The sequence below is a fragment of the Azolla caroliniana genome, unplaced genomic scaffold (assembly GCF_043228905.1).
Source record: "Azolla caroliniana isolate FFs.n. ecotype wild unplaced genomic scaffold, voAzoCaro1.0.p SCAF_1, whole genome shotgun sequence".
Taxonomy (NCBI): domain Eukaryota; kingdom Viridiplantae; phylum Streptophyta; class Polypodiopsida; order Salviniales; family Salviniaceae; genus Azolla; species Azolla caroliniana.
The window spans coordinates 33045675-33188041 of record NW_028230436.1 but is presented as its reverse complement, the minus strand read 5'-3'; the positions used below and the strand labels follow the sequence as shown (position 1 = coordinate 33188041).

Here is a 142367-nt window from a genome sequence, read left to right as displayed (position 1 = left end):
TATATATATATATATATATATATATATATATATATATATGCATATATACATTAATATACTCAAGTAGACTGGAAGTACCGATTTTCACGTTAGGTAACGAAAAACTAAAACCAAAAATAAATAAATAAATAAATAAACAAACAAACAAACAAACAAACAAATAAATAAATAAATAAATAAATAAATAAATAAATAAATAAATAAATAAATAAATAAATAAATAAATAAATAAATAAATAAATAAAATCCGTCACATCACAACACCCCCCCTCTCTCTCATCGTGAATTAATTAATTAATACTACTCTTTGTTTCCCTGAATCCCTCTTGAGATTTCTGTGTGTGTGTCTATCTCTGCCTCTGTTTCTCTCTTGGCGACAGGGGCACAGTGAAGAGAGGGCAAATGGAAGAACAGAGGAGCCTCCTTCTCACGGAGTCAGCTTGGGCATGGCTGGATACCGATGACTTCAACCTTGGCGAAGCTGATGCTCACATGGGTATGTATGTAGGTCCATGTCTATCTGAATGTATGCTTGTATTTTAGCATCTCTGTATCCATGAATGTATGAGTGCATGTATATATATGTGCGTGATATTCACATACTCATCCATAATGTACGATGACTTATGCATATGTATATGGATGGTGCTTTCTGCTCTTTTTTCCTTCCATTCTGTCTTCATGTTGGAAAAGATGCATTGGGATAAGTGGTAACAGTAATCACGAAGAATAGAGTCTTGTTCATATATATGTATGTATATGTATATATTGGAGACACATGTTTAACCATATGTGATGGTTTCTGCAGTAATTTCTCACTCTCTGTGGGATGATCTGGCTGGAGATGATGTTGTCGCAAGAAGCTTGTTCTCTTCTTCCTCGTCCCTCACCGATCTCACTTCAGGCCTTGAAAAGTCAGGTATCTTCAATGCATGGATCAGATTTACGACCATTAATCCTAGGCCCTAGATCGTAATTAAGGGTTTCATGGGTCGTAACTGTTTTTAATAGATATGCATATTTTGTGAAAGAAAATACGATTTTTATAAACTGGATATTCTTTTTTATAAAATATATGTTGCACAGAGTCTCCTCAATCCAGTAGGTCGTGGAACGATGAACTTCCTCCTCGTCCTCTCAAACGACGCAGAGTTCTGCAGAGTAATGGAGATGAGTCCTCTAGTTCAGGTTCAATAGAGGTACTCCTTAGTTTGTGTAGATATAATTTGTGTATGTGGAGCTCGTTATCGTTAATGTCTTATTCTCGATATTACATATGTTTTTGTGGTTCAAAGTTAGACGTATAATGCATGTAAAAAAACATAGCAACTGTTAAACTGATTTTTAGCTTAGGTACGGCTTTATGGTTCATTTGTCTATGTATTGTATGTGGAACTTGTTAGCTTTAGAATGAACTTAGTTTACTTAAAATGGTATAAATAATGAATGTAGAACTTATTAACCTTAACAAGGGGTCGGGATAACTGATTCTACTTATGATTTTGTGGTTCATTTGGCTATGGTTTCAGTCATCTTTCTCTCAAGCACAGGAAGATTCACAAGCTCAGGATCAGTCTTCATTTAACTGGCAGATGACTAATGGTAAATAGGGTGATTTATAAAAAAACCGCCATTATATCTTTGAACTGGCCATTAAAAGTGTTCTAACTCTTAAGTATTTGAACAATAGAGTCCGTTAACTCTGCAAATGATGCTGCTGAGCTATCCACAGAAAGCTGGATGGTTAGATATTTAAGTGGTAGTCACACGAATGAGATTCAAGATGTCCCTCACCCATGGACTAATAATCATCTTGCTTTGTAAGTTGAGATATTTGAGTGTGATTCACATTCCGGATAAATTACATTGACGAAAATTTTGAAGAACCTCATTATCATGGTGTGCTTTTCCAGCAATGCTGCAGCACCTCAACCTTTTGTGGCTAGAACTGCAGGTATGAACCCTCAAATAATCGTCACATGTTTGTACCATCTATGCTATTAAACATCATATTTATATGCTTTAACTCAAGTAGCATATTATCATTTATAATGCGGTACTCCAGATTGGATACTTGAGTATTTATATGCTTCATCTGAAGTATAGCGTATGATCATTGGCAATGAACTACTTTTTGGAGTTACCCAAATGTGTGTATTTGAGTGTTGAAATCAATTAATATCATAGATCAAACCTTAATGTAATATGCATGGTGATGCATTGGATTTAATATTCCACTGTCAGCTTTGACCTCACAAATGATGCAAACTATGTGTTGCAAAAATAAAGAGATTCATTGAACTTGCTGACGTTTGTCTTTTAACTGCTTTGCAGCATCCAATAGCAAGCACCAGATACCCAAGGTTCCGGCTCGCCCTTTGGCACAATCGAGGAAAAGGTGTGGGCAGCCCTTAGAGGTGTCGGGTATGCCCCCTATGTTTTAGCGTATAGGCGATATGGTTTATTCCGTCGGGTATATATGTGGTTTAAACTTTAACGGTTTGGAATGGCAATTTGATTCACCGTCTTTATGGTGAGTTTGCAGCATCCAAGAGCAAGCATCCAAGAGCAAGCCCCTCGTTACAATCTGCTATGTCAATTAACAAACCCTTCGAGATTTCTGGTATGTGTGATCCCCATGTTTGTACAAATGCACCATTGTTTGTTTAGGATTTAGAAATCAGGGTTGACAATTTGTAGATTTTGTTTTCTGAATTGATAACTGGTTACTTATGCATAATAATTTTCTTTTGCAACATGCTTCTTCTTTGAAGAATGACCTCTAGGCTATGAAGCGTGTTCCAACCTCTTAGCTAACTCTAAGGCCAGCATCACCTTAGAAACAATGAAGTTGATCCAATAAAATAAAAACGTTCAGTTATTTATTGTTTTATCTATATTTGCAGGGAGGCAACAAATGAATTTAACTTCAGAGGCCAAGCAAAAGCCATTGCATGTAAAAGAGAGCTCAAATCCTGTACTAGCTTACCCATTTGAAATGGTGAAACCAAGCCGGATTCAAGGAGATGTGACATTGCAAGATATAAATCAAAGGGTACAAATGTTGACCTCAACAAGTGATTCCAGCACAAAGCTATCAAAGGCTGCTATGATGCCCCCTGCATCAGGCAAGTCAGTGGTTGGCCTTACGAGGATTCACACAGAAGGCAAGGGTACCATAACAATATTGAGAACACGAAGTTGTTAGGTTCATTGTGTGTGACAATTTGTTACAGATGGACACACTTCATCAATTAATTTATATGATATACAACGCTAGTTGTATATGGGCTCATTGGATATATAAACAATACTGCCAACAGAGAGATGCTTCCTTTCTTTTTCTTTGTCCAAGTTTGTCTTGGTACCATTGAATTGAGTGTGTTCTCCGAAGGAGATCATATCACTTTCCCTGAATATTATTATTGTTATTACCCTTGTGGCTTGTTTGCTTCAAATGTCGAGTTTTGTTTGGTTAACGAAGATGTGTAAGGGCTGGGCTGTATGTGGGTAGAGCCAGCAGAGAAGTGAGAGGACGCTAGATAATAATAACTTCATGTGATGAAAAGCATGAGAGTACATAAAACGTTTTCGAGTTATGTAATATGCAATATGAGAGAGTACATAAAACGTTCATGTGAGGATGGCAATATCCCCAACCAGGCAGGGCCACACTCACAACTTGCTGAAAAATCTTGATGTGTCCTTCAACTTTGTTTCCAATTGCAAAGACCTAACTCACGCTACTGGAAATGTGGATTGATAACTTGGCCAGTGTAGCTGTAAGGAGCCATCATTGCTAAGAAAGAAAACAGATATGTAAGAGCAATAGTGACTAATACAAATGCTAAATAAGTTGTAAATAAACTCCTAACTTTCTTGATCAAGGTTATGTCATCAACAAGGCAATATATGCTAGGTTACAGTTCACAAAGCAATTCTAGTCTGTTTGAAAAATCTTATTAAATAATAGGTGGCTAATTGGTTGCAACCTCTAAAGACTATTAACATGAACTTATTTTATTAACAAGACAGTTCACAATACTCATATAACCAACAAACGTTAGAAATCGTATTTGAAAAACAAAGCCGAGAAACCCTAGCAAGTTTACAAACCCTAAAAATTCCACAAAATCAGGAAGGGGTTTTACAAACGCTACAAACCCTAACAGAGTTTGCATGTCCAAGAAAAGAAGCAATTTGTGGCACACTTCTGGCTATTTGGAAAGCCTAAATCTCCACAAAAGCCATCAACTACAAAAAGCTTTCAAGACCATTCGACTGCTGGAACAGAAGAAGATACCTCTTTCCAGAGATATACTGTACTCTCTTCTTCAAGAATGTATCAAGCAGAAAGACATTATTTCCGGAAGAAGAGTTCATTCTCTGATGCTCTATAGGGGTCTAGATACCATAACTTGCTTCAGTGATCACTTGATCCATCTATTCATAGCTTGTGGAAGCTTATCTGAAGGTAAGTCTGTATTTGATCAAACCAGAAATCCTAAAACCACCACTTGGAATGCCATCATTTCAGGCCATGTTGCACTTGGAGAGTGCGGAAAAGCTCTTTCTTTGTATGAGAAAATGCAGGAAATTAGGGTTTCAGAACCAGATCGTATCACTATAGTATATGCTCTTAAGGCGTGTGGAATTGTTGGAGATCTAAGAATTGGTAGATATATACATGTATATATCATTGAAGAGGCATGTAAAGTGGTATGCAACGATTTATGTGAAGAGGAAGTGATGCTTATGAATACTTTGATTGATATGTATGCCAAATGTAAGAGTATCGAGGATGCATTTGATGTATTTGATGGGCTGTCTAAGAAAAATGTTACGTCTTGGACAATTATCGTTTCTAGTTATGTTCACAAAGGTCTTAATATCTATGCTCTCAATCTTTTTGAGATGATGATATGGCATGAGGAGGCGTTAGAGCCTGACGAATCACTTCTTTTAGTGGTTTTAAAAGCATGTAGTAGCATTAGGAATGTTGTCCAGGGACGGAGAATACATGATCTTATTGTCAAAAGTAAGTATGAATCGGAAGTGCGCATTATAAACACTCTTGTCGATATGTATTCAAAATGTGGGAGTCTAGAAGATGCCCGTTTGGTTTTTGAAGAATTACCAGATCCGGATGATGTTACATGGTGTACCATGATTACGGGATATACGGAAAATGGGTTTGGACAAGAAGCTCTGAATGCTTATAAGGAAATGAAAAAAGAAAGAAAGGGTATGAGACCCAGTGCTGCCACACTTTATGCTGTTTCAAAAGCATGCACCATTGTTAATGACCTAGAGCAAGGTATGTTAATACACAATGAGATTCGAGGAACTGATATGGAATCTGACCTGCTAGTCCGAACTGGCCTCATTGAAATGTACTCAAAATGTGGAAGATTAGATGAGGCATCAAGACTTTTTGATGATTCTTTGGTGTATGATCACGTACTTTGGGAGGCTATGATCACTCAATATATCCAGCATGGTAACAACCAGAAGGCTATTGAGATTTTTGAGGGGCTTTCACAAGAATGCCTTCAGCCACGAATAGAAACTTACACAACCTTGTTGAAGGCTTGTGGGAATGGAGACTCCTGCATTGGATGGTTAATACATGATCGGATGGTTAGAAATGGACATAAACTAGAGCTTATTGTTGCAAGTGCTCTAGTCAACATGTATGCAAAAATGGGAAACTTAGATGAGGCACGCAATGTATTCGATTCTCTACATGATCGAACTGTAATGTCGTGGGGTGGAATGATAGCTGGATATGCGCAACAAGGGTTTGATGTGACCGCACTAGACCTGTTCAGCAACATGTTGAAGGATGGGATGAAGCCAGATAAAGCTACGTTATCTTGCATTTTGACATCATGTGCCAATTTAGGAGCTCTCAAAGAGGGTCAGAAGGTACATGAGTTGATTCTTGAGGATAAGTATGAGTCAGACCTTATAGTTACTAGCTCTCTTTTGGACATGTATTCTAAATGTGGGAGCTTAAATGAAGCATGCAAAGTATTCGATAGTGCAGCATATCGAGATGTTGTATTATGGGGTGTGGTAATAGCGAGTTGTACTCAGCATGGTGACTTGGATTTGGCATTTTGGTACCTAATTGACATGAAAAAATGGGGCCTGAAACCAAGTAACATTATCTTTACTAGTATGCTCACGGCTTGTTGTTCTACTGGTCTACTGGAGGAAGGGTACAAGGTGTTGAAACTTATGACCGAAACATATGAAATTGTGCTGGATAAAGAGCACTATAGTTGCATAATCGATCTTCTCAGCCGTGCTGGATATCTACATGATGGTCTTGCATTATTGGCATCTATTCCTACTAAACCTGATATTATCATGTGGACCTCGCTCCTCACAGGCTGTAAAATCTATGGCAATGTTGAGATGGGAAATGAATGCTATAAGAAGCTTTTGCAAGAAGTGAATCCTAAGGACATGTCAGCACATCTGATGTCACAAATATACAGCGATGAATGTGTGTATGAGTAGCAACAACAAGTTAGTATTCTTGATGTACGAATGATGGAAAGTGCTTGGCAAGATGTATTGAGGTGTGAACAATGAGTTGCATGAGTATATTGAGGAGACATAATGGTGTTTGCAAGGGAAGTTTGTATATGGAAACGTTTTCATTTCTTTGCTACTACAAGGGTAAGATTTTTAAAAGCGCACAATGGAAAGTATAAAGGATAAACTGGTTAGAATCTATGGTTCATATGAGAGATCCATCTCTATATTATCATGCAAACTACAAAATGGCTTGATTTTGTTTAGGAACGAAAAATATGAAGATCATTATTTTCCAATCCTAAAAATACTGAGGATAAGGTTGATGTGCTTATGGACCAACAAATATTTCTTTGAACAGAAGATATTACCTTGCTGGATTGGAAAGAGTTGCCCAAATCTGTCAAATATGAATTGAAAGTCTGTTTGTATCTTTTTCACTCGAAATTTCATTCGTTTCATGCACAACGAGGAATTGCTGCTTGTTATTGCAAGGTTTTCAATGCATTGATTCTTGAACACCATGATTGTGGGGAATTAAAATCCAATTAATGCATTAACGTTTTCAAAATAAATTTAGTCACTGTAATGTTGTAGAAAATAAGGCCGAGTTTGACTTCAATGATCTATCTCATAATTTTTTATGATAGCAAATAAATTAACTGCCTTTAGATTTGTCCACTTTTGGAGCAATTCACCTACTGTGATTAAGGTGTCTGTTCTATTTTCTATCTAAAATGTATTGTATTATATATAATACATCAGGATACACAAATAGTTATACATTTTTTTCCTATGATACAATATGGGACATACTAGTAGTTACAAGGTCACAGACCACTACAAGATTCGCTATCCAACATGAAACAAACACGAGACAAGAATATGTCACATAGCAAAGAGATGTGTGCCTTTCATTATGATGAAGCAACCCACCACATCTTAGCATGGAAGATATCTACAATATCACGATGATACTGTCTGCCACTCAAGAAGCATGTGCACTATCAATGCTCTCTCTCTCTCTCTCTCTCTCTCTCTCTCTCATATATATATATATATATATATATATATATAGCGAGAGAGAGAGAGATTTGAATTTTGGTAATAGTTGAATAAGCGTATCAAAAGCATATGTTGCTTTCAAGTCCATGGATTCCATCTTTCAGACTATGTACAAATCCGTGAAAGCCCATGTGCCATAGACAACCCATGATGCTTTTGTAAGATTCAATCATTTTTACTTTAGCAATACACACACAAGCTTGTGGTGTCCATCGCATTTGGTACTTTCTAAGATTCCCATTTTTTTATATTAGGATTGGATTGCCTTTACACTATTGTTTTCTCCTTACTTGTTGGGTTCCATAAAGTGAATTAGTAAAGCCACATTTAGAGGAGAATATAAAACCTCCCACAAGATGTAAAAAACCATGAAGGACTTGAGCAAAATATATAGGAGCAGATATTCTCACTGATAACCAGCTTACAATGTTAAAGAGGCAATAAACCCTTCTCTTCGGCTTACCCCATTAACTGAAGGGCACTTATTAGAAATCGAGTTGATTTTTTTTACATCCTTGGTAAAGAGAATGTACAACTTTCTCTATTGTCCAATGAAGTAGTACACCAGTTCATTGGTTTTGTCATGATAGATTATGCTTTCTAGGTTGTACAAAGCAACACATCCAGACACGCAATTCCAATAGCTTTTCAAAAATGAAGCAATTGGCATTCAATTTGGTGGTCGTGAAGATATCCGAACCTTTCTCTAACAAAATAAAGGCTTAAATGGCCCCCAGAATAAGGCAAAAAGACAGAGAGAGAGAGAGAGAGAGAGAGAGAGAGAGAGAGAGAGAGAGAGAGAGAGGGAGATGATTCCTGGCGTTCTTTGCTGGTACTGAATGCATCTAAATCTTTCTCTAACAATGGCTAAAATGGCCCCAAAATTAAGGCAATCAGAGAGAGAGAGAGAGAGAGAGAGAGAGATGGATGATTCGGGAAGACAGAGGTCCAATCCAAAATGTGGTTAGATAATGCGAGGAACAGGAAAGAGCTTGAGTTCCCTCTTTGAATAGAATCCTGGCACCGATCTTAGATAGGATGGAGGGGCAAATCTTTCAATGAGACCCCACATCCACTCTCTAGCCATCCACTCTCTAGCCCTCCTCCTGCACAGGGAAGCTCCCCTGGCATGAGTACGCTTCGATCCCTCGCGAGTTCAGCGATACGTTGACGCTACACAGAGCCAGCACACACGACTGCAGCGAGAAAATCCGGAGTGGCGACCCCACCTCCCCCCTCACCCACACAGACACCGCATTCTGTAGCACCCCTTGTGCCACATCTCTATACAGCCTCAATCCCTGCAGTGGCGTTGGACCATCCACCGTCAGCTCAAGATCCATCGCCATGGTAGACCTCCCCTCCACTGTCCTCTCCGCCATCCAACTGGACCCTACCCGCTCGTCGTAGTAGTACAATGACGCCACGCTCCCGTGCTGGACTCGGAAACCTGCTCGGTTCGGGTTATGTAAGGAGAGGGTCGCGATTAGGGTCAGGTTTACGGAGGTTATGGCGGAGGGGAAACCTGCAGGGGAGAGGGAGAGGACATGGATGGACGAGATTTGGATGGACGGATGGGTGGGCTTGAAGACAGAGAAGTAGAGAGCTGCGAGAATGGTGACGGTGGCTATGGCGACGAGGCTTAATGTTAGGGTTAGGGTCGAGCAGGAGAGGGGGGGCTTCTGGGGGGGAGGTTTGCAGCTACCAAATGGTTTCGTGTCCATCATGGGAGAGAATGAGAAGAGTATTAGGGTTAGGGAGGAGCTGGGATAGCAGGATCACAGCTATGGAAACACAGAAACAGAGTGATTAGAGAGCTCAGAGAGGCCTTCCGGACAGAGAGAGAGAGAGAGAGAGAGAGAGAGAGAGAGAGATTATATATACATATACAGTACCATACAAATAGATAGAGGCGAAGAGAGAGAGGTACAGAGTTGAACACTCGAAATACAGCATTGAATGAATCTGTATGTATGTATGTGTGTACGTATATGTATATCATATATACGTACATGTACGTATACATACATATATACTATATGTATGTATGTGTGTGTAGGTATATATCAATGTAAGTATGTATGTGTGTATGTGTGTATGTGTGTACGTATATGTATATCATATATACGTACATGTACGTATACATATATACTACATGTATGTATGTGTGTGTAGGTATATATCAATGTATGTATGTATGTATGGTATAGTGGATGGGTAGATCGCTTTGATGGATCAATGGAGCCCACGTGAATGAGTGATCACCAACAACCCGAGGGTGCTTGGCACCACCAAATTAAATTCGAGAGACAAGCATGGCCTTCAAGAATGTTCCCTGTTTGATCGAGCCCACAACAATGTTATCCACCAACAACCATGAGTACCGGAGGAGGCAATCAATCACCGGAGCCATGTAAGAGAGAGAAGCAAGCAATAGAACCACATTCAATATTGACATTGCCATGTTGAGTATATTGTGCACGAGGAGAATAGGTAGGCAAACGAATATGCATTGGTTTGCAACTCCACAAATAAAGTTCAAACAGAAAACGATGAGGTAAATGAGACCATGAATGCATTGCTTGTATACATCAGATATGACATTTAGATATCCCCGCAAATATTTGCTTCACAAGGCTACGCATGGTACGCAAATGTTGTAATTCAAAGTATGTAAACATGACTTTGTTATGGTAAAGGTTGTGGCTTTGACCATGTATTTGCGGTGACACATCCATGAGAAAAGAAAATCGGTGGTTGATGTAAATACTTGAAAAAACACACTAAAACAATTCAAAAATAAATCACAAACAACTTCAAGGTAAAGAGGTAGTCTGCAAACACACGTTCGTGTCTTCCTCATAGTTTTCTAATAATTTTGCTAACTATGATTTTGCTATCCATGTGAGAGAGACGTATGAGGGCAAAGCAACCAATGTTAGGGGAGCTAAAGTATGGCATGTTATATGTGGCCAGGTGAAACTTGTGTCAAAGGATAAGACCACATTTTAGAAATAATTTGTCACCAACACCAGGTATGAGAAGAAACTAATAGAGTATTTCAAAAGTAGTCAACATGGAAATGCACTATGGGATGACCATTCCCAAGTATAAATAAATAAAACATTGATTATGTGTCGAGTTTCTACAACCAAGATATGCCTACACATCATCATATGAAGATGAATCTTTTAGTTTTGGGAATGGAGGTAAAGAAGAATTACATAGCATCAAGAGGGATTAAATTCGAGAGACAAATAAGGAAGCTTTGAATATTGCCAAGAACACCAGTAAGAGAGTACATATTTGAGGAGAACAATGTGAAAAGTCTAAAAAGAGCTTTATCAAATCATGAACTACCCATGGATATAATTTCCCATTGCCACATATCATACTTGCTTCAATAATGAAACATTTTCCTTCCAATTGTAGTTCGTCCTCCCTAGATGAACTACTTGCAACAATGCTACTAGATCTTCCAACACTTGTTAGTCCTCCCTATTTGTGTATTCACAATTAGTTTTTCCAAGGAAAGAATTGAATTCTTGAATGTTCTTCAATGGAAATTCTTGAATTGAATGTTCTTGGATGGGCATCATGAGCACCACCCCATGGTGCTCTATCAACATCATGTTGGCCAACATGCTATAGTTTCCATTTGTTGCCATCAAAGATTTAGCATTAAGTATTCGAAGACTTTAGCTCCCCTAACATAACAATGCCTCTTTTCTTTCATTGTAGATGAATAATTAACCCCTCTAACCTATGATTAATCATACTTATAAATTAATCACAATTCAATCAAGGCATTACCAACCTAGGATGAAAATGCGGTGGACGTGAAACCACCAAGAATGCAACAATTCAATTGCATTTAAGGGTCTCTCTCTCTTGGATGATTTATATAGATACATTTTGAAGAGTACAAATCTAGCGATGAACATTTACTTTTCACCTTCAAGAAAGAAAGTTATCACCAACTATATTTTGGTATCCAATTGATTATCACAAGAAAAATTTGCTAGAAAGCTCCTATTTGTAGAGGAGGTTGAGTTATTGATGTTAGGTGGGTCTATCCCAAAGATGACACTTATGAACAATAGAAGTTATTCATATATATAGTATGTAACTATCTATTGTAAAAGCGTAAGATACAAGTATGTGATAAGATATTTGGTAAACTCCATTTACTTCTTTGTCCTCGTGCACTGTAGGGTAATTGGATAGGTTTGGATGTACTGAAACATAAATAGTGTAACTAATAATTACTGATCTTTCAAACAAATTTGGGAACTTCAATGATATTTATGATAACAAATGCTTGGCAAATTTGGGACATAAAACCCCTGCAATGACGGGCTTTTGAAAGGTTTCCCCTCAATATTTGCAATGAAAGGTTTTTGAAAGGAATGGCCTCCATCATCCTTACGTTGGTTGTATGTAAACTTTTTAAGTAGATCTTGCATTTGCATTGAACGTGAAAAACATCTAGAAGGTTTTCACTTTTGTTCAATGGGTCACAACATGGAAACCATGCACAAACTTTCACTCCTTGGATGATCTCATTGTGATATGATTTTTATATATAAGTTGGATGAAAGGTTGAACATACAATGGAGATTTGTTACTAAGAAGCCCGTATGGAAAATTAAGGGATTTCTATTTATGTATGCCTAGTATTGAATCCCAATCTCTTAGTATTGCTTCAGTTTTGACTTCTACAAACAAGCTTCTATAGTCAAACTTATGGAATGTGACAAAAGAGTAGATTTTATCGGAGCATGAGAGAAAGATTAAAGACACTTAAAAAACAGAGAATGATAAAAGTGTGCACTACCTCATCACTGTTTTGTTCCTCCTCAGAACAGGTTATTATGCTTTCTTTGCAGTCTATTTCCTCCATTGCTTATATTATGAAAAGCATCAAACATAAAAAAGCCTTTTTTACCATACACAACCTTACTCTCCTAACAAAGAGAGGAGTTTTAGCTACAAAACAGACATCTATAGTATGAGCTCAAACTTCAAAAACACTACCAAGAATTATCACCAAATCCTCATATGATAAATATACTTCACGACTTGCTTCAGCAAGTATTATAATCGCCACATGGTTAATTGCATTTAAACACGTAAGTTGAGGCCAAAATCTATATTTTTATGTGCAAAGGTAAAATTAACATTTACATAAGTAAGTTGATTCCATGCTCCTTTACCGAATCCACAACAGCTAAAAGCTTACCTTCCAATTTCTCATTCTTCCGAGTGTAATAAAGAGCTGTAAACACATCAGCCTCCATGGCACGTTCAGCCAACACTTGTCCAACTGTCCGACATGCATTTATATCACATCGAGACTTGAGGACTGACCTCAAATCTTTTGAATTTGTACTAGCCACTGCTACCACTTTGTTACTCATTCTATGCATGATGCTTGCATGTATATACTTGGATGAAATGAATACATCTAGTGTGAAAGGAAGCATATATGCCTCAGTTCGATGCTTGAATGATCGGACAGGTCTTTTGTCACCTTTCTTCAATTTTTTTGACCCTGGTTTGTCTTCTTTGTTGAATTTCCACTTTGGCTCATCTGACTTTGGAGGTAAGTCATCGAGAAATAGATCATCATCCTTGAAGACCTTCGGAGGCCGATAACTCTACAAAAGGGTGATGCAACAGTTGAAGATATGGCCACATTTGATATATCTAATTTAATATCACCATATCTTGATATACTGCTTTAATATTCTGATCCCAAGCATTTTTCCCTCATCATCATCATCAAGAGACACAAATTTAGGATAAACATTCCTACATTTGATGGAATCACAATAATATCACCACATTTTGATATATCACTTTAATGTTTCCACATTTTGATAAATTGCTTTGATATTCCCATATACATATATGATATTGTTCACAGATTTCATCTAATCGCATCGATATACTCACATTTTTTAAAGGATAATCAAATTAGTATACCAACCTTCTCATCATAAACATTCCTCACAAAGATTCGAGCCGCAGGATTGATTCTTAATGGAGCAGTAATTAGTCTACGTATGCCTGCTGTGATCATCATTAACGCATTGATGTTCCTGTGGAATGTTTAAAGTTGAAACATTTGAAATTTCTAAGTATCATGAACCAGCCAGTATGACATTAACAAGTTAAATGATGATGATGGCAGTTGAATTTTCCAATTAATTTAACTTTGAATGTGCAGACACACATATAACCTCAATAACAAGACTACAGGTATTATGCACATTAGCATGTAACTTAATTTTATAGTTAGCCTGAATATTGACTCCTACTTAAGATGTTTTCCGTATGTGCAAATAACAAATTTGCATGGGTCTCCAAATCTTCATTGGAGAGGGGGGGCATTTTCTCGAATCTGTGATGGCATTTTATGCTTACAGTAGTGGTCACAAATATATAATTTGATATGGAGGATCCCTTGTCTGAATATAAACATTCCTCAAAAATATTTACAGATGCACATATAATAATACTTCTTTGTTAGCTGACATTTCCAAGCTAATGACATTTCAAAAATATAGAAAATTTCAATTAGAATTTAAAGATGTACATATAACAAGGGCTTTCCTCAAATAGATTTGCTTCTTGGAAAGACGCATTATTTCATGCATATAGCGGTGAGACTTCCTATTACCAGTTAGCCCTAAAAATCAACAATTTTGTATATTACAGTGAATTTCAAATAGATGACAAATATATGTAGTCCTGAGTCATACCCTCAATAGCTCCGATCTGATCTCACTGGGACCTTGAGAATGAAGGAAATCAATAGTTTTTGGAAAACCCCAGTGTCTGCAAGATGCAACCGTTGTTAGCGATATAATCTCTCCAAGCATTCAGCAAAAAAAAAAAAAAAAACCACAACTATAGACATTAAGGACAAGAAGACAATGGCCTATTTCGAACCCCCAATACGCAGAGCAAAGAAAACGTGATGTCGGAGGAGAAAGGGTCTCTTACCAAAGGTGTAGAAAAAACTCAGATCAGGGTTGAACGTTTACTTGGTGTGTTTGTTCAGGGCTCAGGGCTTAGGGTTTAAGGAAGAATTATAATTGATTGAAAGTGTAATGGGCTTCCTATAAAGAGAGAGAGATGTACCTCAGTTGGTTGGAGACCATAAGGTCATGGGTTCAACCCCTACATTCCATAGTGACATCTAGTAAATTAAGAGGATATGTATGGAGTAATAGGGATGTGAGAATGTTTTAGTAGTCTAACCACTCACCACTAGGGTGAACTAATTAGGAGAGAGAAAGAGAGATTCCATGGATTTGAGTCCAAATTCCGTAAAATGTGAAACGAAGCAATGAACATAGAACTTATACTTAGACTTGGAACCGGAGAGAAAGAGAAGGAGGTAGCCGGTGAATGCGTTCAAACCCGAGGCTCAAGGTCAATCAAAGGATAGGCCTTTGGAAAGAGATTGAGAGATATTAGCACCATAGGACACAAAATATTCACTAAAAGATCTTGTTTTAGACAAAACACATTGACAATTTGCTCCTATCCTAATAAAATTGACATCATTTCATTGCATAACTACCTCAATGAAAACCTTTTACGAAATTTGGAAACATAACTATCTCCATGATTTTCAAACACTTATGAAGTAGGTTAACAATTTTTAAAGACAAGATTGAATTTATGAGTCTTCAAAGCATGATATTAGAATTACAACTATTATAATCAATAGTCAAATTAGCAAAAATTTTAGTTTTGAAAGTAGCTCAATTGATTCCAAAGGTATTGTTATGGAGACAATTCATAAGTACGAATTTAATTCCTTAAAAACATTCAAATGGGACGTCTATCATGACCAAGTTTCCTTAAAAAATTGCCCATGTGTCCATGGGATCAAATTTCACCTATGACATTTCTTAGTTCAAAAAGCTTAGCATTCACAACCAACCCTTGGGGTTTGTAGGTTTCATTACTACACTATCTAGAGCACAGAGCAACGGGGGACCTCTTTTAATAAAAATACACGGGTCACAAATGTCATTAATAAGAACATCCAATAAATGCTGGCAAATTCTCATCTAGCTCCAACACACCCCTCGTCTTTGTGACTATTGTTATAACCATCCAAGACTATCAAAGATTTGTAAAACAATTACATAATCCCTTTGAAGTGTTTAGTTTGTATGATGGCTTTGAGTAATAAGCGTTTGTATGAGATTATTGTATTAAGTATATGGACACCATTGTAATAAACAAAAACTAATGCACAATTAAAATTTAAAATGAATGATTGATATTGATTTGACATTAGAAGCTTTTAATAGCCCGATCAAAATTCAAAATGAATGATTGTCAACTTGACTTTCTTGATGTCTTCTTGTCAAGACATGTACACATACAATACACATGATATATTAGTTGCCCAAAAAACTAAGAACTGTTTATATGTAACCTACAAATAACTAAGCAATGTTGATATGATCATAGACATAAAGCATCCCCTCCACTAGATATGGAACTTTTTAACATTAATTACAACTTTGTCCCCACACTTCGTGTACACAAGAAACATTCATGTTATAAGGCCTAAGCTAACTATACACATTATACAGCCATGAAGCAGCAATGTAATGATATTTCATATTCATGCAGTTCAAAACGTTACAACGTTTAGAGCCAAGATATCAAACATATCCACAACGACTATACAAAATATTGGACACATCAACACACAATAAAGATCCATATCCACAACACATGACTATACAAAATATTGGACACATCCACAAACCATAAAGCCCAACACACTACTCTATTTAAGGAGAGGCTAAAAGCATCGAAATTTAAATTTACTTAGGACTAGCAACGTTAAGATTTTGGAGTAGGCCTCGTGAATATTTGTCTCGTACAACTTTCCTACTCGTTCTCTTTGCCCTGACCCAAGCTGGCTCCTGGAAACAAAACAAAAGCACACTTATTTGGCATTCCCCTCTAAGCATGCAATTGAAACTAGATAATTCAATATTATTGATATGCAAGACAACCTCGGGTACAAAACATGAAAACCCAAACTTCACTAGCAACAGTAAATGCTCCATTAGTAGAATGGCCGCCAATCCTGGTTCTAACGTCCAAGTTCCTTGTTGATCATAGAGGCATACCAACAGGGCACAGTTTGTACATATAGCCATCACTCCTAGAAACTGTGGCATAAACAACCAAACTTAATAACATTCAAATAAGATGGAAATAGAATTCAAAGTTGACACTCATACATGCATGATTATATTTAAGTTAAAAAGTAAAAAAATGCATCAATCTAGGCTCAAGGCAGGTCGGATTAAATTAACCTAGACCTGTAGCCAAATAGAAGGCATTGACAAACGCACAAGAGCTCAAACGGAATGACCATACAATCCAAGGAAACTCAATTTGCATTCCCCTAAAATTGCACTGACCGTTAAACTCAAAGCCCACTCAAAATGCATTAGCCTACAAGCCAAAGGCAACTCAAATGCACTCACCTACAAGCCAAAGACAACTCGAATGCATTTCCCTACAAGCTCACAAGGAGCTCAAAATGCATTGTGCTAAATTTAAGGAAATCTACAAATATTCAATAATAAAATAAGCCCTCGTTATCATTTGAAATGAATCCAAGCCCCTGACATCAACCCATTTCTGAAATGGTTGTTAATTGCCATCTTTCTTGTGAACTGTATTCAATACAATAGGGCACATGAATTTACCTGGAAGATATTAAGCCATGCTCCAATAGAAGCAGCTGCACGAGGTTCAGGCCGTCGTAGCATCACAAGGAGCTTCAGTGCATCTGATCTTATCTCCATCAAGTTGTTCTAAAAGGATAGAAAAATCAATTTGGATCAAAATCAAGTTTCACATGCCTTACAAGAGGAGATACAAACGCATATGGACGAGGTGCCTGTTTTTCAGCCAAATGTGAAAAGCTCATAATAAGACAATATGGGATCTCCAACAGGTGAACACACTCTTAGTCAATGAGGCCCTGTTATTATGGGCCTTTTCACATTAGGCCACACGTTTCTAGATACCCCCAGGACTGTACCATTTGAGCTCTATGAAAATTAACTAAAACGGGTTGGCTTTCTTACTATTAGGCCGAATACAAAGACCAAAGGAAATGCACTAGCAAACATTGTCACCATGCCAAATTGTAATGTAAGCTCCAAGAAATCTGCATTTATTTCATTGCAAGAAAGCAAACAACTCATCATTCTATCTCCATATTATGACAACAATTCAGTTCAAAATTTTAGCTGTCAAAATTTGTAGCTTTTACCATCAAAAAGTCCATCATCTAAGTCATCTCCAACGCTCGCAGTATAAGCAGGCTTCAAATACTCTTTTTCCACTTGAGGCATATGAGGCCTGGATTTTTCATCCGGATCCTTCTTTTCATCCTTTTCCATACTAAAATTCAAGACTGGAAATCAGGCATTTATATCTTCTACCAAAGACTCTCAACACTCCAAAACATGTGAAGAATCTATACATACTGAAAAACATTGTACTTGTTACGGCGATAAGCAATGTATGGCAGCATATTCTCCACAATATTATTGATAACCTGTAGAAATACATATATTCATGTATGCTAAGAAGTCTTGTAGCATTCTTAGTAATCAGCCACTTACTCATTGTGACATCACAAGTAATGCAGGGACATTACACAGAATTAATAACTTTTGTATTGTGAAATGGACATAAAGAGAATTCAAACTAGCTTGCCTTGCTTCTTACTTCTTGTTCAATTTATAGTTGATACATAGGTACCCATTTGGGTTGGCTTGGCTACATGCATGCTAAAAGGGTGGCACAGAGGAACAAATGTACACCACAATATGAAGGCATGCGCTTGCACCAAAGGGACACCACATATGTACCCTTTCATCACATAGTAAGCTCCAAGAAACTCAGATCTAAATAGAACTTGAACAGCACTTTCCAACAATGCCCACATTAACTTAAACTAAGGCATTTTTTACTGACTGATTGAGATATCTTAATCTTTTTATTGAGAAAAAGAAAGATATGGCTTGTTTCTTAACATCTTTCTCTTTTAATTCATTTAGTAAGGTGAACATAGCAATATCTTCTTGAGAATTGGGAAAGGTTCATAATAATACTTCAATGAAGCTCGGGAGAAATCGAGGGACATGACCCAAATTCCCTTCATAAATTTGAACTCATCATTTATGAGCATACTAAAGTAGTTATGATGAGAACAATTACGATCTTCTCAATTTGTGCCTGGATTCTGTAATTGCACGATAGTTGAAGATATCAACAATAAAGTTGTGATTCCATCAGCAACCAAACCGTAGTCGAATAATTGTCAAATAAATCTAATCTTACGTGTGAAATCTTACTAGTTAAAATAAATTTCTAAATACACAAATGATCTAGACTTACTTGAGATATCACTAAACGTTGGATAAGAAATAGTCGCAGCATTTTGAAGTCTCGCTGAAATAATGCTTGATAGAAGAGGCCTATGTATGATTGCATGAAATACACCCCAAAGACCTGTAAAGAAAAAATAATGAAAAGAACACATCAAGTTAAAATTAAAATTAAGTTAATACATTAAGTAACTGCTAGAAACTTGTCTGTATGTATATACCAAACCTTGTAAATGAGGCTATCTGCTTCAGAGATTTTATTGACATGATGTTGTGATTTGGTTAATCGAACAGCAAACTTTCCACCTAATTTGGTGAAATATTGGATCAATAATAGATACACTCCCGTGATTGTGAACCTAAAAGAGGGAAAAAAAGTTGGAAAGACCATAATGCACGAGCAATGGGATTAACAATCACAATTGTCTTTACCTTAGGATTGAAGACTTAGTTATGTAACTCAAATGAGCATAAGCAATTTCAAATGGTAGCTGGAGACACAGTATTCCTGCAATCACTGTTGCATTGTTCCGAAAGCTTCTGAAATGTTCTGCCCATTCCTCCTCTTGAAAAACTTGCCGCTCTGTTTTTGATAAACCTTGATTACTCATTTTTGCAGCAGACTTTTCAAGGGAAATTGGAAGCTTCATAGTGTAATCTTTATCGAATGTAGAGCTTTGGTTCCACCTAGTCAAACAACCAAAGAAAGTTCAAGGACAAAGTAAGGCACTAGCCAATATCAGCTACACAAGAAATAAATTTCATCTTATGTATTTACACTAGGTATTGTTGACATATGATCAAGGTTGGTTGTACACCGCTGTCTTCCAAAGACAACTTATTTCAAGTTTTGCCATGTTATGATCATCCAGTTATGCACAGGGCTATGCTTACGTAACTTTGCATATCCAAATCCCAAAAAAATTCATTTATTTTTGCTAAAATTAGATAAATTCCAAATGCATCATTGTAATAGAATGTTTGCACAACCACAGTTAATAATTCTTTGCACAAACTGACTGTGTGGTAATGAGCTCCTAAACTTCTTACTGCTTGGACCTACATAATCTGCTTAATAAATCTGCCTTATGGAATGTACTGTACACAACAACTAGGTCTAATTCCCTACTCATGATCCATTTCATATACCTGAAATGAAAATGGCTGCCCATGACTAATCTGCCTTACAGGGTGTTCCGTACACAACAACTAGGCCTAATGCCCTACTCATGATCCATTCCATATACCTGAAACTGAAAATGGCTGCCCATGACTATCCAAGTAGTAAGAAGTTCAATCAAAACCTGGCTAAAAGTGCTGCATTTTTTCGTTTCCAGAACTGCAAAAACAGGACAGCCCATGTGACAGCAACAGTGGAAAATAAAGGTGGAACCACAGACTCCCAAGACCTACACCAAATTCACCACACAAAAAAACCATCAGATATGAAAAAGAAGGAATGCATCAACAATGAAGTGATTTTTTGAAGACAAGAAAGTTACCCTAGATCTGTACAATAGATCAAAATACCCATTATAGAAGGATAAATAAGCCATTGTGTATACATCCCCAGAAAAGTAAAGTATATTGCAACCTGGCACAATAATATAAATAAGACATCATGTATACATCCCCAGGAAGTAAAGTATATTGCAACCCGGAATAATAATAACGCACAAACTTTAAAAGCCCTTTCAGCCCAATAATTACAGCTTTTTAACCCTCCATATTAATCCTTTCAATCTAAATCTTTAGCTTTGTAATGACATCATTTAGACTCTTTCAGTAATAGATAGAATTGAGGAATATAATCCAAGCAAACCTTAGGGCCAAAGTATGAGTATATAGAATCTATGGGCTGGTGTGTGAAATCACTCCATTTTAAAGCCCAGTTGTGAAGGAGGGATTTCCGTTTGCTTTCATCTGCAAGTAAGGATAACATTTATAGATGTGTCACAGACATAGGAATATATATACCATTGGGAAAAAGAAAAGATGATAAAATAACAGTAACAACAGCCCAACAGTTTTTTTCTAGCGGAGTTACCATGAAGAATTAGCAACTCCTTTACAATCTTTTCAGTTTCCAATCTCCACAGAAGAGATTCGCCTGGTTTCCATAAAAATTCTCCCGCCTCTCCAGGATATTTCAGAGATATCTCTTCTTGATCATTGTTTACCTGCAAAAGAATATTACCAGAAGCATTAATTCTTTGATGGACACTTCAATTTTTTTGTTATCTCTTTGCTTTTTTACATCACAAACACGCAATGAATGGTAAATGCTATTACACTTTCGTCAAAATTATGGCAAGCAGAACTTTGTCTTTTCTTACTTACATATACCTGATGATGCATACTATATAAAAGTGTGTCTGAAATGTACCATTTCTTCATATAGCAATGAATGGAGACATTCATATCGCTCAGTCCAGCTGAATAAACTCTTATCTTCGTATTGACGAACAAACATATCCCTCGCATTCCACTGAAATGGCAAATCGAGCCCTTGCAATGAGGAAGAAAACGAAAAGGCTCAGTCTACAGGCACGATCAAATTGTGATAGTAGAAAATACAAGCCGAATTAGTGTTTTTGGTGTGTGAAGAGAAATAAAGACCCAGCATGAGCCACAACTCATAATTCTGTTATATTACATAGAAACAAGATATAGGTTTCCCATGCAACAAAACCAGTGTTAGGAGAAGAACATTCTGGTATTATAGGAAAACCACATTTGCTCACCAATGTAAGTTGGTTTTCGTATCTCAAGAGTTTCTGCCATGGATCCTAATACTTCAATTGGAGCACCAATCTGCAGCAGGCATAAAGCCATTTAACACACTATTTCTACAGAAGTTTCCATGTGCATTATATGCATATATATAGGTACACATCTATACCATGTATCAATTTTCAATGCTGCAAATACGACGAGTATAACATTTTGATAGTAAATTGACAATGTCAAAATGGATTAAAAAGCAATAATCACAATATATTCCTTACATTTTACACCTTTAGAGCCATAAATTTTCACCTCCGAAGGCTCAAACAACTCACACATGTGATACGATAAGAATCTGGGTCCATTGCTTTCAGTACACGTAGAATTTGGTGAGCAAAACTTCAACTAGAAATGATAATTTCCTAGGACTATGTAGGCTTTATTCTATTGGCTTATGTAAACATATTTTGACAAGAAAAAAGAAAGACTATGAGTTTTTTAACTTAATCCAAGCCAAATATCACCTAAGAATATAAATTACTAAAAACTAAATCTAATGACCAAAATTAGCTTACCTTTAGAAAATGTTCTGAAGAGATTCCCTCTACATCTTCTAACAAGATGCCCTTATTGTTTAGTTCCATTTTCAGCCGTTGGATTGCACAATCAGGTTCATCTCTCTTCAGAGAATGATCACCTCCCTCCTCCGTCTTATGTTTAGAATTATGTGGGCTCTTGCTATACACAATAGCAATTTCGAATAGTACAGAATCGGGGTCTCTTCCATTCAACTCTGTGATAAGATTCTCGCTCATAGTATTGTTTATTTAACTGCCGAAAAACAAACTACTCATGAAAAGGCTGTTTTAAAGTTAATTAATCAAATTCCATGAACGAGAAGATTCAACACAGACGAGGAAAGAAGATCGCTTTCAATAGAAAAAGCAGAAAAGGAAATCGTTTTGCACAGATAATTCAGAAAAGAAATCATTTTGAACAGAAAGACGAGAAGAGGAAGGAAAAGAAAAAAAAAGAGAATCAAACAAACTTACCGAACAAAAGAAGAAAACCGGATTTCTGAGAAAATGAGAGAGGCTGAGAGAAACAGAGAGAATAAGGAGAAAAGGGCGGCAATTTGCATGCAAAGAAAAAGAGCCTGGAACGTTGTGGAAAAATGGATTTTATTATTTATCTATTTATTTGCTTATTTTTATTCATTTTTATCTGTTTTTCTCCCTTCGTTTACTTATTTCTGATCGTTTGATTTATGTATTTATGTATTTATTTATTTATATTTTGTTAGTCTATTTTGCCCTTCATTTATATACACATTTGTACTGCCACATGGCATGCCAAGATTTTATTAGATTACATACATACATACACGTGGCAGCTTCCATAGGTCTCCTCCGTGGGCGGAGGCCATCCCACGAAGTTATATGGACTGAGTTTGATTTTGATGCGAGATTCTCATACATCCTTTTGTTCCACCCCAATTGTTTAAATGCATGTGAAAGTCGTCAGACATTTGGGAGCTTCTTAAATCGGTTCTTTGCATGCATGCTCGGCCTGTCCATAATGGCAATGGCCACGGTTCTCAATATATGGGCCACACATGGGGTTATAAGACAGGATATCAGAGAGGTCAGAGCAGGTCTTGCATGAGGCATAAATACTCATCATGCATATCCATGCCTGAAACCATCAATTCATTTGTCTCAATTAGAGTTCAAGTCCAACGATTTTAGGGGAATCAATAAATCGTCTTTGAATATCCACAAAAGGGAGACAATAGGGAGACATTGATTGGGAGGAATAGGGAGACATCATGTTTTAACTAGCATTGGCCTTTGAAAGCCCAATGTCAACATTGTAAAGCCACTTTTATCAAACATGAGTGTTATATACAAAAGGGAACCCAATGAATGTAGAGTGTTATATACAAAAGGGAATGCTTTCACATTATGTTTCATTATGTAATCTACTCATCTAATAATATAGAGTGGCATTGGATCATGATGCACTACTTCTTACCGTCATCTAGGTTTCCTTGCCAAACAAACGATCAATTCTTGCCCATACATATATTTTGATTTGCACCAATGGCCTACAAAGAGATGAACACCTCAAGAAGACTACAAAAGCACATCATCTTCGATGTATATGGACAAATAGGTGAACTTTTAATTATTGCCTCAATAGAGGTGGGTTTGATGCAAATACAGATGAAATAAAATGATACAAGATATTAGTACAAAAATTCACAATTTGATATTCATGTTAAATAATACACAGAATTTATATGAAAAGGAATAGGAGAATTCAAGGTGTTGTTAATGAAGAGTTTTTATCTAATGAGAAAATTATCGTTTTATCAAGGAATTAAGTGATAATGACTGGTCCCCAAAATGACAATGGAAAAAGCTAAAACAATTCAGTTTGCTTGACACCAAATCTAATGTTCTAGTATCCATTCAAGGTTTTAAAAAATATTTTGATTGGCATTGGAAATTTGGAAGCAACTAGCTCAGCAGTTCATATTCATTATAAATTAACCATTCAACATGCCAATTTGCCAAATTCATTAAATGAAAAGATCTAGTCCAAGTTGAAAATGGCATTCATTGAACGCACATCAGTAAAACATTCTAATATCACTCTTAATTTCTACAATGTTAACAAAACGCCCAATGTACCATCATAGTCAGCATCATGACATTGAGCTTTAACATTGTACAAATAAGTGCATGATGACAAATATCCACAAGGATTTTGCACTCATGTCTAATCATCTTTGAACCATCTATCTTCTACTAGCACAACAGAATGACAAATTATCTTACAGCGAAAAACTTTAAAAACTTTGCCCTGTTATTAAAAAAGGCCACAAGGTACGCAGCCAGATGATGAAGTTAATGGCATAAATTTCACATACCAAAATTGTTATGGCATAGTATGGAAGGGAAAATGGATGCGATTCAATCTGAATGAGTGCTGCTAAACAGGATTCAGTTTTTCTGGAGTACTGACAAATGCAACAGAAAGCTCCAAAAAAATGGTAACAAGAAGGTTGTCCAACAAAACAACATTTCATGGTAAGATAAGATTTCACTTCACTGTTACCGATTCCATTTGCGTAGTACAGGAATTCAATGCCCAGACATGTATATTTGAGAGAAAACTGTTCAAGAACTCACATTACTCCTGAACATTAGGACCCAATATACTGGCACTCCTGAGCTCAACCTTGTCCTCACTTGAAAGTCGTTCATTAACCAAAAAGGGATGTTTACAAATATCAATGTGTATGCTCTCAACATGATGAAACTCTGATACGGAATCACTACTCTGTAGGCATGGTCCTGATGATGTCGGAATCACCTGAAGACAAGTTACGGCATGCACAATAAGCCCCTCAAATAACAACCAAGAAAGAAAGGATGGGTTTTAAAAAAATTAAGAATGACTTCTACATATATTTGATGATTATTTGCCTAAAATGACCTAAAAATGTTTCAAGGCTTAAGATATATCAACACTTTTAGGCTTCCAAATGACATACAAATCCATGCATATATATAAGACATCCGCATATTTTCTACTAAATTGGTTACATTCTCAAAAAGAAATATTGATTAAGAAAGTCAATATTTGGAAAAGGAAAAATGAACCAAATCATAAAGAACATACCAGCATCAGTGATGCTCAAACAGCATACTCTGTAGTACTTTCCACATGCTGTACCTAAATCCACATTATCTGAGCACATACAAGAACATAAAATTCAAAGAAGAAACCAAAACTGTTATTCAGAAAAGCAATCGTATTAACTATAACATAAAAAAAGTCTATTTATAGTGATTTAAAAACAAAAGAGAGTTTTTGTATAACTCACTTCCAGTGTAATGATGAACCCCAGTTTTCGAAAGCATTGCATAATACTCAATTTCTGACTTCCTCAATGGAGGGCAATTGTTGGCAATGATGATGAGCTTGCCTGAATGAGTAAGTTGCTACCATAAGTCAATTCAAAATCAGGGTCTCCCTTTAGATTCTGAAGTTTTCTTATTTGCTATATTATTTTGAAACATTTAAACAATGAGATGCTATGGCCGAGTCACTCTTCCCAATTTTCATCTTACATTCAATTTGCAACATTTTCTATGAGATTTTTTAGAAATAAGGTTTGATTTGCCAAGACAATAACGCAGTCAAATTTACATCATGTTTTGTTATATAAATTATTGGCTCATGCAAAATAAGTTCAGAGCCAAAATAACCATAATAGACAACCTGACCTAAACATGTTTAGAGATATAAATTCTTCAGGACAATGCAGGATACAATAAACATCAGATCCAACCTAATGAGCTAGCCAAATCTAAGAAAGCAATCAAACATTAAGTACCTTTCCCACTACGCAGAGATTTTAGTGTTGTCTTGTATCCAAGAGTAAACTTTCCACTCTTCACAACAAGAGCAAGCCTGTTGTTAATGCTCTCTTGAGCCTTTTTCTGCAATTACAAGCAAGAGAATAGCAGGTGAAGAAAGCATATCGATGGTGCAAGAAATGCAGAACTTCGTCAGAAGAGAAAAAAACAACAAATTGAATCCAGTGATTTCCAGTATCCCATACGAGAGTGCATAATATAAAAGATATCCCAAAAAATGCCTTTACTTTATATAAGTTCTACCAAAGAAAATCTGAGCATATGGTGAAGAAAAAGAAATGCAATTCAGAAATTCGCCAAACAAAAATAAAAATCCAGAAAGAATATGGTGAGAAATCCTCCTCTCCAGTCTCAATCTTTTGTGGCCTATATTTGGAATAAAATGAGGAGCGTGTTACATTTTCAGCTCTCGAAAGAACTCTCCAACGAGAAAGAGACAAAGAAATGCACAAATATAGAATAAACGATATGGCCAAAAATCATCAATCCTAGATCTTGTCATCTTTTAAGGAGAAAGTATCTATTTTCGCGAAACAGAAAACAAATTAACATGGCATTGTACATGGAAAACTAACTCGGCGAACGGCAGACAGTGAAATATAGAAGAAGGAATGGACAGAGAACGAGAACGAGAAAAAGTAGGTACATGGCGAACTGACACAGTTGAATCGCGAGAAACAAACAAACAAACAAGGGGTAGATGGACCACTTACCGTCTTCTTGGCGGCCACCATGGCGTAGAATGAGCTCACTGAGCAGAACAACAGACGGGAAAACCCTACCTCTGAAAATGGCAGGCTAACAGTCGGGACCGGGGAGGGGTGGATTTTGTTCTCCTGCAAAACTCTTTCTTTTACAGTATTGTTACTTCTTCCTATATGCATTCATTCTCTCCCTGCTTGGCTTGGTTTGGGCAGCAGTTTCTTCTAGTTCATACTTTCCTCATCAACTTTCTTGTGATTGTTTTTCGTTCAGACTTCCCTCATAAACTTTGCTGTGATTGTCCGTGAATCAGTGCCCGGCCATTTGTTGGTAAGTACACTCTGACAATTATCTATGACCAGCCTTTCGGCCTCTTTGCTGGCGATGATATCCTTGCAATGAACGCTTGAGATTTTTTCATTGTAATCTACGGTTCCTCCCATCCATTTGATGGTCGCACATTATCTTTCGGCACAAGAATAACTAAATCTCTACCTTAAGGTTTGTTCCTCACTCGCTGATACTTGCATAATGGAATGTTCTAAGTGTTCTACCCATAGACTTAACAAAAGGGGGTGAGAGGGGACACCTTTGCATAACCCCAATACTTCTTCCAAACCACTACCATAATTCCACATTCATTGGGTACACCAAGTTTTGTCATATGTTTTACTGCCATGATATTGTATTGAAAGTTTTTCTGAATTGCCCTCTCCTATCATGCCATGGATGTTCCATTGTGAACTTATTCCATCCAATGGCCAAACAACCCTCACATAGTTAAGTGCATACAAAGGGAGAACATGTGATTGCATGCTAAATTAGGGCTTAATTTTGGAGGTTATAGGCACGTGATTACATGTGTACACTCAGCACCATGGGCATACGAGGTTTCATAAGAAATACATCATCATCCTATAAGGCACAATGACCTATAAAGTGAAGGGTGCACTAGGCCTCAAATGGCATAGAGCCTAATACATCTTGCAAGAGTAGTGGAGACACTTAAGTACTATCTTTACCATTGAATGGTAACACAATCTATGAATCACACCATAAAAGGCAATGACCCTCCACCATAAGGTTCCAATCATCCATACATAATGAGGAAATAGCAAGTCGGCATTTTCTTATATAATACACAAGCTATATAAATTTAGAGAATATATGTCAATCTTATTAAGGAGATCATCATCGTATACAAAAGGCACAAATAAAACTATCAATGAGCTATTGAGGAATTTCAGCGTTTAGAAAAGCTTGCCACATGAAAGTGTGTAATGCATTGCCTATTACCTAATAATACATGTCTTCTTTTGGGCTTTTTTCAACCTTCCAAGGAAAAATGCCTTTGATGTCTTCATTTTGCACAACAAATTGTAAGACTCTAGAAGTGTTAAAATGTCCACAGCCCTCTTTTGCTATGCTAATCCGTATGGTCTCTTACAATATACAAAGTGTTCATGGTCTATATACAAGCTTGTTTCATGTGACATTTCTTTTCTTCTTATTTGCACGTGAATTCAGCTTTTGCATGAAACACTTGGAAGCGGTAACCGAGAGCCACTTTTGTAATTTTCTCGCTCTTGCCTCGAGAGGTGGCTTGAAATTAAAACGCCCTGCATTTAACCAAATGAAATAAGGAAGTATTAGTTTTCTTTCAATATCAATTAACCTCGTATTTTAAATCACAATTTCGCATAATAATAATTTACAGACCTGTATCAACCCCCATGGTGTCTTTTGATCCATCTTCAATAGCAATTATTCCACCATCCTAAAATATCAAATGCAATCGATAATAAGTACAATTTCATATGATGTGTGAATCACATCCCATCAGTGATGAACTGCACATTTCAGCGTGCACATAATGAGTTGTCCCATCACTCCATAATTATTAGGATTTCATATAGTACACAAACATGTGCATAATATTATGCTACAGTCACAAGACTAACGAAATCTGTATCGATGGATTGTTAGGCAAACAATCCATCGATACAGATTTCGTTAGTGTTGTGACTGTAGCATAATATTTCATATGATGGTGAATTACATTCCATGAGTAATGCATAGGAGGATTTCATACAATATGTGAATGTGTAAATGCATGATATTCTCTAGTTCAACAGCATAAAACATATATCATTCAACAACATCAGAGAGGAAGTAAGTGTCAAGTAGTTACCGAATCACGGACTATACTCTGATTGCGCCAATGCGCCAATGGTGGAACAAGTAGCCTTCCTATCCAAGTCAAATCAAACGTATCAGAATATGTTTTTCATTGTAAACACCAACGCAAGGAGAAGTCAGGAATTCAACTCCCACGTCCATCATTGACTACCTCAAAAATAGCAACCCACAGAAATGCAATCTATCATTTGATTGCTCCACATAAAGTTGGAAAAACAAATGTAATCCATACTTCTCTATATCACATACCAGATCTGGATGTTTTCAGCCCAAATGCTTTTGAAACAAGCTGGTTTGACACTGATACTGTTGGCATTGGAAGTGGGGGCGGAAGTCTATTCTGGAGAGAACAAACATGGCATGTTATAAATGCATGAAGTTAAAGAGGTTATGCCAGAAGAATAGATTGACACATGAAGGCAATTTCCACATCATAAGCATATGCTGCCACAGGAATTTCTAGAGCCATCCATATATAAAAAAGGGCTATACCCACTAATATGCCTTCTCACATTGAATATTATTTTATATACTCTACTAATACAGATAGTAAACAAATTACAAATTGTAGAGTTCGGGGGTAGCCCTAGTACATACACATAAGTATAAGTAAATACAATATATTTACAACTAGGTTGTAACAAATGGCAATCAATTGCCCCATCCCCCATAAAGAGAAAACGAAAACAAATGGCAGTCATGACTTGCAATACAAAATTTATTCTGGTGTATTGTAAGTTACCCTCGCCACTTTGCATGCTGAAATATCAGTAGGGGTATCCTTGACGCTGCATTCATCTTCGGGACTGTTTATCGTACTCAATGAGCATCGTGAAACACATGATTCAATTCTAGCCTGGAGAGATTGAAATACGGGTTTTAATAATTTAGATAATTACATATATCATACATAACTGTTTAATAGTCAAGCATGCAAAGTATACTAGTATACTAAAAGACCGGTTTCGTTCATGCATACACAGCTTTGACAAGAAATAATAAAATCCAATCATGTGAAGGTGTATCTAGATGAATAATGCTTCCTCAATTTAGAATCAAGTATATGTATATTATTTGTCCTTAAAAACTCTGATTTGTCTGATTTGAAAAGTTTCTCATACAAATTTATAGCAATTTATATTCCCAAATTTCTTTTTCCACTATCTTCTTATTATCAGTGAACAATACCTGCTAACTATGCCTCAAGATTCCTGAGATATGTTGAGACATTGGCCTACAAACTACCAGTGAATTGGTGGGATCTATAAATAGATTAGTCTTAAATGTGTTTTATAAGTATCTTGTCATAGTAATGAACATATTTTGTCTGTACATTGTATATATGCGTCTTTTCTGACAAATCATTACCCAATACTATCTTTAAAGATTCATATGTTACATTTTCCAATTAAAAGCATATCATGGGGCTTAAACAAAGACAATTTATTTTGTAATGTCCGATACTTAATTATCATTTTAGTATGCACTAAGTTATTTTATGGTTTTTGCAACGTATTAAACGATGCCGATCCACATGTACCAACTTTGGTGACAATTTTCTTCTAATTGTGAGGATAATTTTATTCAAGAGAATCTCTTAAGTTTCGAACAAGTTTAGCCAAACAGTCAATCATGTGTAAAATTTGCAAATCCCTTGCAAGTCCTGGAATATTTGATCCATCTTATATCTCAGGAATACAGTCGCATTGCTAGCAGGAAACTTCACTATAAAGTGGAGACCGCGTCTGTCTGTGCTTACAAACCTACCTATTCTACATAGATGATTTTCACTATTTTCAGCTATTAAGGGAACTATTTATCTTTACATTAACGCTTTGTGGTAGTTAAAAGCAAAGTTCACATACTATGTTCCATCTAAATCACTATAGTATCACAAACAACTTCGTGCCTTTCTTCATAATATGTTATCTACTTCCATGAGACAGAAGTCTCACAAAGCACTGGCAATAATACTATCTGGCTACTATATTGACATAACTATGCCACCTCGTACTGAGATGCTCAATCACTTCATTCTTTGACTATATAATAGCCAAAGTGAAGGATGAGGATACCTTCATGTTTTTTCTTTGACATTAATACAACAGCTTGTATTCTCCAACTTTTTTATATTCTACAATTGGGTTCAGAACTTTCTCACTCTATACCTTCTTTCTCTCTTCTGAATGCAGTGATTTTGCTTTACGAAGTTCTAAATTTCGAAGGCTAGATTACAAGCAAACCTATATTCAATCCTGGTTATAAATGAGACAATATATCAGTACCACATGCAATAACAATCAAAAGCCAAGGATTATCACACATGATATCTATTGTTGCCAAAAACAGTTACAATATCACTCAAAGAAGTCTGATATCAAATCAAACATTACCTTTGTGTCCACTTTTTGATGAGCCATTTCTCTGCAATTTTTGTTCTCCCATTCTGACCCTTGATCAGCTTGCATGCCGTTTTCCTCGTTAGAAGATGCAGGATCATTTCCATTATTTCTATCATCCTTCACACACAACCAAACATACTGACATAAAGACAGGATAATAGACATTTTATTTATAGTATTCAACCATCATCAGTAATATTCTTGCGTCTACATGTTGCCAAGCCACTTTGCTATTTTAGGGTAATTTCTTTATATATAATACTTCTACTGCATCCATCAACAATTCAGCATCAGGGACATTTAGTTATGCATTAAAGAGTCAATATCAAAGAAGAATATTTGTCAGAGCATTCTCCAATATTCCAAGAAAAAATATTAAAACTACACGTACATCTATTTTCTTAGTTTGTTGCATTTCTCCTCTACAGTCTTCCTGTTCTTCAGAAGCAACTTTAGAATTTTCACTGGTATCCATCTTCTCTTCCTCATGCAAAGAGACGGGATTTTTCATCTTACCCTGTTTTTGCTTCGAAATCTGCATCACAAATTCCCTATCAACAAATGGATCCACAAAAATAGTCATATCTGCATAGAATCAGTTACAAATACTTCATGAATACCATGCACTTATTCGATCGTCTCGGTTTTGCAAGGCAAAGTCTAACTTTCTTTTTCGGTTTTCCCCTCTTCTTAGAAATTTCTTTTTTATGTGAAATGTCTTTGCTAAGAAGTTGTGTCTCCATATCCATATTTTGTGCCGGAGTGGATTCTGGCTCCTGATCAAGTTTATCAAAGGGCTCTTGGCATACACGCTTTGAATCGGTTTCTGAGCTTTCTTGGGTTTGGGATGAAGATCCAGCCACAGATTCATTTTTACTTCGAAATCTGACTTTTCTTTTCCTTGAACCATCCACAGATGCAATTGCCCCCATATTCTGTTCTGTCTCACTGAACAAAGGTACTTTCAGCATAATGAAAAACAAGCACTGTCATCAAACAACAGGAGAACTAACCATTCATCTCGAATTGGAGATTCAATACATGGCACCTCCAAACTTTGGTTCAACTCTCCACAAGAATCCGCCACAGCACCTATATTTTCACAAGTTGCAACTGCCTCAGATTTGTCCACATCAAGCTTTGAATTTTTTGAAAGGAATGTCTCTTCCGGAGTATTAATATTTATTGCAATATCAGCATCAACTGGTTCCTCTTTGTTTTCTTTCTGCACAGGACGATATCACCTCACAGTATGTTAGCTGTATCATACATGTGCGGCAGAATAATACTGTATTTTTCGTTCATCTCATTTGTACCACAGGACTGCTGTCAAATGCATGACCTTTGCAATTGCATCATCACTAGATTTATTGGCACGTTGTGCATGAATAAGAGGATCTAAATCTATGTTATCTTGTTCAGACAAAACCTTACTGGATCCAACCTGGCAAAAGAGTAATGATAAACTCCAGTGAACAATTTATGGGAATTGTGAAGACAGATTTTCAGCCATATGTCCAGTATGTAAAGGTTGGTGGGATGCAAATAGATATGACCATTTTGACAAGGAAGATTTCTGAAGGTTTTGCCCACTGAGATGTACATAGTAACCATAGATTGACATATTCGCATTCGTGGGGGTTACCAAACGAATGCATACGAATACGCATAAGAATGCATGAAAAAATATTCATAAAAAAAAGAGTTCATACTTTTTAGTTTTTTAATATATCATATAACAAAGAGACTTTCACATTAAATAGGGGATATTTAACTTCACATTAAAAAGGAGACTTACACTAAATAATATTTTTATAATATAGATGAAAAACTTAAAAACTATTTTATTTTTAATAAATAATAATAAATAAAAGGTTCATTAGTTCCCCACTTTTAGAATAGATATAAAACTTAAATTATTTGTTTTATTTTTTAATAAAACAAAAAATAAATAAAAATATGTAAATAAATAAAAGGTAGCCATAAATTTCATATTTTTATCTCACATTAAAAAGGAGACCTCACACTAATAATATTTTTAGAATAGATATAAAACTTAAATGTATTTGTTTTATTTCTTAATAAAGTAATAAATAAATAAAAATATGTAAATAAGTAGAATAAATAAAAGGTTCCCATAAAATTTCGTATTTTTATCTCACATTAGATGAAAAACTTAAAAGTATCTGTTTTATTTTTAATAAAACAATAAAAATAAATAATAAATAAAATGTTCATTAATTCCCTACTTTTTACTCTCTTGACATTAAAAAGGGGACCTCACACTAATAAAGTTTTTATATAATAGATGTAAAAATATTTATTTTTTTAAATAATAAATAATAAATAAATAAACGAATGGTTCTATAATATTCTTGGGGTCATTTCGTATTCTCGAATATTACGGATGTCGAATACTACGAATATCACGCATGGGTCAATCTATGATAGTAACCATAGCTAAATACATTAATTCTTCCTTATATACATGGTAACAACAAATATTAATTACTGGAGCACACACAATAATTAAAGCTACTACCATATTAATTCTTACTTAGGTGGAGCAAGATGTAGACATGCAAAAAGATGATAGATAAAAATGTGTGACAATGAAGAGCATTCCATTCCATCTTACTTACATAGCATTCCATTCTAACATGAAGAGGATTATCCTGCATTATCCCTTCATTGGGATCTCTGGTCGTTTCGATGTCCAATGTTGACTCTCTTCTTTTGGGGGTGATTTGGATGTTTGTGTTACCATCAACAAGAGAGTTCTTCTCTGTATCAGCTTGAGCTCTAATATTCAAAAAGAGTGACATGTCATTATCCACATTCTGTATTAATTATTGTGCAAAAATCTTGTTTTACAGGCAAATGAAGATCCTACCGGTTTCGAAAGTCAAGGCAAGAACTGGGTAATTTTTCTTTACATTCAGAAAATAAAGACTGGCGAGCATGCTTGGTATCCCTTTCCAAGTTTAAAGATTCAGGCAACACGCCTCCACCCAAAAACTCAGAGCAAGAGGCTGCTCCTAACTGTTTAACTGGAAAAGCCATTCCAACCAACAGATTCCATATGTTTGGAAATCCTGAGAGAAATAACTGTACCATCTGCCCAAAAGAATTCAGCACATTCTACGTTACATTGTGGCTACTGATACCCATATTTCCGTCTTCATCAACTTGGTTACTCTACCTTAAAATGGAGGATTTTGCTACAAATGTTTTACATTATCACCTGATGAGGAAAGCCATTAGCGATTGTAGCACAGTCATTGATTGTGCCTACAAGATTAACTACAATGCCATTCTTTGACAGCAGCTTGCGCTCTTCCAAGCGTTTGATAATAGCTGTTGTCGCTATTGTTTCATTATCAATTGCTCTGTATAAATTTAAAGCATAATTAACTTTTGCCAGAACTATGAAGCAAAATTGTGCTAGGCAATAGAATTAAATAGGAAAACCAAAATGAAGACCTCACCTCGTACTTAAAAACCCTCCAACTGCGATACCGGAGTTATGATAACCATTAGGTCGAATCAAGTACCAATGGTAGAGAGTAATCTGAATGACACAAACCATATATCTTCTTCCAACACAGATTTTTAACTTAAGCCAGAAAGGAAATCAAGACTATAAATACCTCATTTGATAAAGCCCCATATGAATAACAATGTGTTCCTTTCGATGATGTGCCCGGGAATGGGAAGGGCTGATGAAAATATCTTGAGAATTATGCAAGTGTGATGCAAAAATATAATGAACTCTCTCTCACTCTCTTTCTAAAGAACCATATGTATTATTGTAGCAAGAAGCATACAAGGACAACGAAGGCCCCCTATGAAGTTGTATCAATAATGTTTCGAGAACGTAATGGAGAAAATTGCAACTTAATGAAACAATCTGTTTAAAGTAAATGAACTGAAGAAAGCAAATTTTATAAATGGACAAAATAGCAACTTAATGAAACAATCCTCAAAAAATAGCGCCAACTGGGGCAAAGCTTGAACAAGACAAATATTTGGGGAAAATTAAGGATATTTCATGTTAGTTGTGCAAGTTTATATTATTATGAAACCCATGGAGCTAAATATATTATGAATCAAAAATTTCAGTTACCATGCCTGATTCCTAACGTTTAGAGACTGTTCCCTGGTAGATATGTTCCCATGATATACATGTTCACATTATCATTTTTTATTTTTGGATTATTAACTGATAATTCCAGACATTACCATCTTTTTAAACAAAACCAGAAGTGATAGTTTTGGTTTAACCTGTCTAGACAACTTCCTAATGCTTAGATGTTGCTCTTTTGTAAGTCTGCTCTGATAGGCTGTGTATATTGATAATTGAAGGAAAATTACCATATCATTACAAGATATTAGCAATGGACCATTCTGGTTACCAAGGTCGCTTACTAGAACATAGAGATAGTTCTCTGCACGTATGCCTCCATAGATTTATGTGCATAGGGAAATCCTATTTCTTTACATCTAGGATTCCCTAGATTCATACATGTGTGAGCAATAAAGTATATTTCCAAAAATTCATGGTATGTGAACAAATAAATAAGGAAAAAATGATGTCTTCTAACCTCTTCAACAGCAGGAGAAGCAAATCCACGAAAGCCCAAATTCTCAATGTCACGTGATGCAAATCCGTGAGGGCCCAAACCATTGAATTCACGAGACATGAATCCACGAGGTCCCAAATCATGAGAAAATATTTTACTACTAGGTGTGAATCCAAAAGAGCCCGAATCATTGAATTCACAAGAAAATCCTTTTCTGCTAGGAGCAAATCCACGAGAACCCAAATCATCGCATTCATGAGATGCAAACCCACGAGCACCCAAAACATTGGAATCGCGAGAAGCAAATCTTTCATGACCTGGAGGGGATATATCACCCCGAGATGATTGGTGATGCTGGTGATATTGGTGGCGATCGTAATGAGCGGACAATATATAATCTGCAAAAGGTGATTGTGAAAATTGATTTGGGAGGAGTAGAGATCGATTGAGAGGCTCTATTCCATCTCCTGTGTTTATATCGGTGCTTTGTGTGCAAGTTTGACCCCTATTCTGGCACCAGGGCGTATGGGCAGCCCTTGAATGGGTGGAAATCGGAGTTGAATGGCAACAATGTGCCTTATTTGTGGTAGTAGAAGGGCTGGAATTTCCTGCGGAATCCATATTATGTGAAGGAGCCCTATTGCTGTGATCCCTGTTCTTCTGGCTCCTGTTGTTGTTGTCACAATACAAGTGATCGCGTTCTGTGTAGGTTTGAGAAGGAGAGGGAGAAGGAGAAGGAGAAGAGGAAAGGAGGGCTGGCTTCGGCTTTGATCGAGGGGCTTGGATATCTGTATCAGTTTCTGTGTCTGCATCCATATCCATATCTCTCTCTCTCTCTCTCTCTCTCTCTCTCTCTCTCTCCCTCTGCGTGTATGAATAAGGGAGGGCGCCAAGGCTTTCAAAACACAAAGCTTTAGAGGATTAGGTTTTGGAAATCCACTCGCATGCCCCTCCCTTATTTTTTATTCCCCAAATACCCTTCTCTTCGTCGTTGTCTTCATCTTCTTCTTCTTCTTCTTCGTTCAACCACTTCCACAATCACCCTCCAAAATTATAAGGATGAGGTAAAGCTTAGAAATACGTTTTATACTCGATTAAATTTTGGGTGCCCTAGTTGGGTTGGCGAGATCCCCCATAACAAATTCGTACGTGCAAGTCTCCCTGCATAAAGCTCACACCATTTTTCATGGGTCTTCTCTCCTCTTCTCCTCCTCCTTATTCTTTGCAAGTGTCGTCGTTATCTGGGTAAAGGGACATGCTAAACCCTCACACCACCACTAATAAATTATAAGACCATCTCTACATGCACCCAATAGCAAAATCGCCTAATTCAATACTCCGACTTATGTAGATGTCCCATTAACTTCATATGCCTACCGCCTAACAAGAAAGCAAAAGTGGCTTGCATAATATCCCAAACATGACCTTATTCTCATTGCCTCAAACCAAAAATATATATAAAGTCGAGGAATGATTTCGGAAATTCAAAATATCATAACCAATCAAAGTTAGAAGGTTTGCAATAATGGCAAGCGAGGCTGTTAGCTCTAACAAATAATGTATATTTCTACGTGGTAATGTAATTGGAAAGATGGTGGCTCTATGTGAGAAGTAAGATGAAATTCAAATACGAGAACATGACTTTGGTGTAATTAATGCATCGCCTTTCTAGGTTATCGATCGAAGCAAGATATCATTTTTGTTGTGATTCCAATCTTCTTTGAAATTCAAACAAGTATGTCAACAAATGTCACACAGAGATGGACAAGCATTGTTAAATTAAAAATCACGATATTGTGTGCACATCCCTTCTTCGAGATTTTAATAGTTACATGCATGCATTTATTTTGGTAGCTTGAACAACATATACTTATAATGTGGTGATAATACTTATAATATCGTATGTTGATACTATATATAAACCATAAATATATACGAGCGTGTTGATAAAACCCACAATACTTCTATTGTGCCCATTCCCAAGGTTGTAGTTAGGGACCAAACCCTTGTTCTAAACAACGTCATGCTTTTGAACACACGCAACAATAACAAATGTCTTATATGTCGTGGTTTAGAGGGAGTAATTGTATATCAATGTTTGCAATCAGTGCTAACTGGGCAACAATAACGAACACTGTGATCAAGGCATCCCTCCAAATGAATGATTGATTTTTGTGGAAAACTGAAATGATGAAAAAGGCATGATTGTAAAGCAAGCGCTAGACAATGGTGAAAGTTGATAATTGAGAGGGGAAAAAGTTATGCAACACCTTGATGTATCTCTTTTATTCCCCTCTGAGAAACCCCATAGGGTGGAAGCAGTTCGTGTAAGTTTTATTCGAGAAATGATAACAATCCGTTCATCCAATATGTTTCACACAAGTATATTGTACATGAGCAACACATACGACAATTGCATCTCACTTTTCTCGACAAAGGGGGGTCAATTTATTCGGGGAAACATCAGGGAGACAGTGCAGAGATTAAAAAGACAAATCATCTTTGTCCCTAAGCATTAACAATGCTTAGAGGACTACATGGGGCATCAACCATTCCACATTTGTTTCCAACTAACATAATTAGTACACTGATATCTATCGTGGTTATCTAGGCCAGGACCCGAAATTTGAACAAGTGCTGGTGGGTAAAAAATGCTAAATAAAGAGAAGGATTCAGGGGTATTTTGGGAGATTTAAATTTGTTTCCAACTAACATAATTAGTACACTGATATCTATCGTGGTTATCTAGGCCAGGACCCGAAATTTGAACAAGTGCTGGTGGGTAAAAAATACTAAATAAAGAGAAGGATTCAGGGGTATTTTGGGAGATTTAAATTTATTTTAGAGGGACACGAAAGGACCAGTAATGGTTAGAAATTACAATATATATGTGGTTAACCGTGGTTAAGGTTTAACCCTGGTCGAGTTAAAATGAGCTCTCTCGTCAAAGGGCGTAACTCTAGAGTCCCCGTCCCCTCCCCAACCTCACCGCCTCCCCTGAACAGGTCAAGCGAGGTCAAGAGACCTCTCTCTGTCTCTCTGCCCTACACACACACACACACACACACACACACACACAGTCAGACAGACAGAGAGCTATCCATTGCTTCTTCGTCTTCCGTGAAGACAATTGATCGGCTCTTTGCAGGACGTATATCACACAGATTCCTACACCTCCCCCTCATCTCCATCTCCATCTCAATTGTCATCTCCATCACCATTTCCAGGTTCAGGGGAACCCGCACTGTCAAGCAAAGCCAGGTAAGAAGGTAAGAAAGAACCAACTAAAGTTAGAAAAGAAAGGAAGAGGGGCTAGAGGATGAGAGGATAAAGGAGAAGGATTTGAATCAACGCCCGAAGAGAGGTTTTTTTTTTCCCATCTCCCCGGACAGAAGCAATGTCTGCCTTTTGCTCTTCCGAATAATGTTTTGATCCAAAGGTCTAGATTGTCTTCAGTTTGATCTCTCTCCACTATCCGGGAGAGATTTTCATCCTCATTACCCTGAAGAAAGTCTATATGTTTCTTGTACACAGAACTCAGTGCATCTTGATAAGAGTTCTATAATATCTTCCCTTTGATTTCAACCCTCCAAGGAACTCAACACCAATCGATTACTAATTTTTCTTTTGTTTGATCTCTCTCTCTCTCTCTGGTCTCTGGAGAGAGAATTTCATCATCACACAGAAGAAGAAAGCCTATATTTTGCTTATCCAAATCCTGCTTCTTACCCATGGAATGCATTACATATCAATGCAGGTCTAATGCTGTCCATCCCTGCTTGAATGTGAGATTTCCATCTCTAGAGGATAAAAAAACTGCTTTTCTTTTATCGAGGTCATACTTTTCATCCATTAAGTGCAGTACATCTTGACAAGATAAAGAAGGTGTTCAGTTTGAGCTCTCCCATCTACTGATCGCCACACTGGAGAGAGATTTTCATCCTCAGACCAAGAAGACTGCACTTTGATTCACTACTCAACTAGAACCACAATACATCTCAATATAGAGCGAAATGGTTGCTGCTGTCTCATTTGTTAAAGGCAGTACATCTTGATGCTGGTATAAATTATTGTCTTTCTTATACACAATGAATTTACACATTTCCATATAAGGAAGTATACTGTATCTTTTTGCTCTGAAGAATTCATACATCGTGAGATCAGGATTCTCATCTATTGAAGAAAGTGCACATTGATACTGGTCTAAATTGTTGCATTATTGCTTAAAAGATTTATCATATGCACGTCGAGGTCGTGCTTCCCATATCCATCTTGATACTGGTTCAAATTGTTGTCTTTCTGATCTGAACATTTCATCATGCACAACAATATCGTGGCTATGATAGGAACTACGTCCTGATACTGGTCTAAATTATTGTCTAGAGTGCTCTGAAGAATATCACGTTTGGTAGTAGAGATGCCGGCCTCCACATGGGGCAGGCCTGAAGATCTGGTGGAGAATCTGAGCTCCCTCGATACGTCAGAGAGACTGAAAGCACTTCGGGATGTGAAGAATCAGATAATAGGAAATAGGACCAAGAAACTCTCCTACATCAAGCTTGGAGCAGTGCCTCGCGTAGTTGAGATCTTAACTACTGATACAGAAACACCCTTGTTAGTGCAATCAGCGGCAGCTGTGGGTAGCTTTGCTTGTGGAAGTGAAGCAGGTGTTAAAGCAGTGCTCGATAGTGGAGTTATTCCCCACCTCTTGAAAATGCTGTCATTTGGAGATAACAAGGTTGGCTTTACTCTCCGCTGCGAAAAAAATATTTTTAGGCGTTTTTGTTTTACATATGCGGACTTGCATCAAATCACTGCATGCAGAAAAGATCATGTAAAGTGCACTTTCTTCAAGTACTCGCTCATCTTTTCAAAATGTTGTCTTTTGGAGAAAACAAGGCTTGTTTTATTTATGAGTTGCTAGAACTGTAAATATATATTTTTACATATGTGGTGGTTTTCACTAGTGGTACATATTATTTTTGCATCGAGGATAGGCTATATGGAATGTGCTTATTAACTCTCGTGAATGTCAAGTATAAATTGTGACATTACTGGGAGATTATCACCAGAGAGACAGGGAGAGTGAGTTAGGGAGATTAACATGACCGGTACTTTTGGTATATAGATATCGATGTGCGTTCTGATGGGTATGGTTGCAGTGCTACTATATCTTTGTCTATAGGAAGTACATGACTGTGTATATAGAGCTGGCATTAGGAAGAGTGTGTTATTACCATGCAAATATTTTGTAGCTTTTGGGTTATCGTTTGTGTTGTATCTTCTGGATGTCTCCCTTGTTTAAGAATTGTAAAATATGCATTTTACTGGGTCTATTCTGCTTTTCATTTTGTTGCATTTTTGTTTATTGTAGCTTCTCTTTGTTAGCATATGATTTTCTTTAATAAAAACTCAATCTCATGCACAACTTCTGTGTGCAACAGGTAGTTGAGGCTTGTGCTCGTACTTTAAAGATGATATTTCAATCAAGTATTGCCCCAACGAATGATATGTTGGTTGGACAAAGAATGGAGCACCTCTTGGCTCTATTATATAATGGAAATGAAAGTGTTGCAGAGGTTGCTGCCCACATTCTGGCAAGATGTTGTGAGACTCCAGAACATCAACAGGCTGTGGTAGATAAAGGTGCTATGGAGAGATTAACAAATCTTCTCTCAGAATCTGTAAGGAAGAGAGAAGCGGCTCTTGATGGGCTCGCTTCATTAGTGAAGAACAATCCCCAAATTTCAATGAGGCTTGTAACTCTGGATCAAGGCAAAGCACTAGGCTCGATAATCAAGTTTGTCAAAGATAAAGCACCGAGGACAAGATTTCTTGCATGTATGTGCCTTGCGAACATAAGCAGAGCATGTCCTTACTCTTATCCACAAGAATGGGAGGTACGAGCAAGCATGCTGGCTGTTGTTGTAAAACTGCTTGAGGAGTCTGGGCAAGTGGGAGAAAATTCTCCTATGGTACTAGCAGACATTGTTGCGAACAATGAAGAACTCCAGAGAGCAGCTTATAAGTTTGATGCCGTTGTGAAGCTTTGTGGCTTGTTGCAAAGGGGTTCTCTTCCGGCAAAGCAACTCGAGGGTGTTCTGATGGCACTTGCGGAGCTGTGTTCAAGGTTAGAAGATAGCCGAAGACAGTTGCTTGATCAAGATTCAGACAAAACTGTATGCTGCCTTTGCCCCATTCTTCTTGATATTACTTCATCTTAAGGCATATGTCTAAAATTGCATCATACTATCTCCAATGAAGAATTCTGATGCATTATTTATTGGGCAAAAACTCCAGAATGCCCCGAAAATTTCAATGTTTCTCAAATTCTCCTAAGTTTTTTGTTATTTCCTGAATGCCCTTGGTGAACCCCCAGAATAAGTAAAAGGGGATGAATTGTCATTTCATGGCTTGAATAGCACATATAGTTGCTCTTTTAGGGGTTGCCAATGGCATTTGGGGAAATTAAGAAAAGTTCAGGTGCATCTTGAAGTTTTGCGCTATTTATTTTATGGTCAGTTTCAGTATACCCATATCTCTTAAGCCTTGCATTCTAGTATGCTGAAAGACTTGCTTTGTTCTACCCTCACTGAATCTGTTGCTGTATTTAGTTTATGGTCAGTCAGCTCAAGTAAAACCATTATCTAATTCATAAGAGAATGGTCATTGCTGCCACTATTTCTGCCAGTAAGCTAAGATAGAAAACTTGCTTTACTAAGGTTAATGATTAATGGAACTTTTATCTTCTCATGAACAGACACAAACTGCAATCATCTCTGCTCTATCTCATCCATCTGAAGGAGTGAGAGTGGCAGCATGTACCTGCATAAAAAGCACATCCAGATCTGTAAAGGTTACGACTAGTTTCGTTTATAGCTTATTGTTCTCTTTGTTTTAACTCTTTCTAATATGCTCTGATTGCCACTTGGACAGAATCTGCGTACAAGTTTGGCTGATGAGCGGCTTATATATGCACTTTTCAAACTCCTTGATGACACATCTCCTCTTGTGCAGGTTAGAAGTAGACATGGTTTTCGGATCTCATTTGTCAGTTTTGATGTGTTTTACTTACAGGAAATGTACTGCAGATTGCTGCGCTGAGTGCGGTCAGTAATGTCGTGCTTGATTTCACGCCTCACAAGTCCGTGTTTTTTCAATGTGGGGGTGTTGACCAGCTTATTCAGCTAGCCCGATCGATGGATTCAATGTTACGGTTGAATGCTGTTTGGGCTTTAAGAAATCTTCTCTACTTAGCAGATATGTCGGTCAAGGAAAAAGTAATGGCAGAGTTAACTGTGTCTACATTGATCAGCTTAATTCAAGGTACCTTGATTCCAGTGTCTTCAGACTCTTCTTGGAGTATTGTATGCACATTCTGTCTCTGTTTTGAAGACCCTAAGGGATGCTGTTGATGAAAATTTTATATGAGGCACCATAAACTTAAAGATGTATCCTGAGATTAGATATCCCTCAGGCCTTGAGATACCTGTTTGTGACAGTTCAATGGTTTTCATGGTGTATTTTAGACGAGTTCTTGCGAACGTTGTATAACTAATTTGATCAGCTTGAGTATGGATGTGATTGAATACTATTAACACCTATTGTCAATACTATGCATGTGGTTTTTGAACCAGATTCTGAGGAAATGGTGGAAGAACAAGCGTTAGCATTTGTGCGGAATCTTGTGTATGGGAGTGTGGATTCTGTACACCAAGTATTTGCTGAAGATGGTCTTATCCTTGCTGCTGTTGAAAGGCAACTTTGTATTGCCTCAAGGGCAGAAGTCTGTACTCAGGTAATCAGTGCAGGTTATTTATAGATTCTCAATTCATGCTAATTTTTGAACTGATATTTGAGGAACAACAGGGCGTGTATGTGCTGAGCAATATTGCTGCTGGGAATGAGTTCCATAAGGAATCGGTCATGCGTTTTGTGGCTCCCAATTCTGGATGCAATAATACTTCTCCTATATTGAGATTCCTTCAGGATGCGAGCAATCCACAGCTCCGGGTGGCTGCGGTATGGTGTGTCATGAACTTGAGCTATCCTGATAGCTCTGGTGCTGTGACTAGAGTAGCCCGACTTCGAGATGCTGGTATAGAGCAACAGCTGTCAAGGATGGTTCATGATCCTTGCATGGATGTGAAGGTCAGCATTGGCATGTCGTGCGATGCCCTTGATGGATCGTATTTTTCTTCTTTCCCAAAAGCCACTTGAAAAACAGAGTTCCTATGTGGGTTGCAGGATCGTGTAAAGACAGCTTTAGAGCAGTTCACGGGCTTGGCCAATGTTTGAATAACTTACCTTGTTACGCAGAGCAGAGAATTTCCATTTGGACTTTAATTAAGTTGTGAGAGGTAAAAGAATCAATATGCCACACTAATCAGCTGTACAAAGGATACATCTGCTGAACATAATGCTGATCAGTTGTAGAAAGGACATGTCAGTTGTCAGGCCTTTTCAGGGTACTCGATTTTACTGGCATCAAAGATTAATTGGTAAGCCATTTTCTTAATTTCATTTAGATGGCTCCAAATTTTGATACTCTGCACGCGAAGCAATGTAACATAATTGCCAGCAGTTATTCTCACCTTAATCAAGAATTTCAAAGGCATTGTAATTTAATCCCCAAGGCAGTTCCTGACCTTGGGTCAAAGTTAGTGCATACCAGACTTGTCAAACAAAATATGTTGTAACATATTATGTCAACCTTTACCAAGCTGATGAGAATTAAAATTCCTTTCCATATTTTGTGTCTTATCATGGCAAAGCTGATTATCATAGCTAACTTGTTATGGTGTCTTATACATAAATACTACCAAATCTTTAGATTTTGGTTGATCCCCTAAACTGAAAGAAGCTTGAAAATATAGAAGATGAATCATCCTTAAAACCCAAAAATAAGAACAAAAAGTAACTGATGCTTAGCTGACGAGACGTTAGTAAATGTGGTGAACAAAATGGCTGCTGTGAATGAACAAACATAGTTAGGTTGCATCATACATTTAACATACAGACTGCAATTAGTCTGTTTTCTAGGGCTTTTCTGTCAACATATGTATGCAGATGTGTGGATATACCCTGAAACTTTCCACTATAAACTCAATAAAATTTGCTTATTTATTTTGTGGCAAAAGAGCTTGGTGACATGTGACTGTTCATCGACGGCAGCGATCACCTTATGTTATGGTGGTTCACAGTATTTGAGTTTCTCATTTTCTGCTGACATAAATGAAAGGAATCAAGTAAAAATATTTGAAACACTGGTTGTTTCTTTGAATTAAGATCTCATCACCCGTTAAATAAACTTTTAGATATATCCGAAACATGCAATTGGGAATTTCTTAACCTTGTGTAAGAAGTCCCAGCGTGGTAATCATTCTTGCAAAAAAATATTAGTTACTTAGATCTTTGCATGGTCCATAACATGGTAAGTTAATCTTTATGCTTTTTACTGATTTATTTTTATAATCTATGGGGGAACATTCTGTTGTAATGATTTATTGATTTTTTGTGTATAGTCTCAATGAAATATTCTATGTGGAATCACCAATAACCACCCAATTGTGCTTTTTCTTTCACTCTTTGTTTGTACTTTTTCATCCTAAGCCTTCTTACAACAATAGAGAAATCTTAGTGACAGGAGGTGAATTATTGACATGAGAGTAGAGTGGTTTATTGCATTCGTGTGCAATTGCCAATAAGGTGATGTTGTGATAGTAGATGTATGCATATTTCTTGGAAATATTCATTGAATGTTCTATGCCACATTATACTTGCATGAATGTGAGCGTAACTAAATAGTTGATTGTTGACGGGGTGCGATATGAAAGTGTGGGTGGTGAGTGGGCATTGTGGCCCACCTTCATGAATAATAGCCATGATGCCTTCTTGAAGGTGCTTTGTCCCAAGTGGATTAATCATGAAGAACAATGTGATTACTTGGCCCTTCTCAAAATTTGGGTGGTTTCATTTGGGAATAATAAAGTTTGGGTTTTATGTAAAGTTAATTTTTCAATTGTTTAATGTGTGTGTGTGTGTGGTACCATATAGGCTTCAAAACAGTTGTTTGCATGACTAAGGCATTATGCATTTATTTTGGACAATCTTTTATGTAGTTAGTTTTCACATGGTTCCATAAGAAAAGTGTCAACTTGAGGTTTCAAGACTCAAGAACTAAGGTGAAGTATGTGACTAAGGCAGTATGGGTGTATTGCATTCACTATTCTATATGGTTAATGAGGCAAACATTGTGTTAGTTGAATCATTAACAAAATCCACCCTACTTTGCAAATTGTTTAAGTTTCATTCATGGTTATTGGCAATGATACAAGAGCTTTTATTGAAATGTCCACCAATGAGTTTGTCTTGACATATTGGGGATTTGAAGTGATGTGCTCAATGGAAGGTAAACCAAAAATGGCATTACATAATTAGGATAATTTAGTAGTAGTAGTAATTTATGTGGTGGTACACTTACGTTTCTTTATAAACCTTACAATTATGGGTTTAATTGGATGATGTGCCAATTTTAAAATTGTGATTAGAGAGAAAGTATGAGCTTCTCCGGAATGTAACTAGATGATGGAAATCTTTGTGGTGAAACAAAGAGCTTTTGTTGTGGTCCTTCAAGAGATCACGAGGGTTGGAGTCCATTGAGGAAGTAGTGGTGCCAACTATCACATCAATGGACGTTTAGTTGCTCATGGGTGTCTATGGTTTTATAAAGTTTGATAATTAATACATGATTATAAGCAAGACAAAATGTATGATCATGCTTTGACTTTATGTGTATGTGTGCATGCAAGCAACACACTTGCATGATGAAATGCATCTTAGAAGAATATTTATAATGATTAAGGAACCTCAAGTTGAAACTATAGTCTATAGATTGATTAGGATTGAGGGTAGCATTATTGAACCTCGAGTTGGCTTCAATGTTTGTCTATAAACTCATAGAACCACCATACTACATTTTAAGTTTGGGGAATCATGTGTCTCTATGTATTAACTTATACAGAAAACATCGATTTTGAGGCACTTATTCTCCATCAATAACAAATTCATATATTTGCATAGCATTAGAGTCTAGCACAACCTTAATACGCTGAATGAAAACCTTACCTATACATCCCTTGTGATAAAGTTTTGAGGAATGGTCCTAAAAATTGGTGCTTTAAGGGTTAAAAAAAGCAAAGTTGGAAATACCATTACTATAAATGTTATCTAAACATTATTATAACAAACTCGATCATTATTTTGATAAAGTCCTTTAAAACTACCTCACAATGTAGACTTAGAATTTGGACACCGTAGACAAATTAGAAACTTTTAAAATGATTGTTTGAAATCTCATCGATGTTTAAAATTGATAGAAATGGTTATTACGAAGTGTAAGAATTTGGACACCCTAGGGCAAGGCAAGTTTATGCATTTACGTTTCTTTGAAAATACTATTGGTAGATTGCAAGTGCATCTGGAATTGGCACATTAATGTTGATTTGTTTTAATTCACTTTTATATGTTATGTAATATGTCATTTTGATTTTGTTCTTTGAAACTTAGGTGTTATTGTAAGTTGTAGGCATACACACAATCTTGTTGAAAATGCTTCCTATTACTGTTTGGGAACTCCTTTTTATGATGTATCGTGATTCGTACATATTCACACATCCTTTCTAACAAGGATAAACACCCCTCCGTAAGATATGGTAATGCATTGTTTAATGGTTTCTTGCATAGGAATGATGATCCATCGTATATTGGTGCATAGTGTGAACTACAACATACATTAGTAGTATCATGTTGTTTAATAGTTTTACTTGCATTAAACAAATAAGAAAATTAATCACTCATGAGCAATCCAAATAGTTTAGGGTTTAGGTTTGTTAGGCTTCTTAGGTAATATACAAGATTGATATCTATGCCAGGTTCTCACTTTTATTTTAAACGGATTGGTTATTAGGCCTGCATTTTATACATGTGGAATGTCCTTAACATGAAGACAATTGACACATACTATGAACGATGGCAACAAATTTACATTGAAGACAAATAAGCAACCAAAAAAGAATCCTTCGAGATGGCATTGCGTCGTTCACAAGTTAATATCATGTCGATAAGTACAATTACATGTCCCGAGTCAATCATCAAAACAACACTTTGCATTCAATAATGATTGCGAATTATTCGAGGGCATAGTTCACATATTGATACAATGTCGATATATACAAGAACAATTCCCAATTCAATCATTAGCATAACACATATACTCAATAATTCGTGTAAACTATGAACATTTCACCCTCCATCTGTTATACTTCATAACATTTTGTAACACGTAAAGGTTTGGCTTGTACACCAAAAGTATTCTTGAAACTCTACATGGCATTAGAAAAAACGAATCGAACAACTTTGGATACTATTCATGACCTAATATTTTGACAATGTGTTGATTTTACACATCCCAAAAATGTACATGTTCCCCGATGCTCATGTTAGTATTTTAAATGAAGGGAATTGGCAAACAAAACAAACTAGGGTGCACGGAAACTAGTATTCGCAGAAATGTGGGTTTTATCACAATAGGTAGCGGGCATGATTCTTCAACACTATCGTAACAAACTTAATCTTCCCCTATCTATTTCTCTCTATATCTCTATGAATATAATAAATTCTATCTATCTACCTCTTAAAGGTATCCTATCTCCAAAAATAGGCCTAGTGCTAGGTAGGTTACACCTTGAGACGTAAATAAAACAAGTATTACCACATCCCACTTTATTCTCCCTTATTAAAGTACTCCCATACTTCTCTTTCTCGTTGCACCTTTCTTATAGATAGCTCTTAGCCGCTTGTGGATGTTCAAAATATATGATTGTGTCTCGCTCACCCCTCTGTTAAAGTTATATCCCCACACCCATATTCACTCGTATGAAGGTGACAAGAAGCCAACTCCAAGAAGAGTGGATACGTATTTTAGGCAATTGGCTTATATTGTAAGCAGGTTGCAATTGACAATAATTATCAAGCATTAGCCCAATCCATGGCATGTTTGGAATCCACATTCTTAATGGATCATGTGGTATAAGCCATATTTTGTTGACTTTGATGCTTCCCAGTTATTACCTTGTTTACAAGCTTGCAATCTTGATCATTTGAAAGGTACATCACCGACATTGAGTTTTTACTTATCAAGCATTTAGTGTCATTGTCATGGGTATCATCACTATAAATGGGACTCTATAATCATGTTGGAAAGGTTCACACTATACACTGATATTTTAGGTGTCCAATTAGTAGATTTTAAACTTAGGAGCTCATGATACTATTAAGTTGTGTTAAATGTTTGTCGAAAACCAATAATCTCTTTCTCTCATATTTCCATAAAAGTTATAAAACATCATGACATATAAAAGCCCCGATGTTAAATATTACAATCTCAAGGATCTTTATGGCATTGGGGGAGCTCATTACGAACAACCCTTTCCAACTAATAAAATTACTCGTGGGTGGGATTGCCATCTTGTTATCATGATTGAATTTTCGGGGATATATAGGTTTTATTGACTTCGATAAGAGCAATGATTTCTAGATGAGTTTTTTCATAATTTTACTGAGTTAAAATACACTATACCTTGAGTTGACACGAACTAGGTCAACATTTGATCAAATGCCCTAGATGTGTACCATATAGATGTCACATCACCTCTGACCCCAACGCCATCGGCCCTTTTGCGTAGCACATTACAACATGCATTTCGATTAGTAAGTGTCCAAGAAGAATTGGTCGTGTTTTTTTCCTTGACATGTAGTGTGCACAAACCTTCGAGGAAAGTATCATCATTGGAAACATATTGGGAATTCGATGCATAATTCAACTGGATTTAGGTTCCCATTATTAAAAGGGTCTTGAATCTCTACTAAGTTTAAGTGGATGACTCCCGACCCCAACCCGAAGACAACACAGACCTTGGGTGTTACAAATGGGATGACAACCTTACACTAGTAATCCTAATGGGGTCTCTCTCTCTCTCTCTCAACTACCCCTCAAAATCCTAGAGTGGGACACCACAAAATCACTTTATACATACATACATACATACATGCATACATGCATACATGCATACATACATACATACATACATACATACATACATACATACATGCATACATACATACATACATACATACATACATACATAACATTATATTACATACATACATACATACATTAAATTATATATTACATACATACATCTAGATGTGTGTGTATATATTGAACGTGAACGTGTATTGAGGTGAGACTGAGAAGAATGAAGGTCTTTATGTGGAGAACAAGAATAAGAAGAAGGAGACGAAGAAGCAGCAGAAGAGGAGGAAGATGCGGTAGTAATAGAAGTAAATTAGTGTTCTTGCCCACCTTGATTAGGAAGCTTAGCAACGTCTTACTCCACTGTAGAAATGTGTTAATAAGTAACCCTAATTATACAGATGATGACTCTTCTCATGATTCAGAGATCAGAACGTGTGATGACTCAGATGTCAAGGGGATGATGATGAAAGAGCCATTGATCACTACCTCTTCTTCTTCATTGTCATCACCAAATTTATCTTCTTCGCCATCGCCATCGCCATCTTCTTATTCAGTACTAGTATCATCGGCTTTATTAGCTAAGCTCCGATGGATTCATAAAAGCCATCGTCGCACTGCTTCTCTGGCTCACATGAGCTGCTGTCCTCTCCCTCCTCCCTTCATGCTGTTCAACTTCCCGTACATGCTCAATTAACAAGCCCTACATCTGCCATGTTGGCTTCTGCACACTGTTCCGAAATCCACCAGACTTGCTCGAATCTTGACGCTTATGTATACTTACTGCTGCTGCTGCTGCTGCGTCTTCATCATAATTCACCACATTTAATGGTTCTTTAGAATGATGCTCTTATATCCCTCTCTCTCTCTCTCTCTCTCCCCATCTCTCACATTCATGTGGTTCTTCATCAAGTTACTGTGTGGATTCCCCCTCCTCCCCCCCCCCCCCCCCCCCCGAAAAGAAAAAACAAAAAACAAAAATTTGTTGAGTTCTAACTTAATTGGGCCTTTCAAAATGTAATTCTTCATCTTCAGATCACACATAACCACTCATTATTTGCACAAAGAGATAGAAATGCTATGACTTGTCAAGTACATATTCTGAGAATGAAAAATGAGGAGTCATCAGTGGGAATTTGTATGCAATTCAGGGTTCGTCGTGGCAAAAAATTTCTCTGGTCTATATTTTTTGTTTATGTATCGGGAAACAAATATATTATATTATCAGTGCAAAGTGAAATCATGAGACTTACAGTTTGATGTTGGAGGGAAATGGCAATTATTTGTAATTAATGGCATAACAAATATCTCATGATATTTGTTTTAATGTGAGAATCAACAATTTATATGACTTTATTTAGAGGTAATACGTTGAATTATTATTGAGAATATAAGAGTGTTTCATGATATTTAGCAGGATGATCACGTTGATTATTGTGAGAAAACAAATTAATTCACTCTGACCACACCAAATCTGGAAAATTGGAGGTTGTGTTAGAATTGTTATGCTTAAAGAATGGTTGCCATGGCAAGATACAATTATGTATTCGTGTGGAAAAGAAGATGCCATCAAGAATACTTAAGAAGTCGCTATATGAGATATGAGTCTCAAAAGTTATTTCCATGTTTTGTATTTTACAATGAAAAATACTTGTGTTTTTCTACCATCATGCCACAAATGTCTAAAAATGTCTTATAATATCAATGTGGTGAGCTTCTGATCTATCACTTAATCACTAGGGTAACTTTAGCAAATCAAATAGAAATGATTTGTATATGTGACAAATCAATGTAATGTTATTGTTCAATACACAATTCTGAGCTTTTGTAAGTGAGATGGAGCAATGTCTATTACCTAGGTTGGTATAGAGTTCCCATTCCCACCACAATGAGATAGATAGGTATTCATAGCCTCTCATGCAAAAAATATTATATTCATCGGGAAAAGTCTTAAATCGTAGTGGTAACAGGAGAATCATTAGTAAAGCATATAGAAATGCTTTGTATCATCATTATATTATTCTGATGCTGCCAATTACAATATATTCTTATGATGAGCTTTTGTATGGTAGAGACTAGAATGTTGCACCATCCACCTTGCAACAACTAGGCAAGTATGAAACAATTCTCATGTTACTTGTGGCTAAGAATGAAATTTGTACTCCGTAGAGATGTTCTTGGCATAAGCCACCTATTAGTTTGAGCTTGTTGATTGTAATATGTAGTGTGTACAAATTTGGGTGAGTTCCTTATTGACTTTATGTGGGACGTCAACAATTATCTATGGTGTCTGAATTTTTATCGTGACAACAAAGTGGACACTTTTGATTGTCAGACAATTTTTTGGATCATAAATGTTTTCGTCTGGCTATAGTAAACTTCCTTATACGTATAATGGAGGTAAAGATCCGTTTTTCAGGAACCCGTTATTTACGAAGGGTACTTGCATACAAATTTTAGGATCATAAATGTTTAGGGTTGGGTATACTTAAACTTTCTTAGAGGTAACATGGAGACAACCAATGGTTGCTCAAAATCCATTATTTACAAAGGTTAGTTGCATGGTTGTTGGGGGAAGTACATGATGAACCATTAACTTTATGCATTATAAGTGTGAATCACAGAACGTTGCTCAATCAAAGTTTAACAACAGCTACCACACACCCTATTTTGCTCTTTCGTATGTTGTTTGCTAGATTTGTTATGCAATGGCCAACGATAACTAATGGAAATTGACTAAGGTTCTTTACAATTTTCTCAAACCTCCACTTGCATTTTTGTAGGTCTTAACTGGCTCAAATTTCTTTTATGATAGATTGGTAGGTAGATAGATTTTTATATTGCCTTCAAATTTGACCGAGCTCAAATTTTTATTTTTGCACATTGTGGCTATAAGACAATGGTATCTTAGCATATGTCACAGCTAAAAATGTGCAAAATATAAGTGGCGGGTATCATGGTAAAATATGGTACACTCATGCTCACAAACTTGTTCAAATCAAAACTTTGGCACAAGCGATGATTCTCCCCATTAGTAACCGAACACTACATCTCACATTGAAGAGCATGTGAGCTAAGTCATATGGAAGTGATGGTAATGATCACAAACAAGATGACGAGATCTGGCACCCATGGGTAAATGCAATTTATCATTTGGTGAAGAAGATAATAAATAATGTAGACTTTTCCAACGTATGTGATATAGTGTGTGATTTTTGAACTTTTTGATCAACCTAAGCCAAGATACATTTTCATTGCCAATCTTTACAACAACACTCACGCTAGTTGAGTTGGAGGGGTTTTTTAAAATGGTAGAACAAAAAGAAGAGGTAAAGGTCGAAATAGAAAAACTAAGATTATGTATGAATTTCACAATTTGGATCCTTGAGTGGTGGACTAAATTAGTGGATTAATGTCGTGTTATGGCAAGTCTTTCTCCCTTTGCTTAGTTTTCGGATGTGAGCTTGGCATTGGTGACCTACCCTTGATAAATTTCCAAATTCAAAGTAATAATGTAATTGAAACACTTCTCAAACTCGAATCTATGTTGGGTTATTCACCATTTTGTTTAGAGGGCTCCAATGTGGCTCAATAAAACATGGACTCCTATTCTCTTGTCCATTCCCTTTCCTCTAAATGGACATCTGAACACTCTTCAACATGTCATCCTTGAACCATTTGCAAATATTTTTGATACAATTGGATCAAAGAAATATGCTTTTGTTGGTATTCTCTTGTCAGCATTAAGTATTCCACGCGGCCTTGGGGAGACGACTTGAAGGCATTGTCCTTACTTTCAATATGTACTTGCAAACTCTTTAAAGGGCTTCTGACCTTTTTCCAGTTTCTGGAAGCATTGTCAAGCATTGGGTTGTGCTCGCAACCCATAAATGATGATGTAGAGTTGAGGTTTTGTATTTTATCTATTTTATTGTATGATTGTGTTGAAGTACTATCTCCCCAAACATCAATTGAATAAGTAGACTTCGCGCCCACATGCATATCATATTATCACTCTAATATCCTAACTTTGGGATGTGCTCAATTGGCACGTATTCACAAATTCATAATATTGGGTTGCCAACTTCCATTGTCCTAGTTAGACATGTGTTCCAAATGTGTCGACTAGGCATCCCAACCCTGAAGTTCTTGAAATTATGAATTGCTTCACTCGTCTCCTCTTCACAATATATTTCCAACCTTGCCATTTGAAGCTTTTTCTTGCTTTTTATGGGATGTTTGTTCCTCATGTAAAAATATACATAATACAACATATGTCAAGATTTCAACTAGGGAAATTTTTTCTTTCATATCTTTCCATGCCTCCTTTGGGTTCACTTTGTCATAAGAACATAAATATCGTTTAGGTACAATTGAGGATGGCATCTTAGTGTATATTGTTATGTTCTGAACTTATTAGATTTACTACTCTTACAAGAAAGAGATGAGAGAGATGAGTATGAGAATGATAAAAGAAAGGGGGTGGGTTTCTCAATTTTGTAATAAAGATGTACAAAAATAAACATATGAACTCAAGACCTTACGTTGTTAAATTGATAGCTTACCTCAAGTTCACCATAATGATCATATAAAAGTTCACCAAAGTCATTTGAAGCTAGTTGGGCATCGCAAGCACCATTTGAAAATATGAATATAAGATGATATGGAATCCCAAATGGACCCTATTGACCAAAGTTTGTGCAAAATGCTTCCTTAGCCCACCACTAGGTTAAATAAGTTGAAATCTAAATGCACAGATCTCATCTTTGTACCCTCGTTGCAACCCAATGTAAAGTTGGTAAAAATGTTTTAACTTACTTTATGGTCGCCAATCAAAAGTGATAGAAAAACTTGTCCCCATCTTGGAGAGGATATCAATAATTAATTGATGATGTATTGCATATGTTTGCAAAATAGATATCTTTATTGAGAGAGCTAACTAAAATTGGCAAGCATGAACAAGATCATGCATTAGATCCTTAAATTCTATAGTAACTTAATTTTTGACTACCTATGAAAAGTGAGAGAAAAACTTGTCTCCATGTCAATAAATAATTGATGAAGTACTACATGTATTTCCAAAATAGATACATTTATTGAATAAGATAACCAGGGTTGCTATCTAGGACCAACATCATGCATTATATATATGTAAATCCTAAAAACTCTACATGAACATGAGGCAAAACCTCTCTAACATTGTACTTTGCAATTGCATAATCAACCTCTTTTTTCAAGCATGGGATACTCTTATACAAAGGTCTAACAAGAACCGAACTGCATTGGTATCTCTAGATTCACTAAAACATGATGTTTGTCGACTAAATATTTAATTTACATATAGAAGTGGTTGAGATGCACCATTCTCTACAAGCATAATTAAATTTGCCTTTGTGCGTGATGTTCTTTGTCTTTTTAGTGTTAACACATGCCATTGAATTGAAATAAAACAAAGTAATTTATGATCAAAGAAAGAGACAAAGAGAGATAGCCAAATTTTACTATTGTTCCCGGGGGGTAATGAATGACATATGGGACCAAAAGAATTTTTACTAATGAATCTTGCAATTTAAAGTGTTGGGATTGGACTTCCTTTACAATGTGTGGAAGCACGTTTGTTTGTCTTAAAGAATGGAGCATTATAGCAGTGTGATACTTGGACTAGTGAACTTGTTTAGGGAAAAATCTGCAACAGGAATTAGTATGTTTGTATTCTCCAATGTCTTGTTTCACATTGAAGGGAATGTGACTAAGTAATAGATTTGTTTTGTAGTTTGGTGTGCTAGAGAAAGAGAGAGAGTGTGTGTGTGTGATTTAAGAGATATGTAAGCAATATATAATAGAGAGGTGAGGAAGTTGGGTTTCAAACCCACAACACAGTGCTTGTAGTGCTAACAACTTACCACTAGGGTAACGTAATTACGATAAAAGAGAGAGAGAGAGAGAGAGAGAGAGAGACTCACAAGATCCGTTCGTCAAGGATACCCTCTTAGCCCATTGTTGTTTGCTATTGTTACTCCACCCTTGTCAGTGATGCTATCAAGGCTCACAACAAATGGTGACATTGTGGGTCTACACCTTCCGTCTGGAGAGCAACTAGTAGCACAAGCTTTGGCTGATGATTCTTTCATGTTTCTACAAGCCTCACAAGAGAATCTTGAGAACGGGATGCTTGTATGGAACCAATTTGCATTGGCTTCCGGATTACATATTAATTGGAGGAAGTCTAGTCTCATATAATGTACTGAAAGGGATCTGGAATTTTTAGGATGGCAAGGATCCATAGTGAAGAAAGGCTCTATTTTTCGACACTTGGGCTATCCATTAGGAATGAATGTTACAAATGGTCAATTGATTGAATGGATGTCTAATAAGTTGAGGGATAAGATCATGTATTGGAAGTCACAATCTTGGCCATTTCATGTACGCTCGAAGGTTGTCCAATGTATTATGAACCCATGATATTATATTACTTGCCATTGTTTCCATGGACAAAAAGGCTTTGCATTCTGTTTTGCAACATCTTCGATATTTGTTGTGGAAGAAGAGGGATAAGACGGGAATCACTTGGGTTACGTGGAATCATATAGCAACCCTAAGCACTTGGGGGAGGTAGAATATTGAACTTATCTATGCATATGATGGCTCGTAGATTTTCATTATTTCAAGAGATGTGTTCAAACTCACAATCGTGGATATCTATTGTTCAATATTTCATTGAGAACAAGGGTTTAACACATGGGAGGACAACGATTAAGGCTTCATGGTGGCAATTACTGAATGGATGTATTTCACTTAGGATTCCGGGCTTTTCATGTGTCCAACACTTAGTTAGTTCATGGCAAGAAGAACTAGACTTGTTAAGTGTATGGAAACCATCATCTAACAAAGAGCATTGTAATTCATTGCAAAAAGAGTTACTTGTGTCTTCTTGGTTATTATGTTGGCCAGGAAAGGAGAGATTGTGCTCTCAATTTAATCGTTTGTTTCGTTTGGGGGTCAAAGAGGTGGGAGATATGTATAGTTCAGGCTCCATCTCAAAGAATTTTGGAGTTTGTTGAAGTGCGACAAATATTACACATCCTGCCTAATTGTGGGTTATTTGGGAACAACTACAAAATATTGCATTGATGCAAGGTCCTTACCCTCTACAAACAGGAGAACAACCGTGGATTGATTGGTGTTTAGGGGGTCAAACGTCATTGTTACAAGCGACTACTAATATGTTGTATCATTGCTCTGTTGAGTCTCTTGGACGGTTATCATCTAAGGCTGAAGAAAAATGGAAAATACACAAATAAGATCATGGGTGGTGGTAGATCTTACAACGTATTTGGCATTCCAAATTGCCACTTGTAGCAAAGGTCTTCATTTGGAGAGTTTTGATTGGAGGATTGCCTTTGGGATTAGCTCTAAAGCGTCGTGGACTAGCAATGGGTAATTGTTTTTTTTGCACTGTTCAAATGGAAGATAACACTCATCGATTTATACAATGTCTAATTGCTTGTCAAGTTTGGAGTTACATTTCTCAAATTTGGCAAGTTTTATCACGGTGTTATTTGACACCTAGACAGTGGGTGTTTGCACAATTTACATAGGTTGACCCAAAATCAGAGATGGAGATCGTTTTTCTATTTCTGAGATACTGGGGATTGCGTCATAATTGGAACATGTGCAACGCTTTTGTATTTGATGGTAGACATGGAGTGAAAGCATATCTACGAAAGTTGAAGGGAGTACTAATGTGGCAATTTTCTTTATTGGAGCAAGTGGAAATTCTTTCCTCAGTGGAGTGTTCATCTTGCCTATTGGCAATTCAACATGTTCCACGACCCATGTAGTGTAGTGGAAACAATCGGCAATGGTTCGGTTTGAACTGAACCGAACCACAATAGTTAGAAATTGCGGTTTAAACAGTTTAACAATTTTAAAATTTAAAAAAAAAAATTAAAATTTTGTTTTTAAACAATCTTTTCATTTTTAGGCCTTATTCTCACATTTTAGGAAAATCTTTCAAATTTTGAAATTTTAAAATAATGAAATATTTTAAATTTTAAAAATTGAATTTTGACCTAAATTGAAAATTGAAACCAAAACATGAAACCGTGGTTTTTATTGTTTAACGGTTTCGTGGTTCGGTTCGGTTCAAGTTTCAATATGTTTAAACAATTCAATTTTGACACTCTCAAACCAAACTGAATCGAACCGTTGTTGATTGTTAAGAGAGAGAGAGAGAGAGAGAGAGAGAGAGAGAGAGATCGTCTTCTAAGGCCAAAATTGGCCCATAAGAAGGTCATGAGTTCCACGCCACATTTCATAATGGCATCTAGTCAATTAAAAAAAATATGAATAAAGAGGTGTGAAAGTTGGGTCTCAACCCCAAGAACTAAGGCTAGTAATGGAATCATGAGTATCAAACTGCTAAAAGACAATATTGAGCTTGGAAAGGCTTTGTTGGACATATGCTATATGTGGCTAGATGGATCATGGTTCAACAGAGATTTTTGTGGTTTACTTGGTGATCATACAACAAGGATTGGATGTGGCAGAATGATGTAATTTGAAGAATGGTCTGCATGCTATGGTTCTCCGAAGTTGTGTGAGCATACAAATGGTTCAGTGTCTTCATGTATACGAGGTAGTTTCAAGAGAATGGAGGGAGTATAGAACCAGGAATTTGGTGGTAACCAACAAGATGATTGTTGTGGAAAGAGGAAGCATTCTTTTTGTGTTTACAGACGAGCATATGAAATGTGGTTGTCTTAAAGAAGCACAGAATGTATTTGATTGCCTTCAAAACCGAGATGTAGAGGCATGGAATACATTGTTCTCTACCTTGGAAGCTTTTGGTAGCATTCAGTTTTTAGGGTAAAGGAAGATTTATTGGATTTGCATTGGTGGATACAACATCCTGAAAAATCATTCTAATGGTTCCAATCTAGGAGTTGCGAGGGCTCGTCTCTGGATGTCACAACTTTTGTTTCTGTTGTAGCTTGGAATGTATTGATTACAAATTATGATGAACAGGAGTAGGTTGAAGAAGCATTGAAATGGTTCATATCTATGAGCTGCGAGGGCTTGTCTCTGGATGCAACTACTTTTGTTGTTGTCAATGGAATAGCTTGGAATGTGTCTATAGAATAACTTTCAGATTAGTTTTTCCTCTACTTTGGAGTACATAGATTTGTTTCCTTAACCATCGTCTTATAAAGATGAGTTGGGAAAAAATATTTTGTATGTTGCAGTTGTTATGACTTTTCTAAAAACTAATGGAAGGATATTTTGGTTTTGGTATATATAAAAAAATTAGTAATATAAATCTCTATCACTAGGGTAAATAAATTATATAAGAGAAAGACACATACAAGGCTAGATAGAAAGAAACAATTATGTATATGTGGTAGGTATCATATGACAACATTTAACTATCTACATACTTGATATGGAAGTTTTAAATAAGAACCCCATTCACTAAATATCCCAAAAGATTGAGAACAAATTCATGCAATCTAAACATCCAAGTGAAAGTTGTGTACACAATATGATTCATTTGGTGTCATATTATTTGTTGCTATAACATTACCATGTGCTAAGACACGTAAATTGTTTGGGCCACTTTGAAGACATGTTAAGGCTCTTTGAGACCCAAGGCTCATGGGGGTAGTGAGATGAGATTGGATATGTTTTGATGTGTTGACCTTGTATTGGGGCCAATCTTGGGGGTTAATATTTGCAATGTAATATTTAACTTTGAGTTTTAGAATCTTGCTATTTCATCCTTAGGGCCTCTAATAAGTTATCCTCCACCATCATATGCTTCATATCATCATGTGAGAGCTCCTATAGATCTTGTACTCGTCAACTCTAAAATCATTTCATAATGTTAAGTGTTGAGCTAGATGAGAGGATTTTGCTCTTATTAGTTTTTATACCTTCGTTCCTATATTCCAAGCTTGTTTTGGCAATCTATGATTGGGCATACAATTGTCTCTTGTATACTCATTGCATCGCTAGTTCCTCTATGGCTTGCGCACCTATTTCTAAAAGCATGATAGGATATTATCCCCAATTGTCTACGTAAGAGCAATTTCTGCATTTTAAAAATAAAAATATTCACCCATTTCTGCATTTTTTCTATTTCATTCCATGCACTAAGTGAGATGGTTCAAAGTTCAAACCCACACCTCCACTCCATAAAGCAACACTTGGACCACCATAGCATTGAATATCAATCTCACTTCTCATCCTCGAGTATCACCTTGGTTGCAATGAGTCTCGAACATATAATAATTACAACCCTCTTGTTGAAGTCTAGATTCGTATAATATACATTCCACCTATTTGTTGATGGGACATTAATACCAACATATTTGAAGCTTTGCACCAATTATAATTGTTCTCCCTAGTATGTAAAAGTGGGGTATGTCTTTGTTGTATTGTCTTTATTGCCATCATTTTTGTTTCATCCACATTAACAATTAGCCCTCTAATTTGATAGAATGCGTCAAATACAAATAAATGTTACATATCCTAAAGTATAATAGGAAAAAACAACATCATTGACATCTACGACTAATGGGCAATTGACCAATCATTCTTTTGCACCTTGTTTACTATGTATTTAATTACCGATGGATAGAATAAAGCTTACGGGAGAGAATAAACACCCTTCTGGATCCTCAAGTTTCTCAAAAAGTACTTTGGGAAACCACTATCCATAGTTGCAATTGGCACCTAACTTGCTTATACAATTGTGCTACTACTACGTTACACTCTAATATCATTTTGATCTCTATAATTCTTTTCCAATGCTCATGCTTGGGTACAATTTGAAAGGCTTCCTTGAATTCCTCAAAACAACAATATAGAGTTTTCCCTTGAAGTTGATTTTCTTCCATGAATACTCTTAGTGTAACCAAATGATTGACACTTTGAGTGTTTTGGTCTAAACCCTACGTGACCAAGTGCTCATTGTGATGATGTTCAACGCATGAGTTAAGTTTTTGTTGCATAAGACTATATAACTTGGCCAAAACGAAAATAACCATGATTGTTCGATACCAAACTTTTCGCTCCTTTATGGTTTGTTTTAATACAATTCATGGCTAATCTTCCAAAAAACCTTGCTTAAGAGCTTGATCTGTGATAATTCTTTATGGATTGGATGAGTTTGTGGTCTTGTCCATTTCATGAGTTCACTTGTCATTAAAGTTGCCTCTACCACTTTGCCACTAGACATCTTTTTCTTTTGAGGTTGAGAGCTATGTCATGAACCTCTCCATTAGTAAAGATGTGAAACAACAAGTGTTTAATTTCCCTTGCAATACTTGGTTTGATGAAGAATCCAAGGCTCATCTCAAGCTCGCAAAAGATAAATTTAAAATTAGAACGTCCTAACATTGTATCAATATAATGGAATAGTGAGGAACAAGAAGAGGCAATACTATTAAATGCAAGAAAAGAAGAAAATACAGATGTTAATAGAAGGGCAAAAAATAAATGAGTTGATTGGCTAGACATCTAAATTTAACAACCATGAGATGGATCATCTTTGGTCTAGGTTAGTAGAACTCACACTCACGAAGGTATTCCATCTTAACTGGAAACCTCAGTACGATGTATTAAAATGAGTGAACATATCCATAGTACATAATATTCTCGAATGCATTGGCAAACATTCTTTTCCATACGAATGCAAATGAATGCGTATGTTATCAAAACATTCTTATGTTTTTTTTTACACTTTTTACCTTAGCTTTCTTACCTTATAATAAATAATAGATACAAAAGTATGGTATTTACCATATTTCGAGGGTGTTTACCATACTCGAATGTGAATGCACGTATGGTTCATACTATGAACATATCCATTACCCATCCTTACGTTAATCTTTGCAGCCAACATCTTTGGGCTTTCCAACGTCTACCACCATGTTGATATTACTTTTGGTCTTTGTCTCCAACATTGTAAGGATTGTAATTATTTCATTTGTTGTCATTGGGAAGGTGAAGCTAAAATCATCAACGTTGAAAAGTACACTTCCAAAGAATTCACATGTTTTATCTTGTCATTATATTCTTTTGAAACTTCTGAATCTATAACTACAAGCTTGTCATACCCGACAAGGTTTGAATCTCAAACAAATATTTGAGACGCTTGCTCTAAACAACAAGAATATTTACTTCTACTTCCTTTGTTGTGAGTGTTGGGGACGAGGTCGTCTATGCGGAAGATCAAGAAGCATTCTTTTGTTTTCTGAATACCTGCGTATGACAGATTGTAGGTCGTTGCACAGAGAGAGAGAGAGAGAGAGAGAGAGAGAGAGAGAGAGAGAGAGGCACAAAAGACTTTCTTATTCAACAAAGCAACAATACAACACCCAACCTTACAAAGAGGTTACAAGGTCACTATATATAGTGACCGACTTAGGGCAACTACCCTTTATGCTAATTACACAAATGGCCCAAAGGGATAGTGTGAATACGTCCATTATACACTTGTATTCGACACTCCCCCGTAATGGGCGTATACATGGGTTATCTAAGATTACAGGTATAGACTTAGGTTCTCGGACATGTCAGCTTTGTCGAGTCGGCAGGGTCCGAAGGCAGAAGACCGAACTGGTCGGGTCGGAACAGTTGAAGCCGATCATTAAGGAACTGATGTCGGTTGTCGGGAACCATCCTGCTCTGTGTCCGGCTCTAACCGGACTGGTTTGTCGTTACGCCCATCTGATGCCGAAGAAACCGAAAGCGGTCTGCCGAAAGACACTTGGTCATTCCATCTGCGACATTGTCTGTTGTGGATATTTTCTCTAGACCGATTTTCCCTGAAATGACGCAGTCCCGAACGAAGTGATATCGAACGTCGATATGTTTGGAGGCGTTGTGGTGAACCGGATTTTTCGACAAGGCAACAGCACCTTGACTGTCGCTGTAGACAACTGGAGCCGAGTGATGGTCGACTTGTCGAAACGTGTGCGCCAGCCGACCGAGCCACAAAGCTTCTTTTGCTGCGTCGGACGCAGCTACATATTCTGCTTCGGTCGTTGAGGTCGCTGTGCACTCCTGAAGTTTCGACTTCCACGAGATTGCTCCATTGCCGAATTTGAAGCAGTATCCGGTTGTTGATTTCCGACTGTCTATACAGCCGGCGAAGTCCGAGTCGGTGTAACCGACTACGCCTGAGGTTCGGTTCGGACCGAAAAGAATGCCATGGTCTTTTGTGCCAGCCAGATATCTGAACACATGCTTGACTGCGTTCCAATGCGATCGGCCAGGATTGTGCATAAATCTGCTAACAACTCCTACGGCATGAGAAATATCAGGCCGTGTCGCGACCATCAGGTACATAAGGGAGCCGACTGCCGGTGCATACGGTACCGACTTCATATCTTCCCCCTCCGGGCCGGATGTCGGGCAGTCTCGCTGAGAGAGCCGAAGATTCATTGGGAGCGGGGTTGAAGCAGATTTGGCTGATTGCATGTTGAAGCATTCCAAGACACGTCCGATATAGTCGGTCTGAGACAAAAAAAGATGTCGTTTATCGCGATGCCGACTAATCTTCATGCCGAGTATGTGTCGTGCCGGACCGAGGTCCTTCATGGCAAACTTCAACCGCAGTTGCCGAATGAGATCGGCAAGTTCGCCCGCGTGGCGTCTAGAAATTAGCATGTCGTCCACGTAAATGATGAGGAAGATGGGTGATCCATCTTGAGCTGTGTTGGTGAAGAGACAATGGTCCTCATCGCTTTTTGAGAAGCCGATCGATTGGATGAAGTCGTCGAACTTCTTGTACCATTGTCGCGGTGCCTGTTTGAGGCCGTATAGACTCTTCCTGAGTCGGCAGACTAGATGTTCTTGGCCAGTTGCCACGAAGCCCTTTGGCTGCTCCATATAAATTTCCTCTTCGAGATCACCATGGAGGAATGCTGTTTTGACATCTAGCTGAATCAGCTCCAAGTTGTCGGCTGCCACTACGCCGAGTAGAAAACGAAGGGTTGTCATTTTCACCACTGGTGAAAAAATCTCGTCGAAGTCGACGCCATATTCTTGTCGGAAGCCCTTCGCAACTAATCTGGCCTTGTACTTTGGGGTGGTCGAATCAGACGTCTCTTTTAGTCGATAAACCCACTTGCAAGGAAGAGCACGTCGGTTCCTAGGTAATTCGACCAGATCCCAAGTCTTGTTTGCCCGAATGGAGTGCATTTCCGACTCCATCGCCAGATGCCAGGTGGCGGAATCGACAGATGTCGATGCTTCTTCGTAAGACGTCGGTTCGCCGGCGTCGGTGAAGAAAATTCCAGGAGAGTACCTCTCCGGAGGTTGCGACAGTCTCTCGGATCGTCGAGGTATGATTGGACTGGTCGCATCGGGTATCGAGGTCGGATGGTCCGAAAGCGGATTGTTCTGCTGTGCCGAGTCGGAGTTGTCCGAGTCGGTAGTGTAAGGTGCAGCTACCCGTGAAGCTGACCGTGTGTTGAGAGCGGGGCCTTCTTGAAGGGTCGGCACATCGGAAAATGTTACCCTTCGGACTTCGATCGGTTTTTCGACTGATGGATTCATAGCCGACTCGTTGAACACAACGTCCGAACTTCGAACGATTTGTCTGCGTTCGGGGTCCCAGAGTCGGTATCCCATTTCGCCGTCTGATCCATATCCAAGGAAAATGCATTTCCTGGACCGAGGTGCAAGTTTTCGGCGATCATCTTTCGGAATAAGGGCGTACGCCTCGCATCCGAAGATCCTCAGCTTGTCGTAATTCGGCTTACTGCCGATCCATAGTTCCTGAGGAATTTGAAGTCCTAGAGGTCTACTTGGCGACATATTGATTATGTGTACTGCCGTGAGTAGAGCCTCTGCCCAGAAGCCATCCGACAGTCCGGAGTGTTGGAGCATGGAAACTATCCTTTCTTGGATTGTCCGATTCATTCGTTCTGCAATCCCGTTTTGCTCCGGACTGTGTGGTGCCGTAAATTCACGTCGGATGCCGCGTTGTCGGCAGAATTTGACGAATTCATCGGATTTGAACTCTCCCCCATTGTCGGTCCGAAAGCATTTCAGTTTTCGGTCGGTTTGATTTTCTACCATAGCGAGCCAATCTGAGAAGATCGAGAGGACCCGATCTTTGGTGCGAATCGGATAAGCCCACACCTTTCGAGTCGAATCGTCAATAAAAGTGACGAAGTAAGAGGCACCGCCGAGAGACTGATGCGGCATTGGGCCACAGACGTCCGAGTGGACCAAATCGAGAGGTCTCGTTTCTCTTGGTGCTGATGTCGGGTGTGATGCGGCTGCTTGTTTGCCATACTGGCAATGCTCGCAGAATTGATGGTCGGAGAAGGAGAGTTTGGGGATGTATCCGGCTCTAGATAGATGCGTAATGCCGGCCTTGCTGAGGTGTCCTAATCTTCGGTGCCATAGTGATGACACAGGAATATCCACCAAAAACAGGTTACCCTCTCTGAGCGTAACATGTAACGGATACAGTGAGTGTATCTTGGGTCCTCTAGCAAGTAGGAGGTTCCCCCTGTGGAGTGTCCACCCTCCCGAAGAAAAACCGGCACGAATGCCGTCTTCATCTAGTTGTCCGACTGAGATCAATGGCCTTGAGAGCTCGGGTACATGTCAGACATTGTGGAGTACAAGTGTAGAGCCACCTGCAAGGTTGAGCTCTACTGTGCCGATTCTGATGATGTCACAGTGTTGTGAGTTGCCGACTCGAACTGAGTCGGAGTGACGGATCGTATATTGCCGAAATTGGGATCGATGAGGAGTCACGTGAAATGACGCGCCCGAATCTAAGAGCCATGTGCTCGACTCTTCAGTCGTGAGTAGGACTTCTGATCCGACTGGATTTTCGATTGATAGTATATTCGGGTCGTCTGGTAGCACATCAGCTGAGAAGCTGACGTAATTGACCTCCTCATGCCGGCCACTCTTCTTGTTGTTCTTGTTCTTGAGTGCGCGGCAGTCAGCTTTGATGTGTCCGGGTTTCTTGCAATAGTTGCAGATTCGGTTATCCCGTGACTGGCTCCGTCTTCGCTGATTGTTCGGCGGCCGTGAGGAGTCTCTTCCTCGTATGTTCGATCGGTCTGTCGAGCCTTGTACTACGTAAGCGTCGTCTGTTGAGTCTTTGGCGAAAGACTTTCTCCGAGCTGCTTCGGTCAGGATTGCGCTCGTGACTTCGGAGTATTTAACAGCCGTGGTTGACGCGTTGCACACGGTTGTGACGAAAGTTTCCCATGATGAGGGAAGGCTACTCATGAGTATCATTGCTCTGAGTTCATCCTCGATTGCCGTCCCCTGTGACGAGATTTGGGAGCTTATGCTTTCGTACTCATTGAGGTGTGCTTGAACCGAGTCGGATTCTTTCATCCGTAAGTTGTAGAGGCGCCGGATCAGAAACATCTTTGTTGCGGCGACCTTCTTTTCGTAAGTGTCCGACAGTGTTTTCCACAGTTCGAATGCTGTCGTACACGATTGCACCGTAAAGTATACCGATTCCGATAGGTGCATCCGAATCGTGGCGCGGACGATTCTGTCTAGCTTCTGCCACTCAATTGGTTTGTATCCTTCTGGAGGTTCTTCATTTTCGATGGGATCGATTTGCCCCTTGACTATGAGATAGTCCTGCATTTGTTCCTTCCAGAAGTTGAAGTTCGATCCATCGAACTTTCGTAGACTCATTTCTGACGAGCCGGATGTTGATGTTGATGCCATCAAATTTGGTTTCGGTTGACGAAGCTCGGTTCGGAGTTGACTACGAACCTTGTTGGAGTGCAGTCGGTTGGCTCACCCGATATTGTTCTAGTCGGATTTGAACCCGAGTCGGTTCGGCTTCGGATATATGTATTGTTGAACTTGCTCGAATTGACTCCGGTAGCTTGAGGGACAGAACCGACTGGTCTTCCCGAATGTTGCCGAGTCGGAGTGAGCCCGGTTCGCTTCGGATATTTATGCCGAATACCGATTATTGAAACCGATTATCTGGACCGATTCTGCTTCGGTTGACTGCAGCGACGAGAGAGACGGATCCAACTGATCCTCCCGAATGTCGATCAGCCAGATGAAGCACGAATTTGGGGTTGTTGTCTTGAGACCGATCTGCACCGAGTGGTTACAATGAGCGGCGAGCAGCGTTCAATGACCTTTTCGGATGCCGTTTAACCGAGTGGAGCACGATCGTGTCAATGTTGCACAAGGGGATTTCACCTCGAGCGTTGCGATCACAAGGAACGGAGTACAACCGGCTGGCTTACTCCAAGCGAAGATGATCTGACGCGAGGAGATGCAAGCCTCGTTTCTCTTCTTCTTCTCTCTTCTTCGAATAACGCAGGAAACCGAATGCTGTGCAGGCTGAGACGACGGCCGACAGCAGATTGAAGGACCGACTACTGTGCAGGCTCTGATACCAGATGTTGGGGACGAGGTCGTCTATGCGGAAGATCAAGAAGCATTCTTTTGTTTTCTGAATACCTGTGTATGACAGATTGTAGGTCGTTGCACAGAGAGAGAGAGAGAGAGAGAGAGAGAGAGAGAGAGAGAGAGAGAGGCACAAAAGACTTTCTTATTCAACAAAGCAACAATACAACACCCAACCTTACAAAGAGGTTACAAGGTCACTATATATAGTGACCGACTTAGGGCAACTACCCTTTATGCTAATTACACAAATGGCCCAAAGGGATAGTGTGAATACGTCCATTATACACTTGTATTCGACAGTGAGTGCCCACAATTCTACCCCTTGCCCCTTGCTTCTTGATTGTAGTTTGTAAAATGAAACCAAGTGGGCTCATAACCATCGTTTCTATGTCGACAATGTTGTTATGTTGAGATCAGGAATCTTTTATTAGCTTAGTCGGCTCATTTTCCATTGCATCTTTGGATTTTGTATCATCCCATTGTGAGTGTTAGCCATGTGAAAGGCCAATCTCTACATGAAGTGCAGTTCAGGAATCCACGCATCTTTTTTCTTGCTGAGGAGTTTCCTCATTAAGGGACCTCTTGACGAAAGTAGAATGATAGAGGGGAGAGAGGCTTCTCGACACTTCGGTAGGAAAAAGAAAGAGAGATAGAAGGGGGGGGGGGGGGGGGGGGAGGGAGGCCAATTTTGGAATTTCAGAAATACTAGATATAAATTTATAATAGTTATTAGTTAGGGGACGGAGTGTTAGGAAAGGGCATAAAGGATTCGAACCCATGATCAGTCGCAGTTGAGGTAGCATCTAAATACACAGGAGATAGAGAGAGCTAGAAAATACACAGACAGAAAACAGAGACAGAGAGAGATTTCTTCTTCTTCTTCTTCTTCTTCTTCTTCGTGGTTCCTGTGGCGATGGCGGGGAAGGCAGTGGCGCAGAAGGTGCTGAAAGATCTGGACTGGGATGTCCTTGGGAAGGCAGTGGTCTCTGAAGAAGGTCGAAGGGAGCTCAACAACCTGCGCAGGGCTTTCGACGATTTCCGTAACGTCATCGAGACCAAGTTCTCTGCGGTAAGACAACGATCCCAGTCTCTAAAGTAAAAGAAAAACATCATTATTGTGTTTTTTCTTGCCACAGATTTCTATTTTCGTCTTTGTCTTTTGTGTAAACTAGGGTTTCATTAGAATTCAAAGTTGAAGGATTCATCTCAAACCTTTTTACATTTCTCCTTTTTTTTCTTCCTGCTTTTTGTTTGGAGTACTGGAAGTAAGTGTAAATTAAGGTTTGAATTGTGATGCTGAATTTCATAAATTGATGATGAACATATATTTATTGGAGGTAGCTGTAGAATTTGTGATTGTGAAGCACGTCAATCATGATGGCATGATTACTTGATGAGGATCATGATTATGAATATGACCATGATCATGATCATGATGTCATGATGATGATAACATTGGGAACATATCAAATACGTAGATTTAGATTTGAATGATGCATTTCTTTAACCATTATCTGAAAGGTAGAAGAAGCATGGCAGTGATGGTGCACATGAGTATGAATCTGGATCAAAACAGCCCAGATATTCGAAATCTTATCTTAAGGTTGACAATTTATGAATAGAATCTTGGTAAACATTAGAAATTGGTAGCTTTTTTGTTGTCTAAAGCTGATAATGTGGACGGTGATAATGTGATCTCTCGTTGCTCACAACTGATGACATGTCTTTGAAGTTTCATTTAAGGATTGTATGTTTAGTGAAAATTCTGTTTTTTAGAACTGATGGACTCTTACATCATTTTGTTAATTATTAAGTTTGTCCAATAGTTTACTAACCTGTATTGTCCACATGTCAGACACCGAAACCAATTGACTGGGATTTCTATAGAGCAAGGCTCAACCCTGGAATTGTGGATATGTTTCAGAAATCTTATGAAAGTAAGTCTGGCTACATTGAAAATTATGCTCATTATTACAAATTCTCTATAAGATCAAGTATACTATGGAGTCACACTTCTTGATGGTTCCTATGGCATTACTCATCAATATGGTTTATCATGAATGTTTATATGGGTCTTTATGAACCAGATCAGGACAATCATATTGTATATTAATATATTTTCCTTCTATGGCTATTAAAAACTTTGGAGGCCTGGGATAATATGCAAACAAGGGAATTTCTGGAGCTAAAATAAGAAACTCTTTATGTGCTGGTGATCATGAGTCATTTTATGCATGTCATTATTGCTGCCAGCAGTATTTTATTAAACTTAATCTCTAAGGAAATGTCCCCTTATATTCATTTTCTTTTGTTTGTTTGTAGCTCTGAAGATCCCCAAGTATGAAGACAACGTAACCCCTGAATACAAGAAGAAGTTTGATGCATTGGTACATCTTTAAAGAATAAAATTCTTGTCTTGTTTGAATTCCATTTATAGCATGCAATGTATCTTTGTTGATTATAATGGAAGATTATATGTAGATTTTTACATGGTATAACGTCTCAATATTCATATATTTCCTATTTTTCCATGTATCTGTGTTTAGAGAAAAAATGGATACATTTTGTAATCCCAATACGTTAATCCTGATCTTATGAAATGTAAGCATATGTATATCTTTAAACTCACAAACATGGTTATTACAGGCATGGCATGTTAGAAAATGGAATTGTAACTATGTATGTGCATGCATACAAATACATTTGATTTCACGAAGAGAGATGTGAATCTATTGGTTTTGTTTGCTTTATTTGATTCTTATTTTCACAATGTGAATTAAATATTGTCGATTGTCTTTTCCACATTCTTTATTTGCATTCTTTATGTTATTCTGCAAGTCTTATTCATATACCTCTTGCCTCATGAAGGTTTATAATACTACTGCATTGGGCGTTCTGGCAGATGGTTAAAGTTGGTGAACAGGAGGAACTATCAAAATTGAAGATAGCTGAATGTAAATTGAATTTGAAGAGGATACGCGAAGAAAAAGTATGTGCCTACTTCCATGGATTTAGTTAGGACAAAATATCAATTTACTCCTAACTTGTTTGATGCTTACTGGAATATCCTTTAACTTACACTATAAGGGGATTTTCTGCTCAATTCTGAAAACTTGGGGTATTCCAATAAACACCCATCAAGTTGTGGGGGCTATTTTGGTTTTTTCCAATATATTTTCTACCATAGCAGGAAATGTCTAGCAGCATTTAATGGGTTTCATTTAAACAGGAAGCCATAAAAAATATGACTGTCGATGAATACTTTGCGAAGCATCCAGAGGTTAAGGACAAATTTGATGAGGAAATCAGGAACCACAACTGGGGTTACTAAGTGAGGGTCTTATTGGTACAAGAAACAAACAGTAGACCATTGCAAAATAAATTTTTGTTCCATTTGTTCTATCATTAGCATGAAAATGCTAGAATTTGAAGGCCTGCTTGATCATCTCTCACATTGAACAAGAAATCCGTGAATAATTATTGTTATAGGATGCTCAATTCTACCATGTGAGAATATGGTTATATGTGGTCATGGATTCTATGTATAACTTGGAAGTTGCAGCATCTTACAATGGTTTTTGTACCTCTGTATGTGTGAGCATCGTCTCATTATTCATTATGGTTATACAGTATATTTTTCTACTCACCATTCCTTCAACTTTATGTTATTCAGGAGCAGAAAGCATCCTTAAAAGTCGTAAACCTTAGTGGTGATTCTGTTAAATGTCTGAATGAAAGTTCTAAATTGCTGGCTGAACTTTTGGTCTTGCCAAGTGAAATTTTTTATGAAGGGAACAAAGTTTGATAGGCTGTTTAGATTCGTATAAATTCTCAGCTTTCTCATAATTTCCTATTATTTCATGATTCAAAGGGAACTTTGTTGGCCAGTAAAGAACAGAGTATGATGGTCGAGGTCACGAACTTGTTCAAGGCAAACGTGCATTAGCTTTGAGTGTCTTCACAGGTGCCTTAATGCCCTTGCTTACATCAAAGAGAATGTGTGCTAACTCGCATAGAATCTAATTATGGATAAAGGGAAGTCTTTAATGTGGTACATGGTAGGATTATCTGTTCAAATTAAGTGGGTTTGTGTAGTTTGATGCGACATAAAAGCTTCACTTGAAGGATTTTTTTAGGCACTTATATACCTAAGCAATACATAAATTGTGCAATATACAACCCCCTATTCTAAGAAATGATGTTTTAATTTATGTAACCCATGAGGCTTAACATTTCTTGAGCTCACTAAGACAAGTTAGGGATTGAGGTAGCGTCAAGGCTTCATCACTGAAATCTAAAGATATGAAATGTAAACCTTGATGAGGATGAATATCAGTTACTTATCACATGTCCAATATATAAGGTAATTCATTTATGAGACCTTGAATCTGAGCACATGGATGTTGGCCATTCACAACAAGAAGACAATGAAGAAAATGACCAAAATGTAGGGCAAAGAAAACAAAAAGAAGGTCACTTGGTGACATCTATGATGTGCAACCAAGGATGAGACCCTTGGGAAGACATGTCACTCCATGATGGAGATCGGGTGTGGCATATCCATCTTTACAAGTATCATCAACTAGATCTTTGGTTTAGTGATATCTACAACTACTAGTTCTCTAGTTCTCATATGATCATTATTACTTGGGTCAACATTGTTTCTATACCTTGGCATGTGACTTGGTGTACATGCTTGAAGTCATGCGGGGAGTTGAATCCTTGATCTTTATTGTGGATCATGCAATAGCAAACTTCATTTTTAGTACCTGTGTCAAATTAACAATGAATGCAAACGTGGTAGGGGCATAGAAAAGGTTGGTATGGTGAGGAACATCATGATACAAGGATTTGGGAGATTCATACATAGAGATGAGCAAGCGATACCATCCAACGACTCCTAAGAAAGGAGGCGAGGCGAGATGTGATATCTGGCCAAATTTGTAAGTGGTGCATAAGTTTGGCCACAGGAACCGATCAGTAAAAGAGCATGGAAAGTTCTTAGTGGGTGGGCACTGGGAACCATCCATGGTGCATAGCTACATTTCGATACGCCATGACTGTATGCAGGGCAATCGCTATCTCTCCCACATATAAAGCCCTGTACTAAAATGAAGCTTTTATAGACGCAACGATGTTATCTTGATGATGGTTGAACAGGATCTGTTCTATATAGTTCGTGTCTCTTGTGTGAGCATACCCTTGCTCAGACAACACACCTGCACTGCTCGGAAGATGAGGTGCCGGCTCGTCCTAAGTCTACCTTCCCTCTCGCGAAGAGGAGGTGGAGAGACTCCGTTGATGACCGTCCTGCAGAGTGCAGACATCCCACCCACCTACAGTTAAAGAAGTTCCTTTTGGTTTAGTTTTTTGTATGGCGTCTGTCTCTTCTGGACCTCAGATCACATCCTTGCTCCACGCCATATAACCAATGAAATTCTTAGCAAGGACAAAATTGCCTCTAGAGCTTTACGCCAAATGGCCACCCCAATGTGAAACGGAACAACTTTTGTGTTTATTACTTTGCCTTAACGAAGCTTGTAAGGAGGGACATAGTTCATAATCACGAGACTCGTCATCAATGCGAAAATGAATACCTAAGTACATTTAAAACATTACAAAACAAAGAAGATATGGGCTTGGGAAATTTATTATGTAAATAACAAGAGGTGAATAGTATGATGGCCAAAGTATTTGTTATGTAGACTTAGACAGACCAAACATTGGCCATTGAATCAAAGGAGCTATGGTTGTAACATCTCCTTTTTCTTCCTATGGTAAGATCTCAGCATGGCTACTTCCAAAGATGAAGTGACAAGAACATGTCATCGATTGATTGAAGTTAAGGTTGTAAGTAATTTTTTATGATTTGGTTGTCACCCACATAGTGACTTCACGTTTGGGCTAGAACTTTTATCCCATCTTGGATAATGACATGCCCTATTTGCACCAATCTTCATACACTCTCTCGTTTGCTCTTTGCCTCTCTCCACACATGCACAAATATGAAGTTGCTCATCTTAGTAAACCTAGCTCCAATTTTGAACCCTATTCTCTATCTCAAGATATCAAAAAGCAGAAAAGTAACTTTTATCCTCTTCCAAAATATAGTTTAAGCCTTTTCATACTAGAATAACCACGAAACTATTATATTGAAGGTTTTTCTATCTTGTCCTCATTTAAATGTGAGATATGATGTTGGGGCATTGCAGATGAGAATCAACGTGCCAATTTATGTGAGAAGGTCAAATAATCTCCAAACTCATAGTTGTGATCTAGAAATTGGGAATAGACTTTTCATCTAGAGAGACTTGTATTTGCACACTCTGCCCCAAAGTAGGAGAAACACCTAACACTAGCATGTGAAATAGTCATGGTCATTCCCAAGTGCTTCTCACCATCAATGATTACATGCTTCTCACCCTAAACCCTCGAGCTTGAAACCTACTCAACTTGTACATTACAAGTCTTTAGACATAAAACAAGCAAATTATCAAATAAGTAATATTTGACATGATTAAATAATGAGGAGACTATAAACTAACTAACAAAGGATAAAGTATGTGTCGTGTTAACCAATTGTGGAATGTGTTTTTGGGATGCAACGGCAATGTACATCCATTTCATATGGAAGCACATTAAGAAAAAAAGAATTAGGAAGATTGCATGTCCTTCTTACTCATACTAGATAGGGGTAAGTAACATGGGTATTGCCTTGCTTCCAATTAACACCTAACATGGGTTTGGATCCATATACATACACCCCACATACATCAGATCAAGTGTTCATTTTCTTGCAAACTCATTGATTCCACAATATCCAATCTCATCATCACCAAGTACAGTTGTAGTTTTAGAGTCATTTGGTGAAGAAAGGAAAAGGATAGACAGCGCACGTGGGAGAGAGAGAGAGAGAGAAAGAGCACGTGAAGAGAGAGAGAGAGAAAGAGAGAGAACACGTGCAACACACTGAAGAGTGTGTGCGTTAATAAAGAGCTCGTGACACAGCAGGGAGAGTGGGACTCGTGAATGATTTACATATGTACATACATAGTGCACAAAATAATAGCACATACACATACATACATACATAATAAGGTAGATGCGCTATGTACATATGTACATATTGTTAATGTATGTAATGTATCATAAATTTGTATGTATGTACTGGATGGATGAATGGATGAGACGGAGGGGGGGCTACATCTGTAATTAATGGAAACGTAATATACACACACACACGTTTCATATTTATTCATTCATTCACTCTTCTTCTTCTTTGTAACTCTCTCTCTCTCTCTCTCTCTCACACACATACACACACACACACACACACACACACACACACACATACACAGACACAGACAGAGACACAGAGACAGTGAGAGAGAGAGCTGCTATGGCAAGCTCCATCCCGTCCTGTATTGTTCCAGTTTCTGAGGATTCTCCGTTCTCCATCCATAACCTCCCTTATGGCGTCTTCACACCCCCGTCTTCCCCCTCCCCTCGCCCAGGCATCGCCATTGGTGACTTCGTCCTTGACCTCAGCGCAATCGCCGCGTCCGGCCTCTTTACTGGACCCTTGCTCTCCTCTTCCGATTGCTTCCTGCAGGTTCCATCTCTCTCTCTCTCTCTCTGCCTTGCCTTGATTGCTTTGCACTAGAAACCTTGCATCTTCCTCTTTAATCCAATCCTTGCCTTTCCCCTTCCATTAATGTTTTTAACACGAGCTTAACACCTAAAGCTCCTCAACTTCATGCATATGAGCTCTGCTGGTTTCTGTACATTATTCCCTTCATGTCTCTCTCTTTTACACTATGTACTTTCTTTCTTTATTCACCCCTTTCCGTACCTCGTTTCTTTGATTAAAACCATTGTTTATTTCACATGCAGCAAGATCAGTCAGCTCATGATGGCTTGTATTCGAATTCCTCTTGGTTTCTCTCTGTTTAATCTCGTTGTTAATTGGTCTAATAATATGCGCAAATCATTTAATTTAACAAGAAATTCGAGCAATTTATTAAATTATTGCACAAAGCAGGTAATATTGTTCTCTGTGTTGGTTGTCGCTTTTGTTTCTCTTGGTGGCTTACTTCCTTTCTATTCTTTGTCCATCGTTTCATTGATTGATTTGCGAAGTTAAAACCTCTGATAGCTTTATTTCTCTCAGTTCTTTGCACGATTAGATGGACTGGTTCTTTCTTTCCGTTTTAGTCATTCCTCACTTATCTTCATTGATTTGCAGAACCAATTACGCTCTAATATTTTCAAGCCGCTCCTTTCTCAGCTATTTTTCATTTTCCTTCTTTCTTTCTTGATTCTTGGTAATGCCTTGCATAGATCTGTCTTCTATTTGTTTCCTCTAATTCCTGTATCTGAGTTTTCTTGGATCTCACCTGAATGCGCCTTTTCTTATGAGAAAAAAATCCTCTTTTTTGTGTAATTATTTTTCCTTCTCTTTGGCTAAACAATCAATGCTAAACTTGGTTTGGCTTTAATTATAATATTTTCTTTTGATTACGTATGAGCAGCCGACCTTGAACTCATTCATGGCTATGGGGAGACCTGCATGGAGAGAGGCACGGTCCACTGTCCAGAAGCTCTTGTCAGGTAATAACGTGTGTGGATGGCATGCTTAACATGCAAGTGCATTATCTGCTTTTTTAACACAAATATACCGTTGCTAATTATTGGAAGGAAAGTACTTCCATGTTCATATGATTAACTGGCTACGAGGATTGATTTCTTAAACTTTGAAAATGTGTTGCCAATTATAGGTGAAGATCCGAGCTTGAAAGATAACGTCAATCTGAGAAAGAGTTCATTAATTCCTATAGTAAGTATTACTGCTCTCAAGATTGACATTTTCCAATATATATAAAGAAAAATACTCATATTCTTGATTTTTTGTATATTGCTGAGTATTAAAATATCTCCAATATGATGTAATGGTTGTTAATGAGTTTTTTCAATGGTAAGAATCTTATTTCTGTCTCAATAGATATATATAGCACAAAATACCATCGTCTCTTCATTCTTGTTGATCATGTGAATTAATTAACACTCCTCCTATTTAATACCATTGTGCATTATTTCTTATTAAAATTGTATATCTATTGTTTGCAGAATGAAGTAAAATTGGAGTTGCCAGCAGTCATTGGAGACTATTCTGACTTCTTTTCTTCCGAATATCATACATTAAATTGCACTAGGATATTCCGAGGAGAATCTGAAATCCCCCCCAACTGGTGAGACATTTATCATTTTAAGTTTTCTCTAATAAGAGAGAATCATATTTTTTGTTTTAATCCTAAATAGTATAGTCATGGAACAAGTAGAAACGAGAATCTGATGGTTTGGATTGATGAAGATATCCTAAGATTTCACAGTGTTATCTGAAAGAGAGACAATTAACCGATTGCGTAATGCCTAAGGCTAATAATTTTCCTGTTTGTCGAAAATGCTAAGAGAATCAAGATATTAATACAAATAGCATTAGTTTTTAGTGGTGTTTTAGGTTCACACATATCTTAGGAACTAAACATCTGATTCAGCTGTATTCCTGGTATAATATCATACAATGCAAGTAAAACACCTTAATTTTATCTGATTGAACTGGTTTATACACACACACACACACACACACACACACAGACTAACTTGTAAGTCTGAATATTCTGATGATCTGTTACTCTTGAACATCTGATTCAGCTGTATTCCTGGTATAATATCATACAATGCAAGTAAAACACCTTAATTTTATCTGATTGAACTGGTTTATACACACACACACACACACACACAGACTAACTTGTAAGTCTGAATATTCTGATGATCTGTTACTCTTGTGGTCGATATGAATTTGTGCAGGAAACATTTGCCAGTTGCTTATCATGGTCGATCATCATCTATAGTTATTTCTGGGACAGATCTGTTCAGGCCTAAGTAAAATCAAATTTGAAATAGTTTCCAGCATTTGGGATGTTTCTTCATATACATACATATACTAACCTCTAATGATGTTTGTTGTATATAGGGGGCAGTCTTTTACACCAACCCCTGATGGAAATAAATTACCAAGCTTTGGTTCCTCAAAGCGTTTAGATTATGAATTAGAAATGGTGAGAAAGTTTATTTATTCATTATATGCGATTGGATGATTTTTCATGTTCAACTCTTCTATCATATTTCTTATTCTGTTTCTTCTTTGTAGGCGTTCTTTGTGGGTCCTGGCAATGAACTTGGGCATCCAGTGACCATAGATAATGCATATGATCATATCTTTGGTTTGGTATTAATGAATGACTGGAGTGGTGAGCAATACCAGATCAAATATCTCTAATTTAGTAAACTTTAGTTATCTTTTTATTGTTATAAGGATGTCCATTCATTAGTTATCTTTCAGATTGAAATTTATAGTATATATACAGCTAGGGACATCCAATTTTGGGAGGCTCAACCCCTTGGACCATTCCTGGGCAAAAACTTTGGTGAGCATTGAGGATGATGAAGAATTGCGGAAATTCTCTTGAATTATACACAAGGTTTTGCATCTGTTTCATGTTCTCATTGGCGTTACGTAGGGACAAGTATTTCACCATGGATAGTAACTCTTGAAGCATTAGAACCTTTCAAATGTGAAACTATTAAACAGGTGATTTTCAATACCCATTAAGTCATGTGGCGAAATGTTGTCTGTACTATCGTAACCTAAATCTTACTAGTACTTTTTTCTGAATTGTTCCAGGACCCAAGTTGTTTACCATACTTAACAGAAACATCACGGTTCACTTATGATATACCAATACAGGTTAAAGATATTAACAACTAGGTTATTTGTTTCTTAAATTTGTGATATTATCTTCACACGAGACCTTAACTCTTCTAATCGTTGGTTACTGAAGGTGGCAATCAAACCAGATGGAGCAGAGAAGGCATCTGTTGTATGCCAGAGCAATTTCAAACATCTGTAAGTTCTGTTTTTTTATGCTTAATAAGTGTAATTTTGCTTTGTATTCCCCAATTCCCTTTCTTATGTCCATTCTGAGGCCAATCTGTTGTATGCCGAAGCAATTTCAAACATATGTAAGACCTGGAATTTGATACTCAATAAGGGTATTTTTGCTTCATATGCATTTTATTCCCCTATAGGGCATCTGCATGATCCACAAGATTGGCATCATTCAGATACCGCCTTCTAATAAAGTAGTGCATATAACGAAATTTGAACTTGGTTTAAAACCCATGAACCAGAGAGAGAGAGAGAAAGAAAGAAAGAAATATTAATGTCTTTTAACAGGCCAAAATGGCCTATAAGACCAAACAAGAGATTACATCTTAAGTGTTATCTCGTCTTTGAGAACAACAAATCACAATAAATAAATAAGATAAAAAGAGACGAGGTAAACTGGTTTTTGGCGCATGTGAGATTCGCACGTTAGATGTATTGTAACTTTTGTCTTCAAAAGATCTCTAGGATAGGTCGATCCAGAATGGACAGGTCTCAGAAGCGAGGGAAGCACCTGCGATGGCGGGAGATAATGGCTTTTATCTGTCGATGACAAGGGTGTTAAGGTCGTGGTCCATGGGGCCGGGTGCACGTATGTGCACGACGAATTGCTTGCCCGATCAATTGTAACCCCTTTGTTATGTCTTGGTGGGGAGCCCATTTGTGTATCACTTGATTGACTTGTAGCATTAGTAGCAGTGATGGGGCTAAAGAAAGTTGTGATTGTTCTTTGTGGATGAGCTTGTGTGGCTGTATTCTTCAACAACTTTTCCCGAAAAGTCCTAGGCACCGTTGGTCCTCATATTCTATTACCTTGCGTAGCAGGCCAAAGCCTTGTTTAAAAAGGCAATGGTATCTCCCTCTGATTTCATAAAAGACACTACAGTGACAAACATAGTGTTCTTCGGATTCCACTCCTTCATGACACAATTGACAAATTCTTTCTTCTAGAGAGAAAGAGAGAGAGAGAGAGAGAGAGAGAGAGAGAGACATTCACCGAAAAAAGAGAGATTATTGTAGTTTGCTTGATTATGCGAAGGTACTGGACCATGGCCCAACAACTGGTTCATCATACAATAAATGGTTGTAATTTGAGGCCTGGTGATTTGTTAGCATCTGGCACCATCAGCGGTCCGGTATATCTGCAATTTAAATTAATTTACACAATGCAATATAAGTCTTATTTCATTTACGGTGACATCTTAAATTACACTTTTGTTTGGTGTATAGGATTTGGATAGTTATGGATGCTTGTTAGAGATGTCTAACAATGGAAAAAATGATGTGATACTTGAACATGGTGGGACAAGAAAATATCTTGAAGATGGTGATGAGGTTATCATATCTGGACTTTGCAAGGTATATACAAGTTCTAATTAACTTGTTATCTAAAAGATAAAATATTTAAACAACAAAACGAAGAAGAAGCAATCCAAGGCAAGACTGTCACTTGCAAAACCATTTTCTTTATCTTTTAAAAGTAATTAACAGATTCTATTAATGGGGAACTATTATTATGATTTGGACATCCATTAAAGAATACTAAATACACAACAAATGCCATCTGAACAACAGCTATGCAGAAAACTAGTTAATCATTTAGCTTGATAACAGTGCCTTTACTTGATAGTAGTAACTTGAACTCACTGCCTCAACAAGAGGCGAGAGAACCCACTAAAATAACGTAAGAACACACCCACACACAGCTCGTTATAATTGAGGCTAAGTGTGATGGGTTGTATTTTGCAGAAAGGGAATTTAACGGTGGGGTTTGGTACATGCCATGGTAAGGTGCTTCCGTCCAAGGAGTATTAAAAAGGAAGAGAACGAAACCCAAGTGCGTCCGCCCAACTTGAGTGCTAATTGGAAATGAGAGGGAATGATAAATGCAATTTTTTATTCTCCAAAGAGGTCAAATATGTCCTGGTGTCTGACCTGGAGATTATAGATAATGTTTATTATCGCCCCTGGACATCAAATATGGTCTCATATCAAATCAAAATTAAGCATTTTGATGTAATTTGGTGTGACATTCAATTGAGCTTGTTTTCGCAAGTTAATGACGTAGACTAATAAAGCTTATGATCTAATCAAGATGCATCATGTTCTAATTAGGATATATTTTTATTAACTATTTGCAAATAGCATGCTTATCTTGTTATTGGAGGGTGCACTTGTTAGACCTTGAATTTAAGAAGAAAATTGTTATAAATGTGATCTTTGTCAAACCTTTGATTCCCACATTAATGTATAAAATGACTTTCATATTTTGTTGGCCCATGGCTCTCACAAGCACAAGTTAGAATTATACCACTTCACTATGGTGCATTGCTTGAGTAGAAGTACATTGGCTCATTTTATCATCTTTGTTGATACGATCACCCACATGGGTAGGCATACATCATGCTTCACATTTACACCATTCTATGGTTGCCATGGTGAAATGGATTCAATATTATATTGATTAATATGTGCAATGAATGTCTAACATAGAAATTTCTCATTGCACTCTAAACGTTTAGACCACTAAGGTGACCAACAAATTAAGCGTGCCATAAATCCTACATTACAAACTAACAAGCCGTTTGTTTTAGTGCTGTATTTTAAATATATATTGCTTTTTAGAGTACCTAAACCGTGCACTAGATCCATGCTATATAGGGGCTAAACTTTCCCCTAGAATTGCCACTTGTACAATAATAACTTGACTTTTTGTCCTGTATTAAAATTGTGATGTATATACGTTCTTCTCTTGGATATGAAGCCCTTTGAACAAAAGGATTGATCCAAAAGGATGAATACATACTCAACAAGGATTAGCTTGTTGGTAGTTAAACCGCCAAATTAATAAAAAATACTTTTGTAACATTGCACAATGACGAAAGAATCAAAGGGATGCACAAACGCTCACAACAAACAAACATGGCTCCTCTTGCTTTTGAAACTCATGTTTGATAATAAGAAATGATAGTTTTCCCATGCTTACATAAACCTATATAAAAAGAAATAGTGTTGACTAGCTTTTCTATCCAAAAGTTTAACAGCCTAAATTTCTCATGCACCCAAGATGTGTGCAAGGAAACTAGAATCACATAAATCATGGTTTTGATAATGTGTGTTTTGTTCCTCCTTTTTCTTTTTTTTGCTAGAGAAAACTTATAACAGAAAGTAACAAAAGTTTGGCACCCATAACTTGGACACCTATGTAGCAAATCCTTGATAAAGACCATGTGATTAAGGGCTAAAATCTTGGAATCTTTTGAAAACAAAATTAACATGGGGAAAGAAATGTATAGTCAATAAAGTTGTGAGAAGCTTAGTTTTCATGAACTTTAAAGAATGGCTTTAAGAAATGAATAGTTTTCATGAATATTTTAGAAAAACAAAATCTCTTCAATTCTGACGCATTAATCTTTAAGGATTACATATAAATAAATTTTTTATTATTAATAGATGGGAATGAGATGTTATTTTTTAGTCTTAGTTATCTTTCTATAGTTTATGTTTCAGAAAGTCAATGAAATACTTTGACATTGTCTTTGCTCCATCTACACAATATTGTAGGAGCACATAGTCTCTCTATACCAATAATTTGCATTGGTTATCTCCTTCCATACTCACACATAGTCTCTCTATGTTTAGGAACGACTCACAGTTCATAATCACACATAAGTTCTCCTTTTGTGAATAACAAAATGTTGAGCTCATGTTCACAGATTCCCTTTTTAGGAAAACGCATGGTCACATGCCTACAATATCCACCAACTTTGGTCATAATTCTTGTCCCAATCTTCTTGAGTGCATTCTTTAAGTGGAGGTAGAATGTACAAGTATTCATTAAGGTAAAAATCAACGAATACCCATTGAGTAAGGTAACAATTTTCATAAAACTCCAAATTAACCATATTTCATGTTAGTGAATTCCTGCTAATATGATGTTCTAAACCCTAGACCATACATCTGTACTTTTAATTATGAATACAAACTGTGATATCGAAAGGTAATGAAAAAAACGTTCACATTAAAATACTGTAAAAAATAACAGCTGATACCAATTCAAGGAGAAACAAAATGAGAAATGTGAACAAGAATGCCTTAGACAAACTCATACACACTATGGTGTATCTGTTTCCATGTTGAGTAAAAACCAACTGACGTTTACAACAATATTCAATAAATGTCAATAAATATTCATACAAGTATTCACCGGTTACAGAACTGGCAGAAACTAAAGTAATGGAACAGTATGTTACTATTTAAGGTATGTTTGAATACTACAATCGAAAGTAAAATAGTCATGCATCACAGTAGATTAAGATGACAAACAAAGCAGCACCAATGCAAATCTTTAATGATGAAAACATTACATATATTACAGTGGTAGAAGTTCAGCTGAAAAGCTCACTTGATTGATATCTATATGAGCAGCCCATTCCAATTTTCTACAGATTTGAGTGCATTCACTACAGCGTTTTGAAGAATAGCTATGATAGCCACGTACATTATCACTAAGATTGGTGATTTGCGTGTATTTTATTTAACCCACCCTGGTTATACATGGAGCCTTGCCTCTTCTGTATGATAGATGTGGAGAAACAAAAATATTCTACATTTGTACCTGGCATTCATACCTGTTTTTGCAACATACATATATACAAATACAACTCTCAAGCTTGTGAGAGAGACTCCACAACTGCACTCCAGGAAGATCCAGTACTCCAAACTGCACATCAAGATACACATGAAATTGGTAAGAATGCTAAGTTACACATGGTTTTGCCAATCCACTAGGAAGTGACATTAGGTATTGAATGGATTTGACATATGTAACTTAAACTAGGCACTACCTTTTGCTGGGTTTTCTATCCATGGCCCGTTCATTATATTTAATATACTGCACGCTTCAGTGTACTCAAGGTCAGGAAGAAGCTTTGGTGTTAATAAAAAGCACCTATAATCCAAACAAAAGTTTCAGCCTCGGACATAATATATACATATACATACATACAATATAATATATATAAATATATATATATATAAATATATATATATATATATATATATATATATTCAAACATGAACATACTGTGGAGTATTGGGTTCACTTGCAGCCCTCACTAATTGTTGAAACATCTTCCTTTCATTAATGGGGTCCATCCCTGTCAAGCATACATACACAAATTATTTCTAGCTTCCTAGCATCTGTCTTGCTTAAAACTCTTCAGTGGAAACATATAGAAAGAAGGTCTTGTAGCATGTGCTCGTATGAATTCAAAAAACGGAAGATGGGCAGAGAACTTAGTATGAAGATTTCTATGCTAGTATTTCTTATTCTTATGGCAACAGGTTTTTCACAGATCAATAGTGATGAAGAATAAGGATATGTATAAAAACATAGTAATCCATTAGCATTATTTAATGGATACCTAGCATCAGAGAATTTTTTGAAAAGTAATTTAGTACAAATATGCACGCAATCAATATTTTTACCTTGATTAATTTCATCAACAACACGGAACGGACAATGTGTCAAATCTTGCAGGGATACAAGATATAGTATAGTTGAAACTGAACGTTCCTGAAAACGGTATATATGTGAATGTAAGAACATACTGAACATGAAAGAATAAATGAAATTGCAAGATGTTTCTTGTCGATAAACATACCCCTCCTGACTGATGATGCGCACTCAAGACTTGTAACTCACCCATTTCTCTACAAACATTTAAAGCCTAGTTAAATTGCAGCTCCTGAATGAAGTACTCAAAACAAAACTAAAAAGAAGAAAATGAACATAACATTACAGAGCACATGGTACATAAGTTTTACTAATATTTACATGGAGCAGCCATTTAGGGTGTCCAATGATTTTTGGCTCACAATGAAATGCCATTTCTGAGACTTTTAGATCAAGGTTATTTTTGTTAAACTACAAAATAAAAGACTTGGGGAGTTTATACATGTTCATGGTTCTTTTCAACTTTTGCCATCCAAAGATAGGATCCATTGAATTCATAATTGTCAGATATATATAGAATATATGCTATATATATTCAGTTCTTTTATTTTCTTTTGCTTTATTTATTTATTTATTCTTTCTTTTATTTTTCTCATTTCATTGGGGTGCAAAAATGCCCTACTATCAGCCATTTCCATTTTGCTACATGTTAAAAGTATGTCTAAAAATACAAATAGAAAATTAGACATTTCACAAGATTATCTCTTCTGATATTATTTCGCAAATAAATCAACAAATAATTCTCAATATATAAAGAATATGCCCACAAACAATTAACCTGCCAGTAGTTCTGAGAAGCAAATTTCATTTCTTGTTAGAATGTCTTCTTAACGCCTACCAAATGGAAAGTGAAATTCATGCTTATCCAAGCTTTTGAACACCAGATTTAGAGGAGCTTACCTAAATTTGACCTTGATGAGAATGCCATATTGAGCAAAGTTATCACCATGTTCATCTGGAAAGAGAGAATATGATGTCATATAATCCATCAATATTTGCCTTATAAGAGCAGCAATCATAACTCACCAAGATCCACTTCACCAGCGACAGCCATCTCTTGAAAATTCTTACTAAAAGTTGAATTAATTTTTGAGACCAGTCCTTTTAGAGTGGGTAACCATTTTTCCTACATGGAAAATAATGGCTTGAAACTTTTATTTAAAATTATTTAACTTTTACACGGATATAAATATATTGAGAAATACCTTCACAGCATCCACACTCTGTTTGCATTGTTTCAACTCCAGAACCTCGTCAGAAAGTTTGGCACTCAAACTGGAAATCTGCAAATTAAAGAGCCAGAAAAAAAGCTCTGTGTTTTGCACATACATAAGTTCAAGTTTCTGATCATCACCTTATTTGGCTTGAACATACATACATTTCAATCTCATGGCTCTAGAATAACAGTTACATATGTTCTGTGCATGTTTCTGATTAACACATTCTTCGACTTGAACATCACCACATAAAACATATCCTGATGCTCTAGAACAACATTTACATATGTTGTGTGCATGTTTGTAAGTTCAACTTTCTAATCATCGCCTTCTTTAGCTTATACATACATAAATGTCATTAAATAAAAGATGGATTATTTCGTCTTTATGGATCTAGAATAACATTGACATATTTTTAATCAGCAACCCCAAATCATAATTGTGGTGGATTTCTATCACCATTTGCACCACAGAAAATAAGAACCACAGCTAATCCCCATGCCACTACATAATATCTAAGTTATCAGCGGAATAATGCAACTGCAGAAATTTCAAATGATGCCGAATGAACATTTTGAGGGATTTCAGTTAACACTAAATAGGAATACCTCTTGGCAGCGAGATTCATATTCCTCAAGGACATTATCATTCAGACAAAGTACAGCATTTGCCTCTGCAAGGATATCTGCGATAGCATCCTGCAAACCTGAGACTGTATCCGGCATCTGTCAAGTGAGTATTGATCAGCAAAGAATTCCAATTGATACAGAACACTGTTGAGGTTGAATAGATAAATAACTTCACAAATTGTGATCACAATTACTTCTGCAAAAGCCATCTGAAGCTCAGGAGTCAGCTTTGCAACTTTTTCTGCATCGACTTTTGCAGCTTCAACCGCTTTCCTGCTCTTCTCCACCTCTTCTTTGCCTTGAAATAATATAGCAACCCACTTAGGTCTTGCTCTCAAATTCCAAAGGAATTTTTTATTGGAAATTAAAAATTGTGAGAACAACGTTTACATCGATTATATTCTTGTTGGGCTTTAGCGCCATCATTCTCCATTCTTTTAATTGATCCTTCCATCTCTCTAATCTTTACCGGGAGAAAAAACACACATGCTTCAGTAAGAACTAAAGAACTAATAACATGACTTTATTTTAACATTTAGGTATTCCTAAAGTAATAATTCTGAGTGCTTTCATCCATGCAGAAGACAATTACTTTTAAAAAGTTTATAGCTATCAAAGACAAATTTAACCTGAGAGACATTGAAGTTAAAAGGGAGTTTATATGACAAAACAGAATAAAAAGTCTAATAAAGATGAACAAAACCATTTCTCCTTGTCAACATAATTTCATACTCCAATAGTACTTGTGGGTGTAAAAAACATACTCAACAGGGAATAAATCAGTGTACATGGATTGGTGTGTGCCTGTTCCGAATTCCCTTGACTTATTGAAGATTACCTTTAGTTCAAGTTCACATGCAGTAAGATGTTTGATAACATATTGTTTTTGCATTTCCACAGTCTCAACAAGTAGATCCTGAAATATGAAAATCCCAGAGAAACTCAAGTCAACTCTACAGGGGAAACCTGAACTCAAACTTGTGTATTTCAACAACCTTCATTTCTATTGCTCTTTTATGGCGTTCTAGATTTAAATCATGTATTTGTGCCCGTATTCTTTGTTCTGCACTTGATACATCTTCTTCCTTCTCAATAGACTCAAGTTTCCGCTGTCTCTGCTCTGAAATGCACACACAAAGCATCACATATGAGAGACTACACAATTATAACAAAACAAATGTCAATAATTCAAGAGTCACAGACTACCAATTCGGTTTCTGATGTCTTGATGCCTCCTCTTTTCCATCTTTGCCTTGTTCACAATTTCCTCCTACAAAGGTGTCCAAAATGCTTTGACTTAATTGAATGATAAATAGAGCCTCGTATATTGACATTCAATATGCATTAGATATGTTTCTCGATATTACATTTCCTCTCCACATTAACATAATGATGCAAACAAATATAATTCAATTACCATCAGAAGTATGGTTTTGCTTCTAAGGTATTACTTAATATAACCACTACATGGCAAGTAAGAGATCATGGAAAACGATTAATGAGAGGTAACCTACCACACAACTGACCTCACCTCAGGTATGGCATGAATAAGCAAAGGTACTATATGATATCCCTAAGCAGGCTCCACTCCCCCACCCAAATGGCTCACACCCCTGTGAATCTACCTTTTTTACTCCACAAAATGTAAGAAACGACATTGATCCCCAACAATTTAACAAATGGGATGCCAACTTTAACATGTTGCAATTTTTAATCCATGTACGCCATTTTAGTCTGTGTACAGGGGCCTCAAGCAAGTCTTCAACTACATCATCACTTAAACAATTCCAGTTCAACAAATAAAAATTTCTTGTACCTTTTTCCACGAAATTTAGCAAGACACAAATGTATAAACATTCATATAAGAAAGATCTGCTTAAAATGTACTTATGCTATCACCGACCCTTTGCTTGTGAAGTTTTGCTGCATCATCTTCAAACTGCCTTTGCTCAGCAGCCAAGTTTTTTAGTTCAGTTTCAACCCTTCCCAGAGCATCTTCTGCCTCCAACTTCTTCTCCTGTAGTTCTCTTTGCTCTCTCATATCAACATCTGAGTTAAAAAGTGTTTAGGTTAAGTCTCCTAAGAGAAAAGACGGTTATAACTCTCTATGGTCATGACAATTATATACTCACTGTGTGAAAAAAGACGAGCTGGTCTGACTGGCATTACTGTCGCAGAGACATATCCCCCGTATCTTGAACTCTGCCATCGATAATGATTTTCTGGAGTCCAAAGATCCATCACCCCTAGTTGGTTAGCTCTATCAGCTTGCTGGCTGCTCTCTGAGTTACCAACAAACTATCCCCCACATGATGGACAAAACATTAACAATAAAATTTCATCTTCATAGATCAGAAGTGACCTAATATAATTATACTTCTTCTGCATCGCATGATACTTACAGAATAATCAAGTTGAGCTTGAGTTCTCATGATCTCCTTAACTACAGGTGGTGCATCAAACACATCAATCAACTTGGTTTTGATTCCCAGTTGTTGCATCTGTTCCAAGAGAAAAACAATATCAATTACCATAGATAAATTTTAGATATAAATATTAACACTCACAACCACTTAAAACATAGCACGACATGTTCATTTTACCTCAGGTGTAAGAGTGGGAGCTCGTGTATTGCTATTGTCTTCCTTATAATTAATCACAGGAATACCAAACTTCTGCATTTGCCTGTTTAACAGATCTCGATCGCTCGAGTTCTGGGTCACAAAAGACTATGGTACCACATATCTGGTCAGTAGAGAATAAAAGAATCACTTAATCTCCAGAAAGAAAAGCATACTGATAGATTAAAAAGCTATATCATATTACCTTCCAAACATGATATGGAACATGCCCTTCCAAGTACGCTCCATATTCATGCTTGGAGAGATTCACCTGCATTTCAGACATGAAGAATGAATCAATTATCTAATAAGGTATCACAAGGTAATAACACACTCAGACATGCCCATATTATGATTTTCAATACTGAATGAGGCGAAACTGAAGACGAGTTTGTATCAATACAAGCCTTTCTTGGTTTTAATTCATTATATAAGATTATTAAAATCAAGTTATAATGTTATCTTGAACTGCTTCTATATTGCAGCCATTAAATGCTAATTTGAACTGCTTCTACATTCCAGCCTTCTTGTTATACGTACATTCTGTTAGAAAATGAACTGCGACATTATAATTCTACTTGTCAGGTATGTTCACAAAGAGAGTGTCACCTCCAATAGAACAGGACCATAGACTTCCATTTGGAACTCATTTCGATGATCTTGCACCCACTGGTATGCCTCAAAGATATTTCGGACTCCTGTATCTTTTAAGCCTTGAAGCCTACGAGTGCCAAAGCTTTCAATATGTTGAAGCCTACAATAAAAAAACAGTCATGGTAAACCAGGGATAATGCTTTAATGTTCGTTACTGTTAATTAAGATTTGATGTAGCAGAAATTTTATTTGAATCCTTTGGTTTTACACATTGCATTTACTAACACCAGTGGCCCACAATTCATGCAAATGAAGCGCGTTTGAAATCATCAGTATAATATACAAACAGATCTCCTGAAACATAGTGTATCTGGATGCACCATGGGCCCAGATACCCATAATGCCCATTCCCTCCACCTTCCAGGCTTTACAATTCACTATACTATGCCATGATTGTGTGGAACTGTGCCTCAGAACAACTGGCATGGCAATGAGTTTCAACTTTCATTTCAGAGATCACCTCACATTGGTAGATGCATACATTTCATAATGTTGTGTGCACTCTTGAAGGTATTACTTTCAATAAGACTCTTTCCTATTTCCCCAATTTTGTGGTGTAGTGTTCTTTTACCCATATAGCTTGACTGAAATATGTCTCACCAATTACCATAACAGTACTACAATTTCCTAGCTCCATAGGTTTCTAGCTTTCAAGATGGAATAATGGTGGTGTTGAAGTTCCAACTAGCATGGGAGGAGATCTCTCAAAGTCCATGCAGTTGAACAAAAAATGTGCTGCCGACATAGTACTGGCAATTTGTAGGTTGGGCATTGGAAGGTAACGACAATTATCACTGGTCAAATGTGGGAAACCCAGGCGTCCACCTTACGTAACATCTCTAACATCTTTAACATCTCTCTTCATTACGATTCATGGCTAAGAGCAATAGCATCACAAGCGGTAGGCTTTGATTGAAATCCTAGAGTTGTTTTTCGTTTAGGTTGCAGAAATATGCCTTGGCATAATTGGTTTCCTTACTGGAACTTCCACCCACATCTACCATAATAAGAAGTCTCAATGTGAAGGGAAGTGAAATGGAAGTGATGGTGCTCCAAGATTTCCATAGCAAAGCCCTATGCTGTGTGCTGCATTTGCACTCACAGGATTCATCATGACTTGATGAATCACCTCTGGCATGAAGAGAGATGGGAAGGTAAGTTTATACTCAGCCAGTACGCCTGCTGTGGGATATGGTACAGCCTCTATTATAACCATCCTCTTGTAAATCTCTATCTCAAAGTTAAACCGTGCTCTCATTTGACATCTCGCTTCCTATACAGTAATCTTTTCAAGATGTTACTTCATCCTACTTCAGAAAATAATAAACACACCACAACAATCCAGTTTTATATATTTGAAATTGTTACATCCAAGCAGCCAAGTTTCACAAGAAATTTAGCATGCTGCTTTAACCACACCAGCTGAATTCTTCTTTGTTTAAACACAAATCAAGTCACCTTCTTGCACAATGTTCCAATGTTCGTCTCTTTTGGACATCAATACTTTCTCGATCTTGTTTCTGCCTCCTCTTTTCATCAGCTAGTAATTCTAGCTCACGAATTTGGTTGCTGAGTGCTTCCTAAGATCCCAAAACAAAAATATAAACATTACATTGATTGGATAGTGCACATAAGAACATGAATATGATACCCTCTTTACATATTTGATCTCATAGCAACAGTTAGGATATAAACATACAATTTCAGCCCTTGGTGGTTCAAAGGGTGGCAAATTCAACAGTTCTGTTTCAGCTAAATGTAGTTCTTGCCGAGCTTTCTCTAGTCGTTCTTGTCTATGTATTTCACGGCTGTGAATTTCTTCAATCTCTCCCAACTTCGATTTCACTTGCACACTCTGATAAGTACTGGAATCAATAACTCTGTAAATGTTCCAAAAACATCTAAAACACCATGCACTTAAATGTAATACAAATCTCTTCAGGACTTGAGATACAAGCAATTGTCTCAGAATAAGATGTTGCATCCCACCATGTGATTCTCTTTCTCTGTTAATTTACTCCTTTTTGCTTCAAGCTTTGTCTTTGATGTCAAGAGCTGCTTACAGATGGACTCCATGTTTTCCTTCATTTTTCTTTTCTCCCTTAAAAGCGAATGCACCATAATCAGTTTAATGAGAGTTCAAACTAAATTATCAATATAACAACTTACGTAAATAAGAATTTTTACTCTATCGGTGCCCGTAGTTCTATCATTTTTTGTGCCAATTTGTGGACATTTTGCTTGGTTTGTTTTTCCCTCTCCTTTGCTTCTGCAAATACTTGCTTTTGGGAATCAAAGACCAACCATGGAAGCTTTTTTTTCATGGACTCAACCTACACACATCAATGTTTTTTGCATTCTCTCTCTTATACTTTTGGTCTCACAAGTCCCTTTGGACTTTTGAAGATGTTAATATAACATTACATTTCTCTTTTTCTTAATGAGGAAACTATATTTGTATAGATAGAAAAATATAAAGGCCAGTATGCACAACATTACATTCACATGAAAAAGATTATCTTATGAGAGATACACGCCTGATTTGAGAATCTTGCATAATGCAAATGGAACTAATTGTGACAGTTCAATATCAGGAAAACATTGCATATATGTGTTCATTGATTACAAGCCCTTGCTTGCAATAATTGTTGTTCCTTTTGATTTTCATAATCGATTATATTTGAACAAACAGCAGAACTAGGAGATGAATGTCATTATCAAAACATCATTAAGTAATTTCAATGAATAATGAATGCTTCATTCAAATTTCAGAAAACTGAACGCAACTTTTCATCTGAATGTATGAGCAAAGAGGGAGACAGTATTAAAGCCCCAAACCTTCAATAGTAATTCATTTCATGTCCAATGAGGTGAAAGTCATTATCAAAACATCAATACATAGTTTCAATGAATAATGAATGTTCCATTTGAACTTCAGACAAGCAAACTTTCATCTGAATGTAGGCGCAAAGAGGAAAGAAGTGTTAAAGCCCTAAACCTTCAATAGTAATTCATTTCGTTGCCGAATGCGTTCCACGTCTCTTTCCCGTTCTGCATTGAGTCCTTTCAGCTCATTTAAATTGGATTCATGTTGCTTTACAATCTAGAGAATCAAGTCACAAGTCCAAAATATGAAAAACATTCAAAAAAGTACACAGTCTTCCTAGAATATCGATTACATAAACATTACCACTTCAAGCTTTCGCAATTCCTCTGTCTTTTCAATCAAAAAATGGTGTTGTCGCGAAAGTTCTGGATCTCCTACAGCTTTCTCTGTCTCTTCTAAGAGTTGTGTTGGAGTCATCTTAGCAAACTCACAAACCCTATCTTGAGGTAAAAACTGAAGGAAACAAAAATGAAGCCCAATTTTCATAAGCAAAAAGCTGCTGACTGCCAATGTTGCAGCTGTTTTTCATTGTGTACAAACACCCAAGGAAAAAACTTTTCTTACTTGTGTCAAGTTATTCACTTGAATATTAAACTGTTGTACAACATCTAGAATGTCCCTCTTTGGTACAGGATTTCCTGTAGAAGACGTGAAAGAATGCATTAATTACATCTCTCTGATGTATAGGAGATACATCACCAATCATTGCCTTGTACACGCCAACTTTCCAAGAATGCTCACCATCAAGTAGCCAATCTGACTTGTTTTGCTTGTTAATTTTCCTCGTTATTACAACAATCTGTCCAGGAGATGCCCCACGAAGAGTTAGTTTCACCCAGCCTGACTCTTCACCACGTTTCACATAGTCACCAATATTTGAAGCTCTGCCAAGCAACTGGAGTAATAAAAGATTAGACAAAACTCTTGAAACTTTCACTTCTATCACACATCCAAATGCAGCCAGAGGTTAAACCTGAGGTTCTCCAGCAAGTCCAATAGCTATTGCACAAACAAGGGAGCTCTTTCCTGTGCCATTTGGACCGATGACAAGGTTTAGCCGCGGACCAGGCTTTGAGATCAAATGGGAATAGGTCATGAAGTTTTGCAGCTCAATTTCTAATATATTCCCTGGAGAATAATCATCTGCACCCCTACAAAATGAGATATCCATTACCAATTACTAACCTACACCTCCAATCTGGTCGACAGCATTGAAACAGAAGAAAATACAATATAGACAATCTCTAACTTTACATTTCAAAATTATATTTAGTTAGATTTTTCATAAAAAGTTATATACCAAAAGAAAAATAAACACTCACAAAGAGAAGCAATAAATGTTAAGAAACTTTTTCTAAGTTTTGTGGCCAACAAAAATAACCGGAGAATACCATTAATGAGATAAATGTTTCATCATTCTAATTCCTTTCATACCAACATTAATAATAAAAATGTTTTGTTTACCTCCAACATTAGTATTCTTTTCTATGCTGTCACTTCAAGGTCACCAAAATACTAATTTTACTTTCTACAAACAGTAAAACATAATGAGCACAATGGGCATGCCAAAAAAAATAGTTTTTAATTTGCGGGATATATATATACATTGCTTCTTGAAATTATAAAGCCTTCCAAAAGTCCTGTTCTGGGATGAATTGCATCCAAGCTATTGTCAAGTTCAGTTATATCTTTATTAGAAACATTGATAGAAAAGTATTTGAGTTGAAGCTCCCCCATGCAACAGTAGAAGATGGTGCATGCATCAAATGATACATAGCATCATCTCCCAAGATTGAGCACAATCCCCCAGCCAGTTCACAATGGAGGGCATTGATGCTCTAGGACATGATTTAATGAGAGTATTCAAGAACTGATCTATTCACACTATTACTCTCCTAGGTACATATTTCTTTGTACATTATGTCCTCTGCATTACTTATATCCGTGGTTCATACGTCATTGTACTTTGATCACAGCCAAGTTGTATAGGGTATCTACCTAGTTTAGGTTCGATTTAAATTTGATTTATTTACCAGACCTCTATAAAATGACATGAATGAGACTTCTGATCCCAGGTGTCACTTAATACAATAATTCATTTCATTTCTCTCTTCAGCTAAAATCTTTGTCTATTAAATTTCTCCAACTACTGTCATTACTGTCGAGTCTCCCTTCCCCTCTTCCTTGTTGCAAGATTTGGATGTTGAAGTCTCTAACGATTTCAAAGCTCAATGAGCTCTCTAATTCAAACATCCTACACAGATACAAGGATTTTAAAGGCATTTTTGTTATAGCCTGCAATGTGAGTTTCTTTTGAATTAAGATTCCTTCCATATTAAGGCTGGATATCTATTACATAAATGTATGTACTATGCATGCATGAATATTTGTATACATATATACACATGCATATGTGAATGTATTTATCAAGAAGAAACCTCAGGTAATTATTCTTTCTTCAATCATGAAACTCAGAAACTTTTTTCGGCAAAACGAAACGAAACATTTCCAGTGACTATTTTCCCTGCCTCGGACATTTATTTCTCTCTTTTCTCTCTGTCTGGAATTTCCCTCTGATCATTGTTTGCATGCTGAACTGCAAAAATGGTTCCCATCACATGGCATTGAAATGGACTAACTCCGTTCCAATATACCCTGGACTGTCTGTTTCTGAACATGAACAAACTGGAAATAATACAGAAATCTGAACTGAAATCATCAAATTGGATAACAAAATACATGGGCCATCCGCACAACATCTCTTGCTAAGAAGATGGGCTACTATAACACGCTCTTTTTACAAAAGTCGCAAGATGGATTGATTATCAAACCTTCTTATATGGATACACAGCTACCTCATGCAATCCATAGTGTGATAGGAAACTCAGGATCTCTTCACATTGGTTAGGGATTGATATAGCGAGATATGCAAGCAGACCTATGAAAGAACAGCCCTACCAGTTGAGTCATTAGGGGTGGTAATGGGTAACAGAATATGAAGATTAACAGTTCATGGGAAACATCCCAATTTTGAATTGGCCCATAAGGAAACTAATAAGGTACCTCCATTTTAGTTATATTTATTTTGGCTTGTGTTCTCAGAGACAAAACAACAGCTATTTTGACCTCTTAAAAGCTGTTTCTTTCTCTCTCCATTCTGAAATTCAGAAAACAAATTATATGATTTCATGCGAGCCAGTTTTCTGAGAACCTTACAAACACCATCTGAAATATGAAACATTCGTTTACGCTTCAGTATGTAAGTTGTTCTCACACAAAAAGAAATAGGTTTTTTCGCTTTGCATTGTCTCTACGACTTTCCAGTTATTTGAACATGAAAAGCTTTAACAAACCATGTATCGAAAAGAATGAAAAATATACCAATATGATGTAAACAAAATGGTTGTTTGTCATATCTTCTTCTTAGTGATGTTTCAGAAATCCAGAAACCCCAAACTTTTGCTCAAAAAATTCTCATTTGCAGAAACGAAGCCATAATGTTGATAACGCAGTGTTTATTTTTCAGACGTTAACCCCTGAATTTGAGCAATTTCAAAAGGCAGTTTTTATTTTGGAATCCGGTTTGGATCTTACCTAGAATGTGCAGAAAGAAGAATCTTGGGTCGTTTAGCTGGCGAAGAAGGAGCAGCCCTATCCATATTCGCAGAGCTCCGAGTTCGCTTGCTTTGAGCAGGCTCGCCTTTCATTTCTAATTTATTTTTTTTACTTTTATTTTGTTTAGTTTTCCTCTCTTTCTCTGAGTTCGGAAAGAGGAAGCGAAGCAGTGTAGAGCTCGGCCATGGCGGTTCCCGCCTTTTTCCTTCTTCTCTGTATGTAAAGAGAAGAATCGTTTAATAAATAAATTACAGGGCTATACATACATATGTCTGTATGTATGTATGTATGTATGTAACTCCTTCCATGGTCACCGAGGACCCTTCTTTTGGGATACATACATACAAATACAAAGACAAATTACATATGTATAGAGTGTACATATTCTCTTATTATATTATTGGAGAGGGCGGTCAGGTTCATAGCACTTGCTCTCGGTAATGTAATGACTCTCAGAAACTCTACTAATGACACGTGACTCTCTCTCTCTGCCTCTGGCATCGACTCCACTCTGCGAAACTAAGCTTTGGCCCATGGCGCTTGGTGAGACCTCTCAGAACCCTCATATGAACACGGAATTAGGACACTGCTGCTACAAGCTTTGCTCACGAAAACCATGACAAACTAAGTCATGGTAGCTTAGGGTGCATGGTGAGGAAGACCCTTGGGCAGTGCATTAATGTGCGAGGAGTATGGTAATCCTAGCATTTTATACCATATATATTTCATGGTTGGGAGAAGACTTGTGTTGTGTTGTTAATGGTTCAAACTCTAGAGCCATCATGGTTGTATCAAAGTTAGTTGCACATGGATCTACTTTTACAATCAAAGAAGAAAGGTATATTTGTTTTGGGTTTTTATAACTAGCATAGAAATGAGGACCCCTCCCCCCCCAATCAATGTACGCTTTTCTCTACAGTGCCTTGTGCAACTAATTGTCATTGTTTACCTTTCTCATCATCATTCATCGTGGCCGAGGCCAGTCATTGTTAACTAGTTAAGCTTTCATTGGTAATGTGTCATGGTCTTTTGTTGCTAGCCATAGCCCAACTCAATCATTGATTTTGTCGTTGAACAAAAGTTCTCATCGTCCTAATTGTCACATTTGCCGTTATTTTTGTTGTTGGAATGTTAACTGCAATCGTTTTTTGTTGCACCTTTGTTGTTCCTCATCCTCATAATACACTTAGTTTTATATAGATAAAAAAATGATTCAAGAAAAAAAGATTTTATCTTTTCAAATTGTTTGCCCAAACAAACAATTTGAAACAAAAGTTGACTTTTCCTTTGCATGTATATCCTTGGGTGTACCGTGTATGTATATCATGTTGCCCAATTTAAGGAGTCCATATTTATCAAAACGAATTATCATTCTTATTTCTACTCATTTCCCACAAATATTTCCTATAAAACAATGCACCTTGTAAATCTTTTTTTTATTTAAGAAAGATACACCTTAGTATGTATATATTACTTGAAAACTATACATAAACAAAACATAAGGAGACATTTCATCTCACTTCTTATTGTAAGATACAAAAGCTAGTATAAGCATCTGATCAAACAGACGATCTCACTACCTTGTAAATCTTTTATCAATATTTCAAAATTTAGAATTGAGTATCTATAAACAATAACAATCGGCAACGGTCGGTTTGAACCGAACCGAACCGCGAAACCGTGGTTTAACGGCTTAACAGTTTCAACGGTTCAGTTCGGAACAGTAAAAAACCGCGGTTTCAATTGTTTAACGGTTTTGAATTATTATTTTTTAAATTGTAAAAAAATCTAAAAAAATTGAAATTTTGTTTTTAAAGAATCATTTCATTTTTAGACCTTATTATCACATTTTAGGAACATCTTTAAAAATTTTAAAATTTTAAAAATGAAATATTATCAATTTTAAAAATTAAAAAATTAAAAAATTAAAAATTGACCTATGTTGAAAACCGAAACCGAACCATGAAACCGCAGTTTTTACGTTTTTATGGTTTAATGGTTTAACGGTTTGAAAAATGTTTACCGGTTTGGTTTAATAGTTTCACGGTTTGGTTCAGGTTTCAAAAATTTAAAATGGTTAGGTTTGGACCCTCTCAAACCAAACCAAACCGAACAGTTGCCGATTGTTAATAAACAAAGTCCATATTAATAGCTCAAAATCTATTGTCGAAAAATAAATTCATATTCCAAGTTTTGCATCAATCTTAATCGCAATCCATGATATTGACATTGTCAAATTACTTCATTCTATGGGCTACCATTGTATGATCATCATTTGTTTTGACTACATCTTTTCTATCCTCGTCTTCTAGTCTATTTAAACATACTAATCTACAAATTATTGGTCCATTTTTGCTCCTTAAATCAATTGGTGATTCTTAAGTGGTGTGTAGATGATAGCTCCCTAAATGAAGCCACACTTATCCTTCCATCACTCACAAAGTTGATGTAGACATAACTTCTTGAATTACACCTTTCCAATGTTTAATAACCAATGTGTTCCTAGCATAGACCACTCGATTTGCAAAGTTTTCAACAAGCTTTTCTTTAACCATAAAGTATCATGCAACTCAATTACCTAATTCATTGGTTCCCAATGCAGTCTAAATGCACCATCTCAAACATGGCAATATTTATGACATGTGATACCCTCACAAACGATGTCACCACATTTTCGAAGCATACTCCAACCCAAGAATGCGTGAAGTCAATGTTCAAATGGACAAAGAAAACAATAAAAAACCTTGGGGTTTAACAAAAGCATGTCTACATCATGTTATGGTCATGAATATACTTTCAAACATACTTGCAAATTCATGGCAACATTGAATTTCCATTTCAAACATGGATTTCTAATTATAAGTAAATCTAGATGGTGCTTTCATGGCTTCTCATTATCACAATTGTAATCCCTGCTAAATTATGCTTCTATTTGAGTTCAAAAGTAACATAAACATGTAGGAATTGTTGTCCAATATAAATATAAAGATTCAAATTGTACATTATACAATATCCATGTCAATTATTCCATTCTAACTTTTGGTAGTCTCTAACCATGAAGTCACATATGAGTATGTTACCCTATTTTCTTCAATGTTCTTTTCCCAAATGCACTAGGCTCCCAAAACAGTACATGAACACTTGTTATTTTATTTTACAAAAGGGTTGTTTGGGCACACAAAGGGGGCAGAGAAAAAAAGAAAGATAAATTAATGTATATTCGGTGGTCGAAATCTTCACCAATCTATTGCATGCTTTTTTTAACAAATTTCCCTTCTTGATGTTTCATCTTGTTCGATTTGAAGGGGCAATATTGAAAGAAGTTGATACAAGAAAGAGGCATCAAATTTTAATGATGTCTTTTTAGACGCTCTTTGACTAGGTTAACCACACCTTGGGCATTGACAGTCCATCCAACACTTACTTGTGGTTGATTTGTCCAAGGATTACTACCATTCCATCTATTATGCAGCACTAAACAAAGATCAATACTCAAGAAAACATGATTCCAACAACTTTCCAACCAAAAGTTGATCCAACATACCTCTTTAGACCAAGGTCCAATAGAGTATGTCCAGCCGAAATTCCTTGAGTTTCAACCCTCAGGACACCCTTCTTGTATGTGAAGAGATTAGGGTCAATAATTGCAGCTAGGCAGCCTGGATCATGGAGGAAAATACCTAGAAAAAATTTAAAAGATGTACTAGAAATTATTAGAATTCATGAACAAGCTATAATTTCTTTTGACAAGGAATATTAGCAGTGAAACTTCCATACCTTCCAAACCATCCGAGCTCAAGTGCCATTTTTTATAAAACGAGCATAACTCATAGATGAAATGTGCATGCTTTCCTTTTGAATCTCTAATTTCGATGATATCCAAATCTGGAGCATATATAAAACCACAAAAAGTATACATACATGTTTTTATAAAGATGATAGGGGAATAAGATCTACTCAAGATGAAAAATGTCACAGCCCAAAGATGTTAGGCAGTGGGATAAACATTCCTCTAAAGTAGAAATGTGTGCATAGCCTTCAAAACATTTACCGGTAAGTATGATTTGTGTGGTCAAGTTGATTCCAATGACCACAGTATCTGCCCCGCCAGTAAAGACTAAGTCAGCTGCTTCTGGATCGGCATAAATCTGCAATTGTATAACAATGTTCTGCTACCGCTGGACACAACCTCACTTATAACAGTCTACTAATAAGTGACAAATGAACATGTCAGAAAAGCGAGGGGTGCACTTCTTATGTTGCGAGCCTATGGTGACTCAAAAGAAGCTTGCAATCTTGGAACGAGTAGTGATAACTTCACTGAGACGTTTCCCTTATCTAAGACTGACCTAACCCATGGTAGAACATCCATCCACATTCTCCATCAATAAATCCACATTTTGATGCACAAGTAATCCATGCAATATTTGAAACTCGTCTATAAGCTTATAATGCATTCTCAGATAGATAAGGTTATGTTCAACTAAAAACTGAGCCTGGATATATCTAGGAAATTGACACAATTTTCTGTATTTTTATCATTTGAGTGGTCCACAAGATTTTATTCAGGGAAACTGGTGATTGTTGCATGCAGCTTACATTTGCCTCTGCTGCTGGATTTACATTACCATCGGCGAAAAAGGATCCACCAAGCACAAAAAGCTTCTTTAAATTGGACGCGAATGACTTGTCCTTTTGCATGGCCTACACATAGAAACAATAAAATGTGAACATTATGGTAGCTTTGTTTTATGCACGAAAAAAGAAAGGCTCTGAATTCAATCTCTATAAATAAAGAACTTACTCCTGCAATGTTTGTTAGAGGTCCAAGAGCCAAAATGGTGATTTCATTTGGGAACTCTTTAGTTTTCTCTATCAGAAAATCAACAGCAGTTTTTTCGATCTTTTTAATTTTTGGTAATTGCGGGTTCGTATCACCTAATCCATCACTCCCATGTACATAGGAGGAGATGCAAGGTGCTCCACCCTACACTAGCAAAAAAACATGACATTTTATCCACATGCAACATCTACAGGAGTGTTCTTAAACATTTAAATGCTCGTAGCATAATGATGGTGATGGTACATATATAGATGATACTTTAATGACTCAAACTTCAAATTATTGAATGTACAATCAAGATTCATTACCTTCAATGGTTCAGACTGGCCCTCGGCCACAGGTACATCTGGATATCCTGCAACTTCACACTGATAAAATATCCACGTAAGCAAAATGTATGTATAGTTTTATTATAATAATAATGTACATCAAATGTTGGAGCTGATATAACACAAACCAGATGCAAAGCATTGTGTGTACAAATTGGAGTAGTTGCATTGCCAAACGTTGTGGTAAGACCAATCACTTCAAATTCAGGCGATTGAAAAGCCATTAATATGGTCAAGGCATCATCTACCAAGGACAAACCAACTGGAATGTCAGTATGATGTGCAAGCAATTGTACAACTCACATACATGCTCTTTGTTATCAATCAAAGAGCTCATACCCATAATCCCTACAAATCCATGCCGTTATCCATTAAAATTCTCATACCCATAATCCATACACCCATGCCCTTGTCAATCAAAAGACTGATATTCATGACCCATATGCCCGTGATACTCTTATCAACCACAAAGTTAATACCCATACGCACACTTTCTCTTAACAATCAAAATGAACATACCAATATGCACACATGTCCTTATCAATCAAAATGTACATATCAATAATATATGTACAAAATAGTTGTTGTTCATATGTGGACATTATTATCAACCAGAGTGCCCAAACCCACATGCAATCGTGCTCTTATGAATCAAAATAACCATAAGCACCCATTATCAATCAAAATGACCCCGAAAAACATAATTCATATTGCATATTATACACGTTGCCACACCCATATTCATAAACATGTGCACACATGTTGTTATCAATCAATTAATGTGCAATTATGACGCCATATGCTGATTGCAGCAGACATGAGGGTCATTGCCCATATTCATAGTCCATATATATAAGTATGTTGTTATCAATCAATCAATGTGCAATTATGGCCCCGTATGATGATTGCAGCAGACACAATTGTAATTGCCCATAGTCATAGTCCATATATATATATATATATACATGATCTACCAGTTTATCTATGTGTGATTATCCCCACTTATGGTGCATATGTCATATTACATGTAAACCAAAATTGGTGATGTGCATATGGGATACATGATCATCCATACCAATGTGGCCATATAGATCAATGTCGGCACTGATATGGTCATATAAATAAGAATCAAAATGTGGTACTAAAAGGTGATATACTTACCTATACCAGGATCCGTATCGATAATAAGTTTCTTGCGAAACTGATCCTTTATTCCATGGGAAGAAGCCGGGATAACATGCTCAGAAGCAGAGTCCAAAGGAGACACAGAATCACATTCGATGACCATGTTTTGAAGCAAGAGAACTAGGAACAACCAAGACGGGAAGGCAACGCCTAGATCTTTGAGGGAGAAATCACATGGAATGGACAAACTTGTCTCCAATTGCGAGTGGTATCCAATATGTACTTAAATTTGGAGTGGGGAAGGGGACCCAGATTCAGTTTTTGGATGTGTGATAATAAATTACTGGACTGGGAAAAAGCGTCCCACGTGACAGACAGGAAAGCATACGGCATCCAACGGGATGGCCTACTTGAGATGTGTAAGCATAACCGACCAGAAATCAGAAGAAAAAGAAGAGTCTCATATACATATATGATATATATATATATATATGTATATATATGGGCGTTTGTTGTTGCTGGTTAGACTTTGAACACACAACTTCTAGTGTGTGAATAGGCGGAAGTATGAATGAATGAATAGTCGAGACTCGAGAGTTCTCTGTTTTACAGTCCTCGGTGAAGTCAAGCCCACACCGCACCAAAGACATTCATCCATTCATTCATTCAATCAATCAATCCTCCATTCATATACGGCTCTACCCCAATTCTTTGCAGATCGGCCCCAATCCAAGAAAGAAAACCCTGAAGCTCCTTGTGCAACATGCATCCTCATATGTCCATTCATGAAACATTCCCAAAAGTGCAAGTACATACCTTTTTGTGGATCATGTGTACACGATGGGATAGATGATATGTTATCATTTCAACCATCCAATGTACCCGCCTATATACCCATGGTCATTTGTGCATGGAGACATCTTGCACACATATATGGATTGTACACATTGACCATTCTTCCGAAGTATATGCTTGTAGATCTCATTGCCCCAGGCCATGTACGCGAGCATAGATTGCATTCATCTGAAGTACATATCAGGTTTAATCATGTGTATAATGAGTGGAGCAAAATACTTCACATATGGAGGGTTCAACCATTATAATAAATCAAATCGATAAATTTTAACATCTACAAACATAGAAAAGTATATGTTTAACAACATATAAATACGTTGTTTTTATCATTGTTGTTTGTTGTATTTTTGCAACATATAAGAATGAAGATTTTTCTAATGATGGTTAGAATCTTTAGATCTGATTTTTATGAATGTATCTTTATCACTCCTAAAATTGACCATAGTTGTATAAGTATTGTCTCACCACATATTAAAAAGTTAACCGTAGTTGGTTCATTATTAATGATTCACTAAGCTTGATAGGTTTGAACAAGGACGTTTTTGTATTTACAATAAACTAAGGGCATGCTCTTTTCAATTCGTTGTACTATACTATATATTTAATCTTTACCTCTTTAAAGGCATCCAACATACTGAACTTTTAGGTGAAAATGAACTACTTTATTTGTAAACATTTTCCCATAGTACTTTATCATGTCACATATAGCTTCTGACAAGATTTCCCAAAGCATGTGTTTGTTTTCCCTCTCGGTAATGCGTGGCAATGAAAATACCCGAAGCACTAGACACTATGACGCTTCAAAATCGTCTCTCTTTTCTCAATATACTATTTCAATGAAGTGAGGAGTGCGCAGCCTCATCCACTTCATGATGATTGGTGTCAAAACAAAGTTCAATTGATACAAATTAAAATATACAAGAACTTCATCGTCTAGAAATGACATCTACTTTGCTTTGTTGTCCAATGATTGGTTTGTTATCCATTTCCGTTAGAAAAAACTTTTAAACTATAAAAAGCATATATGCTATTGTAAGTATCTTTTTGGGAATAATTTGGTTGTGTTCCGACTATAAAATAACCTTAGTGTCTATCCCACTTATGGAAATGACATGATCTACTGTTTTGAACAAACATGTAAACACACACATTGTAATTACTAACTACATATTGTGGATTTCCCACCAGCTTATAGGGTTGGAGAGACATCCTTAAGCCATATAAACTACATGTGAAAGAATATGTTGCATTTACAAATCATATAAGTAAATTTTGATGACTCCGCCAATTTGAGATGGCGAATTGTTGCTTATGGATGCACAATCATACGTTGTTAAATTTTCTTAACTTAATGGGGCATTATATTGATAAAGCAAGGGTTGTAATGTTGTGAACACCCAACACATGGGTTGGATATATTAGTCTCGAGTGTTTATCATTGCATAACCATTGATGCATCCCAAGTATCGATCATTATATAACCATTATAAGTTAAATGACAAGTTCCATCTCAAGTGTTGATTGTTAGATAACCATCATTGCATCCCATAACTCATTCACTAATGTCATGCATCCTAAGGAATAAGAGAAATTAACAATTGGTAATTTGATTATAGCGCATTTGTCTAATTAGAGGTGTTGGTTAGCTCCATGTCATTCAATAATTATTAAGGCATCCCATCACTCACTCGCAATAATACCATCTCCCAATGGAGAGAAACAACACGCAATACTTTAATAATAACATTTTCTTTACTCTTAACGAGACAAAAGTTGGTATCTTACGAATCTTAAAAATGAGAACTTATTTTGGCACCATGTCTAAAGTTTCAAAAAGTTAACAACCTATTTACGCACTAAATCACGAGTTTCAACATTGAATCTCATTCTTTGCAACTTTTGCATTGCCTCAACATTGTTTTTAGAAACATACCGTAACAAAGGCAAAATTTTGTACATTACATAAGATAATAAAAGTTTATCTACATCTATTGCAAAAGCAACTCTAAATGGAATCTTACAATTTGGCATCCAACCCACCTCAGATACTCTAATGAATTTATCATTATGCCTAACATGAAAAACTTTGAAACAATATTCCAATTAATTGTATTTGTCGAAATACTAAGTAAATTAGCTCCAATTTGATATTGCACATATTTTGCTTAACTCATACACTTATACAAAAACTGAAGCGAGATCCTAAGCATACAAAGAAAAAATAAAATAAAAAGAAAAACACATTGGACAACGCAAAGTATACAAATATAACACATAAAAGAAAAACACATTGGACATTGGACAACAAAAAGTATACAAATATAACACACATAATCCATGCTTATAGAGCATATATGTTAACCAACCATAAACAAAGACATAGGTTATCGTATCATTGAGTAAGAAAACAAGAGCATATCTATTAATCAACCATAAACAAAGATATAGGTCATCATATCTTTTGAACCAGAAACAAGAGCATACATATTAACCAACCATAAACAAAGACATAGGTTACAAACTACAATATATTTTGAACAAGAAAACAAAAATATGTAAGTTCAAAGAACATAGTCAACCCCTCCAGCTCCAACCTCAATGGAGTTGTTCTTTACATGCTTTGCGGTACATTTGTCAAAACTTGTCATTCACTTTTCAAGTACCCATGTAACATAAGCCTACATTCAAGATAAACTAGTATTTACTACATCGTACTTCCATTTTAACCACATCAATTAGATTGCCAATCTAGTTAATCTCCCACTTCAAACCTTGAGATGTAAGATATTTTTATGTATTAAAGTTGGTTACATTGCATGTCCATACCTTGTGACCATACGTAATAATTCTAATTCATATAAGATCCATTACGCAATCGATAACAGTAATAGCTTTCATTTCAGGAGCAACAACATGGTTATCCATAGTACAAATTTCAGATAGGTTTCACTCAGTAAGTCATTCAATTCATGTGTTATTATGATATGGTGTGTGTGTCATATATGCTCTAGCTAAGATAATGTAATTTTGAACACCTTTCGCCACATGAACATGAAAACATTCAACCATGTAACAACTTCAATTATGTTTCATCATATGAACATGGGACATCATGTTATGTAACAACTCCATCTACCATTCCCCTTATGAACATGGGACATCAGGTTATGTAACAACTCCATCTACCATTCCCCTTATGAACATGAAACAATAAATCCCATAATAACTAAAAACAATGACATAATGCATTCAAGCAAGCCAAGCACATGAGAACATTTAATTGTTCCAACTGATTGTTTTCCACATTTACATGTTGCATATATATTAGATCAAATATAAATGCTTTATATAAATAGTGGAGATTCGAGAATGCACTTCAAACTTCAATAATAACAAAAAGGACGACAATACACCATAAATAGGAAAGCACTACTTACCCACTAATGAAACCCTCCTAAAAGCTCCCTATCATTAAATAGGTGAGGGAATACACATTGAGCCTATCATTAAATAGAATAAGCTTTCTTAAACATGTGACGTGCTTGGATTATATTATACATACATACATATGTAGGCAATAGAAAAATCCAAAAGAATTTCAATATTGTTCCTCCACATAATCATTCGGTCATACTTAACAATGATTAAAATAACTTAACAATATGTTGGTGCGATCCATTTGGCTGCATTGTTTGTGCATTACGAGTAAACCAACCCTTATATTCTCATTGGAAGCACTTGGGAGAAAAAGAAGGGGAAGAATAATCATTGTCGTTATTACCTACCTTACCTTAATTAGAGAAAAGGGCTGAATACTCAAAGCAAATATTAAGTTATCAAGGGGAATATAAAGTGTACATTCTCCCTTCATTGTACTCTTAACCTCCCGTAGCTCATTAACAATCCTTTCAACCTAATGTTAAGAAGGCGCTCTGGTTCTTCTTAGTGCAACATTGAACATGTGATGTGCAAGATCGTTTAGGATTCAAAAGAGAAGGAAAGGGGGAAGGAGACTCACCTTTGTAGCAACCCAAAACACTTATGTTTCATTTACTCAAAGAAACCTCTCTTGTTTGTCTTCTTACTTCTCTACACATTCTCACTCTCTTGCACTTTTTACCTAAGTATATTAGTGACTTACATATTCAGCTAATTAGTTGTGAGTAGTTAAATAGTTGTTTTACCTATATGTCTAGTAGTAGCTAATTTCCTAATTTCCTAATAGCTACTACGGAATATCTCAGCTACCAATAAGCATCACATTGCTTTTGTTGAGTTTGTTTCTTAACACATAAGTACCAATTGTGGTACTCTATGAAAAATACAAATTTATTGTGAACCCCGATACTTAAGATAGTCAAACAATATCTTATATGATGGAGATGGTAAGATCTATCTTCTCTGGCGAACACATGAAGAAAAGTTTATGGAAGTGTTCAAGTTAATGATACTCAAAGTTGTGACATAACAACACAAATCTCTTAGCAACATGAAATGTAATAACATCATCTTCTCTCCTCTATCTCGCATGCACAAAGAATATACACGATAGCTGAAGCATACATGGAAAAAGTTGGAACCAAAGGACCATTGTGGAGTTCCCAAAGTAACCTCATTCTCTCACTCACTCATTCGCCCAATTTCATAATTTGGGCTTCCTAGAGTTTTCTTCCATCATTAATTACTATATTTTTTCAATGCTCAAACTCTCATTGCTCTTTTTAGACAGTGTTGTTTTAAGGCAACAATAATGTTTTCACCCCTTTGAGTGCATGACATGATTTGGAATGCCATATTTACAAGAGCAAAATATGAATGTGACATTTTTTTTTTCTTTCCAAAATGAAGCTACTTTCCCATTAGTTAGGTAGGATTATTACAAAGAGACTATACAAGGAGGCTTAAACAGAGATCGGGGAATCCCCCTCTGATCAAGTTCAAGAAATTGAGACTAGTTACATCGCCTTTCGGATAGACTACTTAGTGTAAGTACCTAAAGCTAAAACAGTGCCCTACAGTGATGGCTATATGAATGTGACATAATTTCTATGCCTCACATAAAGGCACAAATGTAGAGATAAAAAATGGATATGGGTATGGAGCACACACAATGTCTATCACTTGTTGTTTCAATTTGCTTTTATTTAGTTATTCTCGTGTTTTTTTGAAACCATGATATAGGTTCAAACTTCAAATACCATTAGTTGATATCGAAGCAAAAATTTAATAGATTTTTACAATGAACACAAAATCATCGCAAACTCAAAGTACTAGTTGCCAAAAGCACAAACTTCAGAGCTACATAATCATAATTTTCCAATTAAAGTTATGATTTGACATTGAAGTAACAATTTTATAGATTTTTACAATGAGCAAACTCAACGTACTCGCTACCAAAAGCACACACTTCACCACTACATAGTACACAATCATATTTTTCAATTAAACTTATGATTTGTTTTCCTTGACACGAGGTTTTGAATGTCACAAGGAAACCATTAGCGATAAAAAATGTTAGAGATGCGTACAGTCTCTTACATAGCGTATATGTCCATGGAAATCTTACAAAAAGTGCAAGAACTATTATATATTAAATGAAATAATAAGGAACTGTTGTAACTGTCAGGATGGCCGAGCGGTCTAAGGCGCCAGTTTCAGGTACTGGTCCGAAAGGGCGTGGGTTCAAATCCCACTCCTGACATAAACAATAATTATTGTTTTTTTTTCTCGTACATAGGGAAATATGTATGTAAATTAGTTCTCACTATGCAAATTATTTATTGCTAGTATAACCTTTCTCGTACTTTTAATATTCTCACGTTAACCTTTATCAACGTATCAATATAAGCTTGGAGAGGTATTGGCTATAATCCAAAGATTGATATGATACTCAATTATTGAGGAAATTGTCAATGTGTTAGACAAGGATCGAGAAAGAGTTAACAATGAAGAAACACAAGCAATATTGTAGAGATAAATAAATAAATTGTAGACAAAAATGTTGTTGAGCAACTTTAGACAAAAGAGCTCGAGACTATGAGGAAACCAACATAGATCACTGTGGCTTCTCAAAGTCATTTTCCAACGTTCGAGGGTTGCAAAGAATTTGGGAATGCTTCAAAAAAGAATGCCATCCACAAAGTTGTTAATAAAATTCTACAGTGCTAGGTGACCTATCGACATTCAAACAAATTAATACGGTGGCCTTTTGAGAAGTTTCGCCTTGCCTTATTGGCACATTTCTAAATCCAACATGTTTCATATGACGCTTTTGGAGTCATAATACAAATCTCCGATTCATGATTGACAATTTAAGAGCCACCCACCAAACAACAAAGTATGCTTGACGGAGATATTGGAGTCATGGAAAATAACCTACAAGCTCCATTACTTCATATTGTAGAAAGGTAATCAATCTATTGAGACTACTTGGGAACCCACTAGCCTCTTCACTAATGCACTCGATGGGATCTCCAAGTTCCATGACCGTTTGACTCCTTATGCCGTCTCAATAAAATTGGAATATGCATTAATGGTATGGTGTCCGAGGTAGAGAGAACAATGCCTAACACTTGCAACACTTAGAAGCAACAATAAAGGACAATGCGTCCAAATTTACATATTTTAAAGTTGTCGCGTTCTCTCCCCCCTCATTGGCCTTGAGCTAATATTGTAATTAAGAGCGGAATTCGGTCTTTCTTGTTAACCCTAACGTAATTATGGAATAGTATAATGAGTTTTGTGATTGAATCAAATTTCTTTCATAGCTCCTAATCCATTAATGAAGTGTCCGAGAGAGTTTTATTGAAGACCCAAAGTCAAAAACACCTCCATACCTCGGAGGAGACCAACAATCCCATCCATTCTGAGGAGACCTACATACAACAGAGTAGACGATAATTTAGAACCTTGAAGACTGATCTCCATCAGAAAATCGACATAGATCCAGCAAAGATGATTTCTCAGAGGAAACATCTCGTTGATCTCCGCACCAAAACAGACACACACCACAAACATTCTCTGACCTTCAATCAATTCTTCCCTTCCTTGAAGAAATTTTTGACCATGGTCGTGAACGAGGAAGAGGAACCACATCTGTTGGTGGACCGCAGTAAAACTGACGGAAAAGGGTAGTATCTGCATCCGGATGATACAGATCCCAAATTTCTGCATGAAAGTGGAAGTGGAGTGGTAACTCCAGATGAAGGGGGGAGTTTTCCAGGTAAAGCAAACAAACAACAAAAAGTTAAGTACGAAATGATGGTATTGTGGAAAACCTAGCTATGTGCAGGCGGATTGGATTATCGAAAGAAGAAGAGTGATGCCCCCCAATTGCTGGAAGTTCACCGAATATGCTTCAACCTCTGATGTGTGATGCATGTGGTGAGTTTTTCATCATGAATCATGAAGAAAAATCCATGTTGGAAAGCACAATGTGGGCCATATGGCATATGTTTGTTGACTCAAGGGTATCCACCCAGCCATGATTGATAGTTTTGCAACCAGTGGACACTCAGTCTGATTGGGCTACTCAACTGATCTGCCACATTGGAGATTTCCCATTCAAGAGAAGGACAATTGCTCATCCTCAATGATAACATTGTGAAATCTACCATGTAAACAAAGGGTCAAAAAGCCACAATTGACATTTGAAATGTGATAGAAGTGGATTGATTATGTACATGAGACATTCTAGACATGGAGCTTCAAGAAATTGGTTGAAGTGAAGCTAGTCTACGACAATACTCGTCTTAGAGGTGATATTTTTATATGATTTGGTGCCAATTCTACTATCCTAGTCAGTAGGTCAGCGACCATGGTAGACACCATATTATCCCTTGTCTTAATATTTCAAACTCATTCCAAAATCATACCTGACAAAACTCCACATTTCGTGGGCTGGCCCATATTGGATGATTGCTGAAAAAGGCAAGGGAATGTATTTGGGTACCTTGATGATTGGATTGACCCCTAACTTATAAAGGGATTCCATATACGGCCTTAAGATGAAATATGTTATTGAGCTCATGTGGAGGCATGGGTTTGTCCACAATAGCCTAGTAAATGGTTCCTTTTGGATATTAATACATACATACATACATACATACTAACTACATCATATGTATATGTAAGGGATTCTTGAGGTGTATCATAGCCATAGGTTGTAGTGTAGTTTAGAGTAGTTAATACTATAAACATTTGGGGTGGTTGTGCCTTTTTTTTCATGTGACTTCCTCACTCTTGTGATAAAGGCAACATCTTTGTCTTTTTTTATTCTAATTACCTTACCCTAGTAGTAAGTTGTTACACTATTAGCACCATATCTCGCTATTCGAAACTCAATTTTCTCACCTCTCTATTACTCCGTACATATCCTCTTAATTTATGAGATGTCATTGTGGAATGTCGGGGTTGAACCCATGATCACTTGGTCTCCATTGGGCAACCTTACCAACTGAGCTAGATATCTCTCTCCCTCTCTCTTTTTCATACACACCCACATTTCATGATATTAATGTTAAGTTCTTCACTCTAAGCCTTACACTAATCTCATTATATGTTTTTTGTGGTTTATCTTCACTAATTGAAGCATGGTTTTCCTATTGTGTATGGTTTTACATGTCAATATTTAATAGGTCAAACAATTAAGCCCTATTGAGGCACTAGTTAGCTTCTTAGTTTTAATAACTATTTAAGAGAGGAGGAGATGAGGTCACCTAATCATAAGATAAGTGTGTTAGTAGCTGAGAATGGTTGGCAAACACTCTTGCTAGTTTTGCCAATGAAAGGGTAAATGACAATCTGGCTCCGACACATGGCGTTGAGTGTGATCAGTGTGATGTACCTTGAGAAAACACATCTAATTTGGTGTTTTTATTGGTTGAAGTTATCAATGAGATTTTCTACTGGGAAACTATGCCAAATCATGTGCATTGCGCATCTTTCTTCCAATTGGAGTTATATCTCCTTTCCGAGGTCATGTGTCAGGGTCAGATCATCATATACCCTTTCATGTGTTGGGTCCAGATCATCGTATACCCTTTTGTTGGTGAAATGAGACAGAGTTATCATCCTTCACTCTCAAGCTAGTAACAAACATATATGCCATTCTAAGAGAACTCTTCCTCTTTTCCCTTAAATAGTTATCTAAACTAAGAAGCTAACTATTGAGTCCATAGTGCTTAAGTGTTGAATCGATAATTAGTTGATGACAAGTAAAAGCATACAAAATTACAGAAACCAGACTTTCATCAATTACAATGTATTGTAAAACACATACAAGAATATATAGGACTTTCACATGATGGTTTTGGAAGTCTTTTGGTTTCCTTTCCATCCACATTATATGTTGTACCTGATTTTTCTTAACCAATAAGATGATACTCTTTTTTGGGAAAAAAACACATACAAGCATATTAGTGTGCGTGAAAAACACATACAAGGCTTAGAGTGAAGGGCTTAACACCAATCTCTTGAGATGTGTGTGTGCGTGTTTATGAGAGAGGGAGTCCCTTCTAAAAACGCATAAAATCACCTATATAGTTATTTGCACACTAGTGTGATGAGAAGATTTTAAACTCTCTATGTGCTATTCTTTTTAAACTGAGCAGAGATGAGAAGGTTAAAGTTTTGTATGTGTTTCTGACTTGAGATTTTCAGGAGGAGAAAAATCAGGCTGCTGCACTAAGAAATGCATATGTTCTAATGGGAAAACACTGTCATGATCTTGCTACAACATTCTTCCTTCGTGGTGGTGATGTAAGTTCAGATAAGTCGACATGTGGTGCAATTGGAGTGCATTGAATCTTTTAACAAAATTAATTAAATCTGGAATAACAAAATCTGGAGATTGAAGCATGGAAATGGTGATGAATCTCTCAAGCTTTATGAGAGAATGCAACTTGAGGGTGTGCAAAATGTAATTATCTTTACCTAGAAAGGTTGGACTATTGGACTATTTTTGTATATTGCCTCTGGCCACTTTAATTTTAATACCAATGGAGGATATTTTTTAGGGAAACTCTCTATGTGCTGTTCCTCTTGTGCTGTTTTTGCTTGCTCCTAAACTTGCATCCTTGGTACCAATGTTCACCACATGCCATTGTTGCCCACTTTAAAGCTAGCTCTCTCTCTCTCTCTCTCTCTCTCTCTCTCTCTCTATCTATCTATCTATCTATCTATATATGTATGTATGTATGTCTGTAGACATATGTTTTTCCCACAAGAACACATTGTTGTCCCTTTCTCTTATTCCTTGCTTTTTCACTCTATAAACATAATTTGGTATGCTACCTTATTTCCTTTCTCTCACCTTTTTGTTGTAATCTTCAGCTTCTTTTATATTTACTTCTTTGGCCTCATACCATATTGCACCTTTGCTCTCTAAGCCCTAACATCTATCCTTGACTGGGGACCCTCCCCTCTCGAAACCATCTTGCTTGATGGCTCCAAGAAATATCCTTGATATCCTCTACCATAGTTCTTCCAACATAGCTTTCATGGTCTTATTAACATTGTTGACATTTTATTACACTCTCAAGCGGAGGGGAAGGTTTTAAACCATCTCCCCAAACGGATGATCTATAGGAGCATGCTAAGTAGGAAAAAGAAATGACAAAACTTGCCCAATGACAACCTCTAAATTGAATTGAGAAAAAAGGGCAACCAATTTACATTCAAAACGCCACAAGTCTACATATGTTCTAATTAGTGGTAGTCCCTTCATGCTCTTTTGTCGCATTTGTCCATACCAAAAAGTATATCCACATATGCAACCTAACAAGTGGTAGACCAACCTCATGCCTCCACTACACATGCAAACCTCAACAACTCAACTCATTGTAGCGACAAAATCTTGAAAACAATCCACACTAATATTACGAAACCATGGACATGCTACTATTATGTGCGATGTAAGATAAGTACAGGGTTTTAGGAAAAATGGTGTTGGTTCTTGGATCTTAATGTGTCGTTAAGATATGGCGCACCATCAAGGCCAACTATAATGAGATTTCTGCGACCACTATCACTAGAATTTGGAAATGTCTTATGTACCTAGATGAGATCTAAATGGAGCTCACCTGTCAACTACACCTTCAACTAGACTCAATTTAAGAGGACGATCCATGCTACCACTCAAAGTTTCTCTGAGCCTAGCCAAATACACCATGAGTAGTGTTGCTTTTGGTAACTCGTCCAACCCGAAACCCAAGGTGGTGGTATCGTATTCAAAAGGTTTATCACACTCAATACCGCACTGATTTCGAGATAGGTTGAAAACAGGTGGGGGGAGGATACTTTTATATGCCACTTACGAATGCATTTGAAAGGAATATCACTGAATGTCATCGCATTGTTTGTGTCTTGAAAACATGTGGAAGTTTTCGAGCAGTAGAAAAAGGATAAGAACTGCACAGTCGTATCTAAAAACAAGGTTTGGAACATGATATTGTAATCACTAATATGCTAATTGATATGTATGCAGAATTCCATTTCTTCTTATGAGATGGATGGAATCATTGAAATAGGTGGGGGTAGGATGCTTTTATACGGCACTTACGTATGCATTTAGAATAATTCCATTTCTTCTTCTTTTTAAAGAAGGTTCACCTTGGTATTAATGGAAAGATGCCGAAAGGCTACAATGAGTTCATACAATATATTACAACCCTCATATCCACATCAACCAGGATGTCAAGTATCAAAAGCCCTCATGAAGGTTGTTCCAAGCCAGGGGGTGGAAAAAGCCATCTTGGTGGAGCATATCTCCACTTTATTCTTTCTCCAAAAGAGACGAAGACCTCAACGTTTTTCCAAATTTCTCTAAACTGTTGTTGTCTCCGAATCACAACCTCAGGCTCACCAGTTATTGCATCATATTGACCTCTTAAAGTGTGTCAAGCATTAACCATACCTCTTTGACTAACTCAACTGCATTCTGTTGTTGTTTAATTCCATTTCTTCTTATGAGATGGATGGAGTCATTGTTCTTCAAATCTTGCATTCAAGATGTGATTTTCATGTTCGAACACATCTTATCTAAAAGAAAGGAAAAGAACAGTTCCATAAATTGCCATTGCTTAGCTATGTATCAACTTGGATATGCTCATTGGAAGCATTGTTGATATGTATGCAACATGTTGAAGTTTATCATATGCATATAAATTGTTTGATGGGTTGAGATCCCTCAAATGGGTGCCGATCGCATGGCTTTACATGAAGGCATGCTCATACATGCTGAAATCATGGATCGAGGCATACAAAATGACTTCTATACCATAATTGTTTGCTTGAGTTTTACGTTGAATGTGGAAAATAGAGGATGCTTGTTCACTGTACTTCATGTATTGCATTCAAGATGTGGCCATCATTCATGACTGATTCAGTTGTTTCGAAAAATGGTTTTGGATGGATTCAAACCAAACAAATTCATGCGCATATGTATCCTCAACTTATACACTGATGATGGTTCTATATATTGTGGAAGGTTAAATGTGGTAGCTTGTTCTTTCATGATTCTAGGCTACACTAACAAGGCCATTCAACTATTTAAAGTAATGAGAAAGCATGGGGATACAACTATGTAAATGAAGTGGCTTCAAAAGACTTCCATTACAGAATATAGTCTCTTGGACCACATTGATTTCAAGATAGGCTGAAAACAGGTGGGGAAAGGATGCTTTTATATAGCACTTACGTATGCATTCGGAATGTATATCTTTGAATGTCATCGCATTGTTTGTGACTTGAAAACATGTGGAAGTTTTCGATCAGTAGAAAAAGGATAAGAAGTTTTCGATCAGTGCACAACCATATCTGAAAACAGGGTTTGGAACATGATCTTGTAATCACTAATATGCTAATTGATATGTATGCAGAATTCCATTTCTTCTTATGAGATGGATGGAGTCATTGTTCTTCAAACCTTGTATTCAAGATGTGGTTTTCATGTTCGAACACATTTGTTTTAAAAGAAGGAAAAGAACTCCATATCGCCATCGCTCAACTTGGATATGCTAATTGGAAGCATTCTAGTTGATATGTATGCAACATGTGGAAGTTTATCATATGCATATAAACAGTTCGATGTGCTGAGATCCCTCAAGGTTGGTGCCAATCACATGGTTGTACATGAAGGCATGCTCATACATGTTGAAATCATGGATCGAGGCATACAAAATGACCTCTATACCATAATCATTTGGTTGAGTTTTACGTTGAATGTGGAAAATAGAGGATGCTTGGTCATTGTAAATGTGGTGGTATATTGGATGCATGTAAAGTTTTTCAAGGATTAGATGACCCAAATATGGTATCTGGATATGTTGAATATGAACATGATGAGGAAGATTGATTTGCTTCGAGCATATGCAAATTCATGGTATGTCTCAACTATTGAGGAAGTGCTCAATCAAGTCTATCAAACGAAGGATTCATGGCTAGCCATTGTCTTACACAAGACGGGTTGGGGAAGGATAGTCGCTTCCTTTCCATCTATTTTGTATTTTGTAGCTGATATGTTTTTTAAAACTAATGGAAGGATATGTTTTCTTGAAAAAAAAAGGCTTATCGAAAACATATTTGGCAATAGAACTTTGTTACTTGAAAAACTTTGCATTTGTGGCTTTGTTTGTGTCAATTTCATTATCCCATGGGGGTGGCATGTGATGACCATTTGGCGAAGGACATGTAAACTTTAGGAAAGAGGGTATACTTATAAATAAATATGATAACACTTAAACTAAGTATATATATATATATATGTATGTATATAAGAACTCAACTAAGGGTCTTGTGGGAATAGCTAGAGGACAACCATTTACTTTTTAAGGCCCAATGTAATGATTGCACTTCGCCCTATGCAACAAAAGCCATGGTATAAATTTATATATCACGTCTGAAGAAGGCAAAGACAAATGACTGGCTACCATATTGTGTTATAGCACCTATTTTTCCATTTCAATTAAGTGTGAATTACATGTGTGCCTACATAAGTGATAAGAAAACTCATGTGGAGTTGAGTGTTCTAGTCATTTTATCAAGGTTTCTTGCCAAGGCACCTAGCATCTAGGTAAAAAAGAGAAACCCACATACTTTCCATGCCTTCATAGGAAGTCGTTCCTGCAACATGTATCACCTTGTTTGTCAGTTCCAGGACACCACGTTTTAGTGCATGTGGTTGCATGTAATGCCAATTATGATGCCATAGTTAAAGGCAACCTATTACTCAAATGAAGTTGGTAACATCAAATATATATCCATTGTAATGCTTGTTGTGTTGCAACATAAATGGTTGTGGGTTCAAGATTCAACAATGGGTTTAGTGATGCATTCAGTATAGAAACTCTTGACTTTTAAGTTTGAGATAATGCTTCCAAGAGCATGGCTTTATAACATTGGAAATGTCAAAACTCGTCACAGCAAGGAAAGTGAAAAAAATATCATTATCGTTAAAAGATAACCTTAATAGATAAAAACATGTGAATCGGGCTTACACTTACGAGTATAAATAACAAAGTGGAAGTTCTAATCTAACCAATTAAACTTTGCTCATTTTCCACGTAGAGGATATTAGTAATTAATTGATCTTTCTATGCCTAAACTTTGGCAAGCCATGCATTTTTGAAATTAGTATGTCTATCTATATATCGTGGTAAGGTAAGTTTCCAAATAATAATATAACACTTTGATGTCAATACGTGATAACATACTCATTAAAAGAATGCTAAAGAAATTAGATGAGAAATTTAATATGAAAGAAAGGGTGAAAGTTGTTGGAACATGAGGAAGCACTTTGAAGCAACACTAAAAAAGTCATAAAGGAGCCATTAGCATTGTAAGTCTCGATGTAGGCAACACATTTGTTTGGAGGGAAATACACTATTCTAAATTAGATGGCTTTTATGAGGACGTATTAAAGCTTTAAAATGGAGGTTGCACTAGAAGCAAACATAATCATACTAAAGTAAGTCCTTTACGTACACATGACCAAGAAAAGGACGTACGGAAATGTAAATTGTAAGCTTCCGAAACAACACAACTTATTTACTCACAGACCAAAGTTCCTCTCTCAAGAAAGCACACAATGTTATATTCAACCTCTTACAAGTTACATTCACATAAATGTCTACAGTGGAACGATGATACATTTTTTGGATATTTGGTATGGAAACAATTGATATTATATGCTTTTAATATTTATTATATGATATGAAATGAAAAAGGTGGGTTCAAAATAAAGACAGCCCTTGTGCTAAGTACATCCAATGTGTATCGACTAAAACTAGAGGGATGAGAAAATAACAAAAGTTCTCCAAGCTTCTAAGTTTACCAATGGAGTCAAATTACAACTAATATTGAGAAGGTCATTGGTCCCACCTTTGCTATGCATCATCCTTCCCACATCATATTCAATACTAAGCACGACAATATGGATATTTTTGCACAAAGTACCTATGTCTCTCTCTCACTACCACACAAATATAATACAAAAAGTGGTCATAATTCTTGTGAGAAAATGGCCATGAGCTCATGCTACAATTCGTATTAGTCATTTAGTAAGCGATCACACACAATATTGAAACCATTGCTCGATATGAACTCACACAAAGGGTTACAACTACACCCAAACTCAAAAACTTAAGAATTCATATGAAATAGCATTGGTTATGTTCAAAGTTTCATATATGACGTTAAAAGGCAATGCTTTCACAAGCTTACTTCCACATAAACTATCTCACTAACAACTATTTTCTTAAGAATTAAAGGAAACATGTTGGACCAACTTGAAGAAAGGAACAATTGAATCAATCATTTTCTTTGAGTAAATGGATGGTTAGAGAAGGCTCATGTCATATTTTGGATTGATGCACATTACTTTTCTACTTTGTGGATGATTTATTGAGTTCGACAAATACACTGCTTTACTTATGTGGATCCTTTAACTTTAATCATGTCAATTACATCTCCATTCTTACAAAAGCATCATAAAAGAAGGAATATAAGAGGTTGCAAATCCTTTTCCCTTCTAGGAACATAATATAAACTTTTTTAGTGCGTGAAATTTGTAAAACGATGACCAAGATGTTCATCGAAACCCTAAATAAGAATATGTTGTTTTCTTCTAACTACGATTAGTAGTAAATGATTAATCAAATAAGATGGCTAGAAATCATTTGTTTATATGCACTCGTTCCTTGATCTTGTTGCAACATTGAGATTTTGAAATCATAAAAAATGTTATTGTTTTCTAAATTCCATGTCATCGACTCGTTTATGCCAAACCTTTGAAAGGTTTTCAACTCTAACTGCTATATTAATTCTATTATGAAATGCAATGTAAGAATGAATGGAAACGAGTGCTAACTTCTTTGTACATTCGCTTACAAAATGCAGTGTGAGAATGAATAGAAAAGAGACACGAACATAAAAGTTGATGACTTGATTGCTTCAAGAAAATGTGGTCTTGGGTGTATTTAATTATTTATAGAAAAGAAAATGATATATGGGTTGGGCGAGGAAACACAATGAGACGAAAATTAAGTGTCTGGTGGATGTCACATAATTGATGCAAATGTAATGTGTAAAAGGGACAAGGATGATGACATTGTTTTATTTGGACACAATGGGAAAACGATGGGAGCAACTATTTCTTAGAGTGAACAACCCTGCATAAAGATGGAGATAGGTAGTTGAGTTATACCTTCAAGCTCCTAAAAACAAATGAAAGAATCACAAGGCAAGTCTATTTATATTGTTGTTCTTGGGTGACAAAATTGATGCTTTCACTGTGTATGCATACTACTAGGGTTGAACATATGTTTGATAGACATTCTAGTCTCCTCTACTAACAGTAAAAGCTCTCTTTGCTGACAAAGTAAAAACGCTTTGCTTCTCTACTATTAAAAAAGTTACAAGTAATGAACACGAGTTTTAGTTCAAATAAAGTTTACTAGTTTTATTACACAATGATTGTAATGGGAACAAGTGGCACCTACAAAAAATTCACATAGTTTGTTCTTTGAAATAACACAAACTATTTGGCAAATTTTTAATCGAGACAAAGAGGCTTACCACACCCATTATACTATTCACTCCATATATCATAGCATTGTCAGAGTGGTCTTCTGTTTTTTTTTTTTACATTCAATATGCAAACATCATAATGCAACTTGACGTTGCGTGGACCAATATGACTTTCCATAAACCTCGTAAATCCAAGTTGAATTGTTTAGGCCAAGTTTTACGGAACTTTGATGACTTTTGGGTAAGAGGGGAAACGTGCATTATATTTTCGGTCATTCGAAAAACCCATTGAGTAATCCATGGTTGTAAAAGTATAATAAACAAATTCGACCTTGACTTAGAAATGCTCGTTTGTATTCATGGTGTGACAATCCTTCTCGTAGATCGTATCGATGTTTGGGACATGATTGTCATGTCCCAAGTGACAAGTGAAACGTACGCATGCAATTAAGGATTCAAAGGAGGAGAGATGCATCGATGGAAAGATGTGCAATAAAGGAGGAGGGAGAGGGGGAGAGTAGACACTTATCTGTAGGTTGCACGATCCAATGAATGAGGATTTTGTTGGATGGCTCAAACGGAGAGGCAAGAAATGACCGAATGAGAGTTATAACAAAAAAAAAGGATGGAAAAGAAAAGGAAGGCAAGTGGGCGAAACGTTTGTCCAAAATATGCTGGGGGCTCAAGGAGATTTGTTTGTGTGGTGAGTCAGTTGGCACTGTGCAACAATTCAAGAGGAGGGGGGACCGAAAGGAAAGGAAATCAAAGTGTGGGATAAGTTTTCCTCGTTGGTATCGAGAGAAGCATTAGAAGCTCGAGGAATGTGTTTCGTAAAGCTCGAGGAGGAAGGAGGAGCTCTTGTTTGTCTTCTAGTTGCTCGAAGCATTGACTGAGGTGAGAGGTCAGCGAAGACAGGGAAAAAAACTAAAAAAAGCATAGAAAAAAACATAATGGAAGGAGAACACTATACACTTCATTTTGTATAGGAAGTAATAAGAAGAAGTAAATAATTTGGTGATGAATAAAAAAAATCCACCCCTCCCCCCCCCCCCCACCCCTCTCAAAAATTGATGTCTATTTTCTTTCAATTATCTAAAAATAAATAAATAGCCTTTTCCTTTTCCTTTTCTTTTGAATTGAAAATATATACAACAAGGAAAAACAGTGAAGCTGCTATAAAAAAGCGGAGTCAAAAAGACAAAAAAGATGAAAAGGCAGGAAGGTGACCGCGCCACGTGGCAAGCTGTCACGTCACCACGTCACGCCCAGCTCGTCGCGGGTTGCCACGTCATCCGAATTCCACGTCACTGCCACGTCAGCCATTGGCCCCAACCAGGCCGACCAAAACCTTCAAATAACAGATGAGACGCCACGTCAGCGTCGCCCGTCCGCCCGCCCACCCTTACCTTACCTTACCTTCAGCGATCGAGCTGAAATTAAGACGCCACGTCAGCGTCGGAGCGTGACATGTACATATCCACGTGCCACATCAGCTGTACCCCGCCCCATGCAGCACGAGCTGCCTCTCTGACGACTGCCAGGTCAGTGCTGGGCTATTCCGTTCCGGCCGTGCCACGTGGAGTGGAGGGTGCAAAGTCAGCAGGCCATGACAGTAAAATAGAACTGCCACGTCGGACGGGGGGTGAGAGCGAGACGGACACGTCGGACCGTTGGGGAACAGGGGGGTGCCACGTCATCTCCATTTGGGCCTATTCTCTGTTTATTTTCTCTGTTTGGAACATATATAATATATGTTGAACGCCTCTGCTGTCTATACGATTTCTCGCCATTCCTTCTTCTTCTTCTTCTTCTTCTTCTTCTTCTTTTCTTCTTTCCTTCTTTCTTCTTCAAGCCTTATATGCGTATGTATCCGAGTCCTCTCAACAGGGCAAAACCAGAGAAAACGGAAGCAAAGGAGGAGTACCATTACAACAGTTTGAGAGCTAAATTTTGCCCACATAGTTTTCTTAACAGCCTCTAGTGTACTTTTCAGACAAGAATAAATCTTCTTCGTCTTTATTTATTTCGGCTTAATTTGGCCTATTTGGTCTCGAATTCAACGATTAGTCGAGATTTAATTCGACTATTTATTTCCCCCCTTTTTCCTTCGACCTGACATATCATTCAACCATTCCTTTTGCCTTTTGAACTCGGTTCATTAAACGCCAGAGAATATATAATATATGCTCTAAATATATCTAATTTTGGAGTCTAGGACAATATCATGGACCTTAATCTGTTGAATTCGTTTTAGATACCTTATCCATTTGTAAGGCCGACCTTAGTTAATCTCATAGAAGAGTTGGTTTCCGTCACTATGCATGTGTTGCGAAGATTGAAGAGCTTTGCTGCTGGTCGTTCTGCTGCAGTTAATGAGCCAGTAAGTCATTATATTAAATGGGATTTGGTCAATTATGTTTTCTCTCCATGCCAGTTTGATAATCGAATCTCCTTTCATTAACCCCCCCCATTTCTGGATTAAGATGGCTTTGATATTTTGATTTTACTTCCTATGGTCACTATCAATGATGGTAGCTATTGTTGATCAGAGTCCCTTAAATCGCTTGATACATCTTTGTTTTTCAAGCACATATATGTCAAGAGTTGCTGCATAAGCTACTAATTTTGTGCAAATGCGAAGATTAGCATGGATTTGTTGGACAAGTCTGTGTGATTATGGTAACTTTTTCTTTTTGTTACCACTTCAGTTCTCTATCATAGATAGTAGTTGCATCAACCCACAATGTAGGACTAAATTATATACTAAGTTATGGATGGATTCATGGTAGTTCAATAACTACAGATATTTCAAGCTTTAAGAACTTTTCCTATCAGGGAAGTGTTCTATCAACTTTTTTTGTTTGGAAGAGAGTTTCAACTTGCCCCTAGTCTTTCTATGTCAGAATTCATATGAGCCTACAACATGGAGATTTCATAGGGTTCCCTTGAATATCATAGCCTACAACATACACACAAGTGATATGTGAATAATTCTTCAATATCAGTTAAGAACAAGTGTCATGGAATACAAAATTCACCAAAAAAATCTATATCTAGTAGAATTCAATGTCGAAATCAAGTAAATTGTCATCATGATGTATTCTTATATGAAAATTTTACCAGTCTTCATATATATTTACTTTACGATCTTTTATTTGGTTGGAATTGATTAGGCCACAGACATTGACAAGAAAAGATCAAAAGCAGAACATGAAGGAGCGAAAATCAGTAAACAATCAGCCCAGTCATCGTCCTTTACAGCTGCTGAGGAACCTTACGTTCTAGAACAAGAAGTGAGACAACCTCCTGTTATGACTAGTGAGCGGCGTCCGAAAGAGGTGAACGAAATGAACTTCTGGAATGATAGAACAAACACGGGCTCTCACAATCAGGTACTAGTATTTGGAAAACAACTTTTCTCTCTATTGAAGTTGCACAGACAAGACATTAGGTGTTAAAGCACAATATGAAAGCATTCCCTTGTTTACACATCATTTAGTTTTAGGTGCACTAGCAAGATTCTAGAGTTATCTTAAGCCACCCTATAAGTTCAAATACATAAACAAGGTAGTGTAAGCCACACCTAAGGCTGTCAAGTTTGACTCTTGAGTGATTTGGGTTTCATTCTATAAGGTACAAATCTTTGGGCAGCTTCATTATATTGTGGTTGTTTTGAAGCCTATTTGAGAAATATAATTTGAATGGATTAAAACACAACCCTTCTCTCTATATGTGACTATTGTAGTATGTATAATGCATAAAAAATGTTTTTATTTATGGATGCCCCCTGAAGGTACAAATATGCATGCGTCTTGGCCATTTTCTTTAAGACTTTGTGACTTGCCATATGTGTGTGTGTGTGTGTGTGTGTGTGTGTGTGTGTGTGTGTGTGTGTGTGTGTGTGTGTAATACTATCCTTCATGAGAACCTTAAAGAAGTGTATGATATATACAGGAGACAGAACCATCTTTCATCAATGGTAGTGGTACCGAACCGGGTCGTGTGATTGTAATGACGGTTGAAGGAACGAATGGAAAGCCGAAACAGGTAAACACTTTTCACAGACCCTCCTCAATTCTTTGGCCACCATACAAACTGCATTTGTATTTCCTCCATACTCAGCAATCTTGATGGACTTAAATTACTACATCTGACAAAAAAGAACTAGAGATAAAAGAAAAAGGAATGCATTTCTATTTCATACACATCTTTTTCATGATATTTTGTTCACTGAAGTTATATCAGGCACCAAAGTATGTGTATGTGTATATAATAGTGCACTGAAATTATAGGCACATACACATACCATTTATTTCGCAACTTTTTTATTCATTATTAATTAATTTCTGGATGGTTTGCAGACTATCAGCTACATGGCAGAACGTGTCGTTGGGACAGGATCATTTGGTATAGTATTTCAGGTATGAATCCAACAGGCCTAATACGTAACTATAGTTGAGCATTTTGGTATTATCTCTCCTTGTTTTCTAGTATTTTGTAACAATCTTACCCTACTGGTAAGGTATTAGGCTATCGACACAAGGGCTTGGATTCAATCTTTACTTGTACACACATCTTTGGTATAGCATATATTACATCTCCTAAATGACTTAAGACATTTTTGTGACCAACTAATTTCTCACACTCTCCAAACTGTTGACAGAGCCATCTCCAATTCTTCTCTCTTCCACTCTCTCTCTATCATATATATTAACTTATAATTCATCAAAACATTTTTCATGGATCATAATGTGCCATACACATAATCCCTTGCTTTTATTCTTTAATATGTATGTGCTCCAGAAAACCAAGCTTGTTTTTGAAATGAATTTTTTGGTTGGAAATGCAGGCCAAGTGCCTAGAAACAGGTGAAACCGTCGCCATCAAGAAGGTTCTCCAAGATAAACGCTATAAGAATCGTGAACTACAAATCATGCACATCCTTGATCACCCAAATATAGTGACCCTCAAGCATTGCTTTTATTCAAATACGGAGAAAGATGAGTTATACCTTAATCTGGTATTGGAGTACGTACCTGAGACCGTATATCGTGTTTCAAAGCACTTTGTTAGAGCCAACCAAAGAATGCCCCTCATTTATGTGAAGCTATACACTTATCAGGTGAAATTAAACAAGCAATGATTACATGTGATAAAAAAGGTCGATGCATGTTGTTCTAGTGTCACATGATTAATCAAATTTTCTTTTTCTTGTTTTGTCTTATGTAGATGTGTAGAGCTCTGGCATATATCCATAGTCTTGGGATTTGCCATCGGGATATCAAGCCACAAAACCTTTTGGTGGGTGATGTAAAGAAAATGAATTATATATATATACATAAATATTCCTTTGATGCTCATACTTTTATTGTTCCGATATTGTGTGGCAGGTTAATCCGCATACCCATGGACTCAAAGTCTGCGATTTTGGCAGTGCCAAAACACTGGTAAGTATTTACGATTAGCTTTCACCTTGAAAGGTTCTTTTAGATCAGGGATGGTTAATAGGATGAGGGTGGTGGTAATGAATCAAATAGCTTCAAGATATGTTTTAAAGAACAGAGAAAATCCATAACCTTTTTCCATATGAATCCAAAATTTTGAAATCCAGGGTCATGGTTCACTCTTATCAGCTGATTTTAAATGAATGCTCATACCATAATGTTTCAATATGAATGCAACCCATGGATCTAGAGAAAAACATTGGGTTTGATAAACTGGCCCATAACTCATATATGTATGCGAGGTTGTCATGGATTTTGATACATTAGCATTTGTCACAATCCATGTGCCTTTTCTATTTTACAGATTAAGGGGGAACAAAATATTTCATATATTTGTTCTCGATATTATCGGGCACCAGAACTTATATTTGGGGCTGTGCAATATACGACGGCAATTGATATATGGTCAGTTGGTTGTGTGTTAGCGGAGCTACTACTTGGCCAGGTATTACTAGCACTCCCAAGTGTCATCATGATAGACTCGTTAAATTTCTTCTTTCTTCTTTTGTTTTGGAACCCTCATTTATTTAATCACATCTTTATGAAACCAGCCACTTTTCCCTGGAGAGAGTGGTGTCGATCAACTTGTGGAGATCATTAAAGTGAGTCGCCTTTTGTTAAACTGCCCGGAAGTCCGTGTGTTATTGTTTTTTTGGAGTTTTTTGTAATAAACTGGCTTATGTAAAAAGGTTTTGGGAACCCCTACAAGAGAAGAGATCAAATGCATGAATCCAAGCTATACAGATTACAAGTTTCCTCAAATCAAAGCACATCCTTGGCACAAGGTCTGTGATCTCCTCATATCTATACGATTTCCTTAGTATGCATTGTTAATCGTATGACTTATGTTGCAAATTTATAGAGCAACCGTAATAGAGTTGACAAGAACATGTGTTACAAACTTATAATGATTTATAGAAGACTTTGGACAATTTTTATTACAAAGGTATAGAAGATTTATAAAAGACATAAAATGGTTTCTTTGCTTTTACACCAGATCTTTTCAAAACGGATACCACCAGAAGCGGTCGATCTCGCGTCCCGACTACTCCAGTACTCTCCGAGCCTTAGATACACTGCAGTAAGTGAAGGGCATTAGCCCAAAATTAGCCCATAGGGCAATTCCTTTGGACTTAATCTAGATATCGTTCAAGACATGTTTTTGGGAAACAAAATTCGAAAAAAAATGTAAAACTACAAAAGTACCATATAAACAGAGAGAATTTAGCTATTGGTTATCTCACATTTGGTTTTGTATTCCTTCTACAGCTTGAAGCATGTATTCACCCTTTCTTCGATGATCTTCGCAACCCTGCAACAAGATTGCCCTCGGGTCGCCCCCTCCCGCCTCTCTTTAACTTCAAACCTCTCGGTGAACTTTCTTGTCTTTTTTTCATTCTTGTTACAATATATATAATCTTTTCTTTCAATTTTCGTAATTTGGTTGATTGCTTTATCGAGCTCACAGAACTAAAAGGAGCTCCTCCAGAGTTTCTACGAAAGCTTATACCGGAACATGCACGCAGACAGAATCAGACATTGATCATGTAATGAGTTGTTCTATGTGGGTGCAAAATTGAAACAACCTTCTTCATGGTGTATTTATGACTGTGACCAATCTTGCACTTTTCCGTGTATATTGTGAATTGAACAAGCAAAAAAGTCACTTGTTTCGACGAAGAATGGTATACGTCTCGCACTTCCATACAAAACCTTCGTAAAGCTTTAAGCACAATGCTGGAGGGTTGGTTGCACATAGTCAAAAACAAAAGGAAATGTAATTTTGTAATTTGTAACAAAAGTTTCTGAGTGTTTTTAAGTTTTGTGTGGATTGGCCATCAAGCTCGAGGCCTCTTATTAACTCTTCACTTGTTAGGCACACAACCTTGGGCTGACCTTTGATTAGGCAAAGTATTATTACTATTTACTTGTTTTGGTGATGATGTGGGTAGCGATTTAGTTGTGCGTGTGTGGCCTAGTCCATTTTTTTCGGCTCGAAGTTTCGGTAATATTGTTCCTCATAAATTTTGTAGCTTCTGAACTTGTTTAATGTTGTGAGTCTTTTGCATTGTTTTGAAAGCTCTTATTGTGGTTACACATGCTACGTCAAAAGAAATAACTCTGAAAAAAGCGGTTGTCTTTAATTTGTGAACCCGGTAAGTACATGTCATTATCCTTTGCACTATAGAAAAACGTAAAATAAAAACTCTGAATGCATGTACTAACAGGAAGCTATTGTATAATAATAAGTTTTTTAACTTGATACAATGTATGAAAGGAATCTTCGCCTCACTGCCCTCATGTGATCATTGATGGCATAAACCAATCTTTTCTCTAGACGTGCCTTTTCTTTCTCCCACTATTATGGCTCATAAGGCTGGCTCTATATGCCTCTTGGATTTGATACTTCATCAATTCACATTTACAAAAGCGTTACTTGTAGGTCACATCAGTTATAACAAGAATCCACTCACGTGTACCAAACCTGTCTTCATCTCGATCACCATACTACCTTCAACCATTGGCTAGGTAACAAATAAGGAACCTCATCAATGTATTAAATGCAAATGGATGTGCATTTGAAACTTTAAATGCATAAATCTGAGCCAATCTTTCGTTCAAAACTTCCCAATATTGAGCTCATATTCGTTGAATATTACTTGAAATTCCTTCTTTTGTTGTAATTAAGGAGTGCCTTTCAAGGACCATTAAAAAAAATAAAGTTTCCATGAGCCTTGAAATTTAGCTGATTTGGCAATAAAATGCCCCGAAATTTTCACATACTTGGTACTAATGTTTGCAAAGTTTGTATTCTCGTATCCAAAATCTCAGATGAAGTGTCAGATGCACACGTACGCATAAGTTCCTTTGCTATTTTTATCAACATACAATGTCTTTCAAGCCACACGAATCAAAACATATGCAAAACACGTATTCTATCCTATAACTAATTGTTAATGTCATCAATCAATGGAGCATGTACCCCTCAAGATCCAACATTTGATTTGCGTCAAACACCACTTTGATGACACATTTTCTATATTTGTAGAATAATCTACCCATGCATGAACCAAAATCAACAATTGCCACTATATTCTAGTGGGTTCCATCTTCCATGTGCTTGGCAAGGCCAAGATTTTTAGGTTCACTCACTCTCAAAGGTAATAGATCAAATTTTCTAGAAAAATCATCTTTTCCTTTTTCTTAGGACTCATTTGTCTTATACTCCCCTACCTTATCTTCTTAAAATTCCATTAGGACCAAGATTTGAAAAAAGGTCCCTTGGACCAAGAAAAAGGCGAATAGTGTTGTGTCACATCAACTTGTGTTCCAAATATGAGATCTGACATGATGGTCGATATCTTTTCTTGTCCATGTATTCAAGCACCTTACTTTAAAAACCCTTTAAATAATCGTAGAGTGTCCATTGAGCTTTCTATAGTGTATGGCTTTTATTATACGTTCAATATATATTGCTACCCGGTGTCTCTTTAGGCAATAAGTGTTAACTCTTTTAATAATTTCATGGCTATTATGAGAATAGAATTTAAACAATATAGTAGTTTTCTTTCAAAACCCAATTAGACACTTAAAAGTGGGACATGGCTCTCATAGGGGTTTTAAATTTTTGTGGCTTTTAAAATTCTAATGTCTAGAGCTCCTCTTGTCCAAGTAATGATTAGTTAATCAACCTTTCATGAACCAATGCCCAACTTGAAAAAAGCATTTACGTAGACATGAGAAAGTTATGAATCTCGGGCTCACAATCTTAATTGCTCTAATTGATTAGATGCCGCGCTTCCTAACCTTTCACTATTGATGTGGCAACACAATGGAAGAAAACTCTGAAATATCCCGGGTGTTTCATTATTGCCTCGAAATCCCCACAGATGTTGGTGATTTGTTTTTTTCACAGAACGCCCATAGCAATAATGTCTTGGATGAGAGAAAATTTGAGTTGTATGGGCCATCTAATGGTTCAAGCCATTAGTGGGGCTGACAAAGAAACCATTGGCCTCTACAGGCTAACCACTACGGAGTAGCTCTAAATATGGAGGAAGATTATTGAAGAGAGTATGTATGAGAAACAAAAAGCAAAAAACACATAAAAACGAATGAGCGCAAAAAGCAAAACGCACCCAAAAAGCAGGAGGGTGGTGCTCACAAACCCGCGGAGGCTCGCGTTTTCTGCTCGATAAAAAGGTTAACGGAGACAACAATGGTCTTTCGAGATCGACAGAGACAGACACAGACACAGACAGGCTTTTAGAAAAAGCAACAACATCAAGTCTACAAGAAGAAAACTTGTGCTGAGAAAAATCTTGAGGAAGAGAAGGAAATCTTGAGAGAACGAGTTCAATGTTGATGGCATTGAAGAAAGGTCTATTAGCAGTAGGCGTGTTAGGTTCGATTGCACTTTGCCTCCTCTTCTTCACAAAGGCCGTGGCCAGCTTTCCATTACGAGGCCAGCTTCCTACCTTCCATATCTTGCCCATGGGTGCACATCGCAAATTGAACCCAGGAATCCGTGAAGCACCACAGGATCACGACCCAGAAATTCACAACACTCTGGAGAACAGTATGCACACTCATCGAATTCATTATGATTTCCATCATGATCTTGATTACATTTTGTTCTGGATCGATCACAGTCATCATGCAATGTACTCTGAGATCGACAATGTCAATATATTTCCTGATGAGGATACGTTTCTCGGCCATATGCAAGACGAACACCTTCACCACGATTGTGACAACAATTTCGATAGCGTAATGTCTAACGAGGACTATGATATCGACAATGTCAATATAATGCCTGATGAGGAAACGTTTCTCGGCCATATGCAAGAGGGCCACCTTCACGAGGATCATGACAACAATTTTGATAGCATAATGTCTAATGAGAAATTTATCCTCGATCGCATGCGAGACGACCCACTTTACGAGCCTGGTGAAGAGCTCATGAGAATCAACCATCACATCCAAGAACATAAGTATATAAAGAGTCATCTAAGTACCTCGTCTCACCTCTTAGTTGCCGCTTCTTAGATTTCAGTTCTTTTTTTCAGACCAGCCAGTACTTTGCATCCTTGGTAACTCCATCCATGACCTTGCAAATTTGTTGTTTTAATGATATTCAATGTATTTTTTTCATTTAGTTTGGATGGTTATATTAATGAATAGAAAAGTATTTTCCCCTTCCAAGAACAATTTTATTACTGCTGTTTGTAGTTAAAGATAATGTCTAATTCCATTGCTTTAGATTGCAAGTGACCATCTCAAATAATCCTGGTGGCTATCATGAAAATGCTTTCATTCTACTTGCTTTGTCTACATCCAGTATGAACCTTTTCTTGTGGCTGATCCTTTGTTGCAACACGTTCAAGACTCTCAACAGTAATTGTTGCAGATGTCAATAACCATGGCATCAAAGGTTGATAGCATTGGTCCAATATCAGTATACGTTGTATATTATCTATACTAGAGGATGAGAGAATATACATGACAATTAGCTGTAAATAATTGGAGAGTGAAAGTAGTGGAGTAAATCAAATATTAAATATTTGCTGTGTCTACCTCCTTGTGACTGTGAGACATCAGGTGCAAGTTTCTTTATTAATAAGCAGGATGATAAAGTATGATATGTAATGCATAACTCATCATATTTTACACAATGACTCAGATTAATTATATCGATATATCGATACATCTATATATAGGTTTTCAATGATTAATGTTGTCAAGACAAATTGTAAGAATGCATGGTTAAAGAAAATTGAAGGTTTTGCATCAATGGACCAAACTTGAGAAACCCATGGCCTCCTTTACTTCCTCCTTAGAAAGCCACGCAACCACATCAACCACTCTGGCTTCGACCTTCTTAGAATCATTTGACGAGTCCACGAATGGAGAATTAAGGTTCTTTAACATTCTACTTATGGCCCCTTTCACGTAACGATTATCTTGAATTACCTCAAGTTTGAACTCATTCCCAGTGACAATTTCCACCATCAAATTCTCTTGAACCTCCTTTGTGTTTATACTCACTAGCCCATCGCTAATTACAGCTTTGGCCCCTCCCACTGAGAGACCTCTTACATCAAGTGTCCATTTCAGCTCATCTAATTGAGGTTGAGTATAATCCAAAAAACCTTTTCCCTTTGCATGATTCAAAAGCTTTCTGGTAAAGTTTCTGTAGCCCTTTTTCCAAAAACAATCCAAGAATGCATTGTATACCTCTTTTTGAGATCCTTCACATTTATCCAAGAAAGTATATAAGGCCTCAGAAAGCTCGGATTCAACCTTAGGTTCCACCTTAGACTCTGGATTTGGATTCTCTTTCGGTCCTGAAATGAAGAGGGATGTGAGCAATTTGCAAATCTGGAAATTTCTCTCTTTTACGGATTTGGACAATGGGTTTCGTTCACATTCTAAAATGCCAAAAGAACGAATGAGGGATGCTTGAGCCAATGCATCCAACGGTATCTTCTCTCTCTCTAAGGTCTCCAGCAGCGTAGCAGCATGCCGATACCAATGGCCTTCCACATACATCACCATACCAGCTCCATAAGCTCCTTCAGTTAACTCTGGAGAAGAAGCATTCTTCATAGAATTGAATAACTGCAAGATCATGTGTGTGTATATATGTAAGCAAACAAAAAACAGTGTAAATATCAATTGATACCCTTACTCAAAAGAGGGGCAGGGTGTAATTTGATATTTGTCAAAGCTTTATTTAGGAGGAAATGGCCATCCAAGATGAAAGGGCTTTTCTTTTTAAATGCTTCATGGGAAAAAAAAACCTTGGACTGATTAACATTGTTATTGTAATATCACCTTATGGCCTTCCCTTGTCATATTGCACTTGGTAAAGCAACGAATAACATCCACGTACATACGTACTGTTGGCAAGCCACCTTCTCTTTTCATCCTTCTCAACAATTGGGCAGCTTTCTTGAAATCTTGAGCCCGAGCCATGGTAGAGATAATGGAATTGTAGGTAACATCCGTTGGCTTATAACCATCCTGTCGCATCCCCTCGAATATCTCGAGTGCTTCTTTATGGAGTCCTTGCTTTCCATAGCCATGTATAAGGACATTATATGCTACCAATGTTGGTTTGATATTCAATACCTTCAATACCACCCAACAAGAAACGTGATGCAAAACCTTAACTGAGAACCCTTAACAAACAAATACACTAAGATAAGTCTCAAGCACGAAGGAAATTTCACTTTGTCTTACCTCTTTATACTTCAGAAAAGTTTGCTTTGCTTCATCCATTAGAGATGCCTTGCAGTACGCAATTAGTAAGGAATCAAAGAATCCAGAATTGGGTTGGATTCCCCATTTATAACTCATCTCATCCATGACTTCGGCAATCCTTTTATGATTCCCCATGTGCCCATGGAGCTGTACTACCTTGAAAAAAATCTACGTACACATGTAGAAAAGAAAGAAAGAAAAATCAGCATGTAAATTCCATCGTGGAGATCCGTATTTTAAGAGATGGGGCAATAATTTACAAAACATGATAGCAATAAAAAAAGATTACTGTGCACAGCTGTAAACTTCCATGGGCTATTTCCTTTGTTTGTTATGTTTCAAATTATACACGGTTTGTTTTTGTGTCTATCTCTAATTCCCTTCATCATAAAAACCTACTAGTAGTACAACCTGTTCTTTCAAAATGAAGTTGCTATAGATTCATATCTAGAGTGTAATTTTCACTCACATGAGTATGAGAAAGTTAGCGTGCCTTCAAATCCGGTGTATGACCCAAATCTTGCATTGCTTTGAGCACCGCTTCAGCACCAATAACATCTTTTGCTTTCCAGTAACATTTCATCAAATTTTTGAGCAATCCCACATTGATTTTCAACTCCTTTTCCATCATTTCTTTAATAATATCCATAGCCAAAGTCATGTTAGGAGTATCTTGCTTTATATAGGCAAAAGCAACCTGGAATAAAAATAATAAAGACAAATGATAAGATTTCTTGTAACACGTAACTTAAGTACATGAGCGCAACAACAAATGATAATTATTATAAGAATACAGGTTAGCAATATATCATACAGTAATGGAGCTAATGGGCTTAAATCTTCCCAAATAAGTCCCACTGATGCAATAAGCCCTATTTAAACCAAGTAGGTCTATTTTCCAACACATAGGTATCTACACACAAGCTGATGGGTCTATCTCTAGGACAATTCACTCCATTAAAGTATGGTTTTGTGAAATCTCATGACAATATAATAACATTTAAGGAGGGCATTCTATACATTTATTTCAAAATGGATGTTGTGGTTAGAGATTTGCAAGCTAACCTTCTCGTAAGTGAATTGACTGGGTTGAAATCCAGCTTTTTTCATCACCTCTAAAACTTCAGAAACCTTCACTAAGAGGCCCTCATATGCATATGATTTCAGCAGTGCATCGTAGAAATCACAATCTGGTTCCACGCTATCTTTTTTCATATGAACTTGCAACTTCTCCACATCTTCAAACCTCTTGTTTCTAGCTAACGCTTTCAGAAGACCTGTATACATCCTCAAGATAGAAGAAGAAGACAAAATCTCGGATGCTGGATCTGACCCTCCATTATTCACCGAATCTCCATCAAAATCTGTACCAGACCCTTGAATTCCTATCTGTTTTTCATTGGAACCTTGATCTAGTTCTCGAATTATTTTCAAGCCTTCATCAGATTCTCGGCTTTCTTTTGAAGAATCTTTCTTCTCAGTCTCATTCCTAGATCCATCCACGCTTACCAATCCTTTTAAAGAATGCAATATCTTCAATGAAATGCTGACATCATTCTCTCCCAGATCCAATATTAAAGCCACCCAATCCTCAAAAGTAAGCTCATGAATCAATGGCCGGAGAGAAGAGTCCATATCTGGTATATGGTGACCAACCTCAGCGTCATTAGAAATAAACATTTTGGACAAATGGGAGAGATGGGCAGGAAGCTTTTTGGACGATGACACAGAGGCTATGGTTTCACTGCTTATATTAAGTGAGGCTTTGATGGGCTTTTCAGTGCTTATTCTGGTGAGACCCAGATGAGGGTTAAACTTGAAGAAGGATGAAGAAGTGAGTGACTCGGATCTGATCAAAGGAGGAGGGGAGTGCGGAAACAGAGCTATTCTAAATGCCATAGCTTGACAGTTCGAGAGGTTTGGGCTGAGCCGAGTACCTCTGTAAGAACGAAACGAATATGCATATATGTAGTGTGGCTCTATCTATATATCTCTAGCTCTGGATAGGATCCATGTATACCAATTGATGCATACGATTGGATTGCCTTTCTCGTACTCTCATACAATGGATCATTGGATTCTTACCGTGATTCCTTTCCTATTGGGCTAGAAAGAACCTAAAGAATCTCATTCACACACAACATAGCACGTAGTGTGGTTAGGATTTCAATTCTCCTCATTGGCAAGGCGGAATTCAAGCTACAAGCTGACCCAACACCACAAATGACTTGCTGTGTTTTCTCTACAAGCATCGGCTTCATGTTTTTCGTATCCATCTCCATCTTCAGCCAAATCTTGCCATGTTGCAGGAATATGTGATCCTCCTACTCCTTCTTGTCATCGTTTTTCGCATTGTTTAGTGTCAAGTGGTGACCTCGAGAAAGTTGTCAGTTATACTTGCACATCATTATTAGACATTTGCACTAGTATATGATGCAAATATTTGACTCTTGTAACTTGTGAGCAATCTTGCCTCATGTTTTCATGCGTCCCTTTTATTAGAGAACATACATCTGCACCAAATATTATTTTCTTGATAGCGTATAGAGAGAGAGAGAGAGAGAGAGATCAAATGGATGTAGCTCAGTTGCTAAGGTTGCCCAATGGGTTCAACCCCTACATTCCACAGTGGCATCTATTGAATTAAGAGATATGTATGAAGTATATAATAGAGAGGAGAGAAAATTGGGTTTCAAACCCAAGATGTAGTGTTTGTAAAGGTTAACAACTTACCACTAGGGTAATCTAATTATGATATATATATATATATATATATATAGAGAGAGAGAGAGAGAGAGAGAGAGAGAGAGAGAGATTCACTTATATTAGAAGGCCAAATTTAGCCTATGAGAGGTGAGAAAATTACAGTGGCATCTAGTGAATTAAGAGATATGTATGAAGTATATAATAGAGAGATGAGAAAATTGGGTTTCAAACCCAAGATGTAGTGTTTGTAAAGGTTAACAACTTACCACTAGGGTAATCTAATTATGATATATATATATATATATATATAGAGAGAGAGAGAGAGAGAGAGAGAGAGAGATTCACTTATATTAGAAGGCCAAATTTAGCCTATGAGACCATTCATGATTACAAATATCGGTGAAATCCTATTTGTCCATAACAAACCAACCACAAAAGCTCTAGGAATCCTAAAGACCAATGACAATGATATTAATCATGTTGGTAGAATGATTTGGAGTGGTTTTATTGGCATGAATCACATAACTAATATGTATGAATTGATCAATGGGAAGGGGGCATTAGGTGTAAGGTTGGTTGCTAGTGTAGTGGAGAAAGGTTATAATGTTCACCAGGTGCATACATGTGTCCTCATGTGGGTCATGCATGGCAAGAATGATCTCCATGATATGATGGTAGCAAGTATTGTGATACTTGTTATCTCTATGGTCATTACCATTCCTTTAGAGGTTCCACAATGGCCCTCCTTATTTTTCTCACATAATTGAGGGACACTCATGTGCCCCCTTTTTTATTACTTTTAGTACCATGTATAGTAACATTATTGTGATAGAATGAGGTTTTCTCACTTTTTTAATAGTAGACCAAATGTGTTTAAAGGATCCTCTTTTGTAATATGCACTTTAACATTCCCCAATTGGAATATGAGATAATGAATTGCTAATATTTTGTTATGCTTGCATTCTATTAATGATAGAAATATCCATTAGCCAATTTGAATCCCGATATGGCTTATGTTTGTCTAAAATATCTAAAGACCACAATCATTGTAGATGTTCTTGTGATAAGGTTGATGTGGACCAACTGAAGTAAAAAATTGTTTTGTTATAAGGTTGAGTGAAGATGGTGGGGGATCAAAGCAGATTTTCTTGTTGAGGTGAGGAGGACATAGATCATCTTGTTTTAGGGAGATTCATTACAAGTACATTTTCAATGTTAGTGGAGATGAAGGACATGCTATCCAAGGCGGCCCATCACGTTTTATCCAAGCGGCAGGTGCACCACGGACTATTTTCGTGTCTTCAACTGCTGCAACTGAAGAAGATCTTGTCATATAAAACATTTGACAAATAGCAACAACCTTACCACCATGATATGTATTCTCTTGGATTGTAGGAATTTGGTTATATGTTGAGTATGGATAGAGTGAAGAGCTTTAATATATGCGGAATCACATTCAACCAATGTTGGCTGCAACATGAAAGGTTTTCAAAGGCCATAACAAGGGCCAATTGAAAATGGGTTTCAGACACTTCGTACTACAGATATGGTCTCATGGAATCCTAGGTTGTTGTAGCACAGGTGGTGTTGGCAAAGGCTGAGTCTTGCCAAATGCCATCGTTGATAGTCCTTTTTTTTATGATATATATTATGGAGTGGAAACTATTATGTACAATTTGTACATTGCCTTTGGCATTGTTAATTTTAGTACCAATGGAGCATATTTTTTAGGGAAAAGTACCAGGATGCCCCTGGAAGTTCATTTATTTACCAGAATGCCCCTGGAAGTTCCAAATTCACCAAACTACCCCTATGTCCAAAAAATTACACTCTATAAAGTTCATTTATTTCCTTACCGGTCGACTCGGAGTTCATTATCTTCTTCTCCGACTCCCAATCGGCGAGCGTCTTGTCCTCCATGAAGATAATATCTCGACTCCGGAATACCTTCTTGTCGACCGGGTCCCACACTCGGTAGCCGAACTCATCGTCACCGTAACTGAGGAATATGCATGGCCGGGTCTTTGGATCTAGCTTTCCTCTCCGGTCCTTTGCTACATGCACGTACGCGAGACACCCGAACACCCTCAGATGCCGGTAGGACACTTCCTTACCGGTCCATACTCTCTGTGGTGTGTCTCCGTCCAAGGGTACTGAGGGTGATCTGTTTATCACATATGTCGCCGTCGACAGTGCCTCAGCCCAAAACTTCTTGGGTAGTTTTGCATGCGCTAGCATACTCCGGACCCTCTCCATTATGGTCCGGTTCATCCTCTCGGCCAGTCCGTTTAGTTCCGGCGTCTTCGGCACGGTAAATTCGAGTCGGATTCCCTTCGAGCGGCAGTACTCCTCGAACTGCCCCCGGTACTCACCTCCGTTATCTGCTCGAACCGCCTTCAGCTTCCGGCCGGTTTCTCTTTCCACTCTCGCGTGGAGCTCTTTGAAGACGGATAACACCTGATCCTTTGTCTTCAGCGGTGTGGCCCACAGCTTCCGGCTGTGGTCATCTATGAACGTCACGAAGTACTGCGCTCCGGCATGTGACTTCGTGTCTACTTGACAAACATCCGTATGCACCAACTCCAGTGGTGCATTACGTCTCATCGGTGGCCTTGGTCGGAAGGAGGTCCGGTTCTGTTTACCGGCCAGACAATCAGTGCACTTCTCTAAATGCACGTTCTTCACTGGGATGAGGTTGTCGTCTGCAAGCCTCTTCATCCCCTTCTCACTCATGTGACATAGCCTCTTGTGCCACAGCTCACCGGCAGTGTCGGAAGCCACGTTCACTTCTTCCGGACATAACCGGGTATTCATCAGGTACAGTGTGTTTACCTTCCGGGCCCGAGCCACAATCAGGCTCCCTTTGCTGAACTTCATGACACCGTTCCGTGTAGCCTTCATCATCTAGCCGACCGGCTGATATCAGGTTCAGACGAACTTCCGGAACGTGTCGGACATCTTTCAACAGCAATTTGCATCCGGTTGGTGTTGTCAGCCACACGTCTCCTATGCCGACAATTCGGCATGTTCCTTCATTCCCCATCCGGACACAGCCGTGATCACCGGCTGAGTAGGATGAGAAGCATTTCCGGTCCGGGGTAAGGTGGAACGACGCTCTGGAGTCTACCACCCAGGTCATCTCATCGCCGGCATGGTTTATCTCACTCTCCTCGGTGATGAGCATCAACTCCTCTTCACTTGCCGCAATTGCCGTCGTTCCCTTCCGGTCCGGCCCCCTCCGGTCTTTACCGTTCCGGTCTGTACCGTTCCGGTTCGGGTTTTGCTTCGAATCGGTACCGTCGGTTTCCTTGTCTTTACGGAAATGCCGACAGTTCTTTTGGAAGTGTCCCGGCTTGCCGCAATAGAAACAAGTAGGCCTCCCCCTTGACTTTGATCGTGTCCCCGACTTCTCCCGGTTCTGGGGACTACGGTTTCTATGTCTTCCGCGTTCCGATTCGGTAAGGAGCGCTTTGGAGTCGGAGCTCGTATCTTTGTCTTTCCGACGAGCCTCCTCATCTAGCAAGCTCGACTTTACTCTTGCTAGGGATAACCGTTTTCCTTCCGGCCCGACGTTGCCCAAAGTAACAACCAACGTCTCCCAGCTATCCGGGAGGGAACCGAGCAGGAGTAGCGCTAGGACCTCATCGGCAAGAGGTACTTCCAATGACGTTGCCTGGTGAATCAGCCCCTGGAAGGCATTCATATGCTCCGCCATGCTGGAGCCATCTTGGTACCGGAGTCTTACAAGCTTCCGGAATACCGACGCCTGATTGACAGCATTTTTGTTCTGGAACATCATGCCGATCTTCTCCCAGAGCTCATGAGCCTTGCTCTCTTCATTGAAGTTGTTGTACAGGCTCATGTCGATGAAGCACCGTATGTACGCCGTTGTCTTCATGTGCATCACCTCCCATATCGCGGCGTCGATTTTGTCCGGTCTCTTGTCCCCGAACTGAACCGGCAGCCAGAGGTCTTTAACCACGAGCATGTCCCTCATCTTCGACTTCCACACTGAATAGTTGGAGCCGGTGAGCTTGAACATGCCGCCAAACGATTCGTCCATTTTCTGTGTCGATTTCGCTCTGATACCACTTGTTGAGAACTTGACGTTCCTTATGTCCAACGCCTACTGAATGCATTGCGTTGGTTGTTGATTCCATTTGGTGATTGCATGAGATAACATCAACAATATGTTTGTGGATTGCATTGCGGCACACCTACTGAATCGATTTTGCATGTGTTTTGGTTATGTCCCAAAATCAAGAAAATTTGGAGTAAGTTGTTTTTACTGTTGAGACAACACTACTCTTGTTCAATATTCTCTTGAGGTACAATATTGTGGGGTGTCCTTCATGGAGAGGTTATGAGGTATGAAAGTACACATGCTTCTCATGTGTTTTGTTTTTCTTATGGACACCTCTCTCTCACCTCGTTTCCTTCTTCTATTCCACAGATCATAATTAAAAATCTAGTCATTTGGTGTACTATTACGTCATTGGCTCTTTGGATAATATGGAAAGCGAGATGCGATTATGTTTTTAAGAATGTCCACATACATCTCAACACTATGCTTATTGAATTTTGGATGTTGTTTGTTCACACACTACATGGTCAATATGATGATTTGCAGGGTTCAGATGATGTTCTGTGGCAACGACAAGTGGCCTTTAAGAACCGGTGGCAAGGAGCCCCCTTTCTTTTCCTTTTTATTACTGAAGCAATGTCTGCCCTTTTTAATAGCCAAGGGGCAAATCTTCATGGTCTTTCGATCCCTAATGCAAGGAAGTCCCTGCTGGATTCGGAGTTCGCGGACGATACAATGCTATACTTCCAAGGAAATGAAGCGAATCTTGAGAGGGCACAGAGTGCTATTGAGCTCTTTTGCAAGGCATCGGGAGCGTCCATTAATTGGAAGAAGTCCAAGGGTTTTTGGATCAGCTTGGAGCCCGAGCCTGTTTGGAAGCCAAATGTTGAATTCAAATGGATTGCAAACGGGGAAGCCACTAGGTATCTGGGAACGTGGATTGGGGTAGATATCGACAAGGGAATTCAGTTGCAACATATTCAAAGCAAAATCTGTGACAAAATTCGCAACTGGTCAGGGATGAACTTATCATTGGCTGGCAGGATCATAGTAGCTAACCATGTGCTTTTGTCTGCATTATGGCATGCAGTTTCAGTGTGGATGTTTGACAAGCAAGCTATTCGCACTGTTATAGCGTGTATTAGGGGATTTCTTTGGGCTGGGATGAGGAAAGACAATGCGGCAGCCAAAGTATCATGGTCCACATTGATTCTTCCCAAGAGTAAGGGGGGTTTAGGATTGGTTGACCCTGGATTGCAGAGTCAGGCATTGTTATGTAAGATATTGGTAAGAAGCTTGCTACCCAGTGATGAGTTATGGAAAACATTGATACATAATAGGAGCATTCTATGGAGTCCAAGACTGGGTGGGCAATGGAAGTCACACAAAACGTGGCCTTTTTGCATGGACTTAAAATTGAGGAAATCTAACCGATTGGCTGATCGTACTTGTATGTCAGTGATGCAGGCGTGGAGTATGCTTCGTGGGCATCTAAGTCGGAATCGTCCAAGTACTAGTGTTGAATGGATGCGCCAACCCCTATTGTGGAACGAGACCGTGCAATCTCCAGAAGGAATGATGCTTGGACAAAGCAAGCGCATGCCGTGGGCTATATTGCATTGTCTAGGGATACACTCGGTGGCTGATTGGCTGCGGTTGTCCGGCAATAATCGTGATCAATTATATGAAGACATGGGAAAGGTCAGAAATGGCAGAAAGATGCTTGACGTAGTCAATACAGCTGTCTCCTCGCTTCCTATTGGTAATGAGGAAGAGGGTGAATGGTCTGGATAATGTGATGGTACCGGAAATATTATCAATGTCAGGGGTCTAGGAAAGAGTGGGAAGACCGTCCTGATGGGATTATTAGATGAAAGTGCAGGCTGGTACCCTATTAGAATTGTGGCAAGACACGGAAAGAAATGGAAGGTGAATCCACCAGTCGAAGAGGTCGAGGAGGATTGGATCTTGTACGTGGTTGAAGGCAAGCCTCTCGAGCGCATAGAATGGGATCCCACTGAATATAGGTGGAAGGGAGAACAAGCTAAATCACTAGGTTTCTTCGAATACTCGACGCGCTTGGGGAGAAAGTTAGGTTCGTATCGTGAGAAATGTGCCAACAAGTGGACCCATGCAGCTATCGATTCAGTCTTCGTGGATAGAACCAGGAGCAGGATATGGAACTCATCCCTTCCCGAGCGGATCAAAGTGTTTTTCTGGTTAATCACCCATCAGGCTGTTCCAACGGGAGAGTGGCTTGGGAATAGAGGCGGCATAAGTGGTTGCAAGGCGTGTAGTGCAAACTTGGAGGACATCGCTCATTGTTTGTGGTGTTGCCCACGAGCGCAAGAAATCTGGCTGAGGAGCTTAAGAATCTTGGCTCGTTTTGGGGTTGAGGTTCATGTATCGAGCGCAACAATCACTTGGCTGGCCACTGAATCGGCCTCGTGGTTTCAAGGGTGGAATGGAAACAGTCCTTCTTTAATGGTGAAGCAAGGATTTGTGCAACCAGCAACGCAAGGAGGTTTATTCTTCTTACAAGAACGCTACGTGGACATATGGGTATTAGTGGTCGGCCTTACGGTCTGGCAAGTGTGGGTATCTCAGTGCAAGGAGAACCTCGCAGGTAAACGAACCCCACCGGCTGAGAATTTAATGATGATCTGGTTTAATCTTATTTCTACGTTGCGAGGTGAGTTTGAAAGTCTTCAAGGGCCATCTGATGCAAGTGAAGAAGCTAGAGCTCGATTCCTTCGGAAATGGAGCGGTTCGTCGATGCTGCAGATAATGGATGGTAAAGTAAAGTGGAATTATCAACCACCACGGTG

General features: G+C 37.3%; 13 protein-coding genes, 1 long non-coding RNA gene and 1 other non-coding gene across 21 annotated transcripts; 8 read left to right on the top strand and 7 right to left on the bottom strand.

Annotated features, from left to right (window-relative positions):
- The first annotated feature begins 318 nt into the window (after positions 1 to 318).
- On the top strand, positions 319 to 3436 carry LOC147869902 (uncharacterized). The gene is made up of 9 exons (XM_087334542.1): positions 319 to 496; positions 809 to 919; positions 1087 to 1199; positions 1530 to 1602; positions 1691 to 1820; positions 1914 to 1954; positions 2335 to 2424; positions 2546 to 2623; positions 2907 to 3436. Exons 1-9 carry the CDS (start codon positions 403 to 405, stop codon positions 3206 to 3208), a joined length of 1032 nt encoding a protein of 343 aa, XP_087190668.1. The 5' UTR covers positions 319 to 402; the 3' UTR covers positions 3209 to 3436.
- A 634-nt stretch (positions 3437 to 4070) lies between these two features.
- On the top strand, positions 4071 to 7112 carry LOC147869901 (pentatricopeptide repeat-containing protein At5g39350-like). The gene has a single exon (XM_087334540.1). It carries the CDS (start codon positions 4180 to 4182, stop codon positions 6526 to 6528), a length of 2349 nt encoding a protein of 782 aa, XP_087190666.1. The 5' UTR covers positions 4071 to 4179; the 3' UTR covers positions 6529 to 7112.
- A 5636-nt stretch (positions 7113 to 12748) lies between these two features.
- Positions 12749 to 14641, bottom strand: LOC147869900 (uncharacterized). Of its 2 annotated transcripts, XM_087334531.1 has the most exons (4): positions 14623 to 14641; positions 14379 to 14454; positions 13604 to 13715; positions 12749 to 13271 (listed from the first exon to the last, which is right to left on the bottom strand). In XM_087334531.1, the coding sequence occupies exons 3-4, from the start codon at positions 13697 to 13699 to the stop codon at positions 12795 to 12797; spliced, it is 573 nt and encodes a 190-aa protein (XP_087190657.1). In that variant the 5' UTR covers positions 13700 to 13715; positions 14379 to 14454; positions 14623 to 14641; the 3' UTR covers positions 12749 to 12794. The 2 variants fall into 2 exon arrangements, with proteins under 2 accessions (XP_087190657.1, XP_087190649.1); XM_087334523.1 differs by lacking the exon at positions 14623 to 14641 and having other exon boundaries at positions 14379 to 14592.
- Positions 14642 to 16179: 1538 nt separating this feature from the next.
- Positions 16180 to 22928, bottom strand: LOC147869899 (anoctamin-like protein). Its single transcript, XM_087334511.1, has 18 exons — positions 22847 to 22928; positions 22370 to 22625; positions 21812 to 21881; positions 21454 to 21575; positions 21115 to 21247; positions 20890 to 20990; positions 20570 to 20661; positions 20372 to 20476; positions 19500 to 19754; positions 19294 to 19426; positions 19078 to 19191; positions 18162 to 18232; positions 17945 to 18075; positions 17757 to 17839; positions 17373 to 17480; positions 16668 to 16826; positions 16381 to 16574; positions 16180 to 16326 (listed from the first exon to the last, which is right to left on the bottom strand). Exons 2-17 carry the CDS (start codon positions 22607 to 22609, stop codon positions 16473 to 16475), a joined length of 2019 nt encoding a protein of 672 aa, XP_087190637.1. The 5' UTR covers positions 22610 to 22625; positions 22847 to 22928; the 3' UTR covers positions 16180 to 16326; positions 16381 to 16472.
- Positions 22929 to 24644: 1716 nt separating this feature from the next.
- LOC147869898 (large ribosomal subunit protein eL30) lies at positions 24645 to 27094 on the bottom strand. The gene is made up of 5 exons (XM_087334499.1): positions 26959 to 27094; positions 26203 to 26308; positions 25690 to 25791; positions 25485 to 25553; positions 24645 to 25175 (listed from the first exon to the last, which is right to left on the bottom strand). The coding sequence occupies exons 1-5, from the start codon at positions 26977 to 26979 to the stop codon at positions 25138 to 25140; spliced, it is 336 nt and encodes a 111-aa protein (XP_087190625.1). The 5' UTR covers positions 26980 to 27094; the 3' UTR covers positions 24645 to 25137.
- A 1008-nt stretch (positions 27095 to 28102) lies between these two features.
- LOC147869897 (uncharacterized) lies at positions 28103 to 36989 on the bottom strand. Of its 4 annotated transcripts, none has more exons than XM_087334469.1 (15): positions 36153 to 36989; positions 35199 to 35267; positions 35037 to 35119; positions 34793 to 34937; positions 34442 to 34665; positions 34191 to 34350; positions 32562 to 32773; positions 32169 to 32496; positions 31940 to 32083; positions 31540 to 31665; positions 29889 to 30002; positions 29396 to 29486; positions 29139 to 29197; positions 28667 to 28724; positions 28103 to 28566 (listed from the first exon to the last, which is right to left on the bottom strand). In XM_087334469.1, exons 1-15 carry the CDS (start codon positions 36951 to 36953, stop codon positions 28433 to 28435), a joined length of 2748 nt encoding a protein of 915 aa, XP_087190595.1. In that variant the 5' UTR covers positions 36954 to 36989; the 3' UTR covers positions 28103 to 28432. The 4 variants fall into 4 exon arrangements, 3 of the variants coding, with proteins under 3 accessions (XP_087190595.1, XP_087190612.1, XP_087190604.1); XR_015531480.1 differs by having other exon boundaries at positions 28483 to 28566; positions 29139 to 29193; XM_087334486.1 differs by lacking the exon at positions 29889 to 30002.
- A 2294-nt stretch (positions 36990 to 39283) lies between these two features.
- LOC147869896 (uncharacterized) lies at positions 39284 to 44882 on the top strand. 3 transcript variants are annotated; one of them, XM_087334459.1, is made up of 9 exons: positions 39290 to 40191; positions 40515 to 40869; positions 41576 to 42310; positions 42892 to 42987; positions 43068 to 43148; positions 43223 to 43457; positions 43769 to 43929; positions 44001 to 44282; positions 44379 to 44882. In XM_087334459.1, the coding sequence occupies exons 2-9, from the start codon at positions 40549 to 40551 to the stop codon at positions 44427 to 44429; spliced, it is 1962 nt and encodes a 653-aa protein (XP_087190585.1). In that variant the 5' UTR covers positions 39290 to 40191; positions 40515 to 40548; the 3' UTR covers positions 44430 to 44882. The 3 variants fall into 3 exon arrangements, with proteins under 3 accessions (XP_087190578.1, XP_087190585.1, XP_087190570.1); XM_087334452.1 differs by having other exon boundaries at positions 39284 to 39400; positions 44001 to 44882; XM_087334444.1 differs by having other exon boundaries at positions 39291 to 40191; positions 44001 to 44882.
- A 23573-nt stretch (positions 44883 to 68455) lies between these two features.
- Positions 68456 to 71240, top strand: LOC147869895 (ATP synthase subunit d, mitochondrial-like). Its single transcript, XM_087334437.1, has 5 exons — positions 68456 to 68722; positions 69509 to 69590; positions 69976 to 70040; positions 70556 to 70642; positions 70883 to 71240. Exons 1-5 carry the CDS (start codon positions 68567 to 68569, stop codon positions 70982 to 70984), a joined length of 492 nt encoding a protein of 163 aa, XP_087190563.1. The 5' UTR covers positions 68456 to 68566; the 3' UTR covers positions 70985 to 71240.
- A 3745-nt stretch (positions 71241 to 74985) lies between these two features.
- LOC147869894 (fumarylacetoacetase) lies at positions 74986 to 80719 on the top strand. The gene is made up of 14 exons (XM_087334431.1): positions 74986 to 75265; positions 76185 to 76263; positions 76431 to 76489; positions 76780 to 76901; positions 77524 to 77598; positions 77690 to 77774; positions 77867 to 77966; positions 78084 to 78143; positions 78237 to 78307; positions 78401 to 78463; positions 78558 to 78622; positions 79701 to 79797; positions 79892 to 80020; positions 80411 to 80719. Exons 1-14 carry the CDS (start codon positions 75053 to 75055, stop codon positions 80474 to 80476), a joined length of 1284 nt encoding a protein of 427 aa, XP_087190557.1. The 5' UTR covers positions 74986 to 75052; the 3' UTR covers positions 80477 to 80719.
- A 2268-nt stretch (positions 80720 to 82987) lies between these two features.
- Positions 82988 to 96014, bottom strand: SMC5 (structural maintenance of chromosomes 5). Its single transcript, XM_087334427.1, has 30 exons — positions 95782 to 96014; positions 93161 to 93338; positions 92929 to 93082; positions 92752 to 92825; positions 92491 to 92640; positions 92299 to 92403; positions 91488 to 91633; positions 91290 to 91401; positions 91000 to 91155; positions 90759 to 90880; positions 89256 to 89400; positions 88852 to 88917; positions 88629 to 88754; positions 88428 to 88526; positions 88158 to 88323; positions 87929 to 88074; positions 87232 to 87295; positions 87021 to 87145; positions 86864 to 86941; positions 86416 to 86488; positions 86220 to 86323; positions 86005 to 86121; positions 85385 to 85462; positions 85206 to 85305; positions 85080 to 85134; positions 84328 to 84376; positions 84152 to 84239; positions 83748 to 83820; positions 83509 to 83612; positions 82988 to 83384 (listed from the first exon to the last, which is right to left on the bottom strand). Exons 1-30 carry the CDS (start codon positions 95892 to 95894, stop codon positions 83329 to 83331), a joined length of 3222 nt encoding a protein of 1073 aa, XP_087190553.1. The 5' UTR covers positions 95895 to 96014; the 3' UTR covers positions 82988 to 83328.
- Positions 96015 to 99001: 2987 nt separating this feature from the next.
- Positions 99002 to 102368, bottom strand: URH1 (uridine-ribohydrolase 1). Its single transcript, XM_087334423.1, has 9 exons — positions 102136 to 102368; positions 101103 to 101218; positions 100954 to 101013; positions 100607 to 100789; positions 100402 to 100506; positions 99854 to 99950; positions 99580 to 99687; positions 99347 to 99482; positions 99002 to 99263 (listed from the first exon to the last, which is right to left on the bottom strand). The coding sequence occupies exons 1-9, from the start codon at positions 102260 to 102262 to the stop codon at positions 99152 to 99154; spliced, it is 1044 nt and encodes a 347-aa protein (XP_087190549.1). The 5' UTR covers positions 102263 to 102368; the 3' UTR covers positions 99002 to 99151.
- Positions 102369 to 108575: 6207 nt separating this feature from the next.
- On the top strand, positions 108576 to 108655 carry TRNAL-CAG (transfer RNA leucine (anticodon CAG)). Its single transcript has one exon. It is a non-coding gene; the product is annotated as a tRNA-Leu (tRNA).
- Positions 108656 to 109668: 1013 nt separating this feature from the next.
- On the top strand, positions 109669 to 111490 carry LOC147869890 (uncharacterized). Its single transcript, XR_015531468.1, has 2 exons — positions 109669 to 110176; positions 110246 to 111490. It is a non-coding gene; the product is annotated as an uncharacterized LOC147869890 (long non-coding RNA).
- A 10424-nt stretch (positions 111491 to 121914) lies between these two features.
- On the top strand, positions 121915 to 127302 carry LOC147869889 (shaggy-related protein kinase epsilon-like). Its single transcript, XM_087334413.1, has 13 exons — positions 121915 to 122359; positions 123153 to 123371; positions 123934 to 124026; positions 124341 to 124400; positions 124829 to 125101; positions 125209 to 125280; positions 125370 to 125426; positions 125788 to 125928; positions 126035 to 126085; positions 126173 to 126268; positions 126481 to 126564; positions 126753 to 126855; positions 126952 to 127302. Exons 1-13 carry the CDS (start codon positions 122297 to 122299, stop codon positions 127032 to 127034), a joined length of 1395 nt encoding a protein of 464 aa, XP_087190539.1. The 5' UTR covers positions 121915 to 122296; the 3' UTR covers positions 127035 to 127302.
- Positions 127303 to 131039: 3737 nt separating this feature from the next.
- On the bottom strand, positions 131040 to 134729 carry LOC147869888 (uncharacterized). The gene is made up of 5 exons (XM_087334403.1): positions 133815 to 134729; positions 133243 to 133446; positions 132729 to 132917; positions 132321 to 132617; positions 131040 to 132104 (listed from the first exon to the last, which is right to left on the bottom strand). Exons 1-5 carry the CDS (start codon positions 134646 to 134648, stop codon positions 131274 to 131276), a joined length of 2355 nt encoding a protein of 784 aa, XP_087190529.1. The 5' UTR covers positions 134649 to 134729; the 3' UTR covers positions 131040 to 131273.
- Positions 134730 to 142367: the final 7638 nt, after the last annotated feature.

Bases quoted from the DNA above. Each gene is read 5' to 3' on its own strand.
- LOC147869902 (XM_087334542.1), top strand. From the start codon at position 403: ATGGAAGAACAGAGGAGCCTCCTTCTCACGGAGTCAGCTTGGGCATGG. The intron at 497-808 runs GTATGTATGTAG...TGGTTTCTGCAG, and splicing joins CGAAGCTGATGCTCACATGG to TAATTTCTCACTCTCTGTGG. The intron at 1,603-1,690 runs GTAAATAGGGTG...TTTGAACAATAG, and splicing joins TAACTGGCAGATGACTAATG to AGTCCGTTAACTCTGCAAAT.
- LOC147869901 (XM_087334540.1), top strand. From the start codon at position 4,180: ATGTCCAAGAAAAGAAGCAATTTGTGGCACACTTCTGGCTATTTGGAA.
- LOC147869900 (XM_087334531.1), bottom strand. From the start codon at position 13,699: ATGATGATCACAGCAGGCATACGTAGACTAATTACTGCTCCATTAAGA. The intron at 13,272-13,603 runs GTTGGTATACTA...ACCCTTTTGTAG, and splicing joins GGAATGTTTATGATGAGAAG to AGTTATCGGCCTCCGAAGGT.
- LOC147869899 (XM_087334511.1), bottom strand. From the start codon at position 22,609: ATGAGCGAGAATCTTATCACAGAGTTGAATGGAAGAGACCCCGATTCT. The intron at 21,576-21,811 runs GTGAGCAAATGT...CCTCATTGCAAG, and splicing joins ACGAAAACCAACTTACATTG to GGCTCGATTTGCCATTTCAG. The intron at 18,233-19,077 runs GTAAGTCTAGAT...GTATTTCTACAG, and splicing joins AACGTTTAGTGATATCTCAA to GTTATCAATAATATTGTGGA.
- LOC147869898 (XM_087334499.1), bottom strand. From the start codon at position 26,979: ATGGTGGCCGCCAAGAAGACG. The intron at 26,309-26,958 runs GTAAGTGGTCCA...TTGTAATTGCAG, and splicing joins TGGTGGCCGCCAAGAAGACG to AAAAAGGCTCAAGAGAGCAT. The intron at 25,176-25,484 runs GTATGTTCTTTA...ACTTGTCTTCAG, and splicing joins TTTGAGCATCACTGATGCTG to GTGATTCCGACATCATCAGG.
- LOC147869897 (XM_087334469.1), bottom strand. From the start codon at position 36,953: ATGGATATGGATGCAGACACAGAAACTGATACAGATATCCAAGCCCCT. The intron at 30,003-31,539 runs GTAATGTTTGAT...CAATCTCTCCAG, and splicing joins ATCAAAAAGTGGACACAAAG to GCTAGAATTGAATCATGTGT. The intron at 28,567-28,666 runs GTCTGTAAATTA...GGTTAAATGCAG, and splicing joins CACCATGGGGGTTGATACAG to GGCGTTTTAATTTCAAGCCA.
- LOC147869896 (XM_087334452.1), top strand. From the start codon at position 40,549: ATGCCGGCCTCCACATGGGGCAGGCCTGAAGATCTGGTGGAGAATCTG. The intron at 42,988-43,067 runs GTTACGACTAGT...CCACTTGGACAG, and splicing joins GCACATCCAGATCTGTAAAG to AATCTGCGTACAAGTTTGGC. The intron at 43,930-44,000 runs GTAATCAGTGCA...GAGGAACAACAG, and splicing joins GGGCAGAAGTCTGTACTCAG to GGCGTGTATGTGCTGAGCAA.
- LOC147869895 (XM_087334437.1), top strand. From the start codon at position 68,567: ATGGCGGGGAAGGCAGTGGCGCAGAAGGTGCTGAAAGATCTGGACTGG. The intron at 69,591-69,975 runs GTAAGTCTGGCT...GTTTGTTTGTAG, and splicing joins GTTTCAGAAATCTTATGAAA to CTCTGAAGATCCCCAAGTAT. The intron at 70,643-70,882 runs GTATGTGCCTAC...TCATTTAAACAG, and splicing joins AGAGGATACGCGAAGAAAAA to GAAGCCATAAAAAATATGAC.
- LOC147869894 (XM_087334431.1), top strand. From the start codon at position 75,053: ATGGCAAGCTCCATCCCGTCCTGTATTGTTCCAGTTTCTGAGGATTCT. The intron at 78,144-78,236 runs GTGAGCATTGAG...GGCGTTACGTAG, and splicing joins ATTCCTGGGCAAAAACTTTG to GGACAAGTATTTCACCATGG. The intron at 78,464-78,557 runs GTTAAAGATATT...TGGTTACTGAAG, and splicing joins CTTATGATATACCAATACAG to GTGGCAATCAAACCAGATGG.
- SMC5 (XM_087334427.1), bottom strand. From the start codon at position 95,894: ATGAAAGGCGAGCCTGCTCAAAGCAAGCGAACTCGGAGCTCTGCGAAT. The intron at 93,339-95,781 runs GTAAGATCCAAA...CTCATTTTGTAG, and splicing joins CTTCTTTCTGCACATTCTAG to GGGTGCAGATGATTATTCTC. The intron at 91,156-91,289 runs GTGGGATGCAAC...AGTACTTATCAG, and splicing joins CAGAGAAAGAGAATCACATG to AGTGTGCAAGTGAAATCGAA.
- URH1 (XM_087334423.1), bottom strand. From the start codon at position 102,262: ATGGTCATCGAATGTGATTCTGTGTCTCCTTTGGACTCTGCTTCTGAG. The intron at 100,790-100,953 runs GTAATGAATCTT...TTGCTAGTGTAG, and splicing joins GCCAGTCTGAACCATTGAAG to GGTGGAGCACCTTGCATCTC. The intron at 99,264-99,346 runs GTATGTTGGATC...GCTGCATAATAG, and splicing joins TTGGACCTTGGTCTAAAGAG to ATGGAATGGTAGTAATCCTT.
- LOC147869889 (XM_087334413.1), top strand. From the start codon at position 122,297: ATGCATGTGTTGCGAAGATTGAAGAGCTTTGCTGCTGGTCGTTCTGCT. The intron at 122,360-123,152 runs GTAAGTCATTAT...GGAATTGATTAG, and splicing joins CTGCTGCAGTTAATGAGCCA to GCCACAGACATTGACAAGAA. The intron at 125,427-125,787 runs GTAAGTATTTAC...TCTATTTTACAG, and splicing joins TTGGCAGTGCCAAAACACTG to ATTAAGGGGGAACAAAATAT.
- LOC147869888 (XM_087334403.1), bottom strand. From the start codon at position 134,648: ATGGCATTTAGAATAGCTCTGTTTCCGCACTCCCCTCCTCCTTTGATC. The intron at 132,918-133,242 runs GCACGCTAACTT...ATGTGTACGTAG, and splicing joins GTCATACACCGGATTTGAAG to ATTTTTTTCAAGGTAGTACA. The intron at 132,105-132,320 runs GTGATATTACAA...ATGATCTTGCAG, and splicing joins TGACAAGGGAAGGCCATAAG to TTATTCAATTCTATGAAGAA.